Genomic DNA, 142814 nt, shown 5'->3' on the forward strand with positions numbered 1-142814 from the left:
GAGCAAGTGGAAGGCACACGGTACAAGTGGAGAGGCTACGTTTTTACCCTCTCTCTTCATTCTAGAGGGCGACTTTGCATGGCTCACTCGCCCGCTAAAGATGCGGGTTTTAAGATAACCTTGAACACAGTGTAAAGGTCTCACAAAGGACTAGAGCGCGGAATTGCAGAGCACACCCTGATGCCACAATCTAAACTTGACCAAACGCTTTCTCAACTTCCAGACAAGCAATTCAAGTCTTTTACTTTAGAAGACGAGGCGGAGCGTAGAGCGTATCCGTTAACTTTACTAATATTTGACGTGGGATTGATGGTCGGCTAGGGTCATGCTTGAGGTTACGAGGAAGCAAAGATAATTTATGACCACTGACCACTAATGGCATTTTTTTTTGCTTTACCATGGCGTTAATGTTATCGGGGCCAGGAACTTTTCGATTCGATAAAGCTTTATGCTCGGCAGGATTTCGTCGGTCGGGGTCAACTTTAGCGGCTCGACGGCATTCCACTTCAGCAGGGGTAGACAGGGGCAATGTACATCATTAGAATTCTTATCACACTACATTATACTGATTATATGTTAAAAACTATTTATTACAATTGAGATCTTAAAATATGGAATAAATTATTTTAGATTACATTATATTTCTTTGAACTATTATAAATTGTTTTTGTGGAATGTTATTGGTCTCTAACTTAAATTTCTTAGTATTATGTCAATGCAGCCAAATTAACTGTTATATTACTCAACTCTGTTACTTGCTTAACTACACAACTCGCCTCTTTATTATATTCAATAATGTTAGTAAATGTTTGCTTTAACCTTAAAAAACTCGTTAGTAAACAACTATATTATATAATAGCGATTTAAAAGTACACTGTATGCATCTACTTATTTAAGTTGCACAACGCACATAAAACGGTGGTATGCTTTAAAAAGGTTATAGGACGTTTGGCCGTGGGTAGGAGGATAAACAAAGCTACCTGGTTAGGAAGGCCTTGCATTATTTTGCAATGAGTCAAGCTGTGTAGAATTTGTAGCGTTCGCCAGTACCGCTTTGCGCGATGACAAGAGTCAAGCGCTCAGATCCAGAGGCGTGCTGTTAATGCCTTCTATAACGTTGACTCATTTAATCGGCTAAGAATCTTCCACCACTTCTCACTATGAACTGGAAGCTTCCGAGGACAGATACCCGTCTCAAATTGGTAAGTTATGACCATCATCTTGTCGGCGAGCAGAGTAATGATTGATTATGGTTAGCTACTAGTGAGAGGGGTCACACAAATTTTGAACGCAGCCGCGCGTCTGTACCGCACCTCCACCCCTAATTACGCAACACCGTTACCACCCGGAGCGCTTGCACTGGGGTCCTCAATCCCAGTTATACGTGCCTGCCCTCCTCCCGACCAACATTAGCACAAGGCCCCGTTGTAAGCCTACGACACTAAGTTATATTATGTTAAAATGCAAAGGCAGCCCAGTTTACTTATCCACTGGCCCCTGCAATGCAGGATTTGTTTTTTATCTTTAGACCGCAATCACTTCTAATAACAAAGCATTACAATGGCGCCGTAGGCTTTACGAGTGCAAAAGCTTCGTAAAAGGAAATTAAAAAAATTATTGAAAACAAGTTGTGGTGGAATCACATGTAGCTTACATATTGCTAAGTGGTAACTATAGTAACACAACACTACTAACACAAATTAATTAGATTGGACCCGTCTCCTCACTTTATTTCCCCTCTCTATTCTGCTTCGGCCCTTTTTCTCTTTTTATAATATAAAAGGTTTTAGCATATCGTTAGGAGGCTTTCATCTCTCGGTATACCTTGCGCAGAAAACTGCCCCTCTATAAACCGTGTGCACGCCCTAGTCTACGCATCCTTTGCTTTGACATACAAAAAAATCACCGACCATTGCACTCCTGAAGACGCAACAAAACAAACTGTAGCGGTCAAATACAGGCGCACCTTACTTCGTACGCAGTGAAACGACTTGAGACTGTTTTTGAAATTCAGTACTTTTTTTTGAAATGAGTCAGTAGGTATCCAAGCCACCAATGGGCTCAAGAACTTACATACGAACTTGGGATGAGTGCACGCATCCGACGGCTCCGCGATCGCTTTAAACCCACACATAGTTTATATACAGATTTACTATATATATGTACTGAATGAGGGGATGACCAGTAGAAAGGCACTTTTTACCTCAGATCTTGATGTCTTTTTATAAATTGTTCTTCAGTTGTTGTATGCGGAGACCTTAATTGCAAGCCTCCCGCCTGGAAACAACCGCATCAATAACCTAAACGGCAGAGTCCTCAAATCTTACACCGATGAGCGCGGACTGCGCGTCTTAGGGCTACAGTACCCAACGCACATGGCTAAGACAGGGGTATCAGACATATTAGATATCACCGCTTTAAAAAATATTCATATTTCAACGACAATGAAAGCTCTTTACAAACCCTTGTCCGACCACCTGGAAATTCTGCTTAATTTGGGAGACGAAAAGGGGTTACTGAGGACATATACCAGAACTTTTAGGGAATGGGCTTAATTCTCTGAGGTTCTTGCTATAACCATTTCAATATCTTCCGTCTTAGGACGCCCGCCTTACTTGACGTTGCTGTTACTGAATTCAAGGGAGCTTTAACCATGGTGTGCCACACTACCACAAAACACGTGAAGTGGAGTCCTACCCTAACCGCTTGCCTGATGAATTAAAGTCCCATATCTGCAAGTGGCCACGGTGTCACAACGCCCAAAGGTAAATTAGCGATAATAGGACACACCAGCGGATTAAGAAAAGGCTATTTGCGCACCATTACCGATTGTGGGAGACGAAGATAAGTAGTATATTGGATGATAACGGTAACGGCTGCGTCTCTTCCAGAAAGTTTATTAAGATCTACAAAAACCGAGCGCGTTTACCATTACCTACTATGCGAGGCGGCAATTTTGTGGCGGAAAATGATGCTAACAAAGCAACCCTTTTTGCTGATCACCTCTCTACTCAGTGTATGCCACTGCTGGTTAAGTTGCTAATGAAGTGCTTTGTGAATTAAACTTGCTTGCTGATGCCGAGGAACAGATTGAGCTAACGCTTTACCGAATAGCACCCGACGGTATACCAACGTGATGTTAAAGAATAAATAGTTGAGGCGACCATATTGCGCCGCTGAAAGCATTTGTTGAGTAGAGCCACACCATGCCAGAGTTCCAATTAGGATTTCGACAAGGGCAATACACTACTCAACAACTCCTTCGCTAGACGGAATGGATGATCAGCGCCTCCAATTTAAAGAAGGCAACGGGAGCCGTCTATCTTGATGTCGAAAAAGCGTTTGACCAAGTTGTTTGGCACAAGAGCTTGCTTCACATATTGCGCACCAGTACCCTTCCCACGTTTTTTTTTAACGTGATCATTTTTTACCTTAAGGACCGCGTGTTTAATATACGTAGGTCGGTGCGCAATCACCTCTAAGACCAGTAACTGCCGGAGTCTCTCAAGAGTTCTTTCTATCACCCCTGCTCTTTGCAATGTACGCGACGTGCCATAGCCTCACGGTCCCCACACGCGGATTGCCTTATACACGAAAACACACCCCTCGTCAAAGTAACCTGCCCTATTGCGCCAGTATCTGCAGTACTATCTAGTGACGCTTGCCAACAGGTGTCATCGTTTGAAAATTTCTATTTATGCGGAAAAGAGCAAAGTTCATTTTACCACAAAAAGTGCACAACACCACTACCGCCGCTAACTTTTGAAGTTAATTCCTTGGTGTCCTGAGGCGAAATACCTGGGGGTCATTCTAGACAATAATCTCGAGGTTGCCGCACGTAAACTATCGCGGCGAAGGTCAGGCGGCGGGCGGCTCGTATTTCTTATCCTTTACTTTGTGCCGAAGCAAACTCTGCACAATAGATGACGCTTGTGTTGGTTGTGCATCCGACAGAATGTGACCTACCCCTCTAGGCCTGGGTCTACGACTCACTGGCAATAGTCTCTCTTCGCTTCAAGTGAGGAAAAACATGCTACGCCTTATGACAGTGCGCCATGATTTATTAGCAACATTGCTATACATAAAGACCTCTAGATTGGACCTCTGGGTAATTTTTTTCACCGCAATGCTATTGCCACCAACGATCGTCTCGACCAGCACACCATCTATTACTGACAAATGAAGGTAACTACGGAACTGGCCCACCGCACGCTATCGTCGGCAGCGCTGTGGGCTTTAAAATATAAAATAGGAATTAGGGGTAGAATTTTTTTAAGATATATATATATGCGATTGCTTTAAAGCAAGCTTAAAGCTAATGTGTACGCTATCACCCTGGTGAGAGCACGTAAATTCTCTGTTTTCTTTTACGACCCGAATGAGCATCAGGAAATACCATTAATAATAATAAAAAATGAGAGGACTAGTGAAAACTAAATGCTGATTACGCCCAGTGATTAAGTTATTAGTAATAGCGCTTAAAATTATCGAGCGTCTGCATAATTTACTAAAAAAAAAAACTTTATACAAATCCTTTCTGCTCCACTACTTATAATATGCTTATCAAATTACAAACCTTTCAATAAACTATCGCGTAGGTTACTAAATACCTCCATTGAAGCTATCAAATTACTACGAAAATAGACAGTTTTATTCAAAGATCAATGATGCGCTAAAAGAACAAAGAGTTTCGATACTTATTGGGATGTAGGCTTTAGTAGTAAAATCTTTTCTCTAAAAGTTAAAAATACTATCCTTTTCCCTAAGTGATACGAAATTTTCAGTTTTCTCCTGATTTTCCACTTTAAAAATGGAGATTTCGATTTATTCTTCAAAAAATTTATAAACTGAAGCTTCTTATGTTAAAGCGCCCAAAGTAGACAGGAAGCTTTCCTGTAAGGCTGGTAATTCGTTGCTGTATTTGATAATTCCTCCTCTTGGTTAAGGAGTGTAGAAAACATAGCAGCAGCACGGTTAAATGTAATATACCCGCTATAAGGAAGCACAGGCTCAAACATTTGATGAGAGTCATTTTGTTATAGAAAAACAACTCTAACCTTAACATATAACTTGTGGTGACTCTTTCCTACTAAAAAATAATTTACTTTTTAGCTGGCTTTTTAAGAATTCTAAGTTAACGCACTACTCTTGGAATTAAATAATTATGGCTTCTCGGAAAGCTATAATACGTTATCATTCCTTTAGAGGAAAAAAGTATTAATAAACTTTTTATGATATTGTATAGAACTTAGTAACAATAACAAATTGTAGAGGAAAAGTGGGCTAGCGAAGAAGAAGTTCTTCAAAAGCAACTCCAGAGATTCCTCTAAAGAGCCTATTTATTTTTATATGCGCAGGTAGCCACTAAGACGCCAAAAACACTAAAGTGTAAGTCGTTAACTACTGCATCTTACTTAATAATAAACATTACTAACCTAACTAAAGATTTCTTGCGATTTCCACTTGCCGTTCTTGCTTCTTTGCTATATCTAAGTTACAGTAATGCAAATAATAAACGATAATAGTTATAATAATAAATACTTTTAGCTGTGTTAAAAATCCCGCTGGTCGCTGCATGGCATACATAGCATTTTCTACTTTTTTGATAATGCTCTAAAGCGCACTTGGCACAGAAATAGTGACTGCATCTACCAGTAACACAAACTATTGAATCATGGTATAAATAATAAGTAGTGCGTCTGAGCTCTCTACCGCGTAACCACGGGATCTATAAAGGGCTTCCTGCATATAAAGCAAGCGAACGGGAGTTCTGCCTCTTCGGCTTCCTCGCTAGAAGGCTCTTCGACGGTTTCTTTTTTTTTTTTTACTTATCAATATAACCCATGTAATAAACATTCAGAATTGTAAAACGTTTTCCGTAAGTTCCTCTATCGTATTCTTTGTCTAACTGCCACCCCATTTTATAGTCCCCGCGATCGTGCATAAACTTGCAGGTGTCTACAAAAAAAAAGCCTAACATGAACGAAATAAGTACATAAAAAATATTACCTCCGAAGCCGCAGTAGCCAGTTTCTTTATAATCCTTGCAGACGTCCGGGGCGTAATCCCAGCGTATAGTGGCGCGAATATTGGTGCTTCCTGCCATTGGCCCGGGCCTCCAAAAGTGTTGAAAGGTTAATCGAAAAAGAGAACGATAGACTATAATAAGCTTGCACCAATATAAGTTAAATTTGCATTTAAGCAAACACAAAATATTATTTCCATTTAAAGTTATACGACAATTTTTGCTCATAAATTTTAGAGTATATAGTAAAGTTTATTTATTGATCCCACTTACTTGCTGTATTAATTCGCACAGGCGGCTCACAAAATTATTTTGAATTTTACCTGTTCTAACTATGAACTCTGGTACTACAGCAATAATAAATTTAAAGCGTCATTAAAGGATTGACTTAACAAACGAATGCTACTCAATTTGCCTAAAAAAAGTCTGACGTTCCAGATGCGGTGGTATTTAATGAGTAACAATACTAACACAATATATGACTCTATATTTTCTCACCATCTAAGTTATAATCTTAAACTACAAATTACTTTTTTAAAAAGAAGAAGCTATATTTCCTTAAAATGTCAAGTTAGGAAATTAAAGTCTGAAAAAAAATTTATAAAAAGAAAACAATATACACATAACAACTCTACTATTTTTTTAAAGAAGGACAGAAGAGTTTAGAGTATTTTCACTCAGAAGTAAAGTTTTTTTAAAAAAAGTTTTACTTATGAGTATTGAAATGTGCAGAATAACAGATATACACTTTATTGCACTTGAAACAATTTTTTTTTCGTTTTTTCGTTGGATTTCTTCTTTAGTTGGATCAATTGTTAAGGAACTGGTGGCTCCTAAATAAAAAGAGCATCTTATATAAATGTATTAGAGTTACACAACGAGTGCAAGAATATAACCTTGATCTTGAGGCCCGGCTGGCACCTCAACAGGAGTCAAAATATATTAAACTAAAGGTGAAAAGAATTGAATGTGATATATTATCATTACAGCAGTGCGCTCCGACTTAATTGTAAAAGTTTGCTGGAATTCCTCGTTATTAGTACGCAGGTCTTTTATAATACCGGCGGAGATGCCAAGCGCTTTCTTTTTTTCTTTTTTAGACACATAAGACTTTTCTTCTTCGCCTTCTTTATAAAAAATAAACAAGTATAACCGTAAAAATACTTTGTTAAAATTAAATGAGGAAGTGGGAATTTTTTTATAGAAAATTGTAAGGTAATTGTTCAAAATATAACTATTAATAACCTGAAGAGTCGCTTGACTTGGACTTTTTCATTTGTTTCCTTGAACGTTTTTTAAAAAACACGCATGTTTTCTTATCGGCTTGCAATTCTTCTCTCATTAAGGCTTACTTCTTTAGTTTCTCCTAAGGTCAAGAAATATAACTTAACAAAAAATTATTTTAAATTTGAATTCCTTATAGCCTTTTCCTCCTACTACTATTTACTATATTATTTTATTGTAAGTAAAACAAAAAAAAAAAAAAAAAAAAAGAAACCAAATAAATAAAACTATAAAAAATTGTTTAGAAATTAAAAAAAGGAAATTATTATGAAAAGTTATTGTTTACTGAATGTAATATAAATTCGGACCACAGGCCAGTAATCACCTCTTCGATAAATTATTTGCCTAAAACAATCTTCAAAATAATAGACTATAAAGTTTTAATTACAATATTTGAAAAACTATTACAGAGTCAAATTATATCGTAGTAAAAATTAAAAATTAGTGATTATTAACCCCTACCAGATAATTGAACACCTAAAAAAAAGTAAATTTTATGAATTTCAAGTGTGATGAGAATTTTGGTTTACGAAAATATTGATACACTACTTTTTGGTTAATATTTATCGGTAACTAAAGTTCACTTTAAAATGTTACTTCACTAATGACATTTCTGGATGCTCGATCGAATAAAAACAGATATATCGAGCTTTTTAGCGCTGCGCCGTGGGGCCCCGCGTGGTCGCTTACCTCAGTACTAACCAAGCTCCTGCTCTTTGACTTAGAGATGCACCAAAATTTATTTTAAATAGTATTTCATAGTGCTCAGTCATATCTGTATATATTAAAATTTTAATTTGTATATTAATATCAGTTAATTAAGCAATATTCAATATAAATTGATCCGTAGGTTTACAAGTGCACCTTAGATGTCTGCACATCTACATTACATTCGGACTGTAAAAGTAGAATAGCTAGCCTGCTACCTTGCTTTGAACAGTTAAAAACTAGTTTGGTGAACCCGGTGTTCTTAGTAACAATATATTATCAAACACAATCTCTTTTACTAAAAATAATTAAATTAAATATAGAAGGCAGGTATATTTATAATTGCTTAATTGATGATAATTTAATGAATTAAAAGGAGTATATAGTAATATTACTATGGTAATAACTTTAATATTTACTGACTATGCCATAATAATAATAGTATTTGAAGTAATATTAGCAGTCGTTGCGATGATATCAACCAACTTTATTTTAAAAGGCGACTTTCTTGTTTTTAACTTATATTGGAAGAACAGAACCTTTAACCCTAGCAGTCTAAGATAAATTTAATTCTTTCGACTGTAATATAGGATATATATATTTCCTTTAGCCGAAACACCTGTTATTAATACAACAAAAATTCAAAGCGCCGCGCGCAAAAGACGATTGAGTTTGCCGTTCCATGGTCCTGAATATTGCCCTTGGTAAGACGGCCGTAGGGGGTGGTAGTATATCAAAATTTGTATAAATGTGTATGGAAAAAGTGTTTTAAAGCAAGAATTAATTTTATTGACCAGTTAAACTATCGTTCAAAATTGTTTCTATGTTTTAAATTTTTTATTAAAAATTCTCTAAAGTTTTAATTAATAATTGCTAATATTGATCCCTTATATGTATAAGTTTAGATTGAGAGTTCTATTTAATGTAGTTGTTTGCATTAGAGGAATTGCTTTCTTACTTAAGTCTTTCTCGCTATTTAAAGTTTAAGAAGTTTAAGTATCGCTCGAAGTGATTTTGCACGTTACTCCCCTTTCCTGCAAAATTGTTTCAATCTTTCTACGAAATTTTCATGATCACTCCATACAGGGGTTTTTTTTAAAGCGTTTGAGTGACTGTAAAGGATAGCTTATTTAAATACCTTAATTTAGTAATAAGTAAAGTTTCAATCGATAAAGAAAATGATGTAAAATATCTTTTAGATCAAAGCAAGCCTTATAGTGAGACCGCTCTTGAATATGGCGTCAGTAAGGCGATAATATCCCGGATCAAAGCTCAAAATGATCCAAATCGTCCTTGCAGTGAACCTGGGCGTCCAAAAATCTTGAAAAACCGGGATGTAGCTCGACTTGTACGACTAGTGACATTGGGTGCAGTTGAATCTGTACAGAAAGCTTCATATACCATAGAAACAACATTAGGTAGACCAGTTTCAAGGTCAACCTTATCGAGAGCGTTGCAGTCTGCTGGTCTCCATGCGAAAAAAAAGTTAATTAAACCCACTTTGACAGACCGTCAAAGCGACTAAGATTTGGGTTTGCGAAGAAGTACGAAAATTGATCTATGTCTAACTGGGAAAAAGCAATTTTTTCTTACGAAACCAATATCAATCGATATGGTTAGATTGTATTAAGTAGTGTTGAAAGCGATCCGGCGACCGAATACTTGATCACCAGGTAATCCAAACGTATAAACATGGGGGAGGATCAATTATGATTTGGTCCTGTATAACATCTAAGAGGGTCGGATAAATGAAATATCTCCAGGGAGCATCACCGCAAGCACGTATTTAGACATAAGCAAGAATGACCTATCCAGAACATGCGATTGGTATGGCCTTGGTCCTGGTAGATGGTTTTTCAGCAGGGCAATGCCCCGTATCGCGCTGCAATATCAGTGCTATCATGTTCCAATTTTAGTCGTTCCAGTGCTACACTGACCTCCGCAATCTCCTGAGCTCAATCCCATTGAGATGCATGGGGAATTTTGAAGAGAAATTGGGATCATACGAAACAGCTCCTGCTAACTTGGATGAGCTCTGGACACGTGTACAATCAGAATGGGAAAATATAACACCGGATCAATGCTAAGCTAATTGCCAGTATGCCAAAGAGGAGACAAGCAGTGCTTCTGGGGCAAAAGGGAGCTATATTAATTATTATAATCTCGTTTACTAAATTAAATTTTTCCACCTGCAATTGTTTCTACAGCCTTCAAATTTACAAGCTCATAGCTTTTTGGATATTAAACGAATTTAAGATCAAGAATTTACAAGATGTAGCTAGAATGTAGAAGCTAACTGTGTATAAATTTCAAAATAATCCATTACGTTACTGAAAAGTTATTCTATTATTAAATGAAAAAATGCAAACCATTTAAACAATTTTGCACGATCACATAAAATATGCTTCCATATATGTACAGTAAAATTAATTAAACTAGATAAAATTTACTTTGTTTAGTATTCAATTAATTCAATTAATCAGATAGGTCAAGTTAAATTTTTGTTGTGTTGCAATATTAAGTTATCTCTTCTTGTTTTTTTATTGGTTGTTTCTCAGGTTTTTGATTGGATTAGTCACGGATCATTTCTCCTGTGGAAATTTAGAGGGTTAGTTTTGTTTTCGAGTTTTGTATTTTTATGTAAGTGTTTTATGGTTCTGTACTTTATATTTAATGTATATACAATATGTTTTTGTAATCTATGTTTATTTTTGCTTTTATATTTTGTGTTTTAAATTGTGCCTTAGGTGTTATGTATGCTGTGTTTTGTGTTATAGTATTTGAACTGAAAAACGGCAGCTGGGTTAGAAAGATGATTTGATGTAAAGAGTCATGTCGCATAAACCATAAAGGGCTAGTCATGAGGCGTAGTAGCTTATTACTTCTCATTTACTGCGAGGGCTCTTATTAAAGAGCCTTAGTTCAGACAGCAACTTACCAGATTTAATTGAAATATTATATATAGATTTTGTACCGGATAATTTAAAATTATACTTTGGTCTATATAGAAGATAGTGTTACGTTTGTGCACATATTACCTCGAGCGCTTAAAATTACATAGCTTTGGATTTAGTCTTAGATAAAGATTTGTGCATGGCGGAGCGCTCCTTAATTCTTGTTACATTCTTTATAGCGAGGCGAGTCCTACGTCCCTCTTAGTTTTGTTGGTAGTTTTGTTCGTAGTTTTTTTTGTTTTCTTTGTATCAATAAGTGTATATACTAATTTGTTGTTTTGTTTTTTTTAATCCTTTACTTTTTACGTATTGGAAATTGTCGCGCACATTATTACTATCTAGAGGCATTACGTGATTAAGGTCGTAACACATAGTGTCAGGACACAGAATTAACGCAACTAACGGGTACAAAGTTGGGGTTATTGGTTTCCTACTCATTCACCTAGGGCTAGAGTGGCTACTTTTTCCCTAGACTGCCACTCCTTTTCACACCTTTGATACCTTATATATTCCTTCCCTTTTATTCCATCTGATCGATTAGCAGAAAACATGTTTTAGCTACTGAGTTCTGATGGTTTATGTATATCAAGTTATATTAGTGGTTCCGAAAACAGAATGAAAGTGATAGGTTACATCACTTATTAGCTAATTTTTTCCGCCATGACTTTCGGTCGCACCTAATCACTTGGATGACGGTAGTGTACTAGCCCTCTTAGCTACGTTCGCCAAATATTATATATATGTTATATGTACTGGTTACGGTAGATCGTTCTAGGCATATTATAAAAACTGCTTCGAAAGGCAATGCTAGTACTCAACGCTAAGTATTAGTATTTAAGTTAATTAGCCTGAATAGTTTTACTTTAAAGCCACCTTAGATCGAATTTAGAATGAAATAAACCAAGTCTAGTTAATGAATCCGAAGGCATTAGGCACAAGGCAGGTTATTAACCATAATTTCTCATCCTAAGCTTTAAAGAATACAACACTTGCCCTAGGACTTTATTTAACCTCGGATTTTTTACCAGTTTTAAAGTTTACCAATCGATACGACCCTTTCGGACTCCAGAACTTACCGAAGTACAACGTAATCCTCACCACGGCACCGCAAAAAAGAGGTTACAATAATCACCTTGCTTTGGTTTTCGTAGTTAATTAACTACTTGTGTCAGAGTTAATTTAAAGTAGAAAATGTTAAATTTAGTTTACAGTAACCTTAATGCCAACACCTTCGCAGAATAGAGGGCGACATCACCCGAGACGGATGTTATTGCATCCCTCTTTCGGATGGCAACCTTTTGACGAACCTAATCGAAGCAGTCTGAAAGCCGCGAGGTGTAACCCCAAGACTGGACGCGAATTTTAAATATAGGGTCAAATCTTTTTTTTTTTTGAACACTTTTACGACGAAGAACCTGGGGATGGCTGTCCATGAATAGTGCTCAATAAGGTACGAAGACTCAAAAGGTTCGAGCCAATAGTCAATTCAACACCAATCCTTCGATGAAATGCCTCCAATACAGGCACCGATCTACGCAGTCAACAAATCGAAACGGTCGAAAGGACTAACTTACTGCGATCACAACAACGCCAAGGTTCATTACGAATCTCCGCACGAAGTTAATTTAAAAAAATACAATGAGCGTGCAGGAACATGCGTAAAGAACGAGGACGAAATTACCATTCTATTATACATGATTTTGCAGGTGCTTAGTTATTATATTTAGAAATACTCTTTTAGTAAATTTAAATTTTGGTGTATGCATTGTACTTTATTGCATTTTGTTAATTGTTTAGAATAAATTATTTATATTTGTTAATAGTACAATTAAAAAGATTAATTTTTTTTCTAAATTTTATTATATTATAGCATATCCCATTTTATTTTTTATTATTTAGTAAAAAAAAAATTTATTTATGTTTATATTATTTGTATTAATTCCTAAAGGGATTATGGAACTTTACGTAAAAGTAAGAGAATTCGTGATTAGGCTGCCTTCAGAGGTCAGGATTATGATAGTTAACGTTAGTTAGATAAAACCGTTCTTGAATTGTGCTATAAATAAGACCTATGGTAGAAGTAATCACTATTTTTTTTTGGGCGAATTCGTAATTAAGGAATTTATTAATCAAGTAAATAACACTATCTTACTCAAGGGAGCATATCTTATCCAAGTGTAAAAGTAGTAAACCCTTCATGTGTTTCTTTTATAGTTCAAAATGGTAGATAGGGGATTTATTTTACATGACCCCTATAAGGTAAGAGCATTATTGTATTATTATCATTAAACAGTACTACATTTAACTTGTTAAAGCAAGCTTGTTAGCCCGTTATATTAAATTGTTACATTCGATGAGAAGACAATAACATAGATAATGGGTTAATTTAAGGACATTCCTGAACATAACAGGGTAGCTTTTACGTCAGGTTATTTTTGTGAGGTAATTTAGCTCTGGCAATAGAATTATTTATGAATATTACACCCGTACTTAGAACTGAAAAAAGTTACAGAGGATCGCTTAACCAAATAACAACGATGATTCCTAATTCTTAGGGTTACTATGCTTAACGTTTTATATTATGTTCTACTAAAATAAAATAAGCACAAGCCTTAATTAGTTCACAATATTTTCGTAGGTTCGTAAAACAGCTCATATAGTCGACTGCTTAAGTATATTTTGCTCAACTGGCTTACCAAATGGTAAAGGGCGGAGTTTTGCATTTTTTCGTCCGAGTAGTTATGTTGATTATAACATTGAGAAGTGAGCTCTAATAACATAAAGCTCCAATAAGGATAACGATTTAGCCAATTCTTCTTAGCTTTCAAGTGGAGACGTTTAAAAGAGTTTTTGTATGGGCTCACACCTGGATTTTTATTTTGAAGTCTTATCCATTTTAGTGTTAAAGGTTACCTCATACTTAAACCAGGGCTAGTCAGAAGAATACAACACAATGGCTCTCCACGACAGGAAGCTAGCATAGAAGTATTTATAAGTTTTATCTCATATATATTAGGCTATCCCTCTTCCCAAATCCCTCAATTATAAATTCAAAATTAGTAGCACTTTAGTCAAATCCTCTCTGTACTTTAAGAGTTTCAAGTTAGTTATAAAGCCTTTATAATTGAGGCTAACAGTCTAATTTAATATGACACTCATCAGGTTAACTCTTTAGGCTTTGTGTTAGAATGCTGCATATCGGTAGGTTGTCCCACCCAGTAAAGAATGATCCTATTTGGTTAGTTTTTAGCAGTTAGTCCTACTCACGGGAACTGAACCCATAACTTGGACTCTTAAAATCTACGCGTATACCTTTTCGCCTAGGTAGTAAAGTTAGACTAGTAAAATTATTAGTCGAACCTATTATTTAAATATAAAGCAAGTTTTTTAAGTTCTTTACCCTTCGTGACAGCAGGAACTTAGCATTCAAAGAAGAGATACAATGGTTCTCTTTTGGTAGAACAAAACTACCACCTCTGAAAACGCTAATTAGCTCGTTCTACTAAAATAGAACGAAAAAATAAAGTAAGGCCTGTGAGATTAGAAATCCTTTAATCGCTCGGGCCTCAGTTACAGGCTTTGGCCTCAGTAAATTCCACGATTTTGTGAAATTGATCTACAAAATTAAAGATCTAAGGATTTTGTAAATAAACCGGCTGTCTATGAATAAAACGAAATTATTTTTTTTTAAATTGAGTTTGGTTATTAGGTATGAAATAATAAATGCTAACTAAAATATATGCGGGCCTCGTATTTATTAGAATTGTTATCACTTATTAATAAAAATTTTGTTTTATATATTATTTTTGTTATAATAGTCATTAGATATTTTCAACTGAAAAAAATTAAATTTTACTACAATCTTATAAGAATTTAATTTGTAGAGTTGCAACTTTGGCTTTACTGCGAGTTATAATAATCTTTGTATTCTAAAAACTTATTTTTTCGCATTGATTTCAGTGTAGATCGTATGTTAACTGATTTACTGTATTGGTGCGGAGCGTATTGCGCAATCAAGAATAACTTTTACAAATATAGAAGTAAAAAAAAAATATCACTTAAATAATTTTAGGCAATGCGTGAGACACTTTTTAAATTTTTTTCTGGTTTGCTTTTTGTATGAATAACATTTGTGTACCCGCTTAAATATCATTAATAATTTAAGTAAAGTAGAAAAAAACCAAAGTTCATAAGGGAAAAAAATCTTACCTTTTCTTAGTTGGATGTTTATACATCGCACTGAAGCCTGTAAAGAACCTCTGAAATTACTTTAACTATTGCGTTTCCGTCCTGCACTTTAGTTATATCATAATCTGGCTATGATCACTCATATAAGCTTAAACCTATTAAATATTGTATTGATTCTAATTTCTACCAATAAACAATAGATCGTTCTTTACCTCATTTTACCTTTAGTATTTTTGAATCTTTATAAGTTCCATTTACTAAATTCATAACTATTTTAGAAATATCTTTTTCACATTCAACCGCTGCAGATTTTCTTGGTGTTAATAACTATTTTTATAGTTGCTTGCAGTGAGGGTATTATTAGTTCAACAAAATTATAGTAATTTATTTGTCACGCCTTTTCCACTCTTTTCAAAGTTTCTTTTTCTTTTAGTTCTTTAGTAATTTCATTTGTTATAATTCAAACGATAAGGAAAAAGTCTTGCTGCAAATTAAAAATCTGGACCTTTGTATATTAGTTAGTTTGTACCTTTGTCATTCATGAAGGCTTATCTTAAATAGTAAACAATTATTTTAGCTGATAATAAAAAGAATTAGCTAAACAAAGCTAGAAAGTTTATTTTTAAAATAATTGCGCTAGTCTACAGAAAAATAAAATAAAATTTAGCATTGTTAAAATTTTTTCAATTATAAAATTAAGCGGTAATCGCTATATATGGTAAGAAGATAATTTGATTTAAAATTGTTATAAAACATATATATTATTTAAGTATGAATATGTGTAATAAAAATTTTATTAATTAAAAGAAAAGTAACATGTGGCATAAAGGTTACACAACTATTTTTGTAAATTTTTTTTTTTAAAATGATGTTTTAATTAGATAATTAATAAAAACTGTAAATAAGCACCATAACTTACAACTTTAAGTAATTTTAATATAACTAAAGTTATTATTCCTAAAAAAGTATTATAGGCTAAAACACTCAAAAAATTATAAAAATTATAAAGATCGGAGAAATAGAATTTGGGTTTACTAACTCGCCTTAAACTTTACAAGAATTACTCTTTCTTTTTAAAAACAACAGTTTAACTTCAGAAAATATAATACCTAATAACTATTTCTCTTTAAATAAAGGATATATACCTATTAAAAAAAGAAATATTCAGTTGATATTGTTGAAATTTCGATATAATAAAAGTCAGGCTAATATTTATAACAATAAATTTATATGAAAAGCGAATTCCACAATAATAATAAAAAAATTTGATGTCCAAATGCTATGTTAAATAACCAAAAAACTAATTTTAAGAATCAGGTGACAAATATAATTTTTTTATTCTCAAGCTCATAACAAAAACATATTTTTTTAAACGTATAGAATTCGAAACAACCGCCGATTAAATTGCGTCCAAAAAGTAAAATTAGCTTGCTAGATTAACTGAAGTTATTATACCCACAACTATTTTTATTCTGAGCTACTTTCCTCAAATTCGGCCGATGTTTCACTAGTGATAGGCAAAATGTTTATAAAATTATATAAAATTGATAATCTCCCACTACTATTATTCAAAATTTTCTTTTTCTTAAAATCGGCTGATATTGTGCGTGGTGGACGAAAATAGTTTATAATTTTATAAAGTTATTACAATGCAAGACTATTTTTTTTAAAAAATCTTCTTTTCCTTAGAAACGACTAATTCAATTACATTAGTGGTAGACAAAATTAGATAAAATAAAATCCACAACTATTTTTTTTTTCACAACATATCTTTTGCTTGAATCGGCTAATAAATAAAAAGTGATAAACAAAATTAGTTTATTAAAATTTGTATAGTTAAAAAAATCCAAAATTTATTTTTTCAAAACTTTACTTAAATCGGATGATAAATTAAAAGTAATAAACAAAAATAGTTTATTTATTTATATGGAAATATTATATCGGATGATAAATTAAAAGTAATAAACAAAAATAGTTTATTTATTTATATGGAAATATTATAATCCTGTATTCCCTAAACTTTTTTCTCCTTACAATCGGCCGAAGAATTATTTATAATAATAAAACAAATTAAAAGAGTTATACTAATCCCACAACTATTTTTTTATTAAACTTCTTTTTTCCTTAAAAATTCTTTGGGCCTCCTCCCAAGGATCCCGAGAAGCGCCACCTTCAGTTTCATTTTCAACTTTCTGGTTATATAATTTCCGCTCTTCAATTTTTCGAGTGTCAATTTCCACCTCATCCTGGACGTCTACAAAAACTTTGGACCACCAAATTATAGTTCCAGAGGAAGGAACAGTTTTTCTTAAAAGAATACTTAAAATTCTTTTTTTTTCATCTTCAATAAATAAATCCTACTAATAAAAAATTAGGTTAGTTACTTAAAATTATATATTTAAGCGTATTAATAAAAAAAATAACTTTAAGCTCCCAATCAACCATGTCGTACTCTCGATCTTCTTCCGTTACGAATCCATTATAACTATCAAAAGTTTGAAATTTTATACTTTTAGCATCCGAAAATTAAAAATGTAGAAAAAACTTTATATTTACGTAGAAGGTTCACCGGGAGCGGAAACATAGTTTGCAAATTCTTTTTTAAAAGAAAGTTCTTTACCATCAGCTGATAGAATCCAATAAGGAAGGGGTGTAGATACTGTACTAAATGTAATTAAAAAATAATATTGCTTGTATACAGTTTAAATTTTTATTTAATATCATAATTTATAACTAATAAAGTAATTAACGATGTTTTAGCTCCGCTACAGTAAACATAACAAGGCATTCTCTTTAAAAGTTGAACATATAGACTTTATACAAAACTTTAGTAAACATAAAAATAAAAAAGTCAAATTATAGTTTTATAAATTTAAACAACACATAGATGTAAACCCCAAAATATGTAATTAACAAGTTAAAATGTAACTAAATAAGTAAACCCTTTATAATATTATATTTAACTTCAAAAATAAAAGTCATTTAAAATAAACTTACTTAGAAAACGCCAATCTTACAGATAATTCTTTACTAGTTAAATTGATGGTTACAAATTTCCCTTGAGTGTTTTCAGGAACAAAAAGAGAAAGATGAACTTCATTAGTGCTTTGACTCCACATAAATGCAGAGCATTGGCTCCCATTTTTTGTTAAAACCGTGACTTCCTTAGGTTTTGTAGAAGATAGTGCTTGAAGAATATTATAAGCAAGGTTTTTACAAATACTCTCTATAAAAATTACAATGTTTAATAGCCGTTACTGTACCCTGAGGTTGTTGTAAAACCTTTTTGTCGTCCTATGTATATAATAAAAGTAGCAAAAGTTTTTTAAATTCTGCTTAAAAAATAATTTTTATCGCTTACACTCGGAAAAGTAAGACCTGAATTGCAAGGTCCGATAGTGACACGGCCAGGCTTATCCAGCCGGGTAACTTTAGGTAAAGCTCTCTCATTATCTAATTTTTGATCATAACTATCTAGTGCCTTCTCCCAAACCTCCCATTTCTTATAGTCAATAACCATATTTAAGCTTTCAAGTAAGAAATATAAAACTTTTCTAAGAAGAAACGAATACTTGTTATCTCTGTTAAAACGGGCATCCTGGGTTACATGTTAGAAGTAGAGTGATACACGTGGCTATTATTCTTAATTATGGTTGGCTTATTTTTTATATAACTCTATCTTTTTGTGTAAATATTTTTAAATTGTGCAGATGCTTGTTTCTTATATTTCCTGCCTAAAGTCATATATTACACTATACTTTAAGAAAAATATGAATAGTTGGAGGCATTATTATATTGTAAATTCAAGAACTTTTATTTTTGTATACACATTTTTAGTTAGATAATAATTAATTCTTGTTATTAGGCTTTTGATTTTTTTTATTCATTTAGTTCTATAATAATTAATTATCGTTATTAGGCCTTGGATTTTTATGAAAAACATTAAAATTATTGATGGTCAGCTCATATATAGTACTAGTGGCTAACACTATTCTAAGAAAAAACAGCACTCAGATCCGAACGACGAGAGACCATCCGAATGTGCCTCTTCCTAGTATCACACGGTTCAGTTAATTAGCCAAAATTTCTGTGGCTTTCAAGTAACTATAGATTTAGCAACAGTGTTAGTTTTAATCACTCATCCTATAGAGCTTCCTTAGTAACTCTCAGTGTACCTTACTTGCTGGGACAAAAGCTAGTTTTCTACAAAACGTAGCTATGTACTACCCAGAATTCATTCATTAATTGCAAGGGTTCTATAGATTTTCCTAGGCAGATTAGATTTAAAAATTCCTTTGGAAGACAATGATAGTACTCAAAGCGAAGCTTAGAAATAAAGTGAAAGAGTTGTTATCTCTTTGTGTGTTACTTTATTTAAAATCAAACATGACCCAATCCACTCTAGTCAGTGAACACGAAGGCATCGAGCAAAAGGCATGTTAGTGGCCAGTATGTTCGGTAAAAGGGGGAGATTTCAACGGCCTAAAGACTTTATGCAGCCTTAGGTTTTCACCTTTTTAAAAGCATGTTTTTCAACACAATCCGAACGTACTCCAGAGCTTTCCTAAGTACAACGTAACCCTCACAGCAGAGCTGAACTCAGGAAGGTACCATAAACACAACTTTCAGGTGGTTTAATCATTACATTGACCTTTGAGTAGCTGTATTAGCTAACGATCAAGCAAGATCTTTTTAATCGTAGGGGGTGACACGATCCGAGACAGATTTTTTTTTTTGAATTTAGGTTACCATCCACCTTAGGATGGCAGCCCATTAGCTGCCCAAGATAGAAACCATCGGACAGTCGCCAGGTATAATGTCAAGGTTGGACGCCAATTATATATATAGGCTTGTCTGTAAAAAGCACTTGTACGATGACCGCCAAGGGACAGAATGCAATCCTCGTCCGTCAAAGAGTGTACAAATGCTGGGCACTCGTTGCAAGATTTGGGGAAAGGTCGTGTTTGATGCTACATTTAAAAGCCCGGCCGGCCGCAGTAGCCAGGTTAGGCAAGGAAGAGTATCAAACAGGTACTCGCTGCGCCATAGCACAGCAAAGTTCAATCACCTTAACTATGAAAAATGACCGGTTTAAGGTCAAAAAAGTGATTCTACTTAGGTAAATATAAGTGAAGAGAATGGAAGATAAAGTAATGATGTTTGTATTCCTTCAAGGTAGAAGTACTAATAAAATAAATAAATATATATAAATAAAACTGTTAGAGGTAGCTGCAAGTGTATATATACAAACAGAAAGCTAAAGTCAACTCAATGAACTTCAATGAAATGAGAGTGCGCTCCAGATATATAGACTAGTCGTTAATGCTAGGAAAGAAGCACGAGATTACTACATAACACGGGCATTCATAAAGAGGTAGCAGAGCCTCAATGTTAACTCGGGCCAAATTGAGAAAACCAAAATTACTTCCTAGGTTTAGATAGCATTAATAGTTCTATCAATTTGATTGTTTGACCTTGGAGGACTAGATTAGCCTTTTGGATTGTAGAACTTTTAGCAAAGTCTTTTCTAAAGTTATACTTCACATTGAGCTTGGTGACATTTTATAAAGCTAATGACCGTACCAACTAAGCCAATGATTCTATGAATTTAAGCCGTTTATTGTATCAACTTGAGCTAATCTATGTTTACGGTCTTAGAGCCTTAGCTACGAAGTAAATTAGCCACCCCAGGGAGTAGGAAAGGTTAGAATTGAAGGTGCTTGTCCCCTAGGCAGGTACGCTTAGGAACGGAATCGAACCACTGACGTTGCTGAGAAGGAGTAAAGTTTTATCGTATTTGTGGGTTAAATTTAAAATATGCAAGTTTGATAGATTTAACTAGATTTTACTAGTTAAATTATTTAATAACTGTTAATTAACTTTAGAGGAGGTATAATGATTTTTCATTTTAGCATATAAGTTATGAAAACATATAGGTGAATTTAGTCCACATATAAAGTTTGGAACCTTAAAATATATATCATCTGTTCTACTTCGGGGCGGAATCATCGACTTATAAAAATATATATGAAAACTGTTTTTTTTTTAAATAAATTTTTTTTTAATATATCTAATTATAGCTGTACATATAAAAGGATCCCTTCGTTACTATCAAGCCTGAAGCATAGAGTGTGTTTATCTTTACACTTTAATTATTTTTTAACAAATCTTCACTTGGAAACTTACATTTATATAATATATTTAAGTAAAATTTTTTCTCCAACTTTACACTATTTTGATATTTTACTTATTTTAATCGATTCTAAATGACCTGAAGTACCATTTATTCAAAGAACAAACTTAAGCTTATTACACATTCGTTTTTATTTACAAACTTGTCGAAAAACGTAGTGATCATGAGGAGAGTGGCGTGAAAGCACAACCTCAACGCTAAGATGAAAGTGTGAGGGGGGTAAACATTATTTATAATAAAGAGGTATTTTGTAGTTTTACAATGTTTTTGAGAAGATTAGCTAGAGAACAACTTATTATTGAGGAATTATTGTTAAAATTTCCTAGCAGAAGGCCAGAGAATCCTATAAAAATAGGTTTTAGCTAATTAATCCATTGCTTTCTGTAGACTTATGTTCTATAATTTATAATAGAAAGCATTGATTTAAAAACTAGATTTCTTTCCACCCCTGGTGATTTATTTTTATTATAATAAAGTTACTTTTATAAAGTTTTTATTTCAAAGAAAACAGAACAGATCTTTTGGCTGCAACTTGCAAGTCGTTATTAGAAAATTTAACTTGCAATAATGTTACAGAAAACTTAATCAGGCTGAAACCTTATAATTCAAAGTATATTACAGCGAAATCTGTTAATAGAAGAAGGATACTGACTTTTTTTTTAAAGAAAGCGTCTCTATTTATTATCGGTAAGTTTAAAAAAGGACGACATTTACGAGTTGCTGGATCACTTATACATCGCCTGGAGTGCAGATAAAACATTTAAACCATTTATTCTCGAAAATTTTAGGTCCTTTTATTTATTTATAATACTATCTTATGTTATCTTGCTCTATTTCATAACTACCTAAATTTATTTGGAGACTTCAGCTAATTTTTATTTTTATATCAACTCCTTTTATTGCATTTCTAAAAAACTTAACAGCAAAATACGGACCCGGAACTTTACGACTATTTCCTTTCTTCTACCAAATCTTCGATCTTTCATATCTTTTAATCTAATTAAAGAAGGTTCTTGTATTTATTTATACTATTATCACTATATTAAGGCATAATACATGTTTAGGGTATTTTGTAAACATTGAAGAAATGCCGAAAATCATATGCTCTATGAAAACAACGGCCGTGAATGATGAAGAGTTATTATCATTATTAACAGCATGGAGGTTTTTTTAAATTTTTATAAACATAATTTTTTTAATCAATTTTTTTTTATTTTAGATTTCCTGTCTTCAAAAAGTCTGAGCAGTGCGATTCGATTTTAAACAGCAGCGAAATTTAAGTTGCAATTTTTTAATTTCTATTTATACTTTTTTATTTTTTCTATACAGGATAATATTAAACTTAATAACCCATAAGTAAAGAGTTTATTTTAAAATTTATCTTTTGTATAAACATTTAATTATTCTAACTAAAGACAAAAAATTATATTGAGTAAATTTACAAACTTCTAAATCTTTTTAATTTTAATATCCAGTAACGCTTATATTCTAAAGTTTTTTTTAAATGTGCATAGCTCTTATTTTCGTTGATTGATTGAAATTCAAAATCTTTTAATATAAAACTTTTATTAGTAAATTAATTTGATTCGTTTAAGTCTTTTTTAACTAGAGATTTTATAATTCTTAAATAGAATTATAAAAATTTGCTTCAAATAATTATTATTTTAAATATTTTTTAAAATTATAATTTATGAATTCACTTAATGCACTAACTAAGTCAGTGTCAAAGTGAATAACCCGAGTTGATCGCTTTGGTTTTAAACTAATCCGATTATCAATTCTCTTAACTATAAAAATTTCTGATGTCTATTTTTATAGATTAAATATTACTCTACTACAATTCTTTAAAACTTTTTTAAAAACTTTTTTTAAATAATCCATTTTTCAAAATAATTTATTTCATGTATAAAAAATTAATAAAAGATCAATAAATTTAATACAAATTAAAAACATTTTAAAGTATTTTAAATAAACTTTATAAATAAAAAAACTTTTTATTAATAAATTTTAAGAAATAGGTGGTTGTAGTTAACAACAAAATAATCTGAATATCGATTTCGTTAAAGTTTTTTTTTGCAATTATTTTTACTGTTATAATGCTTTTAAAAATTTACATTATAAGAACATAAACTCTTGTTCTTCGCAAATCTCTAGCTTTCCATTTGAAAAATACCAGCAACTTACAGGAAATTCCGAATCAAAAGTTAACTGATCTTCTTTGCTTTCTTTTAATTAAAAGTATTAATGAAATTTATAATTTTAAATAATTTTAGAAGTGTAAACTTATATATATTTAAGTTACTATTAATGTTTAAAATTTTATGCTTAGTAAGAAATCACAGAAGTAAACGGAATTATAATCTTTTTACTTGTTTTTTTATAAATGAAGTCCAAGAGCCTTAATGAGAGCTGTCTGCTGGAGTTCGACAGTCGCTTGAGATTTTCAGCAGAAAACAAATTTTCTTCAGAAACTTTTTTTAAGATAGTTTGGTTAATGCTGCGTTCAAAAAGCGGAATGCCAAACTGAACATGCAAATAAACAGAAAAATAGATTCAGTAGCCACATGGCAATAGCCTGAATTATTACTGACTTGGAGATCGTACAAAGACCAGTCGTTGAAGTCTACTTCATCTTCGAACGCTGAATTGTCGTTACTGATTTCAGTTTCGCTATTTGTTGAGTTCAAAGAGGCGTTGCTTTTACAGCTTCTGCCCCCTTCGTTATCTTCGCTACAAAGAGATTTTTCTTCAGCAGTGTCTGTACAGGGCAGGTAGAGTAGCGTAATAAATCCAATGTTGTGCTCGAGATCCACAGCGGCCTTTAACTTCTGTATAAATTTCAGAGAGCCCGCATCTCCGCTGACTAGTGCTGCTCAAGAGTGCGTTACTTAAGAAAACTTTAGGCACAGAGGGCGCACGTAGGGATCACCCATTTCGTTGAAATCCTTAACGCATGTTAGCCCCGTTTCTTTCTCTTTTGGTAATGGGAACGGGATATGGAGCTGATACAAGTTTTAAAGCGAGTAATGTATAAAGTAACTTGAAGTTATTAGGCAACAGTATAGAAAAAAGTATAAAAAAGATGGTCATATTATATTGTGTCAAAAAAATAGTCACTTACAAACGTCGGCGTTTTTGCATGGGAGTAGCCCTTAAAGATTAAGTAGTATGTCGTAATTAAGAAAAACATAAGGGGCCCCAAAGGGAAGCGCGAAGTACTTGTATCATCGCTGCGGAGAGAAGCAGCACCTCGTTAAAGGCCACCAGACACGCAGCACTTGGCACAATGAGAGGCGCCTGAAACCACGTGTGGATTACAACTGTCCTGTACCGCTAAGAGGCTTCAGTAAAGACGAAGGCGGGCGTGTATACTGAAGCGTACGTACATAAAAGCAGCCAGGGAGATGACTAACGCGGAGGCCACGAGGAAGAAGCAATGAAGGGGGGCCCTCGCCGGCAGTGACGTAGAGCCAGAGTTTAAACCAAGGCGAAGTGGCCTCCGAGACCGGAGGACCAAAGTGAGTTGGAACCGAGGACGGAAAAGCCCTTAAGGAGAAGTGGAGAAGTGAGAATTCGAAGCGGCTTAATATTCTTCACTGCTACCTGACCTCTGGTGCTAAAGGGGCCATGGATATAAGAAGGTGATAATTTTTGCATAACACACGCGTGCGTGCTTCATGACCTAAATTATAAAGCGACTCGAGATGGAGGAGATCTGCCAACGGCTAGTTAATTATTTAAAACAACATTCTAAACGAGTTGCTATGGCCAACCTACTCCTTGGTAATCTTTGTTTATTCTAAAGTGAGGGTCATCTACAAGCAAAAACAAGTTTGATAATGCAGAGAAAGTGGGTTAAATGGAGAAACCTCTCAGCGTAACCAGAGTGTTTTTTAACGTGATGGCATGTTCAAAGTAGCGTCGAGCCTCCCCTTCTGCTGTGTTCTTCTCCACCTGCACAAGATAAGTGGACAGTGTTCACTTGTTTTTATTCTTTCCTTTGAGATTTATATATGACGATACTTTACTTAGCTCTTCGATAAAGGCGTCCATACTTTCATTATTTAATTTGCCCACCTCGAACATCGTGACGGCGTGGGTTTTTAGATTAGGTGAGAGGTTTCTACAAAGTTTTGGGGTTGTTAACAAGCAGAACAATGAAATTATAAACATTAACAACAACTAATTATTTACACGGCTGAACCCAATTAAACAAATTTCTACGTTGGACAGAACAAAAGAATTTTTTTTTTAAGATTAGAAATATTATAAGAAGACACCCCATCATTAGGAAAGCGGTTAGCGTGCTATCGAAAATAATGGCTAAACGTTTCTGATGCGCCTCGTGTAATTGAAAGCCTCGTGTTTTCCTACCTCGCAGTGTTTTGGGCGTGAATGTACGAATGAAGTCTACAAGTAAATCTACTGTTCTAAGCTGAGCCAGGACTCGTGATATTCGGGGAGTAGCGGAGTGTTAAGCTTCGAGGCAAATTTGAGACGGCAGTAAAGCGACACGGCATTCTAAAGAAATTGAGCAACACTCACTACTCAGATCTCCACAGTACAGAGACCTTGACTTCTTTTAACGGGATTTGCAAAACAGTGGCGATTTCCTCAACGGTGGTGTACTCGTCCACGGCTACAAAGATTTTGTATAGTAAAGTTTCAAAAGTGTCACCCGTCACGCGGTTCATCACAAAACTTTCTAGCGGTGGCACTGTACTAATGTGTTTACTAACCTTTAATTTAAAAAAAAATTTTTTTTTGTACCAGAAATGCAATCATGATTATCAATGGGGACTTGTAAATATATAAGCCCTGTTTAAAAAAAAAAGATTTAAAGAAATAAATAAATTAATAATTGTAGTAAAACCTTTTTTGTAAAGGCTGCTTATAAGCTGCTTATCCAAGCGGCCTACAATCATCTTTTTTTTTTCTACTAACATCTCGATTATTTCTCGTTCCTCCATGGTACAGTCCTTTTATCAAATTTTGTGTAAGATCAGTGTTTCAAAAATAAAACACACGAAGGAACTATGGTAGCTAAAATTTTTATAAATTTGAAAAATTCGTGAAAAAAAGTTGTACTAAGAAAAAATTAATTCCTTTAACGATTTTTTTAAAATCTACAAGTTTCAAATATTTATTAAACAGAATGAAAAGAAATTTATACGCTACTTTTATATCGTGCTGGCGAATAAAACCAACTCTTGCAACCCACCAGTGAGTAATGTTTATATCTACAGGAAACTGTTATATACATACAAATATTTAATTTCTATTTTAAGTTTTAAAATAATCAAAATTTATTTATGACAAAAAATTTCACAAAAATGCTTTACATCAGGAAGAAAATCCGAAATAATTCTCTTCCTTTTCTTTGTTAGATTCATTATATTATACGCCTATAAGTAAAAATTACTACAAGCGTAAATGGTAAGTTGACCATAAAAAAGTCACAGAAGATTTGCTTTGATTAACAATGCTTATATATTGATTTCTTCCAACTCCCAAAAGTCTAAGACCTTAATTTTTTTTAAAAAATAATATTCCTTAACGTTTATTTGTTATAAAAAATAATAAATAATACTTACAATCAGTAGCAGTAAAATTAGGGATAGAATCATAACTTTTCTCTTTAAGTATATTGTTTATGATCATAGTTCGGTAATATACAAAAGGAGATATTTCTAAACCCTTCACTAAAACGTCCGACAAGTGATAAGGATAAATCTTAAGCAGATATTACACGTACTAATTTAAAGTTAAGATTAAAAACAGTCACCTTTAAGTTTTCAATACTATCTTTTAATAGCCCGTCATAATATATTTTTTCATTTCTAATCACGTAACGTACAATATTATTTTTCCACCTTAACTGATTTTTTATGCTGAACCTTTAATAATGTTTGAATAAATAAATTATTATATAATTTTAACACACTGTATTATTAATGAAACCTAACTATTAGTCTATCATACTCCCTTGGCGACAAATATTTTCTTGCTTCAAAAGGGATACTAGAATATCTCTTTTTTTCGCGGATAAAAGCCTCTACCTTTTCCATTATTACTAATTATAATTAAAAACTAATATTTTTTTTAATAAATAAGGTTGAAGCGAACGAGAAATAAAGATACTTAAAGGAAATATGAGAGAAGTCGAAGAATTAGATTTAAAAAAAAAACATGTCGAAAAAGAACCAATAAAGTGTTGCGTTTTAACCATGAAGACCAATTGAATATGAAATGAAAGCACAAAAATTTTCAAAATGTTAGTACTCTTTAACGAATGTGTTTTTAAAGTTTACTATAGTATGGGGACTGCATGTTTTTTAAAAAAACGAAAGGGTTCTGTTGCGTTATAATAACAGACTTCATATGATATTCTGGAGAGGGTGAGATGGCAGTCTAAAAGATCACCATTAGAATCCTCTCCGTATAAAAGTTTTTTTGCAAAAAAAAATTGATGAAACAATTGTCTTATTATTTTTTAACGCTTTGTTGGTTTTAAATGCTTACATTGAATAAAAGGAATGGTCGAGTTAAATTCTTTTAGTACTAATATCACAGGAAGTTGCTATGACTACCAGTATGCGAGCTAATGTCTCTAGGAACTTCTAGTCTTGAGAGTGTCCTTTATTCAGAAGGGGAGCAAGAGTGCAACACGCGCTTTCAACTCTCAGCGGCCGTAAAGCAGCAGTCAAACAATTATTACACAACCTGTGTACACTCAGTTTAAACAGGTCACCCCGGTTGTGTTATTTAATCAAAGAACATTTTTTTTGCAATTATAGTTGTTTACTTTTAAAAATTCTTAAAAAAATTTACCAGACGTTAAAAATTAAGTGTCAAGCTATTGCTCTATAGTTTGCAGCGTTTAAAATCGACATTGTAAACCTTCAATTTGATGTTTGTCATCATCATGCTTCTTCTTTAACTGTTAACTAAAAGATTTAAATTTTAAAATTATAACTAGAGAAAACACATTTAAACTTTATAGAGCTTTTTTTTTTATGCAACATTTTGTTACCTTTATTATTATCAATAAAGTTCTTATTCGCAGTTTTTAAATTGTGTTAGTATATTGTGAACAAGAAGATATTTGTGAAATGCCATGTAAATATATAAACTTTGTTCTCCCATTAATGAGAAATATTTTACTTTATATAGATAACAGTTATATCAATATTTATTAATAAACAATTGTTTTTTTCCTGCTAAAGCTTGCTGAGAAACAAGAGAGTTTACAGCACGAAAAAAATCGTATCAAATATGTAATTATCATGTAATCACGTTTTCGGTAGTTTCTTATGCCTCTTAAGACATAAGCTGCCAATTTTTATTTGTACACTTCTTTTAGGAGGGTAACCGAGTTATAGTTTTTTACTTTTGTCGCTTTTTTTCAGTTCTGTTTAGTAATTTATTTAAAGTAAAGTACGAAAAAATGCGTAAACTAAAAAGTAAGTATCCTCGAGGAATCATAAAAACTGGCAAAAAGCCGGACACCAGTTCCGCAGCTAAAGTGAGCCCCTCCAGAGTAAATGACTGAATCTGTGAATGTTATTTCGTGAAACTTAATTTTAATATTCTACTGCTTTCAAGGTGATAAATTCTTTGTTTAATAAAGTAAAATCACTCATTCCTTGGTCTTTACTTGGTATATAATTTTATACTCACTATCATAAGTGCATTCACTTTAAAGTTATTACAAGGGTTTCGTTATTCTGAAGAATCTCAGCCTTCTGTTACTAATAATATAAATTTCAAGGATGATTTCCTAGGAAACTTTTGTTATTATTATTATTAGTGTTGTTTTAAATATTTTCTTTTGACTAATTTTTTTATATACAATTAAATTAATTGTATAGCTTCCGACACTTCTGACTCATTACCAAAAGCAAAAGAGTTATTACACACTTTTAATACGGATTCTACAGCTCCTGCGGGTGTTAAAAACATACCAGACTTCCTCGTACCGCCTTTTTATTTAGATTATTACCAATAACTGGTGGTAGAACTGAGCTCTTTAGCCTTCAGACTTTATTTCCGAAAAGAAAAATTATATTGTTGAAGAAATTAATAAAAGCTTTTATACAGGATTATCGTCTGAAACTTGTGAGAAAGTTAGTAATAAAAATTTACTTAATTTTTTCTAAGTCTTTATATGTTTTAGCTAAAAAATTTACTAGATGATTGTGTGGAGAAGAAAGATGAAAACAATGTCTCAGCAATTTCTACTATGGACAGCATTCAGAGGTCCTTAAATTTGAGTCTAATTTTTTTTGAAATTATTTTTTACAGCTCTCTTTAACAATTTGACTTTATTCTTTTTTGTTGGTCCCGGTTTTAAAACAATTTTTATCAATAAATTTCTCTTGTTTAAATCTAGTTTATCTAATTTTTTATCTTAGCCGCACTATAAGATTTTTCAACCGCGTTCTTTCTTAAAATATTTTAAAAGTTTTATATTTTCGTGGCTATTGCAGAGTTATAGTTGTTTTAATTTATATTCCTTTTAATTTTAATATATATTCCTTTTAATTATAATCAAATTTAATTTTTTTACTATAATTGTGTTCGTTCACATATTTTAATTTTGCTAGGAAGAGACCTCATCGGGAAGTTTTTAATTCCGAGCTCCACGCAGTTACTTCAACGAATGCATTAAAAGATGTATGTTTATTGTAAATACTCATCTTAGTCTGTAACATTTATTGTAAATCTCGTAAAGAGATACAATACTACTATAAATAAGTCCTTTTTTCGCGATGAAGCTCCAAATAAAAAAATAAAAATCAGCGCTTTTGGAGATGGGAGGGCTTACCGGTTTTTATTGCGGACGCCTGCCCTATCGCCTGGAATTGTAGGAATAGATTTAGAGGAAAATAAAAATCTCGAAATTTCTAAACTAAAAGTAGTGGATCCATTTTCCCACGGTAATGAATTTATGATTAATTATATATATATATTATTAATATTTCTTTATTTTTTATTATAATTTATTTATTATTATTTACTTTAGTGCCGTTTGCATTTAGAATTTATATTAATTTTTTTTAATTTTTATATTCGTTATTTTTTTTATATTAATATTTTTTTATATAACTGTTATTCCTTATCACTTATGTTAGGGTCGTTTGCTGATAAGAATGCTAAACGCCTATTGGAGCGAATTAGCACTTCAAAAAGCTCCATGGAGCAGGACGGCGGGCGTCCGGCCATCCCGGCGTCCAGATTCCAAGTGGCTTCTGTCCGGCGAGACATCTCTTACTTGCCAGTTTCCTTGCGAAGTTCGTTAAAAATTTTGGTCCCTCGGCTCTATATGCTGATGGGTAAACTATTTATACTTAAATACAGAACTTCCCGAGTCGAGTCGTCTATTCCGTGGCTCGAACGCTATTACTGCCGGCCTAGAAAGAGCGAGGGCCTCCTTACGTAAGCAGGGTTTCTTTTTATCGGTGGAAGAACGGTTTATATAATCGACTGATGTCTAAACATGGTAAGATCACGTGGAAAGCAAAGAGACTGTCTTTCCGGTCTGTGAAAATAAAAAATCTCTTCCGATGCTGCAGCATAAGTTTGTCTGTTATTACTATCATTACTATTATTCATTATGTTTATTTTCGTTGAATGTCCTGTTTCTTAAGTATGCATTAAAATATAAATAAAATACAAATGGCTATTCCAAAGTATTCAAGAAAAAACCATCGCAACTGAAGTTGCGCCTGCTGAGAGCCCGTCTACCCTGTCCTGCACGAACACCCCTGAAGCTAAAGAAATGCCACAGGAGGACAGTAAGTGTATGGATTGGTTGGACAAATATCCCTCTTTATGTACATGTGACTTTAGCACGTGGTGAAGTCTCACCTGTCCATGTGAAAACTCTTCACGAGGTTTTTTATAGTTTTCTATAACTTTTTTTATTTTTAAACATATTTTTTGCAGGGAATTTTCACATTCACCGAGCCGTTCTTATTATATAATGAACACTTTAGCTTGCCAACCACATGTCTTTTTCCGATATCGCCTCCAGAACCGTTATTTTTATTATTATTATTATTATTATTATTATTATTATTATTATTATTATTATTATTCCTTTTTTTTAACAGTCTTGAGCCTTCACTTAGCCTTCCAGAAGAAAAGAAAGAAAAGCAAATAAAAAGTAACACAGGTTCACCTTATAATTAATATATTTATTACTATTAATATTATTATTAGAATCTTTAACTAAACTTCGTAACGAAGAATCATTAAAAACTTTTCCAATAACTTCTGAAAATTTTTTTTCTACTAAAACTTTTTTTAAACCAGAAGCTGAAAGTAAGTATATTTTTTATAATATTCTTTTATTTAAAGTTTATCAAAAGTAAAACTGTTGCTTTTTGTTTTATAAAATGTTTTTTTCTGTAGAAAATGAGGGGAGCATTGACGTGCCCGTAAAAGTTTCTGGTATTAATAATATTATTACTATTATTTTATTATATTCTACATTATTTTTATTAATTATTATTTTTAGAAGAACCTGAAAACCTTAAAAGAAACTGTAGTGAGGTGCCATTTAATGGTAGCTCATTTATTTTTATTATCAATTTTTTATTTATTAATATTCATTAATATTTTAATTATAGCGCAATCAAATATATTCATATTATATTTATTGGTATCTATATATATAGTGCAGTCAAGATTGACTATTATTATTATTATTATGTTTGTATTAGAAAAAAGTGAGAGCCCTACACTTTCTTCGGAGGTTATTAACAGCAAACGCACAACTGTTATAGGCAATTATTACATATATATTTAATATCTACAAAAATATATTATTAGATAAACGGTAATGTTTATACAAATATTGAGGTATTTTTCCTAAAAAAAAGTAAAATTCTATATAAATATTGTTTTTATTCATTAGTATTAAGCTATTTTATTAAGAAAACGTAAAATATTTATATAAAAATTGTTGTTATTAGATTATTATAAAATAAAATATTTATTACAAAGTTATCATATTTAATACATATAATATATTTTTTTAGAATAAAGTGGACTCTAAAACATTGATAATATTTATTTTATAACTTTATTTATTAGAAAAAAGTCAACTATAAAACATTTTTATCTGTATATATAAACTATTATTAATTTTTATGTTAAAATATTGGAATTATTATACAATTTTGTTTGTTTTATTGAACTACTTTTATAAAAATCCAGAAGTATTTTCATTACTACTGTTATAATGTGATATTATTAAACTTTTCTTTTTAAAATTTATAATTTTTATAAATATTTATTATTTGTTTTGTATAAACTATTCTTTTAGAGAAAAGTAAAACATTAATATAAATATTACTATTATTATTACTATTATTATAGTTTGACTCTTTTTTATTTGTTATTGATATTATAGGGGAAATTAAGTTTATATATAAACATCTTTACTTTTATTGAACTACTTATTAGAAAAACATAATTTTTTATATTTATATTGTTGTTATTTATAAATACTAAACATTTCTATATAGAAAGTTAAAGTTAATTTATTATTGTTCAACTATTTATATTTAGAAAAACTGTTTCTATTTAAAATTTTGTAATGTTAAAAGTTATTTTTAGGACTACTTTCAATAAAAAAGGATTCATATAAAACTATTTTTACTGGAAAAATCTGTAGTAACTCTAAATACTGTTGATAATTTTTAGGACAACTTTTATTGAAAATAATGATAAATATTAAACCTTTTAATTGGAAATTTTTGTAATAAACCTTTAAATTTTGTTAATAATTAATTAATTGACAACTTTCATTAAATAAATTGACATATATTCTAATTTTTATTATATTCGCTAAATTCTGTTATTAGAAAAAAGCGAAAGTAAAACGGAAGACTCTTCCGAAGACGTTAAAAATACGCCACTTTTTACAAGTAAACTATTTTTCTTTATAAATTAAGTATTATTAATATTCATTATAAACTTTGCATATTAAAAATTTATATTTTATTTTTAATTATCAAAAAATATTGTGAATATAAAGTTCCTGTCGTTTCTATTAGAAAAATATAAATATATTGGTATTTATTTATTATGAAAGTTTCCTTGTAAACTACTTTTATATTTTTGTTGTTTATTATTATATATTACATCCGTTGACTACCTTTTCAAATTCTTTATTATATTTATTAACTCGTTTTTAATATTACAATATTTATTTATTATATTATATTACATCTTTTATTTTATAAACTATTTTTATATTATTTTTTTTATTATAAATAATCTACTTTTTATTATTGTCACGTTTATTACTATATTTTTTATATTACTACTATCTTTATTATATGCATCGTTTATAAATTTACTTTATAATATTTAAGTAGCTCACAGTGAAAGTAAAGTTCCGGAGAGTACAGCAAACATAGAAACCAAAGCAAACTTATGTTTAGGCTTTTTTTTTCATATTTTCCTATTTATTTTTGTTTTATTTAGTTATTTATTTGTAGATAATAACGAAAGTAAAACTTCGAACGATGAAAATAACTGCAATACTAAAAGTTTTATAGGCATTTATATTATTTATTTTAATATTTATTGGTTGAATTAAGAAATTTACTCAAAACTGACTGGTTGATTTTGCGAAACGTGTTAATTAAAAATTTAATATTTTTTGTTTTCATTGGTAACACTTTATTAGACCCTTTAAAAAGTGACCAGTGGAGTTGTGATCAATGCGCTGCTCTTAACCCAACAACTTCTTTGATTTGTCAATCTTGTAGAACTGAGCGTTTCCCTTCCAATAAGAGTATTATTATTTTTATATTTTGTTTATATTCGTTTTTTTTTTTTAAGATGTTCATTTTTTCACTATTTTTTTTATTTAAATATATAACAAAGTTAATGATACGCATGGTGATTCTGGACAAACCAAAGACGCAGAAAATAACTTGTTCGCCCGGCGGTCAAACCCCCCGTCGCCCGTCGTAGTTCCAGAAAAAAGTATTGGTTACTCAAGTCTTTCCACTTGCCTTTCTTTTTACTGTAGAATATCTTGATTAGTTGAAACTCCGACTCCTCCACCATTTGTGTTTGGACAACCGCCACCACACCTTTTTTCTGGCACTTTTGTTGTTTTCTGTGTATTTTCTTTAGTCATTCATGCATTTTAGAAACTGCTACCAATCAGAATAAAGGATTTTCTTTTGGATCGACGTCTGTTCCGTTCCGCTTCGGTTTGCCTTTCACCAATTTTTTGCTTTGGCTAAACATTTTTATTTGCAAGTAGACTTCTCCTCCAGTAGCTCGCCGGCCCCGGCTCCCCAACCTTTTTCGGGACCATCAGTCGGCTATAGTTTTCAAGGGGCGTCCAGCTCTTCATTCTCCACTAAAGACGCACCATCAGCCTCATCTTCTTTCTTATTTGACGCCCGGCCTTTCTCGTCCGAGTCTTCTACTGAAAGCGGTGCTTTTAAAGCCGATAACGGTGTTAACTTTTCAACGAATGCGGGAGCCCCGCCTTCTATCGGATTCTCGTTTACGGGCGGCGATTCTTCTGTCGGTTCTATTGACGGAACATCGCCCGGTTTTAATTTTACTGGCGGTAGCGCCCCAACTGGCTTTTCCTTTGGCTCAACTAACGATCAAGCAAATGCTCCCGTTCAATTTGGAAATTCGGCAGGGGAAACTGGATTTGGTGTGTGCCACTTGTTTATGTACTGTATTTTTATTAACATTTATGGCTTCCAGGCCACGTGAGCGCGCGACAATTGGAGAGGCAGTTAAGGCGCACAAGGCGTTAAATGAGTATTTTTTTGTACTAGAAATTATATTAATAAATAGCAGAAACCAGCAATTTTTCTGGAAGTCTTTAAAATTTTTAAAGCGTTTTATAAAGTTTTACAACGAGCTTTTTATATAAAAGTTTCCAGGAATATAAAGATCAACCGTGCTTATACCTACACTACTACTATTTCAGTAATAATAATAATAACAATAATAATAATTTTTATTAAAACTATATTACTCTGACACAAAGTAAACAATATTTCATACAAAAAAGTCTTTCAGCACGTGCTCGGAGACCCACTTGAATTTTGACACGTGCTTCTCAAAGAGTATTTTTGGTAAACTTTATATAAAAAAGTTGAGTCTCACGAAAATTGTTGAGAAGTTTTCAATAAAAATAAGGAACCATTTAATATTGTATATAAACGCTTTTTTTAATAAAAATAGACTTAAAAGAAAAATATTAAATTTTTTATAGGTTTACGTATTACTAAAAAGCTTCTTCTTTGCTAACTAACAAAAAAGTTTTACTAAACAGTAAATATTTAACCAATAAAAAACTTTATTTTCCCTTTTTTCCCTTCTATTTCATATAAATTCTTTCCTGTACTTCATACACGGTAAGAGCGATACCAAACAGTGGAGAAATAATGCAAATTCGAGGTAGAACGCCTTTCATGAAAGCAAGCGGTCCTTATAATAATAATAGTAATAACCATAATAATATTATTTATAAAAGTAATGATAAACCTTCGTTTATATAAATATGCTTAGCACAATGGTAGATGGAAGTAAAGGGCTGCTGGCCGGGTTTAGGAAGAACTGAAGTTAATAATATCACTTAAAAAAAACTGAATATAACGAAGCACGCGCTGTTACACGCGTTTAATTTTTTCTACTAATCAGACCACTCATTTTTATATGGTTTTTAGGATACGAAAGAGCACGTTATGGCCAACTTTGCCGTATAAAAATTTTTTTATTTATAATTTATTTATGCTATTATTTATACTTTTATATTATTGTTATTGGCTGTTTTATTTAATACATTAATTAATTTAATATTTAAGTCTATTACTTTTATAAAATATATTTTTCTATATAAAAGAAAAGCGCCTGAAAGTGTAATAACGTTATAAAAAATGCCTTGAAATCGTGTTTTTACAACATCAGCGGGAGTGGAAAATGCAGAAGCAAAAGTACCAGCAATGCATCCTAAATAATAATAATAATAATAAATAATAATAATAATAATAATAATAATAATAATAATAATAATAATAATAATAATAATAATAATAATAATAATAATAATAATAATAATAATAATAATAATAATAATATTTTTACCAGAAAGAAGAACTTTAAAAGGGGAACATTGTCCACTCTTGTTGGAGAAATTTTCTTTAAACAATCCGAATAAAGGAAAGTACATAATTGAAAATGGAACATCTCTATAAATAATAATAATAATAATAATAATAATAATAATAATAATAATAATAATAATAATAATAATAATAATAATAATAATAATAATAATAATAATAATAATAATAATTAGTATTAATGATAATAAACCTTAACAAAGTCACCGCTGTGCCTTTATACAACCCTTTAAGACCCATTTTCTTAACCAACTCAAATGCTAATAATAATAATATAAATACTAAAAAGTAAATGTATACATAAAAATTAAAAGTATAACGGCCGACCAAAAAAAAGTAATTTGCAAATTTCAAATATATTTATTGTCTAAAAAGACAGAAAACGGTCATATTATATAAATATTGCTGCTGTTTACTCTTTATAAGCAGAGTAAACGCAGGATAACAAACCTTTCGGAGCCAATAAGATGATCAAATGGGGGTCAAATAACGAATCAAAACGTTATAAAAGTAGAAGTGAGCACCAGTAATAGATTTCCGCTCGGCCCCGGCCAGTTGCATTTGGATCTTAACAATTTCCATTGGATTTGTGGCTACAACCTTCAAAAAAATAATAGTAATTTACAGAAAATATAATAAAAGCGAATCAAAAAAAATTAACTTGAAAAAATCCTGCTGATGCTCCAGCAATTATAGCATGAACAAGTTTAACGGAGCCGTCTGGTTGCTAATGCATAGTAGTAATAATATTGATAATAATAAGAATTGTACATTAACTTATCAATACCTCAAACTTTTGTCGAAAAAAGTCATTCACAGCTAGTTTTATTGCCTTCTCAGGGGTAATACCAACAAGGTTGGGAAAAAGTCCTTTAATAATAAAAATTTTAATTAAAATATATACAAAGTATAAAGAAACAAAAAAAATATAAACTTTTTAAAATTAAAATTATTGGGGATGCAGTTGGTTACACGTTTTAAATGTTAAAAATTATGATTATTATAGCTATAATTATATAAAGTGAGTGAGTGTCAAAAAGAATCTACCTTTGTACAACCCTTTAAAGCCTTCTCTTGAAATTATTTTGTTGATGCAATCCCCACTGATTTATGAAAATAGAAAAACTTATTAAGGATTTGTAAAACTAATTAAAAGCTTAAATTATAAAACTTTAAAATGCTTTATAAAAACTAAAAAGAGCGCACATTCCAGTATAAACTTTCACCTTCCCTTGATTCTGTAATCTGTTTTTTTAAAAAAATTTAAAAAAAATTTAAAAAAAAGTAATAATAATTGGTAGTAATACCTCGTTTTTACAAGGTCCAAAGGAAATACTAAAGTTACTCCCACAATACCTGAAATAGCACCACCACAAAGTTTTTGTAAGAAACTAAAAATAAAAAAGTAGAAAACAGAAGAAGTAAAAGGTTGGATATTAAAATTATGAAAGTTATAAGGCGGATTTACCTAGTCCTTTTTCCCTAATTGAATGAACATTAGAATAATTAAACTTTTAGTAAAAACTAAAAAACTTAAAGTAAAATACTAAATCTAATAAAAAATAAAGTAAAAGTAAACTATACTTTGTTAGTTGTATCACTCATAGCCGAAAAAAATAACTTATGAAGCTAAAATTCTTTTCGATAAAGATGAACTATGAACTATTCACGTGCTGCATCGGTAGGAAGTTTACTACTTATCTAGGTGAGCATATTTCTATTCACGATATTGACACATTAAATTTGTAGCTAGCTAATATGTACTAAAATATTTGAAAAAAATATATAATGACTTTATTTAGCTGTTTTTCTTTTTCTTTTTAGACATTCGGAGTATCACGCAAGGTATTTGTAGGAGATTATGTTTAAAGCGACCTATTGTTGCGTGAGATGATTATATTGATTACCTATTCTTATAGTAATAAATATTTGTAACTGAATCTTAAATGAATTTTTTTTAACTTTAATGCAAGGTTAGTTTGCTTCCTCCATTTTATTTTCAACAGCAAAATTCATTTGCTAAAACTACTTTTGTGCCGTGGTTAATAACTAAAAAACTTATAAGGTAGATATGTGTTAGTTTAAATTATAGATTAACTTTTGCGTATTATATATTTTTTTGCTTCCCTTCACTTTTGTTATTGCAGCTTTTCCCGTACGCTTTTTTTTTTTTTAAATCTTTTTTTCTTATAATTTTTTTTACTTTTGTTTCTAAACTCCGATCATATATTTTTTTTTTTTAACTTTAAAATTTATTTTTTAATTAAACGTCTATATTTATAGAAATTAATAAAGTAATAGTAACAGATCGATGTTAACCATAACTACTAGGTAATTAGAGTACACCCTATTCTTATCAGTTTGTTATTTTTAAGAACATATGTGTCTATATTAGGTGAAGTTAGTTGGTTTATTCCAAAAGTATAGATTTTGCAGAGCTGCTAACTTTGAAAACTATTATTACATAGAAAAAAGAAATATATGTAAAATATTAGTAAGTTGGAGGACTAATGAAACAAGAACTAATCGCCGAAATAGAGTCCTATTTGAAGGCAAAGAGAATTCGTTCCATAAAAAAGGTGTAGAATTGCTAGAAAAGCGTTGGACTGATGGTCTCGCTTATGAAGGATACTATGGTGAATTAGTTATATATATTTATATAGTTAGTCCTGAGACTTTTTAAGCGACATGTTAACAAGCCTACATCTCTAAAAACCATTAGACTTATCGGAGGGCCGGAAAATTTACTTTCAGTTTGGAAAACAGTGTCTTGTGCTTTCTACGTATTCGAGGTAAAGGGAAATTTAAAACCAAAAGTGATCACATAGAATTTCTAGTATGAGAGGTGCAGACATTTATATAAAGTGCTAGTAAGGTGACTTCGCGAGTGCTTTTTTCCAAATATCGAATGTAATCTTTCATATATTTATTAGAAATTGAAGACTGCCACAAAAGTTTGACTTTAAATGTCATAAAAATTTTATTATATAGCAAGATGACTCATAATAGTATATTTAAACGAGCTGAGAAGCTCCAAACTAATGAAAGAGGACTTTTTTTTTTATACTATAGTTTATTCTTTGCTCTTATTTGGTATAATTTCCTTTGTATGACTTCCCAAAGGTATATTCGCAAACTGTAAACATCAAGACCTTTAAGAGAACCTGCTTTCTACTTTACCTCTTATTTTAAAAGGGGAATAAAGTTTGAGCGGTGAAGGTATGCTACGCATATTGACTCTAGTTTTTCAGTAATAATTAAATAAGTCTAACCTATTAAGAGTTTAATTAAATTGTTAGTACGGAAAGCAGCATTACAACCTTTTTGCAATCGAAAGACCCGTTGCTTATTTATCGAGAATTCCTTTTATCGTTAAAAATTCATAAATTTATTTCGAATCAGTTAAAAAGATTCTGCATTTCTTTTTTGCAGATTTTTTTTTTTACCTTAGTTTTCAAGTTTAGGGTCTAAAAAACGAGTTAAAAATAGTTATTAAGTTATTTAACGTTTATGCAGTTTCACATATTAAATGTGTTAAGCCCAAACTGAAAGTTATAAAAGCCTTTTTCCTGCTAATTATTTAAAAGACAATTTAAACTGGGCTGAATTAAATTGTTTGCTTTCACGCTCTCAATTGTACGTGATATCCCGTGCGTCACAGTTTTAGATTTCTCTTACGAAGTTTTCATTATCCTTATTTATATAATAAAATTGATTTTAAAATAAACTACTTTCAACAGTAACTTAAACGAATATATCTTTTGAAATAAATAATAAGGCTAAGGCGAGCTTCTTTATTTCAATAAAAATTATTGAAGAAAACTGACACCGAAACTTGGGCTCTTGCAAAGATTTAGTTTATATATTTTAAAAAGATAATAGTTACTTTTGTTTATTGTTATTCTAAAAACTCGGACGTACCGCGGTTGGCAATAATTTTGTAAATATACTAGTTGTATAAAATTCAGCTTAGAAGCCTCTAAGTATAATTAGTTTAAAATAAAAAAAACAGCATCACTATTAATATATTAATATATATCAATAACAGAAAAAAGAGTAACCAAAAATTCTTGCTTTAGATAATAATAAAGTTAAAGGAATTTAGGGGACTAAAGACTTTAAGTAGTAAAATTTCATGTAATTTTTTTTTATATATTTTGCTAAACGCGCACTATATGTATCTACTGTGAGTCAGTGAACAATTTTAACAGCTCCTTCTAATACCGCTAAAGGGTATATACTTCCTTGGCTAGAGGAAGGGGAGCGACATTGAAGTACGAGAGTTTTAGCAACTGACTTTTATGTAGTGTAAATTAAAGCTGAGCCTAAGTTGAAGCGTCTTTTCTTCATGCAATATAAGAATTATTATTCTGCTTCTAAGTTAAAACTTTTATTTTTCAATTCGAAAACTGTAAGTTTATTGAATAATATTTTTAACCCTTTCATATTAATTAAAAAAATTTCTTTTTCAGAATTTTTTTAGGCTAATTTATTATAGCACTTCCACAAGTTTCATAGACAGCTCTCGTCTTAAAACTCTTCAAGCTTGGAAAGAAAAAATCAGTTCTACTTTTATTACGCTATATTTTTTTTTATAACTATTTTTATGATAATAGTTAATAATTTTAAGGATATATCCCCTCCGTATAATATTCTATTTTTCGGCACTGACGCGTATGCATCCGCTTGTTTAAAATACCTAATAAATGATTTAAAAGGAAAGAAAAGGATTGTTAGCAATATTGACGTCGTTTGGTCGGGCTTTAATATATTTATTAACAATTATATCTTTACTATATTTAATTTTTTAACCTAGTAGCCTTACTGATAATCCTCATTTAAAAAAAAATACTGAAGGCAGACAGCCCGTAAAAGAACTTGCACTGTTCGTAAATCAATTTTTTTGAATAACTTAATATTTTCTATTTAAAAAAAACACCAGAGAAGAAAATCTTAAAGTTTTTGAAGTACCCAAAGATGGTTTTAAGCAGTGCATGTCTAATTCATCTGATTACGGCGATTCTCACTTTAAGGATTCTTACACTCAAACCTATACTGATAAAAATTCCAACCATACAATTAAACAAGAAGAAAATTTAATAAATTTTAGTTTAAGGAATCAATCAGACGAATGCGTAAAAAAAAATAAGAATTGTTATAATATTATTGATTTATACAGCAAATTTCGGGATTCTTTAAATTCTTCATCTTACCACTATTCTTATGATCTTATTATTGTTGTTTCTTTTGGTCATTACATTCCCGCTGGTATTATTGATTCCGCTCGGTTAGCGTTAAACGTACATCCTTCGGTCTTACCTCAATATCGAGGATCTTCCCCCATCTATTATTCTATATTAAAGTACAACTTATACTTTCTTTAACCTAATATTTATATTTTAAAACTAATTAGAACTCTATTTTTTTTATTCTTTTTTAAAATTAAACTTTTTATCGATTCAAACTTTACTTACTATGTAAAGTATTATAAGCTTATGAAAAGTTTCCTTTTGATAATTATTTGTTTATAAAATAAAACTTGGCTTATATAAATCTAAATTTTATAATTTACAGGCTTAATAATTTAAAAGCGGTTTTTTATTTATATTATTTTTTTTAATAAAACTTTATTTATATTCTGGAATTTATAAACTTAATCAGTTTTTCCTTTTTTTTAACTATTTTGTATTGAGATAAAACTTTACCTTTAATCCTATTTTATAAGTTACAGCGCGAAAAACTATTTAAAATCTACGTATTAATTCTTCCTTAAAAGTAAAACGTTATTACAATATTTTATCTTTATATACTTACAGTATTATTAATTTAAATTTTCCTATTTTTAATTTTTAATTTTAAGGTGAATCTTTACTTTCTTCTGCCGTAAATTTATTAATATTTCTTATTTTTCATTATTTAATTATAAAATTAAACTTATATTAATCTACTTATAATTTAAAGTCTTACGTAATCTTTTTAGAAATTTACTGTTTAATTAAGTGAAACTTTATTTGTAAACTTAATTTCTCTTTTTTAATAATTATATTTTAAGGGAAAACTATACTTTTACTGGTATAATTTTTATATAAATTTTATGGCAGCTTTAACTATTATATCGTATCTTATCTTCATTCGTCTAATTTAAAGTATAACTTAGTTTTTTCTTAATTCTAATCGGGAAGGTTTAACTTTATAAGATATACACACTTTTAAATTACTATATAATATTTTTTATATTTCTTTGGAAAAAATTTGTTCTTAATTAAAATACTATAAACTTTATTGTCAAAACTCAAGATTCTAATATTTTTTGCTATATGATTTTTTATTCTAAATTAAAGAAGTTAGTTTTAGTTAATACAAAATACATTTTCTTAATCTTAAATTATATTGCAATATTTTTATGTATGATTTTTCTATTCTATTAAAATAACTAAACTTTTAAAAAAAATACTATAACTTGCTTTTATTTTAACTTTTGATATTGAAATACTTTTATTTATATAATTTTTTAATAATAAAAAATTTAACTTTTAATTTATATACTACAAATTTTTTTATATTAAATTTCGATATCATAATATACTTATGGATAAAATCTCTATTTTTTTAATGAAAATTCAACTTTTTATCAATATCCTATAAAATTTTTTTCATCTTAAATTTTAATACTGTAATATTGATAGGAATTGAGCTTTACTTTTTGTTTAAAACTATAATAGCGGAGACAAGCGTACTGGAGTTAGTGTAGTGGAGTTATCTAAAGGGAAGATGGACACCGGAAAAATTTTGTTGCAGGAAAAAGTTTTAAGTAAAAATTTCATTTCAATGATTTTTAAAATTCATAAATCTGATTTTTCTTATTTACAAAATTTATTATAATTTCTATTTTTTATTAATGTTAAATTATTATTTAAATTAAGCAAACTTTAATTTTGAAGTTTTTTTTTGGTTAATTACATTTCAAAATAGGTATCGCTCTTTAATTTATATTACTTGCAGTAGATTTTAATTTTTCTAAATTTATTAAATATTTTTTCAACTTAACTTATTATTACTTTTTTTAAACGTCAATTCTTTTGAGTCAGATTTTATAATAAATTTAGTTTTTTATTTTAATTTTTTTGGGCACCTTCCTATTAGTTATTTTTTTCAATAAACTAACTTTTTGCCTTTTCATTTCATTTGTATAAAGCAGTAATAAACTTTCATCCTATAAATTAACTTTCATCATGAAGTATCCTTTTATTTTTATTATTTTCTAAAAGTTGCGGGTACTGAAAATTATCAACAACTGCACGACAAACTCGCTACACTTGGAAGTTTAGGTTTATTAATAATATTTGCAAGTCGAAATTAATTTAATTTTCTTTTGATGTTATTTATAGTAGTTTCTAGTCAACTTTTTTTTTTCGTTACTAATTTTTTTATAGAACCTGAATTTTATTTTTTACTGCTTTAATAAAACAGTTCTTGGCCGCGTGCTTCGCAACGTTAAGGATCACGTACTGAACGCAGAAGTTATTATTTTTTCTTAAAATTGTTATACAAAATTGTTCGAAAATTAAAATTTTTTAGACTACTTTCATGTTAAAAAAATTAGGAGCAAACAGACGATAATAACATTGTCTACGCTAGAAAGATTACTAAATCGGATGCTAAAGTTAATTGGATTATTGATTCTTGTGCCATCATCGACAGAAAGTACAGAGCTTTGACGCACAAAGTAGATTTCTATTTTACTTTTTTAGTTTTATTGTTTATTATATATAAAAGTAAATCTTTCAAAAGTTTACATATATAATTGAATGTACTTTTTAAATTTTTTTTTAGTAATAATAGATTTAAATATAAAGTCTTTTCTATTTATATAAAAAATAAAATAGATTTAATTTTCTTGAAAAGTTGATCTGCTGTTTTTAATTATTTAATGTCCCAACGAAATTTTTTTTTTGTTATACTTTAAAAATACATCTGAATTTCTCAATTTTCTTTATTAATTAAATAATTTAATTAATTACCTTTAAAATAGATTTTTTTCTGTCTATTATCTTACTAAAATCATTAAATTTTAATTTTATATAAAAGTTTTTACTTTATAATTTTTTATTATTTTAATTTATTTTTATCATTGTTTTTTTATAAAATAGATCCGCCTTCATACTGAATTTAATGGGGAAAATATAAAATTAGTAGAGATGGGCGCTCCTTTGCAACACGTTAATACTGTACTTGATTTTATATTATAATTTTATTATAATGTGAAGGCAAATAGTAAAGTAATGTTAACTTATAATAGTATTTATCGTTTTGCTTTCGTTAGTAAAGAATTTCTCTTAATTTTAATCCAAATTTTTAATTTTACTTTTTTTTATAAAAAATTTAATTGAGATATGAAATTTTTATTACTATTAAACGTTGATATTTTTAATTTTAGTTATAAATTAAGAAGTAATTATAGTAATAATAGAGCTCTAAAGTTGTTCCTGGCCAAGTTGTTTACTATCATAAAATGATTTGTGTGCGCTGTAAGGATGGATGGGTTCCTTTCAAGTACATCATCATTCCGGATGGCCGCCCGCCGATGAGCTCAAGACAGTTCTATTTGGCTTACTTGAAGCGCAATCCGTTTATAATAATTATTATATATAATTTTGAAATTAAATTCGTTTTGATTTATTTATAATATATTTTAGATTATAACGTTATTTTTTTTATAATATTTTATTGTAAAAGTATTATTATTTAGGTCTGCTGTGGTTTTCAAGTAATTCATTTTCTTTTATCATAAATAATTTGATGAATGCAGTTTTTGAAACAAAATTTGCATTAATTTTTAAAACTTGTTGGATGATCAGTTTCACTTCAATAAAAAATTTCTATACTGTAAATTTTATTATCATTTCTAGGATTTTTATTCTACTTTTTAAGTTTATAAAGTAAATAGTAATCTATTTTCTTTTATTTCACTAAAAAGGAAAGTTGTGGTAACTAATTTTCCCAAGCTCTTTAAAATTGATTTACTTTAATTACTACTTTATTATAAAAAAGTAATTTTGCTATATTTTCTCATTTATTTTTTGGGCTTTTTAGAAAATATAAAGTAATAAAAGTGAATATCTTTTAATCATTCATTACTGTTTTTAATTATAAATTTGCTTTTACTAAATTACCAAATCTGTTTAATAAGCTTCAAGTATTGCTACTTTTCTATTCGATTTTCTATAATGAATTTTCCTGACAAATTTATTTTTTTTAAGCTTTTTAAAGGTGTTAAAAGTAATATAAATTAATCTTTAAATTTATTCCTTTTATAATTTAATTTGTTGCCACTTATTTACTTTAGGACTTATTTTTTAAGCTTTTTAAAATATATAATACTTATACTTATAAAAATGTTTTATTAATATAATTTTTCTTTATTTTACTTTTCAAAAATTAAACTTGTTATATTTATTTTACTTAGAAAAATTTATAGTAATAAAAATCATTATAATTATTATTACAATATTTGAAGTAAATTTTCCCCACTAATTTGGTTTTTTTATAAGAACCTTCGCATTAATGCTATTCAAGATAAAAGTGCGGTTCGCCATTTAGCTTTCTTAGTGATTTTCTTAATTGTTACAAATTTAATTGTTTTTTAATATACAACATTTAAACTAGAAAGAAAAGGAATTTTAGATTTTTTTAATTTTTATTTTATACTTTTTACTTTATTAGTTTATAGATTCATACTAATTAGAGGATGAATTATTTATAAATGTAAATTTATCAAGGAAAACTAGTAGAATTGCTTTTTTTTTCTTGGTATTGACTGCATAACTTTGTCTATTGCTCTTTTTATTTAAAATTTTAAAAAATATGAAAAATTAATTTATTAAACTAATTTTTTTTAAGCATTTTTTTGCTTGTTTTTTAATATACTTAAAAAGGCCTACTTACAATATAATTTGGTTATTCGTGTAGTGTAATTTTGCTTAAAGTTTATTAAAAACTCCTTAACTGGAATCATCAAAAAAAAAATTCTCTACCTTTTCTCAAAGAACTATTAATTCCACCAGTATTGAAACCAATTATATAATCAAGACTTAATTTTATTATAATTTCACCCCTCGGAACTTCTAATATTTTATTGTATAGGTAGAAAAAAAAAACGAAACGAGTTAAAATATATTGTTTATAAAAATAGTTATAGTTTTTTAGCACTTTATAAACCAATAGCAGCAAATGGTTTTTCTCTCCTTAACAGTTTCTGCTTAATTTAGAATGTATTGTGATTATTTACAAAACCTTACTTAAATAAATGAGTGCTTTCGTTATTAACTTAGAAAGGTAAATAAATAGGAGTGAAGTTCTCTTTTTAATATACAATTTGGTCTTCTTTTTAACTGAACTTACTAAGCTAAGAATAACTCAAGATGAAGAAACGCTTAAACTTTTAAATAACTACTAGATAAAGTCTTCAAATTTAAATGCAAAACTTTACCTGTTATTGATTTTGTAGCCTTAATTTTTTTTTAGGGAATAAGTAATTATATATTGTAGTCCAGTAATATATCTAAAAGACTGATAATTTATTTCAAAATTTTTATAAATTTACAAACTACAAAACTTATAGATCCGAAGAATAATAGATGTGCAACCTATCCTTATTTCATGTGGTGTGTTGTGAAGTTTCTTTGAATTGGAGATTATTATATTTTTTATTTAAATTTTAATTATTTATACACTGAATGCCTTCAGCTTGTCATACTCTGGAGATCTTTGTCAGACAGTTAGGAGCGATCTAATCGAGGAGCACAACTCTACCTATTTATAGACCTAGCTTCTTTCAAATATAAAACATATGGATTTACTGTTTTGTACAGAATAATTCCGTTATAGAAATAACATATGTTATATGCCTACTGAACTTCTGTCCTTCTGCTTAATTTATGAAAAAAGAGCTGAATAGTTTAAGTTTACAATAGACCAAGTATTATTAAACTTCATTTTTTACTTAAAATTTTTTATAATAAAAAAGATTTTAAAACTCTGAACTACAATTCTAGAAGATAAAAAGTCCTTGTGTTTCGCAAAGTTGAACAGGCTTCAATTTGTTATGGCAAAAATTTAGGACGTACTTTAGAAGATCTAAGTCATGTTAGTAATATTAAAATTTCAAAACTGTGATTTTATGCAAAAGACTTTGAGTTTTCTAGACTGATAAAGGTCTCAAATAAGCAAGGGCACATTTTAAAAAAATCTAATAGCGCTGTACTATCACTGTAGTACGTTGCAAAATAAACAAGCTCACAACAAAGATATCTATTAAACTAACTAACTTCACTTGACGTACAATAAATAATAGAATAAACGATATGGATGTGAAAAAAAAATTATTATCACCATCATATAAGTACAGTCAAAAGCGCTATAAATTCTTGTAACGTTGAATTTATTACCCGCTACTTAAGATTAAAATCGTCGACCTAAAATAAGATAAAAGCTTTTACTATTAAGTGATTTTAAAAAAGCTTCTGCAGAATAAAAAAATTTACATACCCCCCAGCGTTTACAGTTTAGTAAATTTTATTTTAATTTAAACAATTTTTAAAACTTCGCTACGCTAAAAACTCTTAGTTAAGGTATATTTTAAATCTTTATTTTTGAAAAATTAAAATTATTCTGATAGTAAAATTAAAGCGGACAGCATAGTTGTTATGCTGGAAACTCTTAGCTAGGATATATTAATAAGAACTTTATCATAGTATAAAAATATATTACATTAATTATAATTTTTCTTTTAAGCTTGTTCAGTTTCTGGAAGAGCAGCGTAACGCTTAAAATTTTTAAAGGTTTTACAATAAATCTTTACTTCTAAAAAAAGAATACAATTACTTAATTTAAGTTTATTATAAATATATAACTTTTGTTCTAATAATTTAAAGAGCTCTTCAAAATTTCTATTAATGAAAAGTAAATTACACCATTCTAAACAATTTTATTTATATTAAAATTTTCTTTTAAACTTGTTCAATTCCTGAATTAGCTTCTTTATGCTTAAAACTCTTTTGACGATCTTCTCTCACGTCAAGCTCATGTTCTTGTTGCGATTGAAAGCACGAAAATAGGCAGCAGTAAAAGCAATCAATGAGGCAGTCAACCTTAAAATTATGGTTAAATTTTATTAAAAAAACTGGTAAGTTTACTAATTAATAAAGTTATATATATATATTTTATAATCCTTAGAGTTCTGAAATTCTCAACTAAAAAATAATAATTTATATACTTCTCTTGGAATCGGAAAGAAGATGCTTAGAATCATAACTACATAAGAAAGAATGAAGGCCAGTATCAATAAAAAATCTTCAAATTTCGTGTTCTGTTTTTAAAGATAAATATGATAATTTAAAAATTTTAAAAAGTTAATTAAACAATTTAAAAAACTCAAACACTAAGAAAAAAAATTTATTTGCATAACGTTTTAAAAGCAAGCCGGACTTGTGCAAGTACCCTTATATGGAACTTTCTCTGCAGCATTATCCTACTGGCTCCAACAGAGCAATAAAAACAGCACAATATTTCCGTGCACAAGCAACATTCTGGTGCTTTTTTCACCAAACCATCTATAATTTTTTTAAAAAAAATTTGAATCAAAAAAATTTGCAGTTTTAAAATTTATATAAACCAGTCCAAGAAATGCAGGGTGCACAAATTTCGCCTCCACAGCAGGTGTATCGCTCAAGGTCGCCTCCTTTTTATAAAAAGTTTTTGTAGTCAGCGTGGTACTTAAATTAATCCATAAAAAAGTTACCAAGTATTCTTTTTCTTTGATAAAACTGGGCACATGGAGGACAAAAAAAAGCCCAAAAGAAGTTTTTCGGAGTTTTGTAACAAGTCTCACATATATTAATGTCCCAGGTTTCTGGAGCTTCCTTGAATTCTAAAAATTAACGAAATTGTCAGTGGCTTAAATTAAACGCTATTAAATTTTAATCTTCTTCAAAATGGGCTCAGCAAGAAAATATATAAAAACAGAATTAAAGACAACAAGTTTTATTTTAACCGTTTAAAAAAGGAATGAATTTGATAAAAATAAATGTAATATATGTTTTTAGTCAATATTATACTCTTAAAAACAAATAATAACTTTTTAATACGTTCTTTCACGGAAAATGGCATTTTTCAAAATTCTTAGCAGATAATGAGGAGAAGGCTTGATAAGCTTTTTATTTGTTAATAGAAGTTATCTTGCGAGGCTTGGACCAAGTATGATTACCTAACAGGTTGCAGTTATCGTTAAGTAAATGCAATTATAGGTTTTTGTAAATATCACGCTGGACTAAAATATAAAACCTTGTAATAGCCATAAAAGTAAACTTGCGGTCAATTTTAAAAAAGACAACCTAACAAGGAAAATAAAGGTTTGCTAAAACAAACACACTTCATTGCTCAGTTTTCTTACCGTATTTGTACAAAGGAAAACATTAATTTAATTTTTACCAAATTAATTATTAGAATATTTTCCTTTTGATTTGTATTCAAATAAAAAAGGAAATAAAGTTATTGTACGTGTTTGTGTAGAAGTGCAAGACGCAGGCGCGTCTTGAGGGATTTACGCATATCTCGTGGTAATTATACCCAAAAGCGGTTATTATAAAAATCAAATGACAAATTTTAATGCTTTTCAAAATTAGTGTATAAATGCTTATAACCGCACCTTCTACCCCACTTTGTTAAACGGGTGTAGGTTAAGCGATTTAATACACTTGTTTCTGCTTCTTTCTACTTCCACCTCACTGATGGAGGCTCTACAGTTATTATATACTGTACTACCCACAGATGGCATAAATTATTTTTAAAAATAATTTTTCCCCTTTTGCTTTTTTATTAAAGCCTATTGGTTTATTAACGGATTATTTATCTTTCAAAAATTCGGTAGTTGAGGGTGTTGCTTGGTTCTTTAATTTTGTAATATTGGTGGTTTTGGTTGTCCTTCGCTTATGTCTGTTAATCTGTAACATTTCTTGTCCTCTTTTGTAATATAAATTTAAGTAATTTTGTCTATTTTTTCGTTTATGGTAGTCATGGTTCTATTAACTCTTTGATGTAGTGTTATTTGATTAGTAATTTATTGTGTAGTTATCATGTTTTGTTTTGTTGTTAGTTGTTTCTTGTTACAACCTTAAAGTTTTAACTGGTTACTATTTTTACCGCTTGTCGTCTAGGTTCATTTTGCAAGAATAGGCTTATGGAGATTTACTCTAAACAACAGACTTGGTCTCTGAAACAATCTGCGGTAAGTTTGAATACCGTGTTTTAACGGATAGACTGCAACCAAAAAACATGGTAAATTGTTTATTAAGTTACCAGTGGACGTAAAACAAATCTATTTTAAGTCCTAAATTTTTGCTCTTTAAAAGATTAAAAACGTACACAAAATCTCTTTAGCCTTTCTGCTGTAAAATTTTAAAACAAGAATATTTTTTATAGTAGAACTAGGTGAAGTTAGATTTTGGAAAAAAAATAAAAACATAGACATTTTCCCCCTCCTTATTACACATAATTATAAATTTTTATAATGCTTTAACAGTTTTGTTTTAATATTAATATCTTTGAACTATCTCTTATTTGAAGTGTTTGAAAAAACGATCCCTATTCTTAAAGGCCAGTAACCTATATTATTCTTAGTTTTTTTATCTTTATATTCAATTTTATAAAAGTTTTTGCCTAATTTGATATAGATTCACGTGCTATAGACTAAACTAAATTCTTCTGCAATACAAACGTGACTTATATTTATCTTTACAAATATTACTTTCTTTAGCCCTGTTAATAATTTATGTTAACATGATTTACAAATAATTTTTAATGTTACCGTCCCGTATCGAAGGATGGGGTAAAAATACATTCACCCAGCCAAACCTAAAAGATATTGAGTATTTTTTTTTTAGTATTTTTTTTAAAAAAAATTAAGGCATAGTTATGTTTGATAGCATATGCGCGAACTATTTTGATATTGTAGATTTTTTTTCGTCTCAAGGTGCAGTTTACAGGCAAACTTAAGCACTTACAAAAAGAATATAATTCGGGAATAGAAAAGAAAACAGTACTTATAATTGCTTCTTGGACTCGTAGATCGCGCAAAGCTGGCTTGGGCATTTTTTTTTAAAGCATGTTAGACGCAGTTACAGTTTTAATTGCGTCAAAAATAAATGAATGGTTTTTGCCCGTTATGTGGTTATAATTAAATATTTGTTAAACACTTTATTATTTAATATTTTATAGATAAACGTCTATCTAAGTCCACAGTAGTAATAACAAGACGTTTAACAAGGCCACCCCTTTTTATCAATTTTTTATTAAAAGATTAAGTAAATATTAATTAAAATTTTTTAAAAAATAGAAGGGCAATAGGTGACAATATCAAAAAATTGAACAGTGGGAGAATGAGAAGGTAAAATTTTTCGCCAAATTGATTTATTTTCCATCCATGAAGATTACAATTTACCTTTGTAGTTACTTTCTCTAATTTCTCAGGTTAAAGTTTTTTAATTGTTAGAATTTTATAGGTATTATTTAGTTTAAGACACCAAGTAAAAGTATGTTATCAGCACTGTTGCTGTTATAGTTATGATTTAACATATTACATCTACAGTCAAGATAGTATAAAATTGCATATTTTTTTGAAAAATTGTATAACAAATTTTGTTCCCTATAATAATTTTGAATTACATCTTTGATATTGGAGAAATTTTAATTACTCTACATTGTATTAGTTAAACATTTTTTCTGATGGCAAAGTTAAAATCTTATTCGTTTTTATTTGGATTTTTTTAATTTTTCCTCTCTGTTAGCAACCATTTTTAGGAACACCCTTTCTGATATGTGCACCGTTTTCAATTTTAAATCGTTAAACAAATTTTTAAAGACAGTTAATTTTTTGTGTCTTTTGTTATTATATGTATTTACTAGACCTTATGCGTTGTCGTGTCTACAAAGTGGGTCATAAGTAAAACTGATTTCTGTACGATAAAAACTTTAAATAAGGTTTATTAAAGCTACACCGCCCGTTCTACAATTTAACTTGTATTGAGCTGCGCGATTTTATGCTTTTTTCAAGCAGACCTTTTTTCCATGAAACTTGCATCAAATGCCTGCGATAAAAACTTGCATTTAGTTTTACAAATTCTACACTTCTTAATGTACCACTCAACTTGGAATGAGCTACGTGACTTTAATTTTTTTTAAGTCGACATCTTTTGCACAAAACGTGCAGAAATTATTCCTACTGTAAATATAGAACGGGAGAAACTACAGTCATTATATTAAATTACTAAAGAATATATTTTATCTTTATTTTTCGGTGTTCGTAGTTACGCCGCCTCAAATCTTCTAATTCTTTAGAAACTTATAACTGTGTTAATTTACTTCCAAAATAGGCTTACTACGTTATTATTCAAGTCTTTTTTATCAGTACAATGCTTATAAATTTTTATGGCAAGTCGTGTATTATTTTTAAAAAGGCCATTAAGTTTCAAAAAGTCACTATACTTGAGATTTACGGCAGTGCTAACCTTGAATTCTTTATAAACTACATTGTTATTGGTAAAGCATAAAATAATTTATACAGCTATTTTTCGTGGCTCCTAATTAACTTTGAAAGTGGTATTTCAGAAAAGCTTTTCACCTCGTCTTCAAGATTGATTTATCATCCGTGTTTTACTAAAGTTGCCTTCGTTAAAACAATTAATATATTTTAATCTTGCTTGTCGGAGTGTTATTATTTTAAAATGAATTACAAAGCAAAGCAAACTCATCAGATTTTATTACTGGCTTCAAAATAAGTTTAAGGTTAGATTGAGTGAAATTTAGACACTTAGCACAAGTACACCAATAAAATAATTGATTTTATATGCATTAATAAGCCGTTCCGAACTTTGTGCGGTATTTATAATAGTCCTTTTATATTTTTGTATCCAAAGGACTGTGAAAATAGTTTTATACGTTAACCCAAATTCAACAAAACGTACAACTTTTTCTTTGATTATGATTGGGATTAAGACAAAGAACTTTTAACCTTGAAAGTGCAAATGCATACAAAAATTCTTTGTATCAAAGTAAAAACCACTTTTTTTAGAAGTTAACAGTCTGACAAACTTTTAATATACTATGATTTTATCTAGCTAAAATCTTATCAGTAAAATAAACAGTTGCTTTATGCAAAATAAAAAATTACTTATCCACTCTTAAGCTTACTATACGGCATGTATAACAAGTAAAAAACATGTCTAGAAGCTTATATTCAAAAGAATGAAATTAACAATACCCATCTGGCAGAATTAACATTATAAACCGCCAGTATTACAATTTTTATAAAATTAATAAAAATAATAGTTAGCAATGTTCAATAATTGCTACACAGCTATATTACACTTCGACCCACACAGCGTTGAGGTTTTCCAAATAACAAAAATAAAAAGCGCTAAGAACCACAAGCAAAAACCTCGTTATTCTCGTAACCAGCGGAAAGTACGAAGAGCCTTTGTTTTTGGTAGAAAAACTCGGAGTTAAGCGAAGTTGTAGACGAATTATATGTTACTTACACCTCTTGAGCGCTTGCGCTGCCATCAAGTTTGCATTAGATTATTTTTATGGATAACAACACTCCAACGTAAAAGTTTCATAGAAAAGTTTGTTAATTTGCCTACAAACTTTTTTTTATTTTATGGTTGCAAGAAACTTGAAACATTTTGAGCTAAAAACTAAAAATATCGAGAATATTGAATCTTTGGTCGACTTTGATGCTCCACAGATAAAAAAAGTAATTTACAATAGTTATTCTTGCTTTGTTGTTTTTAAGCTTATTATTTAGGATGTGATAAAAATTATTTTACAATATCTGGAAGAAGAAGGTTATATACACTCAAAGACCGGTACTACTATTAATAAAAAAACATCGGATATTTTGTATATGTAGATTTTATAAAGTTTTATACGATGAAGCGGGTTTTAAGTCCACAGAACGAAAGCAGCAGAAGATTTTAATCAATAAAATGAAAAAGTCCATCTTGGGTATAGTTTTTTAGATTGTTTAAAATTGTATTGAAATTGACGTATTGATGGAGTTGGTGATTGGCCTGAAGTTGAGAAGCTTTTTCTCAATCAGGCATTTAAGAATAATAAACACTTTATGTATGCCGTTTATAAGCAACAATTCGTAGAACAGCTTGAACGCAACGAATTTCAAAAAGTATTAACTAAAAGAAATTTATAATTTAAGATTATAAATAAAACTTTATAATTCCTTTTTTTTAGGCTTTTAACCATTTAACTCGAAAAATAAAGCCTTTAGAAAGATGGGCTGCCCCAGGAGAATTTAAGGAACTTTGTTATGCGCTTACCGTAAATTCTTTTCAAGATTGCATGTTGTTTAAAAATTGGGAAGGAGTAGCCGCTTCAAGGTTTTAAGATATAAAATAAAATAAATGTACCTTTATAACATAAAAATAATTAAAACAACTTGTATTAAAGTTTATTTTAATAAAAAAAATTAAAATATCAAACTTAAACCAAACTTTATGTAAATGATAAGAAATAAATATTCTTGTAAATATAAAAATATTTTTAAATATAAATAATAAAAGTTTGTAAATACTAAATTATCATAAAAATTAATAATGGTTAATAATGCTCTTTTAACGAAAAGATTAAAATAAAACTAAAACTTTATATAAAAAATAATGAAATAAATATTTTTTTCAATATGAGACAATAATAAAATATGTATAAAATATAAATAATAAATTTTTATGAAAACAATTTTTTTTTAAGAATTAAAGATTAAACTGGTTTTTCTTATAAAAGGTTAATCAAAAATTCAACGAAAAATTTTATTTAAAAAACAATAAATCTTTCTTGTAAATATAATTAAATATAAAACTACTTATAAAAAAGAAGTAATATTAAAAGTCTATAAAAACAGTCATTTTATAAATTAATAACGTTTAAAATTGTTTTTCTAATAAAAAAGATTAATTTATAAAAACTTGTTTTCCAAAAAGATAAAAAATAAATATTTTTGTAAATATTTTATAATTTTAACAATTTTTTAATAAGTTAATAAAAAAAATAAATTATTAACTAACTTAAAAGCTATCAATATTGTTTTTTTTAAAAAAAGACTAATTTATATTAAGTCTTAAACAACTTTATTCCAAAAAATTATAAATAAGCATTATTGTAAATATTAAAATATATAAAAATATTTTTATAGTTGAAAAATAATAAAAGATTATAAAAATTAAATTATAAAAATTAATAACTATCCAAATGTTTTTCTAATTCAAAGATTAATTTATAAAAAATATGAATAAAAACTAAAAAAAAACTTTATCTAAGAAAATTATATATAAACATTTGAAAAAATAATCTGAAGTACAAAGGATTTTAAATATTAATAAGAGTTTATGAAAACTACAAACTTTTTTATAAATATTATAAAGATTAAAAAAGTTATATTAAAATATAAATCAAAAAGGAATACTTTTTTGGTTTTTATATATTTTTTTAAACAAGGAACTTATTTATGTTTGTTCGAATTTACTATTAAGTAATATTTAGTTGTTTCTTAATAAAATGTAATAAATAATATTTTTTGTAATTAATTTTATTTTTAATTATGAAGAATATTTACTTAAAACAAGAATTAAAAGTAAACAATAGTTGATCTTTTTTGTTTTTAACGTTTATTTTAATAAAATTTTTTATAAGAATTAAACGAAAATTTTTCATAAATATAAATATAATAAATTACTACTTTTTTTTTATTAAAAATTTAATTATAATAAAGTGAAATTTAGTATATTTTTGTATAAACTGTAGTTTAGAAATTTTATTATTCTTTTTAAAAATATTTAAAAAAAAAATTTTTGGTTGTCTTTATTTATTTGAAGTGTACTTATACATGTAATTTAATTATTATTTAGATTACTTTAAATAAAAATAATAGATTTGTTTTATTAAAGAAAAATATTATTAGTAAAGTTTATATAGTAAATTTTAGTTTAGTTGATTTAAAAAATAAATATCAAACTTTTTATTAATAAAAAACTAAAATTACTATAAAATAAAGTTTATTACTTTATTATTTTCGTCCTTTTTAAACCATTGATTAAAGTAACTAATTTATTTTAAATATGGTTGCTCTTCAATAAATAATAAATTAATTTTAATTTAATTTTTAATAAAAAATCATTAAGTTACTTTTATTAAATCAATTTTATGTTTTTCATTAATTGATTTTTACTATCAAGCGAATAACTAATTCTGTTTTAATTTCTTGATCTTTAATTTTATAAAAATTTAATTTGTTAAAAAAATATTAAATCAATGTAATTTTTTTTAAAAAAATAAATTATAGTAGTGACTTTAATAATTTATTATTTGCATCTCAACTTTTTAATTTTGGTTGAGTTTAAAAGAGTTATAAAATTTAATTTTTTTAATTGATAAATCATTGTACAGCGACATTTAATTTATTTTTTGTTTTTCATAAATTGTTTTTTACGATTTATAAAAGTAACTAAATCTGTTTTGGTTTAGTTGAAGTTATATTAATGAAATTTTATTTTTTTATAAATTATTAAATATTTTTATTCTTTTCAGAAAATAAAATATAGAATAATGTTATTTTTTATTGTGTTTTTTGTCTTTCATATTTTTTTTTAATATATAAAAAATCTACAATTAAACTTAAATTTTCTAGCTTTATGTTTTCAAATATCTATACAAATTTTAAAAATTTCTTGAAATGAATATTAATTAAAACAAAACTTATACAAATTATTTTATAAATTCATTTATTTTTTACGGTTCTTTAATCTTGTTTTTTTATTTAATAAAAATAAAATTTTAGTTTTTATTTAGTAATTAATAATAAAATAATTTTTTTTTAGAGAAAAACTTATTGAACATTTTCAAAATTTATTTCGACCCGAGTTCGATCCGGACGGTTTTTTAAATTTTTGTTTTATAATCTATAAAAATTCTTTAACGTCATTTTTTTTAATTTAATGACATTTTGCAGATTTATTTCTTTTTGTATAAATTATAAATTTTTGGATTAATTTTATGTAAATTTTGTTTAAATTCTTTTTTTTTATGTTTTTAAAAGTATTATTTATTTAGTGTTTGTGGATTAATTCTCTTTATTTAAAGTAAAAAGTCTTACTAATAAATTTAAATTTTGGGCAGATTTAATTCTTCCAGCTTCACGGTTAAAGTCTCTTATTCGTCATGCGTGCGCCTATCAAATAGAGTTTAGCCGCTATCAACCATTAGTAGATCCCAAAATTGATTCGTAATTATTTTTAATTGTTTTTTAAAAATTGGAAAAGAAAAATTTCGAGAACTTTTTTAATGGTACTTTATTTATATTAAAATTAGACGCTTGTTTTATATAATTTAGATTTTAATTTTAATAAAAGTTAAGTTAATTTATTTTACTTTTTATTAATTTGGTTTTTGCTAATTTATAATAATTTAAGGAGTGAATGTTATTATTATTTATTATTTTGTAGGAAATATAGAAAAGTTAATTTAATAATTAATATTTTTTGGTAGAATATAAAATTACTTATCGTATTACCTGTAGAATGAGTAACGAGAAAAAAAAGCACTAAACCGCTTTATTTTATTGTTTATTATTTATAAAAAAAATCTATAAATAAAAGTAATCTCCTGATTACTGCGAAATTTATTTTTATTTTTATTTTTTTTGTAATTTATTATTATTATTATTATTAAATAATAATAAAAGAATTGTTGGAGATTTCCATCCTTTTATTATTCCGAATTCCTGCAAGTTTTTATTAGCTGGTCATTCGGAGAATATAAAATCGTTAAACTTTGTAGGAACGGCAGGAAAATTTATAGTTTCCGGTTCGAGGTTATTATTATTATTTAAGTATTTTAATACTCATTTAATATAATGTCCATATTAAAAATGGTATTATTATATAAATAGCTATTATAATTATTGTTATATACCAAAAAATAGAAAATGCTATAACGATAGAATTATTATTATACATCTTTATTTATTAATATTACATTATCTATATATAAAAAATTTCATAATCATTATATTTTTTTGTAACAATTTTTTTATTTTGTATAAATATTACTTTGTATTTATATATTATTATTATTATTATTATCACTTAGTGATAAAAATATATGTTTATGGGGTGTTGATAACGGGAAGTTGGTGAAAACTTTCAAGGGGCACACTTCCAGGGTATGTTTTATATATAAAAAAGCAAATAATAATATCATTTTGCATCTTTATTTTATATTTTGCTGTTAATTGAGTAAAATTTTGTGCCAAATAGCGGATTTTGGTGACCATTTAATTGAGAGCATTCGTATATTATTATTATCGCTACTGATTTTATTATATATAATCATTACACATAATTGCTGTTATTGCTATTATATATATTTTTATTACTGTTATTATTATTATAATAGTATATATATTAATTCTATATATTATATATTTTCTTATTATTATTACTCTATTATTACTATTAAACTAGTATATATATTTATTATTAATAATATCTACTTATTATATAATATATTTATAATTGTTTCATTATTGCTATTTTTTATGCTTTATGTATTTACTATAAATCTTTTTTTATTCTATTATATATTTACTTATTATTATATTGTTATTGCTCTTATAATAGTATATTTTATTATTATTAATATTCATTAATTTATTATATTATTCATTCCCTCATTATTATATTATTACTTTTAAAAAGATAGTATATAAATTTACTATGTAGGTTTATTATTATTTATATTTATTAATTATATTATGTTATAAATTTACTTATTATTATTTTAATATTATTGCTATTAAAATAGTATATATACATTTATTGTTATTATTATTGCAATCATAAATGTTTTATTATTATTATACTAAAAGATTTGGGACCTGAACTCTAATAAAAATGGCTCATTTATTGTTTCTGCTTCCTCTGATCGAACTATAAAAGTTTTTATTTTTTTAATAAAATTATTATGGAAAAGAATAACTCGAACTTTTTTTATTATTTAACTTTTTATAATAAAGCATAAAATAATGTTTCTTTTTATTATTATTATTTTTACTTTAAAAAATTTATTAAAGATTTACTTTCTGTAGCATTTTTGTATTACATTTTTATATATTTATTAGCTTTGGAGTGTTTTCAGCGAGAAAGAAGAAAGCATCGCAACCCTTAGCGGCCACGTGGGTGACGTGTATACTTGTTTTGTGCATTCCGCTCAAGTATTACTAATAATATTCATTTAATTAATTAATATATAATAATAATAATTAAAATAAATATTAAGTAATAATAATATTAATAATAAAAAATTGTTAGTAACAATAATCAGTAATATTGATAGAAAGGATAAAATAGTTGTAATATAATGTTAATTCACGTGATTTTTTAGACAAGCACACGTATAGCACGTGGTTTTTTAGGTTTCATAAAGAACTCTTTATAGTTTTACTAGTTTTATTATATGAACCATTAAATGTACAAATACTTTATTTTTTTAAGGCTTTTTTTTAATATTTTTATTGTGTAGTTTATTAGTTGTTTTCAAGAGGAAATAAATATTTCTTTTGTTTTGTATACTATAAATACATATAAAAATATATAATAATAACAAAATTTTTATATAAGAGGTTCTTACTTTATATAACTATTAAAAAATTATACTAGAGCCATATAATAAGTGGCGGTTACGATAAAAAGGTTTGTATATTTGATATTGAAAGAGAAGAACTGCTACAAACTTTTGTGGGTCACGAGCTTTCGGTCTCTAGTTGCACGTGTAATCGTTACGGAAATATTATTATTACGGGGTTTCATTATTATTGTTATGAATTCATTAATTCTATTATGGTGATTTATTAAAAAAATGTTATGTTTGTTTCTCTTAATATTATAACTTCATTAATTATATTATTTTTAGAATAAATATTGTTGTAATTGTTTATATTAGTATTTTTATAAATTTATTATTTATATTATTATTTAGTAAAATAAGTACTAATGTGATAGTTCTCCTAGTATTATTAGTATTCATTAATTATTTTATTAAGTATTAGAATTAATATTATTAAGATTATTATTTTAACATATATATAATTTATTAGTTATACTATTATTATCCTTTATTAATCTATAATGAAGACTTCCCTTTATTAATACTAGTAATTATAATATAAATATTCTTCTGAGTGAATACTTTTACTATTCCCATTCTAATAAATTTATTATTAGTATTACTATTATTATTTATTAAAATATTATGAATGCTTTTCTTATTATCATTAGTAAATCTGTTATTACTATGACATTAAATATTATAATGAAAGCTTTTCTTTATTATTATTATTATTATTATAATGTATTATAACAAACATAATTTGTATTATGATTCTTCTTTTATCACTACTCTTTATATTTACATGTCATTATATTTATTTTTTATTAATACTTTTTTTAAGTAATTTATTATTCCTTTTCTTAAATTATTATTAACCCTTTTACGTATTATCATTATTATTATTTCTTTTACTATACAAAATATTATCTTTATCGCTGATTCTTTTATTTATTATCATTAATATTTTATTATACTTTCCTAATTATTTTTACTTCTCTTTATTATTTTCAGCTCAAAAGATACAACAGTGAAGTTTTGGGACGTTTCTTCTGGTTTTTATATTTTATAACAAATAAAATAATGAAAATAAAAGCCGACAAACTTTTATTATTATTATTATTATCTCTATTTAAACAGGCGTTTGTGTGAAGTCACTGACTACGCACTTTGGAGAAGTCACGAGTGTGGAGGTTTGATAACTATCCTATAAGAAATATAAATAAACAAAAAAATAGTGAAAACATAGACATTTGAAAATATATAAAAAATAAAGAGATAATAAAAAAACTGATAATATATATCTTTCGTTATTTATTTGGTTATAGTTATATTTTCGTTATTTTTTATAGTTTTTTGTTTTAATTATTTTTTATGTATGAAAAGTTTACGTATATACTATTTTTTTTATTTTTATTTAATAAAAAATTTACTTTTTTACTATTACATTTTTAATAAGCAAACCGGAATAAAAGTATAGGAAATATTATTATACTTAATAATTTTAAATAAAAAAAAGTAACTAAGGTATATATATTAATTATAAATAATTTTTTTTTAAAAAAATTCAACAACAATAAATATAAACAAAGTTAATATATAATAAGAAAAAGTAAAGTAAATAAATAAAGAAAAGTTTAAAAAGAAATAAAAAAAGAAAAATGAAGTATTATTATAAAATAAAAAGTAACTATTTAGAAAATATAAAAAATAAATATAAATTACTATTAAAAAATAATAAATTAAACGACATATAATTAAAATAAAAAAAAAATAAATATAAAAGTTAAGAAGTAAAAGAATAATAAGCATAACAATTAAAAATATAAATAATTAAACATCATATATAGTAAAGAACAGGAAATAAATAAATATTAACAAATAAAAAAAAAATTTTAATAAAAAAAGTAATGCTAGTAAATATAATAATAATGAATATAAAAAAATCCAAAGAAAATTAATAAAAGTAAAAATATGAACCAATTAGGCGAGCGAGCAAGGCGACAAACTTTTAGTAGCTTCAAAGGATAACTCGAACCGCTTGTGGGACTTGAGAATGGTTATTATTATTTTTATTATTATTATTATTATTATTATTATTATTATTATTATTATTATTATTATTATTATTATTATTATTATTATTATTATTATTGTTATTGTTATTGTTATTGTTATTGTTATTATATGTATATTTATTTAATATAGCTTGTTTCGTTTTCTTCATTATTGTTTTATTTGATATTATTTGTGATTCTCTATTACTTACTTATTATTGCATTTCTTTATTATTATAGTTATAATTATTATATATTCGTGCGCTTTTTTATAATGCTTATTTTTATTATTATTTTTTTTTTAATTAGAGTATTTATTTTTTATTTGTTTTATATTATTTATACATTTGCTTCTTTTTTTTTTTTCTCCCTTTTTAATTTTAATATTTTCGTTGCGATACTTTTTTTTAATTATTTCTATATTAATTAATTTCATGATAAAATTTTTATATATATATATATATTATATAAATATTATTTTTAGATTTTTTTTATTTTATTTTTTGTTTTATTTTATATGAATTTATTTTTATATTTTTGTACGTAATTATTTACTTATTCATAATTCTTTTTTATTTTTTACATATATTTATTCATAAAAGCTTCGTCCCACTCAAAAGTTCAGAGGCCACTACAATACTTCGAAGAATTTTGTGAAAGCAAACTTTGGCCCTTCAAACAAAATAGTGATGGGCGGAAGCGAGGTTTTTATTTTTTATATTTATTATATTGTAGTTTCTATAAAGTTTTATATTAAAATAAAGTTTATATTACTTTTTATATTACTTTTTATTGGCTTTTTGAGCTAAAAAAAACTTTTTATAAAAGATTAACAGCAACAAAATTTTTATATTGCCATCTCACTCTTTTTAATATTTCTATAATTTAATACATTTTTTATTAATAAATTTACTTTTATATATTTATATTCTCTAGATGTTTTTTATTTATTTTTCATTATTATTATTGACTTTTTTTTATAAGTTATTATATTATACTCATTTCTTAATGATTAATAGTTATCTACTCATTATATGATTGGTTTTATACTAAAAGGACGGGAATATTTTTCTTTGGGATATAGACACTGGAAAAATTGTGCAACGCCTGCGTGGCCATAACGGGACGGCCTATCGCGCCTGTTGGAATAATAGCCAATCATTAATGGCCTCGTAAGATTTATTGTTATTATTATTATCATTATTTTAAAAAATTTCATTAATTTTATAGCACAAAAAATGCACTACTATTTTTTTATTTTTATTAACATTTTTTATTTTAAAGACTAAATAGTTTAGTGAGCTTGTTAGTTTTTTGGGTTTTTATAGTCGTTGCTTTCATTATTTTTTATACCTTAAACCTTATTATATTTTTTTTGTTTAAAATTTATGAAATATATATATTACTATTTTGTTTGTTATCCTTATTATTTATAAATATTAGTATTATCAATAACTGCAAACTTTTTACATATATTTTTTTAATAAACAGTTTAGTATTTTTTTTTTTTATTATATCCTATAATTTTTATCTATTTTACTTTTTATTATTATTTTATATCTTTTCTAGTTGTGGAGACGATGGACTGGTGAAAGTTTGGTGGTATGATGCTCAAGAGCGGGGTCACGAATAATAATAATAATAATACAAACTTATTTTTATTAATCAGCGTTTTTTACTTCGTGCACACCATTTATTATTATTTCCACTTGTTCTATTTTTGGTCCATTGCGGCGAATTTCAATAAAGAATAACAATTTTTTATTTTCAAGTTCTTTTTTCTTAAAAAAATATATACACATCACAAAATAATAAGAAAAAGATAATTATAATAGCAGTTTTATTATTATATTATAGCAATAAAAAATTATTTATAATGATAAGAAAAGTATAAATAGTTATAATAAGTAGAAGTTATATAGTATTTTTACTTATCACGTTTTTTTTAATAATTACTATAATAGTGATAAGTAATAATAAAAAATATTATAATAGCAGTTTTATTATATTTATATTACTAAATAATAATATATCTATAATGACAGTACGTATAAGTAGTTATTGTGCTAATATAAGTAAAAGTTTTATAATAATTATGATCGTCATAAAGAATAACTTCTTATTATGTTCTTTATTATTAATAAAAAATATCAAATAATAGTAAAAAAGATAATATTAATAATAGTTTTAATAGAAAATAAGAATAATTATTTTTGTTATAAATATATTTATAAAAGTAAAATTAATAGTAATAATACAAAATTTATAAAAAAAATAATAGATTTTAATAATAATTATATTTTTATAAAAGTAAAAGTACTAGTAATAAAAAATAAATAGAAAAAAATAATAATAATATGTATATAAAAGTAAAAAGTAATAGTTATAATAAAAATTAAGAGTAAAAAATAAAATTAATAAAATTTATTAATATTCATCATTTTTAAAAATATATATTTATGAATACAAATAATAATAACTTTATATAAATATGGAAAAAAAAATATAATAATGATATATTTTAAAATTTATATATAAAAGTGAAAAATGTTATAATATAAAATAGATAGAAACTAATAATAATTATTATTTTTGAAAATATATTATATAGAGAAGTAAAAAAGAATTGTAATGAAAAATAAATAGAAAAAAAATAGAAACAAGAATAGTTTCTTATATACTAATATATTTGTAGTTTTATTAATATGACGAAAGTAAAATATTAATAATAATAAAAGATTAATATAAAAATAACATTTTTTCTTACGAAAATAATACATAATGAAAAAAAGGAGCACTTTTTTATTATTAAACCTGAAAATAAACACTATTTATAATAAACTTTTATATACTTATTATTATTTAATAAAAATGTTATAAATATTTTTTATTTTTACTATTTAAAAAAACTTAGCTTACTGTTATAAATTTATAATATTATTTTTATAAAAGAAAAATGAAGCAAATAATAATATTAAAAGTATTAGTAATTAAAACAAATAATATTTTTAATAATTTTTTTTATTAAACTTGAAGATTAATAATAATTTTTATTATATCTTTTTTAATAAAAAAATATAAAAGACTGAATAATAATTATATACTACAAATATATTACTAAATAATTTTGCTCTTCGCTTGAAACTTTTTGGTTTTCTTTTAACTTTTTATTTTTGATAAAGGAAAACTTTTCTAATAGAGTTTTATAGGGATGTTTGAGTTGATCCTGATTTATAATATATAAAAAGTATAGAAGTAAATTATGAAAAAGTTTTTCATATCAAAAAAAAAAAAATAAAATATATTAAAGTAAGTAAATGTAAAAAAGTTTACGTTATTTTTTTAGTAAAAAATATTTTTATAAAATATTTTTCAAAAAGTTTCTTTTAAAAAATAAACTGAAATATTTTTTTACAAATTGAAAATGAAAAAAACTTTTTTGCAAAAAAAAAAAAAACCAATTATTCAAAGCAAAACTGACCAATATTGTTATTCTTACAACCGCCTAGAAAACGCTCAAGTTTTTATAAATTTTTTATTTTATTTTCGACAACTCATTTTTTTAGGCATGCACATTTTTTTGGGGGCTGCCGTTTTATTGGTTTCACTTTGTACATTTTAACGAAACATAAAACTATTATTTATCAATAAATAGTTGTAATATTTATTTGTATATAAATTTACTTATATTTGTATTAAAATTTTACTATTTTTAAAATATTTTAATAAATATTTATTTGTAAAACCTTTCATTCCTTATAACTTAAATTTCGTATTAATTTACTAAATTTTATATTTATAACATATATTATTTCTCTGTTTAGTAACCCTACCCTTTACCTATGTAAACAAAAAATAGGCTAAATTATGACAAAAATGATAATGATTTGTCTTTGTATTCATATAACACAACATTTTAAACACAATTATTATCCCCGCAACTTATTATTACACAGTGGAACTGCCACGTGATTATCAATAAACAGTCAAATAAGTAGGGTAATTTATAATTGTGGGCTAATACCCGTTAATAAATGTTTTATATTAAAACTTTATATTATTATTCGGTAAGACGGTGCTATCACGTGGAGAACTGTTTTTTTGTAGGGTAACCCTGCCTTTTAAAAATTGGCCAATATTGGTGGCATTTTATTATTCGTTCTTTACTGTCCAATCAAATCTTTAATAATCGATGAATTATTTACGTTAATTGTTAGTGATAATAAATGTATTATTGAGAAAAAGTTAAGCTGCATTAATGAAGAAGCAACTTATGGTATTCGTAGTAATATATTACTTTATCGATAAAAGAAGTCGAGTCGTCTGCTTTATAACGAAAAGGCAGAATCATCCCTAAATAATAGTTTAAAAAATAAAATATAAATAACAAAAATAAAAGTATAAAAGATAGCGCATACAATATTCAATAAAAGTACTCGTAAACAAATACTGTACCAGCATTACCTTGCAACAGTATTTTACGGTTTAAATTTAGTAAGGAAACTCTCCAATAAAACGCCTCAAATGGCGCTATGGGATCAGTTATTGGCCAGCAGTGTTTGGTAGGTCGCATGACGATATACTTTTCCGGATCATGTTTTTTGTTGCTGATCATAAATTCGGTACTATCTTCTAAAAATATAAGCAGTAAAAGAAAGTGATAGTGTTTTACTGAAAAGCTCGGGCACAGCTACCATCGGCGAGTTGTGTTGTTAAACCCTCCCATTCGTCAAAAAAAGGTCGAATCTGTAGATGGTTACATAGAATGATTCTAGCTAATATTGATAAGTATATCTCACCTTGCTATTTTTATTTTCTTTCCATTCATATAAAGCTATTTCTATAGTTGTATAAAAACAATAATACTCGAAATTGTTCATAAACTTTTTAATAATATTATACTTTTTTTTTTCAACAAGTGCTCCGAAGTTTTCGCGTTAGAAGTATTAAGCCTGTAGAAGTTACATGGTGCACTCCTATCAATTTCTTCTTGCTTCAGCGAAGTGGCGGATTCGCGGCCGGCACCCGTTTTGGGAGTCAATAGAATGGGAATATACTCGATGAGTGTGACAGTTCCTTGAATAACCGTCCGATGAACCTCCATATGAGGATAATAACGGGATGGCATTTCGCAACGAAATTTATAATAACTTGATATAATTTGAGATACTCAATCTTCTTTAGAACTGTCGAACAGTCCTCCAAAGTTTCATAAGAAGTAGTCGAGAATGGAAAATACCCAAAATTTGAAAAAGTTGACATGTCCTGAGCATAAAAAGTTTGTTACCATATAAACGTTGCAAAAATTCTTTTAGTTTTTCTTTACCTTCAACGAATAGGCAAAGCTTATTAAACGGTCACACCTTCGTATTCCCTAAAGTATTAGGAAATTTAGTAAATAATCTTTTCCCTTTTCTAAAAGTACTTTAATTCTTATAGTAAAACTTTAGATAAAAATTTAAATTCATCTATTATAATAATAAATATAAATGCCATAATAATATATATCATATGCGAGCGGAGTAGAACATTAGTGTTAGAGTTTTATTTTCTTCTATCCAACTTCTATATATGTAGAGTTTGTTGCTAGTTTTTTTTCTAATAAAGTCTACACCCTTCCATAGTGTTGTTTATTTAGTTTTAAACTTAAAACCGAATTTAAGAGATACTTATAAGAAAGTCAATAACGTTAACTTTCACGGCCTAAAGTACTTATAAAATAGCAAGTAAATATAATACCAATTTTTTATTAATGAAACTTGATAAATCTAAATAAATAAGGAAAAATTATTTTCACATACGCTACTTTACTTTTTAGTATATATGTTCTTAGTTCATTAGAAAGACTAACACTAATTACAAAGATTAACTTTTGCTGCCAAGTAATAAAGTAAGATCTTTATAAAGTGATATGATTGGTTAAAACTGTTCACTTTTTTATTATTATAATAACGACCCAAAAGTTACATATTGGTAAGATTTATTAAGAAAGCTCATACTAAAGGAGAAGCGCGTGACTGTGCCTATTTTTTCATGCTAACGCTATAAAAAAATATTCTCCCCTTTTAAAAAAAAGTATACACCCTGCTGAAACCGACCAATTATCTAATAATAAAGATAGCGGTTTTATTATGATTGTTGATGGCCAAAAGAGCATCTAATAATTTAAAGGAAAGTTGAACTTTTCTAGCTTTATTTAAAGTTTTTGACAAAAGTAAAGAGTGCACTGCGGATTTCTTAAATGCATAATAAACTTATAAAAAGTACTTTCTTTACACAGCCAGTCAATATAAATATATTTAAAACTAATTCCATTAGTCAACTCGTTCTTAAGTGGAGAGTATATATTTTGCTTATAAAAAAACAAAGAATTTTTTATAGCTATAAAAAATTTAATTAAAAAAATACTTTCATTAAAAAGTTTACGTTCCAAAAAACACAACAAAAGTAACAGAAAATAGTGAATACCTGCGGAAAAAAGTAATTACCAAAACTATCAGTGTTTAGTTGCTTTATAAACACTTGAGTAGCAAATGTTGAGCAAAAAAAGCTTTCCTTATAATTCTTGCATGTTGTCCATCTTTTTTATGTTAATATATGTACATGTTTACTAAAATTTCTTTTTGTGATCTTTAATAAAAATTTATATACAGCAAAAAAAAAAAATTAAAAGTAAAAAGTATTAACCACTAGTAACAAAGAATAATAATATAAATAATAATAGGGAAGTATAATATATAACCAAAAGAAATTTATACTAAAAGTAAATATAGTAAAAGTAAAAATATAATTATAATAAAATAATATAAATTTATAAGATTATCAATACATAAACTGCTATAAAAATACGAAACATGAACTTTTTTCATAATAGTAAAGTACATAAAATATATAGCAGCAGTAATAATAAAATTAAAAATAAGTAAAGCCAATGGCGAAAATTTATAATTATTATTTTCATAAGCAGTCAATAATCAGAAAGTAATGGCCACGTGACTTTTCTCTTTTTTTTTTAAATTTATACGAACCTCATGTCTGTACACAATATAACGTGACCAGTATTCATATTTTCCATGGCAAGCTAGTAATAATTAGTAAAAAATTAATAATAATAATATTGGAAGTAATATATAATATATGAAATAATTATAATAAGTACTGGATCCACCGATTCATAAAGTTTGAGGTACACTTTTTTTTTTTGTTCATCCATTAATATTAGCCAGCGAAACTTTTTTTTGTTATTAATAATAATATTAATCATAATAATAATAATTTTAATATATATTATTATAATTTCCCTTACTAAAAAACTTTTCAAACAACATTTGTATTCTGCTTCTTCTCTTTCAGTTCTTCCAATGTATATAATAACTCCAGCCAAGTCAAACACGGCATTAGCCTTCAAAAAAGTAAAATTTATAAATCAAACAAATTTAAAAAGCTATAAAAAAGTTTTAGTAAAGTGTGTAATAAAAATAAGAAACCTCAATAAACTCAAGTTCGTTAAAAGAAAGTATATTATAAGTACGGAAAGGAAGTTTCATATTTAGTTCAGCTTTTTATAAAGTCATTATATAAAAGAAAAAATAATATTAAAAAAATATATAAAAAGTATAAAATAATAATACAAAAATTATAATAGAATTATATAAATTATAATTATAAAATTATAAGAAAATTATGTAAAAACTTGAAAATAATTATTATACAAAAATAATATAAACATGAAAAAGTAATAATAATAGCAATGATTACCCAAAGATTCAAAAATAATAAAGAAAAATTTTACCAAAAATATAAAATAAAAAAATATAAAATTATGATAAAGTAATTATAATAATTTTACAAAAAATAATATGATAATAATAAATAGATAAAAATTATATAGTAATAGTGATAATAATAATAAGAAAAGTTATATAAAATTATACAAAAATTACAAGTAAAATTTTACCATAAAATAATTAAAAAAGATAAATAACCAAATAAGATAAATTGGATCTGAATATAAAAATAATCTACCAAAATCAAAAATATGGAACCGATAAAATTTTTACAATTTTTTTTTACATTTCTTAAAAAAAATCTTAAAGTTTTATAATTAAAGCGAAAATTATTATTTTCTTTTTATAAAATACGTATATATTTTTTTCTTATTATTATAAGACAAATAAATAAACTAATTAACAATCCTATTTAATAATAGTACACGAAATAATAAACTTTTAAAGTTTTATTTTTTTTATATATAAAACTTTTATAATGACGAAGGCTGTAATTGTGAGTCTTTTTAAATTTTTATATGGTTATAAGAAATAATATAAAAAAATTATTATTGAATATAAAAAATTATAACTATAACAATATCATTTAAAAAAGTTATAAATATATAAAGAAGTGCAAACATTTTTATTAAAGTTATAATAATAAAAAAGTTTATAAACTATATAATAATTATTTTATTAAAAAAAGATATAATTGTATAAAAAGTAATAAAAATATACATTTAAAAAAATTTATCAGTATAAGGAAAAGCTTATTATTATTATTACAAAGTCCTTTTTAAAAAAATTATAAAATATATTTTTAGTAAAATAAAATATTATTATATAAAATTATTATTAAACTTTTTATAAGAAAAAACAAAATAAAATGTTCTCTTTTATAAAATATATTATAAGTAAAAATAAAAAACAGTAGCATGAAGTATTATTATTTAAATAATACCATTATTATAAATAGCATTCAAATAAAAAATTTTCGAGCTCGATATAACTGTTGTTATATAAAACTTTTTATATCCTCAAACAATTATTTTGTTTTAAAAAGTTTATAATGAAAATTTTATATTATATTTAAACTTTCTAATTAAAACAAAAATATTATAAATAATAATTAATATTTCATTTAACTGTAATAATAGCAGTTAAAATATTTTAAGTAAATAATAAAATTCTGTGAATAAAAATATTTTTAATTATTAAAAATTTAGTATTTAATAAAAAAATTCCCCGTTAATATAAATTGTGCAAATTTCATTCGACGATTCTTATAACTATCTATAACCAATAAACGCACTTTCTTTTGCATATATATAAAAAGCTCTCTTTATTTTCTTGTTTATTAGTAAAGGTTTAATACAAAAGTAATAAATATATATAAATATTTTAAAAACCATTGAAAACGCTGTAAATATTAGCGTACGGCTTATTGATTTCAAGCTCGTAAGGCAATACTTTCTTGCCGGGAGGGACTTGTGCAGGAATAGTCAAGTTCTTTATAAAAAGTAAATAATTATTTATGTATAACTATAACAGATATTTATATAAAGTATATTTGTAAAAGTAATAAGTAATATATATATATATATAATTGTCAAATTATGAATTTCAATTATTTTGAATTCATATCAGTAAAAATTGAAAATTATTTTCAATTATTATAATGTTATCTTTTTACTATTATATACAATTATTATTTTTGCTATTTATTAAAAGCGTTAATGTATATATTATTATTACTATTACTATTATCATTATTTTATTACATATAACATAATTTCGTTTTTGCTTATAAAATAACGAGTTTCTTTTTATAACTTTATTATAGCAACTTAATATTTTTGTATTATTTTATTATGATATTTTTTTTACTATAACCAAGTTATTACTGTATAAAATAATAATAATTATTATCATTAATATCCTCAGAAATTAAGTTATTATTAATTATTACTATTGTGGAAGTTTATAATATATATTATTATTATTTAAAACTGTTAATTATTTATTATTGTTGTTTTAAAAATATCTACTCCATTATTATTTTTTAAATTGTGGTATAATGAATTTTATATTTTCTTAAAAAATGCAAACCTTATTATTACCACTATTTTTATTATTTATTATAGTAACTGCTTTTATATTTACTGCTTTAATATTATTATTCTTATCGTTATTTTGACTTATTATTATCAAAAATCTTTACTTTTTTACCTCGCCAAGAGCATAATTATTTCTTTTGTGTATTCTGTAACCAGTAATACAAACAATATCGTCCAATAGAATAGCAGAATAATACTCTCCGCACGCCCCATCCCACACGCAAACATCAACTGCGCAACTTTCATCAACTAAAAAGTTCATTAAAAAAATAAAATTATAAAAGTAAACCAATAAGAATATGATTTTTAATCGAGTCACCAATTGAATGCCTTATGATAAAAAGGTATTTATTAGCGAATTTAGTAACAGAATATAACGAAGAAAAGGCAAGGAATTGCTCTTATATTAATTAAAAAAACTTGTTATACTTTTGAGTATTACATAAAAAAGTTAGAAGTTTTTCACTAAAAAAAGACTTTTTGCGCCAAAAGCACAAGATAAAATTATTTAATTTTTTAAATATTTCCTTTTTAAATTAAAAATCACTGATGCTATAGGCTAAGAAGCTGTGCAAAAAACCAATCAGAAAGGTCGCAAGAGTAAACACAGCCCACCAGGGCTTTAAAAAAAAATTAGGCAATGTATAAAAATATTACCGTTTATTAGATAAAGTTATTTTTCTAATTGACTTCAGTATAATGGGTTATTAAATGACCAATCAGCCCATAAATATGAACGATATAAATATCTTTATAAATAGAAATAAACTAAAAGCTTCGATTAAAAAATGGGTATAAAAGTTCCATATAAATTCACAATTATATTTTCTTTAAATAATAAATATTCATATATAAAAGTTATTTTTATATAATTGAGTTCTCACGTATTATATACTTTATAATTATGCTAGTTCTATAAAAATATAAATATAAAGATAATAAGTAATTCTAATAGAGATGCCATAGGCTAAAAAAGGACGACGTAGATGTTCGCATTTCTACAATAAAAATTAAGCTTGATAGAACTGGAAAAAGGTCTTTTTTCCTTACTTATAGAAGAATAATAGTAATAGTTGAAAAAAATATCTTTATAATTGCATATAAATTACTATGCATATAAATATTACTATAAATCTACAAATATTAAACTATATATAAACTTTTTTTTGTTGTAGTAATAATACCGATTCGAATTGAAAAGTTTACAGGCCAGCTGTGAGATTTCGATAGTTTATAGAAAAAGTTTGGACGAGTTTTTAGTACAACTCGTCCGATTAAAGGAAGCTTTTCATTATCATCGCTACAGTGAATAATAGAATAAGAAAAATAAAAAATATATAAAGAAAAATAATTTTCAATAATAAAGTATATAAAAAATAATAAAAATATTATTAACATCAAAAGTTATTTTTAAAAAATAAAGAAAAATATATTTAAAAAATGATAAAGATAATAAAAATGTATAAAAAATAAAAAGTTAAAAAATTCAAAGTTAATAAAATAGTATGATAAAAAATAATATATATTATACGACAACATTAATAGTACAGTATAAAAATAAATAAATATGAATAATTTTATATAACTATAAGTATACAATCTTAATACTGAAGATAATAATATAAAAATAAAATTATTATATTTAAATATACGACAATATTAATAGTGAAGAAACAAATATGCATGGCAACACTTATAGTGAAGTATAAAAATATATAGATAAGATAAAATAAATATATTTTTAAGACAATATTAATAATAAAGTATAAAAATATGAGAATAGTATTCAATAGGAAAACCTCACGACCTTCTCGATGGCAGTTAGTAAACTACGCGAGTGCTTGTACTTGCGAGGATAAAGTAAAGTATTATTATTATATTTATTAATACTGTTACTAAATGTACACTACTCTAAAAAAAATATTATTATAGGAATATTATTATGTACACAGTATAATATAATATACAAATAAGTATGAGGATATTTTTATTATTAAAAGTCTATAGTACCGGGCCTTCCAGGTTTGCTTTCGAAATTAAATCTTCATCTACTTCAGATTGCAGCCCCTTTTATTTTTGTAGTAGAAAAGTTAAAAAAAATAATACTTTTTATATTGAAAAGAATAGAATTTTAAAATATTAATAATAAACCATCAAAAACTTTTTCCTCCACCGTAAATCTTCTTTATGAAAAATTTCATCTGAATTAAATAAAATAAATAATTTAAAACAGTTTTTTAAATTTCTTATAATTTACCGATAACGTCCATATAAAAACCACGAGTTTGCGTAAGAGGCTTATAGAAATTTTCCTCATCACTCTTATTAGCAAACGGAATCTAAAAATTGTAAAATAAAACTAAATGTTTCTATAAAAGGATAATAAAACTGAAATATATTTATATTATAATAAAATAGATCAAAAAATTAAAAATTTATTTTATTTAAATTTTAAAATGGAATAATTTTCTAGAATAGAAATATAAACATTGTTAAAAACTTTGAAATCTTCCGCTAGAATAATAATAATATAGCTTGAAAGCCTTAGAGTAAAAAATATATACAAAATTTTATAAAATTAAAAAAAATTATTCCTTAAAAATGTTACGATTAAAAATTTAATTACTAAAAATTATTATTTATTATAAATTAATAAAAAAAAAAAATAGAACATTTTTAGAATGTCGTTCTGCACGCAAATTAAATTCAGTTTTTACAATATTTAAAGATTTGATAATAATAATAGGCCGAGATGGATTCCTCTTTTCATCAAACACAAGAACAATTTCTTTTATATAACATAAAAAATTGTTTAAAATTAAAAAAAGTTTATCGTTTAAGTTAAATGAAAAAAAAACTTTTTTAGAAAATTAAGATTTTTTTCGCCAATAGAAGTTTTAAAAAGGATTATATGGTATACTAATAATATTGATTATAGAGTTTTCAATTATGGCTCCTTGATAGATTAAATCATTAACGGCAGAGGAGAGCATAACCTTTTATTATTAAAATAAAATAATAATAATAACGGAAAAGTTAAAATTCCTAAAACCTTCAGTTTCAAAATACCATCAGTTATCAGTAAATCAAAAAAATTGGGGAGTTGGTTTACTAAAGTTTCCCCAAAGCACAGAGCCATATTTTGATCTCCAATAACTAATTAAATAATGAAATTAAGTGTGTGGAGTAAAAAATATATAAAAGATTTTAAATATTCTTATGCATTTTTAATTTTTTTAAAAGAGTTATAACGTTGTATTATAGTTTAAACAAGATAAAAATCTTCCATAATTATAATATTTAAATGTTAGTTACATAAAATTTACATAAAGGAAAAAGTAAAATAATAACTCCTCTGAAAGTTTTTTTTTTGAAGTAATATATATACTAATTATAATACAGCGATAGATTCCTAAAACTTTAACTGTGCCTCGAGGCAAGTTTTCTTCCCAGTCATCTCTTAGATCTATTTGATAAGATTATATATTTCTGCTTTTTTAATAAAATTCTTTAAAAAGAATAAAGTGTATATCCACTACTATTAGCTTTTTCCCTTTAATATAATGAGTACCTATCTCAGTTAACTTTTCTATGTAGTGAGAAGTTAACATCACCGTTTATTATTTTTAAACCGAACTATTCAGGGTTGTAACACTACTGTTTAAGCCCTCAGCGAGTATATGACTTTCACCATATTTAGCTGTTGCTTTTGCGCTACAAAAGCGTTGAACAGTTATTAGCCTTCTCCAAAAATAGAAAAATAAATTTTAAAAAAACGTATGCCTCTAACAATATAGGCTTAAAATTGATATATTGAAGCTATTGAAATTCGAAACGGCAAACGCAATTAAGTAAAAGCATATCGGCAAAGAAAATTGTTTTCTTAAGGCTTTAACCAAAAGCTATGCAAAGGATTGACCTTTCACTGAACCATTGAACATACACTGAAACATGTTTTCTTATAAAAACACCAAAATAGTTTCTATTGTAGACTGTTAAAGCTTCAATTATAACTTTTGCCCCTGGTACCCATTATTTTTTAGGCTTGAAAATCCTTGCACTTAGTAGGTTTATAATCGTAATGCATTATCTTCAAACTCATTTAGGCAACTATTTAAGATAAAGGTTAAAGCATTCCTTAATGTAGTGGCTATATTTTATAGGTTTGTAAAGACCTAAAATTAAGAGTTATTAGCCTTTAGAAGATTTTTAACTGATTCTTTTTTGCACTTTGATAGGAGCAATTCATTCATGACACTCCAGAGCACTGAATTAAAGTAGCTCCAAAATTCAAAAGTTAAACCCTTTCTTTTTCTCATGGCTTTCTAAGCGGTAAAGGAGGGGAAGCGTCGAATTTGTGCGCTTTATAACGGATTAGTCGCAATAAATAGGTAAAGTCCTCTTATAAAGTTGCGAATGGAAGAGAACAAAGTTTCCCGGTTTCCATATTTTAAAGATTCACTATTAAAGCTTATCTGTTTTATTTTGGATCTTGCGTTTCCGGTTATTTTAAAATAAATTAAAGGACAACCACTAATTTTCGTGTATTTAGTTTTAAATACAATATCTATAAGGAGGTTCTAAGGCGCTCTAGCTTTTACAGTTTTAATTTAATACTTTTTTTTAATAAAAAGAAAAGGACACCAACATTGGTCGGTAGTTCATTTTTAAGAACATCTTAACAAATTTGCGGAGGAAATCGGATTTATGTCGTAACTCACTTAATATTATGCCTTTACATAATATGTGAGGTATTGCTTTCTTTGTTGAGCTCAATAGTAATCTTTTTTGAATATGCAAGATTTCATTTATAATTATAATAAAAAACCTCTGTAGTCGGATGGATGCAATAATAAAACCAATATAGCAAAATAGAACATTTATTTATATAACAAATATTAATACAAAGTTTTTAATAACCCCACTCGTTTTTCATAAGTTTTTAACACTAACTCGGGGATTCTCATAATTCAAAGAACAATACAAACTTTTATATCGTAATGAAATTTTTGACCAACTTAAATTTAATAATTTGAAGTAATTTGATCCAAAATTATTTAGCGAATTGAAATTAATAATCAGCTTAAATTTATTAATCATGAGGTAAAGTATTTTGATCCAATAAATTTTATATGTCTACTTTTTTTCTTTTATTAGAAAAAAAATCAGCTGTTTCGGTAGTGACATATTTAAACTCCATCAATTCCTTTCGGCCTAAAAAGAAAATTATTTATAATTGCTCTTATATAAAAATAATTTCAAGTAAACTTTGAGATTATTGTTTAAAACCTTTTACGCTCTGCTCATTAATAACTTCAGATTTTCCAAGTTGATCAATCAAATTATCTTTTATAATAAAAATGTTTTTTTTAAATAAACAAAAACCTATAGAACTATATATAGATAATTATAAAAAAAATATTCTAAGTATATACAAAATTACCATCTCCATTTAATCCAAAAGTCCTATAATAATAAAATTATTATTCAAATATAAATTTAAAATTAAAAAGATTATTTTACCTTTTGTATACTATTCTTAATAATTTTTATTTTATATGAATAATATCTAATCAGAAATAGGAAAGTACCCCGAACGTCGAGCTCTAAGATGAGCAGACTTTGCTAATTTTGTGGGGACCCAAACACCTTTACTTTCTGATTCTTTCTATAACAAATAGTAAAAAAATAGTAGTTTTCATAAAAATGTACAGAAAAAGTACTCTAAAGTAAGGAAAATAAGTGCAGTAAAGTGTGGAAAGTAAAGATTCTTGAAACGATTGTGCGAATACATTATGACTTGGCTTCCTAAAAAAGGCCCAGTTCTAAATTTTAATAATTTTTAAATGTAGTAATGGATATAATAAATGTTATTATAATAAGTTGTAATAATAATAAATAAAAATATATTATAAAGAAATACAGGAGCTAGTAGATCGATAAGTTCTTCAAAAGTATAGCCTCGAGAATTTTTATTCATTAAATAAAAAATGCTGCCTAACACAATTTTATTTCGTAAATAATAATAATAATGATAATAATAATAATAATAAACTTTGTAAATCATTTAAGTAATCAAGCACGCCACTTGATTTGACTTTTTTAGTTTCTTGCTCGTCCTAAGTAAATAAATAAAAACTAAAAAATTTAAGGTTTTATTTATTTTTTATAAAAATTAAAAATTTAAATAATAAATTCATATAACTAAAAAAAAAAGTTATTAAAAAAATAAAGCAGAAAAGTTAAAGTACTTAAAATAATAAAAATCATATTATTTAATAAATATGGAAATTAAATTAAAAAAACTTTTTTTTAATAAAAATTTTATAAAAAACCTTACAGTGATTGTCCACAAGCCATCAACAGCTTTAAAAAATGCTGATTGAGTTTTTAATTCTAAATCCATTCCATACAAAACAGAAGCGTATATACTGTCTTCCAATAAGCAACCAAACTGGTAAAACCACTAAAAAAAAAAAAAAATTAAAAGAATTAAAAAATCTAAAAATTTTAAATTAATAAATTTAAACAGAAAGAATTTTTCCGCTCCCCAATAAAAAATAAAACGTAAAATAAAAAAGAAATTCAAATAATAATAAATAATATCGTGTTAATCAATAAGTTCTCTTGATAATATAGAAGAATAAAATGTTATTCGTCCTAATAGACATTTTTAACACTAATAAATTAGATCTAATAAAAATTAAATTGAAATAAACTGTATTGTAAAATCTCGTTTCATTATATAAAGTAAATAGTAATTTAAATATATATATAATAAATAAAAAATAATTATTAAAATTGTGAATCCTCTTTATAAATTTTCTCAAATAATATTAAAAAAATAATTTTAATCCTAAATAACAATTTTAAAAAAATAAATAAAAAATTTACACAAAAAAAGATGAAATAATTTAAAAAAATAATGAAAGTTGCTTTGCAAAGAACGATAGAAAAGACAAAGCCACGCTAATAAAAATAAAATATAAAATTTACTAAACAAAAAATTGTAAACCCTTTTCTTTATGTCTATAGAAAACAAATAAAATAACTCCTTAAAAAATAATTATATTCATTGAATCATTCTTGTAGCCTTTATAACCAGAAATAATAAACTTGCTAAAATTTCGCTCTGTTTATAGATATGGTATTTAACTTTTTGATAAAAAACATTATTTATATTAGTTAAAAAGTAAAACAAAACCAAAAAATTTAATCAATAAAAAAAAATTAACAAGGGTTTTTAATTTTATAAGAAAATATAAAAGACTAAAGTGTTTAACTTTCCATATTTATTTAAATTATTTTAAGAAATTTAATTAATAAAGTATTTTTCTTTTTCTAATTTGATAGAAACCAAACACACCAACAAATACAATAAAATAAATTCAAAATGATTATAAACATTCTAATTTGTTTTTTTTATAAAATAAAGTTAAATATTTAAAAAAATAAAAGAAGCTCTACTTTTTCGATTTTGATGTAAACCAACACATCAAAATTTAAAATAAACGGCAGTTAAATTCAGAATTATTATAATAAATTCTAAAATGTTCATCTATTTAATAAAAATAAATTATATAATCTTAAGATACAAGGAACATTGCTTTTCCTAATTTGAGAGTAGGCAACTATCAGATTTAATATTAATAAACGGCAATTATTTCAAATTTATCAAATCTAAAGATAAGTTTTTTATCCTTTTCTATTTAATAATTTTAAAAAAATTGATTACACAAAAAACTATTTATATAACAGCGAACATCTTTTAATTACAAAAATTAAAATAAAGGCATAAACAAATAAAATCTTTTTCAGTCTAAGAGACAAGGATTTACTGATTAAAAAAAAATGAAATCTATAAAGTATTACATGAATCATTCGTTTAAAAATTTCTTCAATTGATCTTCTCTTATAAGGACTTTTCTTAATGAAATCTATGATTACTTCTAACTTAATGTAGAGGTTAAAAATCTTTTGTAAATTCAGATTTTATAGAATTTTAATATTAACAAAACAAAAAAAGCTATTTCTAGTGCAAATAATTAGTAGAAAATAATTATAAATAACCTTGTAGTACACAATAATTTATTTTTAGTGGAAGTTTTTTAGAAGCTTTTTTTTCCTCCTCCTAATATTAATTATTATTAAATAAAAATTTTAAAAGAAAGGTTAATATAGAAAAAAAGTACATTATATATTGGACAATAGTGGCCTAGATGCCGACAGCAATTAATCTTGATGATTAGTAAAAAATATATAGCAGATAAATATAATATAAAATTAACATATTCATAAATATATATAAATTATACTTCGCTACTAGTAAGCCACCATAAAGTAATGGATGTTTCGTGATCGTCTTGAGTAAACGCAGAAGGCGAGGGTATAACCGGCCACTTTCGCTTTCCTTTTCTGGCTGGCATCTAAAAATTAATACAAATATATAATTCAGTAACTACAGAAACTGTTATATTAATGTATACAAGGAAATTATGTATATTTACAGTAGCTTAACTATAAATATTATAAACTAATAAAAAATATAAGTACAATACTTCAAGAGTTTTTAAAGGCCATATAAACATATTTATTATTATAATTACATCACAAGTATTTTTAGCAAGAACAGATAAAGGCCACCTCTACATATATTTAGCAAAGAATGACGATATCGCTACAAACCGAATTTATCTATATTAAGAAACGCTTCATAACCAATAAAGGATTTAAGGAGTTTTTTATTGGCTGACCGTTCGAAGGCTTAATAGTTAATTGCATAAATCAGCGTACACGTTGGGTTCCATAACTTTTTTTTAAAATCGCTGTTAGGGGCTCGAAAGGGTTGTTAAATCAATATAACATTGTTTTTTAACTGTGTCTAACTCTCTAATTATTCTTAATTGTCCATAAATTATTATATCACTTTTTTATGCTTTATAATAGATTAGTTAATCAGGTACTAAACCTGTAAAGTCAACATTTTTATAAATTGCTTGCCTGGAACTACGTAAAACCTTAAAAAAAGTATTCTAGCTTGCAAGAAAAATTTTAAAAGAGCAATTTGCTTATCTTTCAGTGGTAATGAAAATAGAAAACTAATTAAAGTTTAACCTAGTATTTAATATTACGGAATCTACTTATTATATTTATTAATTTTTTAAATGAAGTATTTTACAATATTATATCGAGGGGAATTATGTTTTTTGTTAAATTTAACCTTATTAATAAGAACTTTAGCATTGTCTTTACCGGTGAAAGAAATCAATACGGTATATCTGGTGGAGATAAGAAGGTAGTTAGTTTTACTTCTTATACAATATAAAGAACTTGTATTATAAAAAGAAAGTTTTTGGTGTATATGAGAGTAAAATATACAGCACTTTACAACACGGTCGAGTTAAGGATGGCACTAAGTAGTTTATAATAATTAATTTGGTTAACTGTCGTAAGGCCTCAACTTAATGGATCCAAAATAAAATTGTGAAAGAGATTTACGGAAAGTGTAATAATAAAATGATGAACAGCGAGGAACTAAATTTTATGAACTAAACTACGTGAATATTAATTATGAAAGGAAAGATATCAAGACAAAACTGAAAAAGACTTGTAATATGATAGTTTACTATTTGCTGAGTTTATGTTGTTTACATGGAGACGATATCAAGAAAAAAAAATATATTATTGAGGGATATAAAAAATGTATTTGAGTACTTTACAAGGTAAAGATATGGCAAAAAGGTTGAATATGAAATCTTTAGCTCATTTGGTATTTAAGAACAGTTTATTTTTAAAAATGGCCTTTATTATAGTAAATTTTTAAGACAGCTTTTGTTTTGTCTTGTAAGGATTATTACAGGGAGCTATATTGGGTGACTAAGAGTGGATTCTTGGACAAGAAGAGCGGTACTTAAAACCAAACTGGCAAACGTTAGTAAGAAGCATTTACTAAGCATTTTGCAACTGTGCAAGAATTTGAGTTATCACATACAGTTCTTTACAAGGAATTGATTCCTAGAAGGCTGGAAAACAGCTACTACTTTACATAACACTAAAAGATTTTATCCTGGCGCTTTAGACAAAGAGAGCAAAAGCTACTTTTATTTTTCATTTTTAGTCTAGTGTTAGAGAATGGTACTATATTGCGGATATAGAAGGTTAGTCAATGTGCTATAAAATGCTTTTATATATTTATATTGGTAAAAAGAAACTACTGCAGGATTTTAAAGGCTATGTTTTAGAATCGTAACTGTATTCGTATGCCTGAAAGTTTGCTAATAAGTTGAATAGGAAGCTGTAACTAATGCTTATATTTAGCAGATCCTTTTTTACTAAGCTTGTTCATGACAATATTTGTCAAGAGCAAAGCAGAATAATAGGGTTTTGGATATAGTCTATAACGGTAAGTGTCTACAATGATCTTTTTAATAAGATATGGTTACAAGATTTGTGAAGAGTGCAGAACTTGTGGAGATTAAATCTAAAAATACTCGTTTATTAGCTCTGCATTAACTGCATTGCTGAAAGAGCTCAATAATAGTTAAAATGTTTGGCGAGAGGTTGTTATGATAGGTAAGTTAAGCGGGGTGATAGTATAAATGACATTTATTGCTGGAACTGATTACTAACTCCATAACGCTTTTTTAATACACAAGTTTATTATGGTGAAGGCGAAAAAAGATATTTTAACTAACAAAAATATCTCGGAAGAAGTAAATGTAGCTAAACTTTTTGTACACAAACGAAACTTGTAAAGAGTGGAAGAGTGAGATAAAAATTTATGAAAAGGGCCTAAAACGACAGTCAACAAAGTTTATGATAAACTAGGGGAGGAGACAGGATAGTTCGGAAAAGGGGTGGTTTTTACTTTGGAAACGATAATAAAGTTTCTTGGTAAAAACTGACTTAGTCAGCTGTAAAAAGGAGGTAAAAAGAAAGGCGAAGGATGCAAGAAGTGAAGGAAAATCGTTACCTTTTACTTTAATTACCTAGAAATGGCTTTTCTGGCGCTCGATCGAATAAAGAGCTTTAAAAATGGAGCTCTCAATTTAGAGTAATCACAGGCAAACTGCGAACCAAAAAGTGGCGCTTAAGCGCACCACGGGGGCGGTAACGTGCCCATCCCAAGTTTTTAAAATGAGCTAGCTCTTCTGCAGCTGATTTAATGTGTCTGACAAGCTAGACCTAAAGGACAATGGCATTAGTTTGAAGACGGTGTTTAATGGGTCGGTGAAGGGTTTCATTTTACACTAGTCATGTGCGTTTGTCATCACACCCAACAACAATTTGTCGCGCTCGGAGAGTACAGATGCTATTGGCGTGGAATTGAAGGTCCTAGCAACAGATTCGTACGTTATGTTTATTACTGGTTAAATGCAATACACATACAACTGCCGTTTGTTGTGCCGCTTAGGAAAGAGGCTGTCTTAATCCTCGCCACTACGAAGTCCACGCGCTGTCGCTACGAGAAATTGTTATTGATGACGACTCCTAAATATTTCGCTTGTAGCAACCGGGATCTTCACCCCATCCAACTCACTAGTTTTTTACTTTTGGTCGCATTTTCAGCAACTTCCCATTTACGGTACAGCCGGCAAGCACCTCCAGATAGCGCCGCAGAAGCTGGAACAGCAGTGCGAGGGACTTGGACGACGAATAAAAGGTTGTTTTATTGGCGTATAGGGCGACTCTCTTGTGAGAATTGACTGGGAAGGACACATCACGTACATAGGTTCCGAATAGTGGGGGCGACAGAAGAGTACTCTGTGGGGTCCTAAGGCGCGACTTTTTGAATATAACCAGCATTCTATGAAAACTACGAAGTATGGTTAAAGGGCGCAGTTTGTGCAGCAGAATTTCATGCTAAGCTCGGTCAAAGGCCTTCTCGACGTCTAAGAAGACGGTGCCTGTTGTTGCCTTTTTAAAGTTAAAGGCGCAAGTAGTTCACACTATCCTGAAATAACGCAAACAAAACAACCTACGCATACGCTAATCTAAAGTAAACCACACAGAAACTATAACTAAAAGATAAACCAATTAAAAAATCATCATTAACTAATATTTTTTAAAAAATGCGATTTTAACTTTTTTTGGCCAGGCTAAGTAAGCCAAATATTTCCTGCATACAAATATGGTAATTAATCACATACACTTCTTTAAATGGAACCTAAATGGAACCCAAATAATCATGATTATTTTATGATTATTTTAACCATCTTTAGTCTAAACTGATACACGTAAATAAAAATGCTTTTTAACCTTTTGTGAGGGTAGATAAACGGCTTAGTAGCCTATTGTAAAAACACGTTTTCTTTTTTACCTTCTCGGTAGTTGGTGTTATTAGGTTCGATTATGCAGAGGAGTTGCTGGGTTGTTGAGTGTCCTCGCTGAAGTCCAAACTGGAAATCAGCCAAGGCGTCACAGGTCTCGGCTACCACCCCAAGACTGCGCAGAAAAGCGGTTCGCTAACTTTGTTGACCACTAACAGGAGGCCGGGTCGTCGATATTTGCTGGTCGCAGATACAGCGGACAGCAATAGTCGCCATCCCCCATCGTTCTAAAAAGGTGCCGGGGCCCTCACTGAATTAACTAGGTAGCATGAATAACGCATCGCTTCTATAGACGGTTTCCCATCATCTCATTAGAAATGCCATGGAGGTCTGGTGCCTTTCGTTGGGTAGCGTTTCGACAATCGTTTTAATTTTTCTGCATTAACTAGCTCAAGGGACTCGCTGGCATCTTTCAGAGGGAAGTTAGCTGGAAGAGAGCATCATTTGTGTTTGAGAGAGCATATTGGGCAGCAAAAAAGTAGAGAAAGCGTGATTTCTTCTTTATTACTCTAAGCCTTAACACTACCTTCGCGAAAACCCGGCTGCCTGTCCCCTTGACCCCGGTATAAAGCTCAGCTTGGCTTCTCATCTACAATCAAAAAGCGCCGGTGAGCTTCTTTCAAATGCACCGGCGCAATTGGTTTAGCTCTAGTTTGTCCTCGATACTTCGCGGTAGCATGGCCCCTCGAATAAAACAACGTTGCCGGTAGAGTCTTCAGTTCGTTAGACAGGCGATCAAAGTTGTTCGTGGCGACAGAACCATGGCCAGTGCCAGCAGGGCGGGCGTTGCTGGTAGTGACAGGCACAGCGATAGAAAATCAGTGAATTTGTCCCCATGTAAGACCGTGTGAAGGCCTTCGGTGTACCCTTCCCTTAGCCTATATCAAGAACTGTAGTTAGTCGGACGACAGTCCGTTGACCGCTTCTAATCTTTATAAATATATATATATATTAAAAAAAGTAACAATTTCTTTACGTTTTAATTTTTTAAATTAATTTTTAAACAATAAATTATTGTTTTATGGATAGACTTATTTGTTATATTAAACTGTACTAGAGAAATTGTTTCTGAACACATAATATAATTAAATTTTTTTTGGCAAGTTACTAAAACGTCACATAAATCTTTAAAAGAAAGCTTGATAGTACGAGTATAATTTAAGTTATCATGAATTAAAAAAACAGAACTAAATTTTATTACTGCGGAGAAATAAAAAATTTTCAGTTTTTTACTACAAAGTAACTGCCGTCATGATTAAATGAGAACTAATGAAAAGGTTTTTAATTCAAATTTTTTTTTTTAAATATTCATATGATGAGTAACTAACTCAATACATTAGCCTTGAGGGCACGAATTAGTCTAATAAACCTTGAAAGGTTTACGTTTCAGACTTTTTGTGGGTTATTAAAAAACAGATTAGCGGTGTCGGGCTTTTTCTATGTTTAAACTCAAATTATTAAATAAAAATTTTTGTAATGTTAAAAGGGAGCCTGCCAAATCTTAAGCGCTGAGTGTTTAAAAGTACAACAAAATAATAAAGTGTAAAATGGTGTGTTGCGCTACTTAGTCAACTACAAAGCTATAAGATAGTTCAATTATTTTTAACTTTATATAACTTCTTATATATCTCATTGTAGTTAAATAATATAATACTTTACTGTTAATTATATGTTGGCCCAGTAAGATTAATTTTTTTAAAATTTTATGTGGACTACATGGTTAAAAAGCAATAGGTTTCCTAAATTTTATTAATAAAATAAAACTGATAAACTATACTAACATTGCAAATTTATTTCAATTGCCCGCACGAATAAAGCACAGTTACCCGCGGAGAGTTTCTTGATGGAGGTATCTACAAACATAAAGGGCACCACCTAACTTTTTTAAACTTGCGTTGATTTCACAAGCTGAATGACTTCGAGAACATGTCTATTATAGACAGCAAAGTAATAATATATATATAAAGTATATTATAGACAATAAATTAATATGATTCAAGAAAGTCAAAGTACTAGAAGGCTATAAACTTATTTGATTATTGACTCCCAGGCGCACCAAATTCAACCCCGCAACAAACAAAAAAGCTTAAAAACTGCAGCGGGTGCGCGAGCCGAGTTATATATAATTACATGTGCACTTTCCTTGAACCCGACCCTCATACCATAAGCACTTGTTATAAGTTTTGCTACTGCAAGCTTGCTAAAGCTTTTAAGATAAGTTACATCACTCTACCTTAGCAATTCGCAACTCTTACAGAGAATTGGAAACTAAATTTTTTTTAAATTAATTGTGTTACATGTGGAATCAGTTATAACTGTTTAAGGCTATATATATATTTTTTCTTATTTTAATTGTGGGATGTTAATTTGCCTACCTTAATTTAGCTAGTGTAAGTCATTATATTTACTTAAATAGTAAATCATTTACTTTTCCTTATTATGCGTTTTTTTAATAATTTTTTATATATATTTTATAAACATTTTACCCATCCATATAAGTAAATGTAGTAGTGTTACCCCTAAGCCTTTATTGCAAACAATACATGGGAATTTAAACAAAGTAAGCTGAAGTTTAAATAAATAACATCCCTTCCTTTTATAAAACTAATCACCTAGCTAATAACTTTTGTTTTGCAGAATTTGTTAATTCCTTTAAGTAATATATGTAACAGGCTATACTAGAATGTATATAGTTATATACTATTTACGCTCAAGGCTAACTAGCTTTTATATTATGGAATAAAATATAACTTGGACGTTTGGAAGTAATAATTACAGAGAGATGCGAATTTTTAAAAGTTATAAAAACCTTTAAATTCTTTAAGAACTTTGAAATGGAAACCTTAGAACCACAGGGATAGGCTGCGTGACGCTTAAGAGTCGAGCAACCTCTACTTTTTATTAATTATTTATATATCAAAAAACAACTATATAGATACAACCTTTATTAAAATATAGTTAAAAATTACAGGGTGAAGTTGCGACAAACATTGGAACCAAAAAAGAAGAATCTCACCCGATTACGGCAATAAAAAACTGACAAAAAACCATCATCAGGATTTGTCGGTAATAGCACACGGAACGCAAGCATTTGGTCTTGCGTAGTATTGTTTTAATAAGTTAGCGGCTTAACTTAAACACCGCAGCTTTTTTTGTTGGCAACTCTCTGCATTACCAACTGATAAGGCTTATGCTTTACCTTGAGATACGAGCCCCTGCTTTGAGGCGGTATGCTCCAGAGCATTAAAAAACCTTAAAACGCCAAATGTTAAGTCCTTTGGACTATTAGCAAGAAAGTGGTGCGGTAAAAGGTTTGCTTATATACCCATTCGATTCAAAAAAGGCAATCTTTTAATAAGAAAGCGTTCAACGAGTTCTCGTACAAAGAACCATGGAGAGAACGTTAAAATGTATTTTACGCTATATACTTTTTACCGTCAACATAATAACGGAAGAGATTATATAATAAAAGAGATTAAAATTTTAAAATGAAATAAACATGTTATTTGATATACTGCATATACTTACAACCACATAATGATATAACCAAATTATTCGTCATTTATCTCACTTTTAATAAGTTTGAAATAGAGGGTTTACATAAAATTATAGCTAATTGTTTGAAAAACTTTAGACCCACAGGCCAATTTTTAAAATATTTGTAGACAGTTACTTAATTGAGAAAAAAAAAATTGTTACTGTTACAGTAAACACTTTTTTTTCTCGTTAAATTTTATTTCAGCTTAGTTAGTTCAATTTTTGTAACTAGTCATTATAAAATATTTATATAGATCTTCTCTTAAACGACACACTTGATGGGTAATTTAAAGGTTTTTACGATATCTATGGTTTTATTTATTTATAAATGACTTTTCCTGGTGCTCGGTCGAGCTAACTACTTCGAATACCCGAGCCCTCCGGTCAGGAGTAATAGCCTATATTTTTTTCCGTCATTTGCATTTTATATATCCGGAGTCTATATGGAAATGCGTAGTTGTAAAAAAGTTTTACTTTTTCATAATATAATATTAAATTTCTATTTTTATCCTAGTGGTGCTAAACTTGGTACTGTTAAAATTTTTACAATAGGAATAAACTGCACCCTACAAAAAAATAATTTTTCTTAACCAAGAAACGCATTCTGACAATGAACGAAAACAAGAAAGTAAAAGCCGAAGCAAAAAAAGCTGCAAACAGAATAAACGTTTTTCTGAGGAAAAGATGGGGGCTATGTAGTGCAAAAAATAGTACACAAGCATTGGATTAAATAGGTCTGATTACGTCACAGTTTAAACTTTTTATTATCTTTAGTAAACTGCGTTGACTGCGATCCATTTTTAGTAAAAGGTTTTCATTCACCGAAAGTACAGTCACATTATTACTCTTATGGGTCAAGAGAAATAATTTGATAGCAAAAACCAGGAATTATCGATAGTAATACTTCTTACGTCAAATAAAATGTAGCGTATATAAAACGCTTATCGAAAAAGTTAGATAAATAAGCTTTATTCTAACCTAAACAAGTTTGCCCATCACCTTAGATCAACATGGTTGTATTCGATTAGTATAAAAATTTTTTACTTAACGACAAGAACTTTGCTGTGCAAGTTGAAAAAAACTTAGAGATTTAAATTAACGAAATGCTAATATATTTATTGGGGGTCAACTGGATATTCCAAAACTGGTTACTGGAGCTGCCGTTTCAGAGGGACTGTTATGAGAGCTGCATGCTACAATGAACCAAAAGCCATATTAAGTCACCAAATCAATTCTCGAATCAGCGAAGTTAAGGGTGGTTAAACTTATCGATGATTCGTTATTCTTTATGAGGAATAAGAACTTTTAGCCAATAATATTAGAGAATATATGCTATTGTTTAGATATATTAAAAATTGCGTTGTGTATAAAAGACGTGAGTATTGTCTTCTTTTCTTCTGTTTGTTTGTGGGCCTGTTCAGTTAAGAGAATTTTTTGTTTAGCCTGTTTTCATGATACTAGGCGTTCGAGGGTTTATTAATATATATATTTAAAAGATAGTTTTGGCTTATAAAAATATATAGATGCCTGCTGTTGTCCTACCTAAAAGTGTAAAGCAGGGAGTCGACCCTGAAACAACATATGAAAACAAAGTACTTATAGGAGATGGCTCTTTTGGGGAAGTTTTTAAAGCTAGTTTAAAAAAAAATGGTTATAGTTATTAAGTAATTTAGTGTCTTTTGAAAAATTACCGTTAACCAGGGCAAATCGTTGCTGTTAAAATTATAAATATTCAGTGCGATTCTGAATTAGAATCTTTTCAGACTGAAATTAGCATTCTTCTTTCTTGTGACCATCCTAACATAGTAAAACTTTATGATTCTTATTACTGGAAGAATTCACTTTACGTGAGTAGTTATGCTTTTATACCTACTTTCTTTTCTCTAAACTTTTACTGTTTAGTTAATTATGGAGTATTGTGATGGAGGAGCTGTTGATTCTATTTACACGGGTTTCATAATGATCTTTTATTTAGCTTAAATATATGATTTTAGGTTTACGTATATACTAACTTTACACTACTTGTGGGATTTTCATATTAACTCTACGTTTTTTTTATATAAAATTATTTTTTTACTTTATTTTGTAGATTTTGTATGACTATTAACTCAATTTTTTATAATTAGAATTAAATTCTTCTTTAGATGAAAAACAAATTCAAGCATGTGTTTATCAATGTTTAAAAGGTAGAGTCACTTTTTACAATAATATAAACTTACTAAGATTTATTGGTAATTAATAATTCTTTTTACTAATTTAGTTATAAGATTAAAATTTTTTTTTTGGATTTAGTATCTCAAAACTTACTGTTAACCAATATTTTTAGTATGAATAAGTTTTAATTATAAAATTAAGTATAAAAATTAACAATAAACTTAATAAATTTTATATTTATAAGGTTTTTATTTTTTAAATTTTATATAAAAAACTATTTTCATTTTTATCAATTTCTATAAAAATTTTAGTATTAAATATTTAAAAGAATTATAAGCTATAATTTACTTAATATTAATTTTAGAATTAATTTGCAAACTTGTAAATCTTTTCTTTTATAAAGTTTCTACAATATTATCAATAGTAGCTATTTTTTGTAACTTTACAGATAATTAAAATTGATTATAAATTAATTTCAATAGCTAATTTTAATAATTACACATTTTAATTAAAGTCAACTCTGTATTTATTTTAAGTTATAATTTACAATTTTTGGGTTTGTTTGTATTATACAATTTAAGCTATAATTTTACACGCCTTAATTTTTTTTATAGATTTATTTTGTAACCTTTTTGTGAATCTTTTTTTATAAACGGCTTTTACAAATTTTATTAATAAGTAGCTATTTTTTGTGGTTTATATTTCTATTAAAATCAACTTTGTGAAATAATTATAATTTAATAATTTTATTGTAAAATTCTGAAAAGTATTAAAAATTTATAATTATGAGCAATTTATCAAAATTTTTATAGTTTTACACACCTTATATTTTTTTATAAAGATTCATAAATATATACAAATTTTTAATAATTAGTAGCTATTTTTTGTAGTCCATAGTTTTATAAAATCAAATTATGTAATATTTTAAAATTTTTTTAAGTATTTAATGTTTTTTTAGCATTTTTATAAAATTTTACAAAGTATTTTAAATTAAAATTATAAGCAACTTATTAAAAATTTATAAATTTATTCCCTTAATTTATTTTAGATTCAGTTTATAAACTTATTGTAATTCAGTTTCTATCAAGATATTTACAAATTTTATTAACAAGTAGCTTTTTTTTTTGTAGTTCATGTTTATATTAAAGTGAACTATATGAAATATTTTAAAATTTTATTATTTCAAGAATTTTTTATAATAAACGTATTTTATTTATTTTTTTATAAAAATATTAAAAAGTTTATAAATTCAAAATTATAAGCAATTTAATAAAAATATAAATTTTTATCTGCGTTAACTTCTATGATTTACTTTACAAACTTTTAAATTTAAGTTTATTTTACTAATTAAATAATTTTTTAAAAATTCTTTTTTTTTTTTAATTTATTAATGAGTAACAATTTTTTTATACTTTTCTTTGGTCCGGCAATTTAGTATATATTTTTATTTTTTCAACAAAATATCTAATTTCAATCTTTAACTTTGTATTTAAAATATAATAACCAAAAATTTATTTTTGAGCATTAAATTAATTTATATACAATTTTTAATTAATCTTTTTTTAAACAGCTCTGGATTATTTACACAACTCTGTGAATGTTTTTCACAGAGACATAAAGGCTGGGAATATTCTTCTTACTAAGAATGGACAAGTCAAATTGGGTATAGCAAAGTTTGATTAATTCAGATTAATAATTAAAAATCTGTTAATTTATTTTAATTAGTTTTCAGTGTCATTATCTATTTTTCAAAATAATTTTATAATAAATAAATTTATTTTGAATTATATAGAAAGTAATTTTCTGGTTTAGTTATTTTGAAATAATTATTTTTACTAAGAATAGACATGTCAAATTATGTATAGCAAAGTTTATTTAATTAAAATTAAAAAATCATAATTAAAAATCTGTTAATTACTGCAATTGGTTTATTATTAATTTTTTTTTAAAACATTATTATAAAATAAATTAATTTTTATCAAAGATGTTTATATATGAATAATATAGAATATAATTTTCTTCCTATAGGAGCAACTCAGATTGTGTTTAGCGAAATTTATTTAATTTAAATTAATAATTATAATTAAAAAGATTTATATATTGATTTCAATTATTTTTCATTATTATTATATAATTTCTATATTCTCATATAAATAATTTTTTTTAATGAGATTTACTCTAGAGAACATTTTTTCTACAAAGAATGGGCAAGCTAATTGAGTATAGAAAAGTTAAAAAATATATTTATTGAAGTAATAATTTTAAAAAAGATTTAAAAAATTAACATGTAAACTTATTTTTTAAAAATGTCCTTATTTATTTCAATTAGTTTTCATTATTATATAGTTTTAAATCTTTTTTAAATTTATATTTATTTTATTAATGAATTCAATCTGCTTAAGTAATATAAAAATTAATTATTTGATTAAGTTCATTCTGGAATTATTTTTTACTGAGATGGGCAAGCCAACTTGGGGATAGCGAAATTTAATTTAGTTAAATTTATAAATATATTTAAAAATCTATTAATATCTTTTAATTAGATTTCATTATTATAATATAATTTTAAATATTTATTATTATACTTCTTTTTCATAATGAAATTTTTATGTACTTCAAAAAGTAATGCGTATTAATATCTTTAAACAACTTTTTGTGTATACATTCATGAGGCGAAGGAATCATACATTAGAAAAGCTTTAAAAAGAATATATTTTTAAATGGAATTAAAAATAATATAGCCAAAATTAGTAAAGCTTAACTTTATTTTTTATACGAATACTTCGTATTTAAGTCACGCGGCTACCTGCTTATTATTTTGAGTAAAAAATATGAAAGCAGTAGAGAAAATTTTTTTTATCAAGGAAAAAGTTTTAAAAAATTAAAAAATATATTTATATTAAAGCAGTTTTACTTGACATTACTATTAGTAATATATTACAATAATGATTAAAAATGTAAAAGAACAATAATCATTTAAAATATACTTTACTAGCCGACTTTGGAGTTTCCGCTCAAAATAGTAAGCCGCATCAACTTCGTGATACTTTTATTGGGACTCCATATTGGTTTATATATAAAATAATAATGAAGTGATAGCAATAATAATATTATTAATAAATCATAATAATAATGAATATATACTAACAAGGATGGCACCCGAAGTAATATTATGTGAAAACATTCGAGACAAACCGTATGACCATAAGGTAAAACTCTCTTCATTTTTATATGCATTAATAATATCATTACTAATATTACTATTATTATATAAAGTAAAATCATCGTATTTATATATTATTATTACCTTTATTACTACTACTATTATTCGTTACTATTATTATTTTTATTATTAATATTATTAGTGCGATATCTGGTCTTTAGGCATTACTTGTATTGAAATGGCGGAGATGAATCCTCCTCTTCACGATCTGCATCCAATCAAAGTTCTTTATAGGTTTTTTCCTTACTGTGGTTTCGTTTATTTAAAAAATCACCGTTACGACACACTTTTCGCATTATTTTAACCCTTTTTTTACTTAGTATTTGGCTTATATTTCATAATATTAACTTTTATTGGTCAAACGACCGAACGTTTTATTATTTTTTTTAGCATTCCGAAATCTGATCCGCCCACATTGGCTGATTCTTGTTTATGGTCCAATGAATTCAAAGACTTTGTGACTCTGGCCCTCATGAAAGATCCAGCGGCCCGTCCCTCCGTTAAAGAGCTTCTGGCGGTATTATTATAATTTGTTCGTAATACTTATTATATTATTTAATATTACTATTTAACTATATTAATATAATTTTACTTCTTCAAACTGAATTATTAATATTATTTTTTCATTAAATTTATTATCATTATTTTTTTTGTTGGATAATTTTTTTTATAATAATATTATTATTAGTTATATTATTTTATTATATTAAGTATTGTTATTAATAATTATTCTAATATATTTTTACCTGTTTTAATTTAATATTATTTTTATATAAAATCGTTATTATAATAATTTTTTATAATTATTATTTCTTTGTGTTATATTTTTAAAGTTTATTTGAAATTTTATTTTTATTACTATTATTACTATTACTAGCATCCTTTTGTGACTGGCTGCTCCGAAGAAGAGTCGATGAACGTAATGGCTGGTTTAGTGGATGAGTTTTTAAATATTCAGTACGAAGAAGAGGGTTTATTGCTGTTTGACTATTTATTATTATTATTTATGTATTTTTTACTTTTTATTTAATATATTTCTGTTATTTTACTTAATTATTTATTATTATTTTTGTTATGTATTCAATATTTTTTACTATATTATTGTTTATTTATTACAATTATTATAATTTTTTACTATAATTTGTTTATTATTTATTATTTTTGTAACTGTTACTTTACTTTTTTGCTATATTATATTATATTATTTTATTATTATTATTTATTTAATACAAATTATCATCTTATTTGTCACTTGGTCTTTTTATTACTTTTTAAAATAAATAATATATTACTTATCAATTTTTTTACTTTATTTATTATGTTATTTTTATTATTTTTATTACTGTATTATATTTTTTTATATATTTTTTATTGGTTTCTTTATATTTTTTATTAAAAAAATTAATATTAATATTTACTTACCATGTTTTTACTTTGTATTTATTTATTACTTATTACTATATTGCCGTCATTTATTTTCTATTTATTATATTTTTTATAATTTTTTATTTAACAATTATTATTATGATAATTATAAATATATATCATCATTATTATTAATAATTTAGTTATCTTTTTTTTACTTTATTTATTTATTTCATATTATAATTACTGTTCTTTTTTTCTATTTATTATTTTTATTGGGTTGCTTTCTATTTTATTTTTATTATTATTTAATTATTTTATCAGATGAAGAAAATATTAGTGACGGGCAAGAAGAACTGAAGGAATTCGACTCTTCAGTTCCTGTTAAGCACAAAACGATCGTAATTTTAACATTTTAAATAATGGAATTTTAAAAAAAAAAGTAGAAATTGTGAGAATTTTATTTTTATTACTACTTATCGGTAAACTTTTGTTGTCTTATCTAAAATTTGTAGTACTTTTTATGTAATAATATCATAATCGTTTTTTATATTCTTTTAAAAAAAGTAAAACTGTGTTGGAAATTCTTATATATCTATATAATATTTATTATGATTATTTGTATGTAACATTTCTACATTAATTAGAAAATTTATTGTAATCTTTTTATAATAAAATTATTATATTTTAGGAATTTTCTAAAAAAAGTAAAAATCGTGTTTAATTTTTTCTTTATGTGCGAATTTTATTATGATTATTGTACTTTTCATAATAATTTTTTAAAAAATTGTGTTAATTTTTTTTTAAAAATTTGTAATTATAATTATTAATATTTTTTCAAAATTTGATATTATTTTTGAAAATTTATTGAACCTTTTAATAATAATATATATTTTATTTAAATTTTCTTTTGTAAAAATTTTCTATTTTTTTTAAATTATTGAAAAGTTTCTTTGGAATTCTTAAAAAAAATGTACTTTTTTCATAATAATTTTGTAGTTTTTTAATTGTGGTAAACTTTATTTTTATATATGAATTTTATTTTTTATATTTATAATGTTTATTATTTTTTTTGTAAACTTATTTTAATACTTAATTTATTTATTATTATTTATGTTATTTTTTTTAATTAATTTATTTTTTTCTTTTATTATTATAATGGAAAATTATATTATTTGAAATTTATAATTAATAAAATATATAGATCATTTATACTTGAATTTTATTTATTATTTTTATTTAGTTATTTTACTATTTTCTATATTGTTTTCCCTTTTATATTATCTGAAATTATTTATTCTTTTTTTATTAATATTATTTAATATATACGTTTTAACTAATGTATGTATTGTTGTTATGAGTTTATCATTATTATTATCGGAAGTAATTAATATTATCTTTTATTTGCTTAATATTTTATTAGTTTTTGTTTATTATTTGTTTTATTATTAAAAAAATTTATTATTAATATTTTTATTTACTTATTATTATTACTGTTTATTTATTTTTAAGATAAAAACCACTTATAAAAGAAATATGGACGGCTCGCGCCAGAGAGTTACCCGTCGAGTCGATGAAGAAACCCAAAAGGCGAATAATCGCGGTAATTTTTTTTCATAATTTTTTTTGTTCTTCTGCGTGTCACGTGGTGATATCTATGACACCTTTCACAATATGTAATGAATAATTGTGTTTTTTTGTTAGTGAAAGCTTTTCGACAGCAGCAAATTGCAGCTTTGAAAGCGTTAAACCGTGAAAATGAGCGTAAGCGGTTGGATATAAAGCACAGCAAGGCTTTGGAGGAGTTGCTTAGCTCCCATAAAGCTTCCTTAGAAGCCGTACTTTACTATATTCTTGTTATTTATATTATATGATATTACTTTAATAAAAGTTAGAAAGAAAGTACCAAGCGGATGAAGCACAGAAATTCAGGCAGAATGAAAGAGAATTGTTAAAGTTGCATGAAGCTTTATGTAAGAATTATCGCGCGCAAGCCTTAGAACTGGAAACTATTAGAAAAAAGGTTTTATTATTATTATTATTATTACTACTATTATTATAATTATATATTATTCTATAGGAATTTAAGCTTTTTAAAGAAAAACAACAGCATGACTACAAGGAAGAAGCTAAACATCTCAAGTCTGATCTAAAAAATTGTAGTAAACTTGAAAAAAAAGAACAGCAGGCCTTTTTGGAAATGCGGCACACCTCCAAAGTGCGTTTATATTTTTTATTATTATATTTTTAGGTACCATTCATTATTTAGTATTATTATAGTTATGATTATTTATTATAAATATACTTACTATAATAATTTAGTTTTAGTTAACACTCATTATTTTTATTTTATTAATTATTATTATATAGTTTAGTTTCTTTCATCATTATTTATTATATTTATTATTATCACCTATTTTTGTTACTATCAATTTATTGTTTATTATATCACTACCTTCAATATGTTTATAACTTATTGTTTAGTTATAATTATTATATACTATTCATATATTATATTGTGATTTTCTTTTATTTGCTTATATATATTAATAGTTTTTTAGATTACCTAATTGTATTTATTGTATATATTATATATATTATATTTTCTATTACTATCCACTACTACTTTTTTAATTTTTAATTTTATATATATTTATATTAAATAGGATATCACTAATATTTTAAGTTTTTATTATTTTTATATTATAATATTTTTTTATAGTTATCTTTAGTCTTTATATGATATTATATATATTTTATTTTATTATAATTTTTTACGTTATAATTTAATATTAATATGCTTTTTATATATACTCCTAATGTTTTATGTATAATTTTTTTTATCGTTTTTTATTATTATTATATTTAATGTTATCCTGATATCATTAAATTATTATTATTTATTTATTTTTAGGCTGAAAAAGAGGATCGAGAATATGCTAATAATTTGCGGTATCAGCATTTACTAAAGTTACATAAAAGTGAGTTGCAAAATTTAAAGGTAAAAGAGTTTTTTATATTTATCATACTATTGTTATATAAATTCTAATTTTCTTTTACTTTATATTTATTTTGATTTATATCTTTTTTTTTATAGGTTTCCTTTACTTTTATTATTATATAATCCAAGTATTTTTTTACTTACACTTTTTATATATTATTATAGTTTTTTTACTACAGAATTTAATAGAGTTTTTTTTATATCTTTTATAGATATATTTTACTATTATTATTATATATTCCTTTTACTTTTTTTTTTATTTTTTCTTCTTTTATTCATTATTTTTGAATATATATATTTTTTTTACTGCATAATTTTAAAGTTTAAAAGAAAAGAGTTTATATTTACTTTTATACATATTTTTGCTTATTATTATTATGAATTAATGTTTTTCTGCTATTCCTTATGATACACAGCTTTTTTTTTATACTTATTATTATATTTATTTTATTATTGTTATTATTATTACTATATTTTTGGAGTTTTCATTACTTTTCCTTTTATATATTTACAGTTTTTATTATAATTATTATATATATTACTTATTAGTATATTGACAGTTATTTTTAATTTTACTTTTTATATATTTTTTTACTTACACTTTTCATTAAATAATATATTTTTTCCTTTTCTTTATAAATTTTATATAATTATATATTTTATAAATTAGAATTTTTTATTAATTATTATTTTAGTTTTAATAAATTTATTATTATAATTATTTTCTTTTCCTTTTTTTATTTTATGTGTAAATATATTTTTTTATTTAATTGCCACTAATATTATATATATTTTATATCTTTAGTATTTGTATTATTGTTATAATATATATTTTTTACTTTTATTATACATAACTATTTATTAATTTAGTTTTTGAACTTTTTTATTATAATTATATTTAATTGTATATATATTTATAGAGTACGTAAACTTTTATTTATATATATATTTTTATTTTTTTTACTTTTTTTTTATTATATATATATTTTTTTACTTTTATATAACTTATATAATATTTTTATATCAATATATATATGTTTATATACATTATTATCATATAAACTTTCAGCGTTTTCATGATTATATATTGTTATATAGGTTCTAATATTTTTACTTTTATATAACTTTATATTTTTTCTAATGATATTTATTAGTGTTTATTAATTATATATTACTTTTATTATATGTAATAGTTTTCTTAATTATGTTATTATATATGTTTATAGTTTTTATATATTATTTATTATCATTTATACAAATTTGCAAATTTTTATTATCAAAATAATATTTATTATATAATTTAAGTTTTTAACTTTTATAATAATAAATATATTTAGCTTTTTTCATTTTCTTTCTAATTTTAAGTTGCTCGACTTATTATTAATATTAATAGAATTTTCTATAAATATACTATTATTATTATACAAAAATTTTATTATGTATTGAATCATTATTATACTTTAATTTTTTATGGATATTAACGTTTTTTTTTACACTTTTATTTATTTAAAAGGAATATTTAAGCTTAAAAGATACACTTGCAAACTCGTTTGGCCGTTTGAGGCTCGACAATATAAGCGAACTAGCCGTTAACGAAGTATTACCATTAAAATTATTATAACTATTTATATTAGTATTTTTATTTTATTATAAATGTTATTTTGTTCTAATTATTAATATAATTATTATTATTTGGAAAGAAAAAGTTTTTAAGAGAAGAGCACGAACTTAAAACGTTTCAATTGGTGCAAATGCAATTGTTGGAAAGCAAAAGGCAAGAGATACGCCATCAGAAGGAAATGGAAATGATGGACGCTCTTTGCCAGAAGCGAATCACTGAGGTCAAAAAAAAATTAGTCAATATTTTTTGTGAAATAACTTTAGTCAACTTATTATTATTAAATTGGAGGATTTTAGCTTTTTTTTTTTTTTTTAGTAAAAGTATGGTTTATTCGGGTCGAATTACTGATTAATTTTAAATATAATTCGTTCTACAAAATAATGAACCGAAAGTTTTCGATATTACAAAAGAGTAATATTGTACCAATTTTGATTATAAATTGGGTGCTTTTAGCTTATATAAGTGTAGTGCTTTTTGCTCTCATTTTAAAAAAAAATTGTTGAATAAATATTTTTATCGGAATTAAAAAAATAATTTTATTTATTATTTTTACATAAAATTTTTATTTTTTCTTTTTTATAATATTTTTATATTTTATTTTATTTTACTAATTATATGCTTTTTGTTAAGGTAGTTATTTCGAAGTTACGTTACGTTTTAATTATAATTAGATATATTTTAGCTCTTACTCTGTTTTCAGTATATTTTGGATTACTTTACTTCTGTTATAATCAATATGTATCTCTAAAACTATAACTTATAATGTTTAAAATTTATTCAGTTGGTATCTTTTCAGCTCTTTCAATTTTATTATTAGTATATTTTTGATAGGTTTACATAAATATAATTTTTTAATATTTAACTTTAAAATTTATATATTTTGTTATAAAATAGGAAACTGGTATTTCTTAGCTATATGCTATTTAATATATATTGCATCAGTTTAATTATATTTTAGTTAATGTTGAAAACTACTTTGGTATGTTTTAAGCTAATATTATGCTATTTTAGTGTATTTTGGAATCACTTTATGTGAATTTCATCGAAAATATTACTCTAAACACATTTTCATTTTTGTAATTTAAATATTAAAAAGCATTAAAATTGATATTTTTTAAAGCAGTTAATAATATTTTAGTGTTTTTTTTGTTTAATTTAATTTAAATGTAACGTTAATTTAACAATGCAATTTTTTTACTTAAGAAATATTCTGGCTCCTTTTATTTTATTTTGGTATATTTTAATTAAATTAGAATGTGATTTAAACATAAGCGATAAAAATGGGCCATTTTATAATTATTAATGCTATTTTAGTATATTTTGGATTATTTTTCTCTAACGTGCTTCTATTTAAGTTAATAGATAATTCTAAATGTGTTAAAAATGCAAGATTTTAGTTTTTTCTCCGCTATATTAGTACATTATGACTCTATATTTACATAAAATTTAATGTATCTACCAAACTATTTAGCTTTATTTTTCCCTTTTTTGCGATATTATATAATTGTTTTACTTGAAATTTAATTTTTTTTTTCATATTAATAAATTAATAACACCTGGGCTTTTTGTGATAATATTCTTTATACAAAAATTAAAAAATTTTCTAATTCTATTTATTTTATTCGGATCAGTTTAACTTTAATTTTTATTAAAGGCTAAAAAATATATTTTTAATTAATAAACACTTAAAATTGTTCTTAATTTGGTTCTTTTTAGCACTTTGTATGCAATTTTAGTAAATTTTGGTCCAATTTGCTTTTTTAAAGTTAAAAATAAAATATTAAAATATATATACAAAAAGTTTTTTTAGTTTTGCTTTAGAAAACTTGACTGCATTTAGTTATATTTTACTAATAAGCAAACTTTTAATATTTGTAAAAAGTAAAAAAAATAGTAAACTTTGATTTTATAATGACATAATGATTTAAAAATTTTTACTACTGAAAGAAAAAATTAAATTAAATGATAATTTATTATATGAAACTTTTAAAAAATTAATATTTCTGTATTAAAAAAAAACTTAAATATAACTTTATTTTAAAAAAATAATAATAAAGTAATTAGTAAAATATGTCATTATATTTTATTATTTAAATAATTATTAATTATATATAAATTGTTTACTTTTATTTTAATGAAATACATAAATATTTAATTATTTTATTATTAATTTAAATTTATATATAAATATTTTTGGTCTTATAATACGATATTGGTAAAATTTTATGTAGTAAACAATGAGTTTATAAAGAAATATCTAGTTTTACTTATAACAAAGTTTTGTAATTTATTTTCATTTTGAAACTTATTTTTTTTAATATTAAAAATTTATTAAATATTTATAAAATATTAAAAAAAGAAAACTTAAATTTAATAATTTTTTTTAATATATAAAAATATAAAGAAAATTATTATGTAATATTTATTTTATATATAAATAATAAAAGTATAAAAGTTAAGTAATGTTTAGTTTTCTTTATTAACTAAGTTTTTAATAGTTGGTTTAGTGATCAAGTTGAAAAAGACTTATAATTATTAAATAAAAAAATAAAATAAAATTGAAATAATAAATAAAACATGAGAGTCAAAATAATAATAATAAAAGTAAATATTAGACGTATAGACATTCTAAAAATATATCAAATGAAATTAAAAAATAATAAAAGTATTGATATTTTTTTCCTTTTTATATGTAAACTTACAAATTTATAAAAATATTTTATATAATTGTTAAAAATAATGTTTTATCAATAAAAAAGTAAAATAAAGTAATATATTATATTTATATATATATGAAAATAGCAAAATTACTACTAAACTATAAAAAGATGAAATAAGAAATTTTAAAAGTACTATAATAATAATTTTTTTTATAATAATTAAAGCGTTATTATATTTTTTTTAGTATATGCAAAAATATTAATAGATATATTGTATATAAAAACTTGCATACACAAAAAAAATTGAAAGTATATAAAGTTTTTATAGTGAAAAGTAGAAACATTACAATATTATTTTATTATATTTTAAATGTAGCAAAAATTCTATTGAATTCGAAAAAGATAAAAGTGTTCTAAATAATAATATTTTTTTATAATATAATAATATTTTTAATTTTTCTTATAGACGAAGAGAGCTCAAAAAGTAAGAAAGGCAGCTTTTCCTATACAACAAAAAAAAAAATCTCGCGAAGCTCAAAAAGCGTAAGAAGCTTTACGTTTTGCTGCTTAATATAACTTTAGATAATATTTATTTTTTAATAAATAAAAGTATAATTCATATTCAAAAAAATTTTATAGCTAAAAAAAGTTTTGATGAAAATTTTTTGAGACAAGATATAAAGTAAGAAATAATATACATTTATGCACAAGTTTTAATGAAAATCTTTGAACTACATAAAATAATATTAGAAATTTATTATGGTTTTATATATATAAAAAATATACTTTTATTAAAAAAAGTTCTATTAAAATTGTACTAGATGACAACGAATTAAAAATATGTTGAATATATGCTAATGTATTCTAATTTTGAAATGCTTAAAAAGTATATTATTAATAATAATAAGTAAATAAGTTATTGTTATTAAAAAAATATATAATAAATATATAAATCAGAAGAAAAGGTAATGTTTCTGAAAATATATAAAGATTTTTATTTAAAAAAAAATCGTTAAGTAATTTATAAACCGCTAAAAGTTTTATTATTTTTAAAAAATTATTTTGTTTTATTATTAATTGTAAAAGAATATAAAATAAACATTAAAACTGCGATATAAAAGTTTTATATAAATATTTAAGATGAAATGATAATAAATGATCATGAAATTGTTATAAATATCATTTTTTATAAAATTTATATAAAGAAAAAAATAATAAACTTTTACAAAGATTATTTTTTTTATAATATTAAAAGAAAATCAATAAACTAATATGAAATTGTTATAATATTTCTGTAGAAAAATATATAATGGAAAGAAAATAGTAATAAACTATTATGAAACTGTTAAAATAATATTTCTATATAAAAAGATATATATAAAAGTAATATACTAACATGAAACTGTTAAAATATTTTTTATATATATAAAAAGAGTATACAAAAAAAAATAATAAATTTATATTAAACTTTTATATAATTTTTACTTACAAAAATAAATATAAAGTTAAGAGAATAAACTAATACGTTATCTTTATGAATATATAAAAAAGTATGTAAAGAAATAATAATAAACTAACTATGTATTGGCATAAATATTATTTATATATAAAAATATTTATTAAAAAAGGATTATTAATGCTCCTGATTTATAGATTTTTACTACTAAAAGAAAATGAACTGAAGCGACTAAAAGAAGCTCATCGACAACTTCGCGATGAGAGCGGGAAAAAAGTTTCAAGTCTATTATGTATTTTTATTAATAATATTAGTAATAATAATTCAGATAGTTGAGCGGAAAGCTATGAAAAAAATTCATGAAGAAGAAGAAAAGTATTATATAATGGAGGTTTGGTTATTATTATTTATTAATATTAATATATTTATTATTGTAAAACATTTATAATGAGTGTATTAGATTTTTAAAACTGTTAAGAACTGTTTAAGTTAAATTTAAAAATTTTATTATAAAAAGTAAATTTTTTATTATTTTTTAATTTTATTGTGTGAATATATATAGATTTTTTATTAATTTAATAAAACTTACTATTATTTTTCTTAAATTTTCTTATATTTTATAGATGGAAGAAAAATTTAGAGCGGAGGAGATGGCTCAGCGAAATTCTGAAATAGAAGAACTATTAAAATCTTTTAAACGGGATTTGGAGTCAATTGAAGCGCTAAATATTGAAGGTCTAATAATTATTATTAATGCTTCCCATTATTTTTATATTTTAAAATCTTTTGTTATTATTATTATTAGGTAGCACTGATTCATTTCTTTTCTTGATTTAAAATTTTCAATTTATTGATTTTATTATTGTTGTTAAAAAATATTTACTATATTATAATAATTGACCGTTTTTTTTTTATAATTTTTTTTGCCACAAATAATATTTAATTTTATGAATTTTAATTTAATTAATATTTTTTTTAATGCTTTATATAGTTTATATAAGTTTACTCTACTTAATATTCTTTAAAAAAAAATTATTTATAGTAGATTCACGTCAAAACTAGTATTATATATGGAATTTTACTTTAAGACTATAATTTTAAGTTACTTTAAAAATTTTCAATAAATAAATTTCTATTCTAATAGATATATTATTTAGTATTATATAAATTTCATACATATTTATTTCCACTTTTATTTTTCTTAATAAATTTCATTCATTATTATTCATTGATTTAATTTCTTTTGGTGTATTTTATTAGAATATCTAATTAATTTAATTTTTATAGTATTTTTTTATTAATTTAAAATTTAGTAATTAATATTTTACAGCACTTTACTTTTTTAAGTTTTAGATTAGCATTTAAAATCTTAATTTACTATATGATTATTTTTATCGTTTTTTATGCTTATTTGTTCTAAATTAATATTATGTTTATTATTATATTTTCACGTTTATTTTTGTGAAATTATCAGATTTCTGGGAATCTTATATGTTTGCAAAAAAATTTTTTTGTATACTTTATATATAGTAATTACCTAATAAAAAAGTTTATTGACTTTTAAAATAAATTTAATTATTTAATTGTATACGCTTTATTAAAATTATTTTCATTGTGGTCATTTTTTTTAAAAAAACAGAAATAAATGAACTAAAGGAACAACATCGTGAAAAGGAAGTTTTGTTGGTAAATTTTTTTAATTAAGATTATTTTTATTCAAATTATTGATTTTTTTTTAATTTTTAGCGTGAATCGCATCGAATTCAGAAAGAGCAGATGGCCGATACGCACAATATTGAGTTTAATAATCTTTTATCTGCCCAAGAAAGTCGTTTTAAACTTATTGTGGACGATATCGAAAAGGTTATATTATTAGATTATATAAATTAAATTATATTATTTAGTGATTCTACCCGGAAGGTTATATTCTCATTAGTTTTTATTTAAATTAAATCAATTTATTTAAAAGCTTTATCGAAAAGGTTATATTATTATCAGATTTATAAGTTAATTTTATACAGAAAGCGAAGGAACGGCAAAAAGAAGCGAAAAAGATAGAAGAGGATCTCTTAAGAAAGTTTTATTTTTTTAAAATGTTTTATGGTTATTTTTTACTTACTGTTATTGTTATTATAAAAGTCAGGAGAACGCAATTCGCAGCTTTTCTTCTGAAGGAAATTTGTTAACTCTACGATCAGTTTGTTCTTTTACTCTGGACACGAAATAAATCGAGAAAAGAAAGTGAAGACGAGAAGAAATTTGTTAATAAACAATTTTTTGTATTAATTTTAGTAAATTTTGTTATATAAGATTGAGTTGTAGTTATAGTAATCTTTAAGATGGTTGTGGTGAGTGAAGGTAACACTGCAGAAAACAGTAGAACTCGCTTAAAAGGTGTATAAGTTTAAGTAAAGTTTGGATAAAATATCTAAATATGTTAAAAAAATTGTTACAAAACATAAAAATCACTGTTTACTGAAAAACTTACAAAAATTTTAATGTAGATGAAAGGTATTAAAACTTTTTAAAACTGAAATGACGAGTACAAACTTTATAAGAATTAATATTAATTAACAAGCTATATTTTAACAAAAAAGTTTTGTTAATATAAGTTCTTATAATTGTGAACTCAACATAATATATATAATAAGTAAAAGTCTTTAAAAAAAGAAAGTTAAGAAAAAAAAGGATACTTATTAAAAAGCAGTTAAAACGATGTATTAATTATAGTTTGTGAATAACGTAATTGAAATGCTATTAAGTAATGCTTAAAAAAAAGAAGAGTTATAATACTTTAGCCAAGCGGCTAATGAAGAGTTAAAAACTTGCAACTGAGTCATTAGAATATTTCATGCTCGTAAAAAAAAAAAAGAAAAAACCAGATTTCCTCTATTTTGAAGGTTTAGTGTAACAATTTAGGCTACAAACACAAATTAAAAAAAAACAGAAATTAATATATCATATGCACAAGGCCAGTTAAAAAAAGTATAAAATTTGGAAAATGTAATGTCAGTAATAAGGGCTCGCAAGTGGAATGTGTTCAAGTGATGATTTAAAACTTTATCATAAAAGAAGAAGTGCTCATATACTACTAAATAAGATCCTATTTAGTATAGAGTTCAAGTAAAATATTATCAAAAAAACTAAAGTTCAAGCGAGAAAGCGAAAAATAGCATGTAAAACGTCTTCGCCTCGTCGGGTAAAAAATGTATTGACTTACATATACTCTGAAATGAGAACTATGAGGAGAAGCGTTTAAGATAATTTCTTCAGTCTTATACTAAAGAGAAGTTGCCCCAAGTTAAATTTTTTAAGCTTAATTCAAAAGTGTGCCTCTTCTGTTTGGAAGTAATACACTTCTTAGCTTATTAGGAAACAATTCAGCGTTATCAGTATAAGCTAAAAAGTTAGGTGGGGGGCCGGGTCATATATATATTTATACTAATAAATAGCACTAATTTACACGTCTCCCTACCTAGTAAGTACTACTACACCGAAAAGCTACCATATATGAAAAATGAGCACTACACAGCTAGTCAAAACTAACTATACAAGCACCCCCAAATTGAACTCAGCTCACTATGACACTAATGCAACCCTAGCGCAGGACTAGAAACAACATATATAACACTACAAGACTCTAGTAGACAGAAAGGAGTGAAGAGGGAAGAAAGGAGAAGAGAAATAACAACGACAACATACGTGTTTTTACTTTTACTAGTTTAAGTTTTATTTTCCCTTATGCAAAAATTATTAGTGTTACCGACTTTCCATTTGATCACGTGGATTTACTTTTTAGGGTTCAACTACTGTAGCCACACCAAGATAAATGCCAAAAATACTATTCACGCACCACTCATTATGCAAGCCTCTTAGCTTTACAAGATACAAAAGAGTTTCTTATGCAACTAATCACCGCCGTTAAGATGCAGAACTTTGCATAACTTAGCCTTAGACTTCACAAAGCTCAAGGATCTGCCGGCCCCAAGAAACAAGGAACGAAAAAGGCAGTACGATAGTATATGATTAGTTTAATGAACGATCTTTCACCGGCGGCCTTCATTAGTCATAGTCATATCACTCTAAAAGTTAAAGGTGAAACTGTAAGCAGAGCTATAACCTGGAAGGGTCATAGGAAAAACCTAACGAAGGTATATTGTCCAAAGAAAGTTTTACCATTATTAAGACAGTTCCTGCGTACCGTGCGTAGAGCAACTTATAAACTCTTCCAGGTAAACAAGGTGCTTAATAACTTTAAAACTAATCAAGGTAACCATATTCACGATACTTGCTTTTCAATAATTTCTTTGGAAATGAGATTTAGAAATTTCTTCAAGCTGACTTAAGTGTAGAAGCTAAAGCCAAAGGGCCCCGAGTAAAGTAGAAAGTTTTCACCCCAGAGTTGGTAGGCACTAGACTACGTTTAATCAGACCTAGGATGGAGGTCGATCTTTTTCGGCCACTTTATGATAACGGCGTTGGGAAAAACAGCTGCCCTCACTCCATCAAAAAGTGCACTAAACTATCCCGCGGTTCAAGAGGTATAAAACATTAGCACCGTACACAATACGTAGCACCTGCACAGTAGCCAGAAATGGATCTTTTAGTAAGGCGTAGCAAAAGATGTTCCGCATGTCCGCATCAAAGTACAAAGAATGGATGCAAGCTCAAGCAAAGCATCGACGTACGAACTAGTTCGTATCTCTTATACAGGTTTTTTAGAGGTTTTATTAGGAAAAATGACCCGAGTTAGGTCTTTAATAGTAGCAATCCCTAAGGTGTGGGCTAGGTTCTAACTTGCTTATCCGAGAAGGATGTTATAGCCGTTAAACCACAACGCCAAAAAAAAAGAATTAAAACTACTCTATCAGTACTGTACCATAGATGAGAAGTGAGCACTATTTTAAATGTTAAGAAAGGCGGTGCGAACTACGATCTAGCTATGTATATTATAGTCATAGCTCTAAAGCTACCACTAACATTAAAAGTCTAGTACCGAATCATACTACAACTGTTAAAGCAGAGTACCCCAATCACACTACAATTCAAACAAGACCTCCTGCCATATATTTCTCAAACTGAGCTATTATCTTAAGTACTAGCTATTAAATGTCCCAGTTTCCAGCTAAGAGAGAAGGATATGAACACCTTATTAATGACTCCGGAACAGGAAACTAGTGTTATTGTCTCATTCCTTTTAAGACACAGATATCACTTTTACGTTTTAAATTTCCAGGAAGCCACTAGAAGTATATTCCGATCTCACCAAGGTTTCATCCAAGGATCAACAGGCTGTGCTTGGTCATCTTTCAGAAGAGGCAGTTTCTACAGGCATTGCCAGTATACATCGGGAAAGCCCACAAATACTCAAGCTCAGGATTATCCAGCCTATCACTTTCATACTCATGAAGCTACGGTAGTCAATTACTAAAGGAGGACGAGTCTCAAGCGGTTCTTTATAATTACTTATAGAAAGCACCAGCACTAACTAGTTAATTCAGACTAGGAAAACGTTGCCTCTAGCAACACAGTTTAGATAACACCTGACAAAGAACTAGAGTGCAAAGAGTTTTTTCTAATTTCGAAAGTAAATCTTTCGCCCTGAACGTTAAACTTCTTATTAGATTGAGGTGCTAGATAACCTATGACTGAGTCACAATTAGAAGGCTACTTTCCCTAACATTGACATCTACCCTGGTTGCAGTCTAGTTGTGACAGAGTACCCAGGAATGAAGGGTATTATAAGTAATATAAATTACGCACGGGCTGCAAAGATGAAGTAAATGAGTGCGCACATTCATAAAGAAAATAGAGAACTAAAATTACTGCAGGTTGGGCCTACTAATATAGTGGCGAGTATGATACAATGTGCGCTTATTTCAATACTACTTAGGCCTAAACTACTAGTAAGTTATAAAAATTAGCTCTGTGGCTTTCCTTAAAGCATAACAATAATGTCGACTCGCCCCTCTTGATCGTTCATCTGACTGGTTAATTTATTAAGTTTTCTCTAGTAATCATACCAAGCTGGACCAGTTTACAATGTTCAGCTCCAAGTGTGTAGGAAATTTTTATATACCCCGTCGAATGGTTTAAACAAGTAACCATTTTTAAAAATTTGTCAGTATGACAGATTCATAGCAGCGGTGTAGGTTTATTTCGCTCCAGAGGGTTCTTGGTAGATATCAGAGGAGTATTGAAATAGCTTAAGAATATTACAGTCTCTTCCATCTGTTTACAGGTAAGATCGAACGCTAATAGCCTTACCAGCTAATAGAACTGGCCCCTTTCCAGACAAAGGAACCTATCATGTTGCTTAGGTTTTAAATCTCGCACCCAACGTACTTAAATTATGTTTTAATTAAAAAAGCACTATTACCCTAGTTATATTAATATTTAAACAATAAAATTCAATATATTTATACATTTTGATTTTAAAAAATAAAAGTATTTGTTACTTATTCAAAGGACAATGCAGATTATAGATTAAAGGATTGAGCTACTTTGATGTCTCTTAAGTAAAGCCTTATTAGTATGTAATACTAAAGGAGCAGAGCTAGGCCTAGGTTTTAAAAAAATAAGTCAACTACTTACAGTTGGTTAGAATTAAACTTTAATAAAAACTGGTGGGGTAGTGCACCTCCTGGGGCAGGTTCGAAAATCTTACGTGCGAGTAGAAATGTTAGTTGTCACATTTATTGGTGATATAGAATAACACTACTATAACTCGAAGTTCACAATGTTGATTTTCACCGCTCCAGTAAGAGTATTTTAGATTGAGGTGCTTTCAATAGAAGTCAATAAGGCCTTTAACTTGTTTGTAGTGTCTAATAGAATTTATGAGGGTGAGGTTAAATGCGCGGCCATCAAAGACCGAAAAAGAGAGTCCCGTCGGTGGGACTCCAACCCACGACCTTGAATACGCACGTTAATGCTCTTAACTCTCGATACCGTTATGATGGTTTTACGTATTTAACCTGGTAAGATCAGCTCGCTGCGTTAGTAACCCTTCAAATCCCAGGTACATTACCCGCTCCTCTGAAGATCTTAAGTAAAAAGGTTGCTTTGTATGTTGAAAGTTAACCTACCTTTGGTTATTAGGCGTCCTGTGAGCAGCAGTACCAGCGACTAGTCCTTACTAGCCAAAGTAAAGGTCTAATAAATCTTATAGTTCAATTGTGAACCAAAGCGAGGGCCCGTATGATGCCTATCAGTTGTACTGAGCTACCTTTTTGACATTGATCCTGCACGGTGGATTGCCTTTATGACATGGATTTTACATCAGGAGCAATTGGCAATCGACACTGTGGTTAGTAACCCTCTACTATACTTGTGGCCCTTTGGTAGGTGCTGAAACTTAAGGATGCTTGTGTTATCCAACTTGCTCTTTGAGGGGCTCGTTGAAAAGCAATTATCGTAGTTAGGGTTATCTCGCTATGTTTCTAGGTTATCGTCGTAGACGTAGTCAGAGGAGATTTATAAAGTTCTTGACGCACTGTTGGAAAAAAAAACTCTTTAAATAGGGAAAAACTCGAGCAGACCATAGACCTTCGGCACGTACTATATTACCTGTAATATTGACAGGTCATCCCTTTAGTTTCAGTGTAACTTCACTTGAACTTTGAAGAGCGCCAGAGCTGTATTTGTTTAGTTTTAGGTCGCCTGTGTAAGGTCGCTCCTTGAAATTGTTGTAGAGATACTAACTGCATACTTGCGCTTTGAACGAAGTGCTTTTTTTTCCTTAGATCCGCAGATCCATCGGAGCTAACTCGACATTGCTGAAATGGATAAGTTATGTAAAGCACTCTATTTTAACAGAGGCGAGTAGTTGGGTAAGAAAGCTATGAACAGTTGTTGGACTCTTTCTAGTTTTTAGAAAAGTTTAAGTTGGCTAACATTATGAGTTGTACTAAATAACACTGTTTGCAGCTTTCTCTCCCCGGTGAAGAACTAGTTGTAAACTGGTTCTCTTTATGTATATATTAGCTGATACAAAAAACTTAATTTTCCTGTCCTTGTATATGGGTAAAGATTACTATTTGGCTAAGTTAACTTGGCGAAAAGAATAGTGCTTACTTCTGATACATGGATGCATGCTTTATAGTACGAACAATGTTGTTTACTAGTATATGCTATATTGGGCCTTGTCTCCCCTAACTCTGTGAAGTTTATTAGCAATGCTTAGCTGCACAGTGAGCTTGAATCCAAACCTTTATAGAATTTATAGGGTATTTAGGGAAAAACAAATACGAAGAATTGGAATTACATAGACATTTTTGTTTCAGGTATTAGTTTTTTAAATTCTTCTGACTTTACTAAATACGCAAAACCTAAAGCTGACCTAAAAGAAGCTGTACAGACACTATTGTTAACTGTTTATATATATTAATTAAAAAATAATATAAAAAAATCGCTCTTCTTTATTTTCTGTCCGGTCATTGGCTTTGTAAACACTACCCTCTTCACATCTCAAATGGCAGAGTATTTAAAGCTTTCATAAAAAAGTTTTTTTACTAGCACGTAAATGGGGGCGTTAACGTAACTTTTGGTGCTGTCATAGTAAAACCACAGCCAGGAAATGTGAACTTTTTTATAGTAGTTAGCGACTACTGACTATAACTATTAAAAGGAATTATAAATTTTTTTTTATTGTTTTAGTAAATAAATCTTAGTAAACAATAACTTCTTGGGGACAGAATTTCTAAACTTGCCTGTCTTAATTAAAAGTAACTTTTGTGGCAGGTAAAAAAAAATCTATAAAATGGTTAAAGATTTGCTTGTCAAAGTAGTTATTTTTAATCTAAATTAGTTTTCATTTAACTAAATAGTAATGATTATTTATAACTTAGCTTTATTCATCTTAATGCAAGGGCATTATTTATAACTTAGCTTTATTCATCTTAATGCAAGGGCATTATCTAAATCTAACGGCATTGAAGTGTTTAAACTGCTTTCCTTATTATCTTTTATATTTTTTAAATAAACAAATTTATTGTTAAGTTATAGAGAACTTACATTACAAACTATTTTTAGATGCCAACTCTTTTTTTTTTTATTGTAAGATCCGTTAAATATAAGTTATCCTCCTTGCTTAAATACCTAATACTTTTTAAACTCCTATAAATCCCCCATTTTGGCCTTAGCAGTTTGTAACCATTCCTCCAAGTTATTTCCTTTATATAAAATTTTTTGTTTTGTTTCATGTTGGGAGGCAACCTTTTAGAAAAAGCATTATAGTAAAATAAATTCATTAAGGAAACATGATTACCTTCTGCCAGTTTTATCTAGAAGGTTAAATTTTATATAACCCTTAATTATATCGAGCATTACCTCTACGCAAGCTTGAAACCATTTTCCTTTTACATTAGACAATGGTGTAACTATTTTCTCTTTTCCATGATGAGTTAAAATTAAGTAGTCAACTATGTTTAGATATACAATTATTATATTGGCTCATTATGTTAATATAAAAGAGAGTGAATCTTCATTAGTTTTAGTTATGCTTAAAGTTTTATTTATTCTAAAAATTAAGTAGTCACTACAGCAATATAAACCTTAATACATCTAGGTCCAGCTAAACTGTTATTATTATTTAAAACGTTCGAGTGTAAATATTTGTTTGTTCGTTTTACGCTTAGCATTATTATAATATTTTATATTTATATAATTTAATAAAAATATAATTGCTTAAACCCCAGTTTGTAAATGCCAAAAAGAATTAAAAGGTAAACAGGATGTAGGAGTAGCGTAACTTACTGTCATGCTTCTTTTTTAAAGATAAAGTAAACATAGGCATTTTGTCATTATCACCGATGGCCTTGAGTTGAAATATATGATAGAAGTTTACGCTAGCCTTGTTTTTTTGCCCACTAATAACACTTAGGAAGTTAAAGTTTTATTTAAAGTCAAAAATGTTTAACCTTTAAACCACCATACATACATCATTGTATCTCCCTCAAACCCGAGTATTTTAGCATCGCTAGCTATTGAGGCTTTGACTTCAATTCTTTGTCTATCAGCGAGCCCTTCAAAGGCACTGTCACCATCATAATCCCGATGAATGGAAATTTTAAGAACATATTTTTTTAAGTAGTTATCGTAAACAGTTGTAAGATGCTTTAGAGGGTGTATTGCACTCTCTTCAACCAGCGTGTTGAAAGGTTTTTCTAATTTTAAGAGATTCCATTGTGGAGCTTAACTACCAATTTAAATACTTCAAGTACCATGAAAAATATTATAAGGGTCGGAGTTTTCGAAAAACTCAACTTTGACTTGTAAGTCGAATAAAGTTTTATCTATTACAAAACTATTGTTCACGTTTTTATCAAGAGATGTCGCATTATTTTTTCTATCTGCGTAGGTAAAAGTTAGCAAAGAGATATTAAATTGTTCATATTCACCTGATATATATTTTTCGTTATATTTTAAGTTAGATAGTCCGACGTATAAGCCCAGTAACAGGAACGTTAGAAATAGGGGAACATAAAACTTTTTAAGTGGTGATCTATTTGAGTAGTTACATTTATGTACTGTCACCAATATAGAAAATTAATATTTTCGGGACTATAAAGCTTGCCAAATAAATAAAAAAGGACTTACAATTTCATAGAGCTTTTATGTTATTTTGAAAAGACATTTTTGCTTAAAGTATGAAAATCTTTTTTGTTTTTTTCTTGTTTTTAAAAAAAGTGTTTTTTATTGTAAAAGTCCCTTGAAGTATCATTCAATACAATTTTTTTTTTTCAATAACTTTAAAAGAGATTCGCGGGATAGTAAAACATTGCTTACTAAGTTTCTTCGTTGGGCCACAAACTACCAGCTGGAGATTTTTTATTTTGCTTCCTTATTGGTAAAAATATACTTTTTTACAGTTATAAAAAAAACTTTAATGTACCAATTAAAATCGATAATCTATAGTGATAAGGTGAAATTATGGAGTTTGGGTATAACTACTACAGTTTATTTACCTTGTGCATTTTCTTAGCATATCTGATATTAGCAAGAAAGAAGTTACCATCAACTTAAGCTTTTCGCATGCCGTTCACTCAATATCACAAACTTAATTTATAACGAGCAATGTAATAAGTATCTTGAATTGGCATGGTGATAGCAGAATTGTTAAATTGGTATTATAAATAGCGGTCTTAGATATTTCGTGTTTCCTGAGTAAGCACCAATAAATAACGACTATAGTATATCTACTTTTAACAAAGGTTCATACAGTCAGGGGGTAAAAGTATGTTAAACTATTTTTAAGCTTACTTCCAATTACAGCAAAATCCAATTATCAGTTACAGCTTTGACCAAGCGATAAAAACTTTTGGCCTCCAACCAAATTACCAGTGTGTGTAGAAGAATTTATGTTAGAACGCGCTATTTCTAATACTTATATGCACAAGGAAATAACTTTTCAATACCTTTTTTTTAAAGTATAAAGAAAGTAAGTTTTCTGTTGCAGAATGTATTGCTTTAAAAAACTCTTAGTCACACTAAACGAAAGCACACTACATAGTTATTTTAGATCTGTATTCAAGCAATATTCTTCGTTATTATAATAAAACTAACTAAGCGCTAACACTTTCATAATTTTACTAATTTTATACAAAAACTGCCTCAAAATCGTGCCATTTTTAAGCAAGAATCCAAACAATTACTTAGCTACGGAAGAACACAGCGTTACGGATAATCAAACGAACAGTAAAATTTCGAATATGTTAAGAAATAAAATAATTTTGTTATCTCCCAACTAAAGAAATTATTTGCATAGCAACGGTTTTAAACTAGGAGCTTAGCTGTTCAAGGATGAATATGTTTTAACACAGCTCTGCGATACTATAAGCATGAAAGACTCATCTTTGTAAGACAGATCCGCTAACTCTCTAACCCGAGGGGGCTTTGTGAAAAACCCAAGAAGTAAACTTCTTAACTTATATGTTAACTTAGAGATTACTAATTCTCATAAAAAGTTTTTCGTAAATTACATCATCTACCCTTGCAGTTGCCTATTTACACAAAAGCCAATTTAAACTGATCCTCTGTTTTTTTTTTATAATAAAATGACATTCCTTTATTTAAATAGCTTTCACATTTGTTTTAAAATCATTAGTTGAATTTCCTTTAATTTTAAATTTAAATGTTATCTAAAATTAATTTGCACGCTGTTTCATTTTCTTCATTATAATAAGTTTTGTTTTCTTAAAAATAATAGGAAATTAGGGCTAGCAGCTTTTTCATGATTGTTCTTATATGTGAACTAATCGGGTCAAAAAACAATCTTATCATTGCAGGTAAGTAAAAAGGTCTAGATTAGTGTAAATACTTAAAAGAGTGAAAGGAGAAATAAAGATTAGTAAATTGAAAAGAAATAAAAAACTTATAGTGCTTTTCATTTTTTTTATCAATATTCCCTGCAATTGATTATTGTTTCGATATGTTCATATATATATATATATATATCACATAGTGTACTCTCTTTTAACAATTACCATCTTCCTTTTATTAAAACCGAATTATAGAATCATATTTGAGCGTAAATTATTGCACCTATAATAAAACAATAGACAAATTTTATTTATTTAATAAAATTACATTTTGTTATTAAAGGCATGTATAAAAAAGATAACTTTATTTTAAAAAATCTATGTTTTATACTTTCTAAGCAAACATTATTCCAAGTTTTAGTATTTTTAAAGTTGGAAGAAACTGAAATTCGTGTAACCTCAAAAAAGATTAGTGTAGAATCCTGTATGTTTACTTAATTCATTGTTAGTGTACTAGTAAAAAAAAAACAGGAAGTTTACAGAATATATAACAATGTATCTTCTATTCATACCAAAGTCTTATATATCAGCGAGAATGTACTATCACTAGTTAACAAAAAAACGTTGGTGGCCTCCTCTACTAGCAAATGCTCCGCTGAAGGGAGCGTGACAAAAAATCTATTTATTAATAGATTTTTACTATTCAGTTATTGACGGCTCTAATACTATCTTATTTTTTATTTTTCTTTTTATTAAAAACTGTATAAAAATAATTATAAAGATTAATATTTTTAAAAATTTTTGTAACTTGTACTTTAAGTATGTCAATCTTGTCAAGTTTAGGCCTACAATCCTATATAACTACAGATGATACATCTTTATCAACTTTTAAAAATAAACACTCGGTTAAAGTTTCTTCTTTTGAAGAAGATACCGATAATTCTGAAGGTGCTTTGTATATTACTGTGTTTTTTTATCTTTTTTTTTTTAAAGTTATATAACTTTTATTAAACGCTTACACAGTTTCGATTTACTTAATTTAAATTGTTTGTACTTACTAACTATATTTATTTAAAGATTTTTCATTCCAACCTTCACGCATTCTTGAAAACTTAGAACTTCCTCCTGAAAATGAATCAACTCTTTGTGAGCTTTCTTATGCTTTAATTTCTGTGCCGATTGAAAAACGTAACAACATTTCGTTTACTTTAAAAACTCTTCAGATATATTCTTTATATTTACTTTTACAAGATTTTTTTTATTTGCAAAGTAAATTTTTTTATATCAATTTTTTATTTTAGAAGAGTATCTTGTACGGGTTTCTCGCTTATAATAAATAGTTCTCATTTCTAAAAAGATTCATAAAATAATTAATTAATTTAATTAATATAAATATTTATAGATACATATAGAATAATAATAAAATACAATTAACTTCAAAATATATTATACGTCCTGTCAGCACATTTTAGATCTTAAAATATTGAGATGAAGTGTAACCCAATTTTTTTAAAATGATTTTTTTAAAAATTTTAAAGAGATTTAATAATCTATAATATTAGTTTATTTTTTTTAAATCCTTGTTAAATTATTTAAAAGATTTTAAACGAAATTTAGATAATTTTAAATATTCCTTGCAACCATTTCTAATAGAATTTTCTTATCCTTTATAATAAAAATTAATTTAAAATTTATGGTTACTAGTATTTAAAATCTTAAAAGTTATGAGTCTACTGTTATTTGTAAAAATTGTTTTTATTTAGGACTTTTGATTCTTTTTTGTTAATGTATTTTTTTTTAATTTGCTTAATTTAAATTTTCATTAAAACCTTTAAACTGTATATTGTAAGCACCTAAGATTTATTATTAACTTTTTTGTTATAAAATTATATTTTAATTTTTTCAGATTATTTATTTTGCAAAAGATAAAATAATTACTAAATTTTTAATTTAGATTTGGGTAAAAGTATTTAAAAATTTTTTATATTTTAGAGTATTTTTCTGATTTACATTAGTAATTTATTTTTTATTAATTTTTATAATCTTTTTTACTCTAATATAAGCTTAATATAAAAATAAACTAAATAAAAAATATACTTGTATTTGAATATAATTTAGAGTGGAATCTGAAGCACAAAGATCTTTGGTGGAAATATAGGGAGCATTTTGTATATTTTTATATATTTATTTCTGCTTCATAAGTTTATATTAGTTTTTCATTACTTTTTGTACTTTATTGAGTGATTTCTGTATACGCTGACTTTTATTTATTATTATATTTTTTTAATTACCATTAAAAATCTCTTATTTTTTTTTAGATTTATATTTCTATTTATTATTTAGAATCTAATTTTCAAACTTTTTATATCAACTTTACTCAAATTTTTCTAATTTGTTTCTTATTTTACTTAATATTGTATAGTTTATAAACTTATTTTATCCTTTACCTTTTACTATTTTTTTAAAAAAAATTTAATACCTTTATATACCTTTATTAATTGAATTTTTTATTTCAGGGAAATAAATTTCTTCCCCTCGACATTCCAAAAATTTCCGAGTCGTTATTTGATTCTTCGGTTAAAGAAGTTGATCACAAAGATTTTAAAAAAGCCTCAACTTTTTCTAACAATATTGTTAAATATTTGGAAAGTTATTAATATTATTGTTATTTATTATAAAATTTTTTCTGGTTTGCAAGTCCAATTTGAATCTAATTGCTATACGAAAAGTCTCATAAAATTTATTATTATAAACTTTTTCAACTAATTGTTTAACTTTCTATCGCGTTATTGGCTAATTTTTTTAAATAGGCCCTTATTTTTCCCGCTATTTCTAGTATAATAATTTTTTTTCCTCTTGAATACTAAAGAAAGCATACTCTTTCTGAAAAACTGAAAAATTTGTTTTAGTAAAAATAATTATACTAATATTAATAACACAATAATTATAATAATAATAACAGAAAAAATAATGAACTTTTTCACTTTTGCTATGCTTAAACGTTTAACCAATAAAGAGAAGAAAAAAGTCAGTAGTCATATTTTAGTGGATCAATTTCCAGCGAGCTATAAAAGTTACATAATTTTTTTCGTGCATCTAACAGACTTCCATTGTCGCCAGTATATTGAAACCCGGAAACCCTTCCCAGCCAACGTGGCATTCGACATTTTCAGTCACGTGTATGGCCTGGCATAGCCATGTGAACCTTCTTGCTGTGTCCCTCGTTTTTTCCAGTGGAAAAAGTTATTAGTACTGCTGTCATTCTTTTAATATATGTTATTATATAAATTTACTATTTTTACTTTTTATTATTGTTTATTTTATTTATTTTAAGGTGTTATACTTCTTCATAGTCTCGATGAGTGCTCGACTTGTAAATTTACTGATCCCCCTTTGACCCATCCCAAGCAGGTATTATAGTTTTTAGGTTATTTGTAAACTTTTTATATTTATTATTTGTTTTAAGTTTCTTATTATTAAAAATTTATATTTTTATATAAATTTATTTATAATGTTTACTAATGAATTTTTATAAGTCTTTAGTTATTAATAAACTTTTTATAGTTTTATTTTTAACAAAAATATAGTTATTTAGTAATATTTAGTTTTTTTATAAAATTTATACTTATTATTGTTATGTAAAATACTTATTGATATATAAAATATATATTAGTAACTTACTAATAAAGTATAATGAGTTATAGTTTTTCATAAACTTTTATGCTTTTTATTGTAAGTTTTATGTAATCTAATAGTTCTTCTTACTATTAAAAAAGTTTTTTTTATAAATATACAAAAAATTATTATTATTAGTATAAATATAAGAAATTTATAAGTTTTCATATATAATGCAATTTTTTTTGACGTTCGGCACTTATTTTTTGCTACTAATATATTCATAACGGAAAATTTGCAAATTTGCTACAAAATAAATATCCTGGTAGATTTTAGTATAAATATGCTGTATAAATTGCCACTTTTACCTCAAATTATGCACTCATTATTTTTGTAGCCTTAAATTTTTTGTTAACTTTTGATTATTTGCTTTTAGTTTGTTTAGATTAAAATTTTAATTTATTTAAACACTATTCATTGTTATATTTATTACTAAAGCTCTTTGCTTAACTTTTAATGAGTTTCCTTAAACTGTTCAGTTTTTTCAAATTTTTGTACCGGATGTATTATGGGATCTGATGTGATTTGTTAATGCGCCTCCCCGCGGCGCCACATAATTAAACATTATATCTATACAGCTTCGAGTCACGTGCCTTCAATGGAAACCTTTAAGTGGCCGCGTGCTTGCTGTCGGCTGCCAGGATTGTATCATTATATGGGAAATGCCTTCTTTATTAGAAAAAAGTGGGTTTATTATTTTATTAAGTTTTATTAGGAAAATACATATTAAGCTTTTTTATTGTATCATATTATTAATTATTGATACTTTTTAGTAGTTTGCGTCAGTTGCACTAATTATTTTCCAATTACTGCTTTACTGAATGGCTAGTGATTGGCGTAGTTTATTTATTTTTGGTATTATTTAATTAATTGAACCGCATTTCAATTAATTGTAATGTTTTTAATAATGTTTATACCATTTAATCAACCAATGGAAAACCTTTTAAAACATGCTTATGTAAGTATTTTATTATTTATGCCTTTTTCTGGATTAGATTGGAAATCACGGAAACTCATTGGTTGCGGAAAGCAATATCCCGTTACTTCATTGGGTTTGATTTTCTAATTTCTTTTTATTCGTTTATTTAGGCACTTATGATATCGTTAGAGTTCTGCCCCCGAGGGCGCCTTCTTGCTGCTGGTTCGCTTTATGATTCGTCCATTACCATATGGAATATGGCGACTGAGCGTCCTGCACCAATCAAAAGGATTGGCGGAGGAGTACTTTTTATTTCAACATTTTGGCATACCAAAAAAAATAGTGAAATGGCTTTTAACTATAAACGATTAAATTTATTTATAATTTTAATTTTTTTTTTTTAATAGATAACATGTCTTTCTTGGTCTTCAGACGGCACTCGCCTTTTTTCTGGTAATTTATTTATAAATATTTCGGCTAAACAACTTTTGATTATTATATATTATATCTTTTTCAGGCTATAAAAGCAATACTTTTAGAATTTGGGATACAAAAAGTTGGAAGTATGTTAGAGAGTCTTGTGATACTTTTGTGAAGGTTTATTACTATTTTTTATTATTCAAACAACTTTTACAAAAGTTAATTAGTGGTTTCTGTTATAATAGAGATGCGTTTGGTCTTCGAATGGATCGCTTTTATTATATATACAAAAGGACCTGAATTACTTGTATATGTACGACATTGATCAAAGCCTTCACGGAATACTATTAGACCTGAGGCTTATTATTATTATTAATACAACTATTATTTTTAACTATTATAAGTTTATTAATATTAGGTTTACTTATACACTCAAAAGTTATTGTTTTTCTTTTTTATTAATCGTAACAACAATAGTTGTGACATTGGGACTATTGAGGATATTGCATGGGACCCTCGAAACGAGCGATTGGCTGTTTCTGTGGAAGTCACGTGCGCCGACGTCTATGATGATTCTCAAGATGAAACAAATTTGCCGACCAATGAAAACGAGATAAAGTTCGACTTTAGTCGTTTGGAAGGGGAAGAAAGACGGTATCTTATTGGCTTACTACATACAAGACTTCCTTATAAGGATGCGATGGATAGAGCTCTTCAAATCAGTTCATTGTATTACTGTTACTTTGATTTACTTAAATATTTATTACTAGTAATATAATAATATTATTATTAGAGGATGGATAAGGGGTCCTGCGCTTTGTCCTCAAGCAGGACTTCTCAAGCCAACTCACTTACACTTTTTAAAAACTTGGCAAAAGGGGGCAGTTTTATCTGTGGTAATAATAATAATAATAATAAGAATAATAATAATAATAAATATAATAACCATGTTGAAGCTACTAATCTACCATTGTTATTAGTGCTGGCAATCGAAAACTGAGATGAAGATTTCGTTTGTCCCGATGATGTTTAGCTGATTTTTAAATATGAAATAAGTAATAAGAATAAAAGTTTTATTTTATTTTTTCTAAAATTTTATTGCTGAGACAAACGAAATAATTATAAATTACTTTCTCGTATATAACAATTTAACTAAAAAGGAAAAGCAAATGTATGATTATTATCTATATAATAGATGGCAAGACGGACGTAGTAATATGTTATTTAAATAGCAGTTGTTCTTCTAAGTAAATTATTCAGCATCTCTTGCAGAAATTACGTTCAAATTTCTGTGCGTTGGGGCTATTGATTTTCCACCCCGCCAAAAAATGGAGGCCCATCTTAAGGGAAAAGGAATGTTTAAAAAATCATATCTAAAAAATTAAGCAGATTGCAATGTTGCAATTGTAAATTAGAGGGCTACAAACAGCACTAAAACGCTGTAGTTAATCTATAAAAGATATTTCAGCGGCGGATCATATACAAAATAAACAAAAGATTTTCCTCTTAGTCTTTTGTTTGCTTAACATTTTAATATAAACTTAATTGAAACTAACAAGTAGAAACTTAGAAGTATTTCTATCAGGACAGATCCTTATTATAGGAAATCGAGTCCTAACACAAACCCCTTTCCATTAACAATAATATTATTATCTTTTACTTCATATATTTATCGTTATATATTTACTGGATAACCCTATCCCAACAATAAAAATAAAGCTCTCAAACTATTAAACTCCCATTACTCTAAAAGTAAACGCACACTTTAACTGGGGAAGGAAAGGTTTGTAGTATTCTTACAAAAATTTTTAAATTAGGACTAATCATATTAAAATTTTATGCCCCCGTCTTATATATGCAAAACAACTAAATTTTATGTTTACGTTTTTTTTTACCAGCAAGGGTTATATTTTTGCTTTTATTCAGTTATTTTTTAAGTTACTTAAAATTTTTTTATTGTATTTAAATGTTTTTTATAATAGAATTAAAAAATACTTCTTTTCTCTTTTAAAACTAAATTTATTTTGTGGAAATTTTAAGTAGTTAATAAGAAATTATTAAGTTAGGTATAAGTAAAATATAAGTTTTTGCTAGGCGTTGTTTATGTAGGCCTAGTTTTCAAATTCGTTAAATAATAAATAAGCTTAATAAAATTTTTATTTATAACTTCAAGTTTACTCAAGAAATTTTATAACTTTATATTAAAAATGAACGTAGACGTACTTAAGATTTTTAAAATTACAAATAAGTCTGAATTTTTACTTTCTTCTGATAAAATCTTAATGCTAGTGACCTTCATTAGTAGATATTTAAAAGCTTATATTATTTCAAAAAGGAAGGCAACCAATTTAGTTTTGTTACTCAACACTTTTGCAACATAATATAAAAAAAGGTCTTAGGATTAGTAAGAATTAAGATGTAGCTGTAAGTATTTCGAAAGGTGGAGTTAAAATTTAAAGTAAAAAACCTAAAAGCTTGTTATTTTTAAACAAATAAGAAGTTCGCCTAATGATTATTTTCGCTATTTGGTATGGACCTGTTCTGAGCCAAAATAACTTGGGTGATTGTGGACAGCAAACTGGTAAAGAACGTAACTTATAATATTCATATTATCTAAAGCGGTGAAGTGAAAGCAGCACTATATATGTGTTTTATTTGAAAGAGCAAATTTTTAATTTAAAACGTGGGGTTTTTGAACCAAGGCTTCACACTTTTCCTTTAAACTCAGTAAGCAAATACAAAGCAAAGAAATAAATTGAGCTGTTGCTAATGTTCGCTCGTGCCTAGGGGTATATTACTAATGTTCAGCTTTAACAGAAATTCAATCGAATCTAGAAAGGAATAGACCCAAGCGTTGTCTTTAAATGCCTTGAACAAGATGGTAGCAAACTAAGTACATGGTTACCTCTTATATTATATAATTGAAAAAAAAGAGACTTTAAACGCTTTGCATAACTTAGTTGTGCTTTTGAAATTAATAGCAAATTATGAAATATATGGGTATGACTAATAATGTAGAGGAACACAGTTTGTATGTTTCTGCGTTTATTGCTTAAAAGATTAACAACAAAGGTTAACTGGAATATTGTAGTCACTGGAAATAATGTAATGGGTTATTATAAATCCTCTAGACTCCGCATCTCTTTTAACTATTTAAAAATAAATAGCAGTAGACTGTATAGCTATAGTATGTTGTGTGTATGAAAATTTTTAAGGGGATTTGAATAAAAATATCTTAACTGAATTAAATGAAGTAGAATTTAGTAAAAAAAAGATTGTAAAATAAGTAAAAAGACAGAAACATATCCTGGTACAACGATTAACAGTGAAGCTGGGCACATTAGGAATGTAAAAGTATTAAAGTGCAGCTCCTTCTAAGGCATTTAATGAAAATTCGTTTAGCTGAAGAGCGGGCTGTAAAGGCTATTAATAAAAAAAATTAATCGAGCAACTTAATATGACTGAAAATAGTATAACTTTAATTAAAGTTAAATATTTTCAACTTTTGAGTTTAAACAGGATAATTATTATGTATTATAGAAAGTTTTGAGTTTAAGCAGTGAAAATATAACCAGTCAGGCACGTATAGTGTAGAACAACGCCAACTTAATAGTTTAACTTATATTTTAATTTTTTTAATTTTTTTTTAATATACAGGAGGAACTTCAGCTTTACCAATTACTAATTAATTTAAAATAGCCAAGTAAAGCACCTCAGCCTTGGTAACCCTCCTATATCACATTTTTGGTTTAAGCTCTACAACTTATTTATAACGCATTTTTTAACCTAAAAAAGTTTTTTTGTACTAACTTTAAGTTTAATTTTAGTAAAAAAGTACGATGTTTTCTTAGAATTTAAAAAAAACTTTTTAAAAATTATTTAAATAAATTGTTTTTTTCATAAAAAAAAATATTCATTAAATTAATTAAGTTGCTAAAGGAGATCACAGAAAATAAGATATAAAAATGCTCCAAATTAACAGTCCCTTTAAATAGAATAAGTGACACTTGCAATTATGGGGAAGAAATAACTACGAAGAACTTTTAAAAAAGAATGAATTAATTATATTGGTACTATTTATTAAGTTAAAACCCTGCGAGGCCTCTTCTTACTTTTTACAAAAGTTATGTTAGGGCTTAAATTTTATTATAAGGTTGTATAAAAAAATGTGTTAACTTGAGAAAATAAATATGAATATAAAAACATAAAATACTATTTAAAAGTAAATACATACTATTATTATCCCTATCTTATTCGCTTCATCAACAAGCATATCTAAGCTTACAGCCGTCTCCTATAAATACAATAGCAAACAACTAAACATTTTATTAGCTATCTTCTTGATTAACCTATGTCAATGTGTTCTGACTTTACCTATGTCACTACTATGTGTTTTGAATTTGCCAAGTGTCGATTTTACAATAATAATGTATCCGAGAACTATTTATTGTAGATGAAATGTATGATATAAGTATATCGTAGTTACAAAAGAAATTTGTAATAATTTATTTGATAATTTTCAAGATGCCTGAGGAGCACAACCCACACACCTAAAATAAGCAATCAAAAATGGAAAGAAAAAATGCATGTCACAACTTTTATAACACACCAATTAGTGGTGTTCCCTTATTCGCTCAACCCTCACGTTACATACATACACAAGGCAAGCGTCCATATCGCCAAAAACCATGAACGAAGGTTTTCTTTTTCTCTCTTGTTCCTTATAACTTTTATCGAAAGAGAATATGCTGGAGATATAGGAATTATTTACTTCTTGGAAAATTTATATTTACGATTCAAATTAACTAATAGAATTAGAAACGGTAATAAAATATTAGAAAAGTAACTAGCATGTTTTGGCTTAGAGTTGCCAAGTTGATAATAACCCTATTTTTATAGAATAATTTAGTCTCTTGAAATTTATTACTAAATATATTAGAATATGAAAGCTACGATAAAGATGTCACTATGAAGATCGCCGCTTATATATATGTACTAGTAGCTAGCGCTCTTCAGACATTATCCTTACTCGTTGCACCGATCAAGGCGCTCCGTATAGCATAGTATCAGTACTAATATCACTTTACAGTTACATTAGTAGTACTGGAAACGAACAAGAATGCTAACTTGCGTCATCATTATGGTTCTTACTGCGCCTCTACTCGGATGACAGTAGTGCCCCGGTTCGGGTGGTTTCAGAGAGTACTATTAGCTAGTGTCATATATAACCGCCAGCCCCTTTTACGGAAACATTTTCGTCAAAGGTAAAATATTTTGTAAGAGGAATGCAAAACAATTTTTTTAAACAGTACGAATTTATTATTCTTAAAATATATATCAGAAATAGTTATGCTCACTACATAATTCACTTTTAGAAACTACTCTCTTTAGTGCACTCAGCCTTTACTTTTCTTGTTAATATTGCGTTAATAATAGACCTATACAGTTTCGTTAATGATGGACTTAAACACCAACGCAACTACTTTAGCGTTAGTAGAAAAACTTGCAGAAGTAGAATATCTCGGTGAGAGTATACTCACAAAAAAGCAAATGGTATTTTATAAGACTTTTTCTTATTGTAAGTATTAAACTAAAACTGCACTTCTGCAAGCTTATAGATTACGACAGGCGACGTCATAGCAATAGAGAGATGCTCGGCGTGATCAGAAGAAATGAAGTTAAAGAAGGTGTGAAGATTTACTAATACTTTTAATAATATTGTTAAAAGCAACTTATTTAGCTTATTATATGCGTTCTTACTAATACTAGTTTTATTAAAAATAGTATTTATTGTCAATTAAGCCACTGATTATTTATTTATTTATTTTTTTTGCTTTAAGTGGTTTTTACGTTTACCTTTATTGAAGTTCTGTATATTTTGAATATTAAATTTCGCTAAATTTTTCTTTATAAATTCTTTACGCCTTCACTATGAAAAACCTTTCAAAGTTTAATTTTATAAGGTACTACGATTTATGAAAACCGGCTGTGAATTAATATTTACAAAAACTTTATCGTATATTATTTAATTAAAGAAAAGGTTTGGCTTTGCACGGCTGATTGCTTTATAAAAGCTCCCATTCCGGTTGTTAAAGATTTAATTCTAAAAGGTTCTAAATTTAAATAATGTTTAATTTATATTTTAGATTTTATTATTATTTTTTTATTTTATTAAAATTAACTTTATTACTTTATAATGTATTTTTATGTCATTGAGTTGTTTAAAAACTTTTACAGTTTATTTAATATTTGGATTCTTAATTTATTTTTGCTCTTTATTTTTTCATTAAGTAATTATTTTTAATATTATATTATATAGATCTTTTTTAATTTTTCAAGACCATCTTAATTTCAAATTTAAACTTTCGTCACTACTTTATACAGTTTATAAATTTTCTAATTTTATTGTCTTTTTAAATTTACTTGAAGCGCAAATTTAATTTTTTTTTTTATTGTAATTATAATAAATTTAAATAGTTCTAAACCATTAAAACTTAGAACAAGAATTTATAAGTAAAGAGATTGAAGAAGCTAGAAAAGAGATGAAAACATTAAATGCGAAAATTAACAGCTTAGAGGGTAAATTTTTTCTTTCTTTTCTTTGTAAATTCATATATTTTAAGATTTAATTATTTTTTTTGTTGTTTATTTTTTTATTTTTCTTATTCTTTATAGTAAATTTCCAACAAAAATTGAGTAATAATATATTTATTAGATTGTTTTTTTTGTACAAAAAATTAATTAATAATCTCCTTTTTAGCATTTAATATATATCTTAATTATATTATAATTTTTTTTTAAAAAAATGATTTTTTTATAAAATTTTTTTTATAACAAGCTCTATTATAAAAGTTTAAACGTGAGAAATCTTTATGAGCTTTATTTTTGTTTAGTTTTTAAATCATGCTCAAATTAGATTTTCAAATTTTTTAGTATTCATTAGATCTTGCAAAATTAAATATTTTTTATACAATCATATTATCAAGTAGAAATTTATAAAAAAACTGGAAGTTGAAAATAATTTTTTTTACAAAAACGTAAGTTATTTTTGACGACTAGTAAATATTTTTATGGAGTCGTAAACAAAAATTTAAGTATGAGTTTTAATTTCTTATAATCCTTTTTTATATTAAATTCGTTCAGTGTCAATTTTGTTAACTTAATTTTTTTGAAGCTATTTATTTTTAATTATATGTAAATTTAATAAAACAAACTTTACTTTTTATAATTATATTATAATTTTTGTTGGAATTTTTTTTTCTATCTTAATAATTTATTTATTGCTTTATTTAAAGTGTTGAACTGTTTTTAAAATGTCAAAGAAAATTTTTTAGTCTTGAAAATTAATTTACTTTAACTTTTTGAATTTAAGAAAATTTATTAATTTTATTTGCTTAATAAAATATATTTTATTAATTTTACGTTTATTTAAATTTTTAGTCTTTTTTTAGATTTATTTTAATTATTTTTATCTAAAAGTTTATAAATAATTAAACTTTGAAATATCAATAAAATTAAATAATTTTAAACTTTTTTATATTTTTTTAAGCTGGGAAGTTTATAACAATTTTAAAATTAATTAAATTTATTTTTTATTATTATTAAAGCTAAAAAGCTACTCAAAAATTAAATTAAATTTAAAAATAATAATAAATTAAATTTTATTTTTTTCTATTAAAAATTATTTTCTGAAAAAAAAATAGTTTTTAAAATATATTATATCATACTTTATATTTTTACTTTAAAATATTTAATTTCTATTCATTTTTTTTTTATAAATTATTTTTTAGTACACCTTTAATTTAAATAAAAATATTTTTAACTGTGTACAAATAGTACACAAAAAGCTCAAAAAAATATTGACTTTCTAACAAAATTTAAAAATATACTAGAATCTAAACTTTTTTCTACTACTCCGAATTTCTTTTTAAGTTAATTTGTAAAATATTTTTAAATTCATAATCATAAAAGTTTAAGTTTACGCTTAAAAAAGTTTAATGAATTAATTTTTTATATCAAATTTACTAATAATCTGAATTTACTGATTTATGAGATTTTTTTAATTTTGAAAAATTTTTGTAATTTCTTACTTTATAAAATTTTATTTTCCAAAAAAAAATTAAAAACTAAAATATGTTAAATATAATTTTTAATTGCTGAAGTTTAACTGTTTATAGAAGATTTTAAATATTGCCTTAAAAACAATATTATACATAATTTTTTTGATAATAAGATTTTATAATTAATTGCGATTTCCGTTTAAATAAATAAATTTGTGGACTTTAATTTTAATTTCTTTTTGGTGGTTTATATTATAAATAAATAATTTTTAATATATAATTTTTAAGTTTGAGAATAGTTAAATTTATAGAAAACTTTGCTTTTCATTTTAAAAAATTAGTTAATTAAAATTTTATAATAATAATAAGTTAAATAAATTCAGCTAATCTTATAATAAAAAGTAATTTAACTGATTAGCTGTTAACTTTTTTTTCTTAATTAATAATTTATTACTTTTCTTTGAACAAAAGTTATATTTAGCGTATCGCTTTAAAAGTAATATAAAAAACGATCTCCAAAATTTTATAAAAATATAATTTTTATAAAACTCGCTAAAATTTTTAATTAAATTAAGTTAATTTACTTTTTTTCCTTTAAATTGATTATGCTTTACAAATTTATATTTTTTATGAAATATATTTTTTAATGTGCGTTTTTTTTTTATTAAAATTTAGGAGAGCGCGACATTTTCGAAGGGTTCAACCTTACTCCTCTTTCCTCTGCGGAGTTTATATAACGAAGAGAAAATAAAATAATTATTCGTAAATCCCAGTCGTAATTCTTCTATGGCTTTCTTTAAAACCATCTAGATGTCAATATAAAGAAGTACAAACATTCCTTGAATTAGTAGAAGTATGAAAAGTATCAATTATAGAATTAAATGGAGAGTTAGTCATTAGAATGACTCAAATCTTTTATAATTAGTTAAAGTTAATCCAAACTGAAAAACAAAAAGTTTATTATTTTTATAAAGTTTTCACGGAGAAAAAACTTACAAGTTCAACTCTAAATTCTTATAAACTATAATATATTTATTCTTATCATCATTTTGTTCGTCTTCACTACAGTATATTATAAAGCTTTTTTTTAACTTATCCTATAATAAAAAGATTTAACTGGAAGTGACCTTCTTTATAAAGTATATAGAGTTTTATTCTCAATAATGTTATTATTCATCATAGTAGTTTATAGAGCTTTCTGATATCAGGAGTTATCCTATAATAAAAAGAATTAACTTGGAGAGAAATTTTTTTTTAATATATGTTTTATTCACAAGTATAAAGGCCATCTTCACTAGTGTATATTATAAAGCTATTTTTATTTAGAGTTATTCTAATATAAAAGATTTAACAAGCATAAGTATACTTCTTGACGGGAAGCCTTAAGGAAGTTTACATATATTTGTTTATAGCTTTTTTTACACGTCAACAAGCTCTTCACAGTGCGAGTAAGAGAAATTCTATTGTTACTTTTCTCTTGTTTATAAAATAATCCATCTATAGGCTCTATAGTTTTACTCAATAAATTACGCCAACATTGACGGTATGAAAGTCGCTATGGATTTTTTTTTACGTTATGTAGAACCTTTATTTATTAAACAGGATTTTTTTAAAAATTTAAATAGTTTGTAACTGTTTAGAAATCATTATTTAGCTTTTCAGTGGGTCCCGACGCTGAAGATGGCAAGCATCTTATAATTCTTAACGTTAAGTATACTTATTTTTAAGATTAGACGATAAACCGGCTTGCTTAATTTTAAAGTAGTTTAATTGCAACTAAGCATTGTTTAATTATTTATAAATTAAACAATCTCATAGCAGATCCTTTAGGGTTATTCTATAATAAATCTTTATTAAACGAATCAAAATAAATCTTAATTGAAGGGTATAATTCAAAATTATTCAAAGTGTTAAGTATCTATTGAGCCTAAAAAAAAAAATAATAATTTTTTCAAAGGGGGAGTTATAAATTAAATATGGCTTAGAGATGGCGTTTTTATTGTAATAATAAATAGTTACTTTTTTTTTAACAATTAAAATTTTAACTCCACTCATAAAATAGTTTTTTAAGAAATGGCTATATTTTATTTACAAATTTCAAATATTTTGTTACATACTCTTGAAAGGTTTAGTGCAACATACATCATTAAATTTCGTTAACAAAAAAAATTCAACGATTTTAACCTTAATACGGAATAATTAAGAGAAATTTATTTTATCAAAGTTTTTAAATAATACAGATATGGTCAATTAACGGTCAATCAACAGTCGTTTTCTTTTTAGGTACTATAAGAAAAAATAATAGCGCTTAAAGAAACAGTAACTTTAACAACTAAATAAATAGATTAAGTTATTAATTTTACAATCGTGGAGTATAACGATACAATTGAAAACGAAGCATGGTACACTGAACCATGTTTTTATATTTTTATCTCAAAAAATATATCAATATAAACCGCAACTCTCGAGCATCAAGATATAGTTAATCATTTTAGTAATAATATTTTTATATGAAAATACTAATATACAAAAGTAAAGAGCAATTGACAAAATAAGTTATGCAAATTCAATCAAGAAAACGTAAATTTTAGTTTACTTAAAATCAATCAAGAAAATTAGCCAATGAACAAACATTAAAAAATAATTCCTACGACGCCTACCCAATAATTTAGTCACCTTATTCAAACTATGCATAAAAAGTGTTAATGTAATACAAATATGGAAATTTTTTAAATATTTTGTATTGTACCCATAGAAATCGCAAAAGAGAAGCTCGTTAAAAGCAGAATACTATTGATTGAATAATTTTGTGTTAAATATTAATATAAGCCCAGCCCATTCCATCCCGTCCTCTGAGTAAATTCGTAGAGAAGTATGGCTAATTTGCAACTTCTTTTTATAATAATTTTATTAAAGGGTCCTTACTATGAACTAAATGGAAAATAATTTGAATCATGCTTTATATATATTTTTTATTTTCGTTAGCCAACTTTGTTTCTTTAGGTATAACAATTGTTACTAATAATATTATATAATATTTTATCAATCTTTTAATTCTGTTAACTATAATAAGGATTAATAAAAATAACTTAATATTAAAGTTTATAGATGCTCTTTAAAATTTAGTTGTGATTAAAAAAAAAGGTTTAATATATTCATATATATACATGTAATTAGTTTTCTTTGATAGTGTTTATATAACTTCCTATGATTACAAAATTTGGTTTGTGAAAGCCTTCACTTTGTTTTCCTTTATTTCTTTAAGTTTTTATGTATGCAATAATACTTCATCCCAAGTGGCTGCATATTTTATATCTACCAGAAGAGTCTTCTTTAAATAAAAGAATAAGTTTCTTAAACTCTTTTTATTAATAATTACTTAAAACTTTATTAGTCAATTTTATATAGTAAAAACTGGTGACTGGCTTACTGTAAATTTAATCTTATTAAGATTTTCTAATTAGTGATCCTTAAAGGAGAAATTAAAATCTTAGTAATACCTAAATTTACAGAAGAAACTTCTTTTTTGAAAAAATTAAGTTTCTTTATTTGAGTTAACTTTTTGTTATTAATAACTACCTAAATTTTTATTAGGTTTACATAGATATTTATTATTAAAATAGTGTTATAGCCAATTTTCTATATCAGAAACTGGTAGCTGTGGGTACTAGAAATTTAAAAATTATTTATGTTTTTAAATGGTTGTTATTACTACAGAAATTTTACTGTTTATATTTATTCTGCTATTAATATTTCCTGGAATTTACATAAAATTTATCTTTTTTCAATGATTATTAATTAAATTTATACCCAACATATCCTGTATGTCCTACTTTCTCGCAATAGACCTTTTCTTAATATCTTATAAACTTTTATAGCGAATTAAAAAAAATAGATTTGTAAGATAAGGATTTAAAAGTTCATTTCCTTATCTGACTTTTTTTTAATATTATTTATTTTCCAAGTTTTTTTCAATTACTTTTAAAAGCTTTATTTGGTGCTCGACATCCAAATCGTTGAGGACAAGAGAATTCACGTTTGCAATAACTTTTGCTATTGTTGAAAAAAACGAGCCTTTTTTAATGTTATTAAATTAGCCAATAAGAAGGCAAACAAATAACCAGTAGAGTAGCAAAAAAAAATCGAACAGTTGACAATAATTTAATGAATAGTTCTAGTTAAAACAGTTTGTATTGTTTATACGTTTTAAATTTTTTATTATAAAGTTAACAACTTCATTTACTTTTTAAATACTTTTATTAAAAATTTACTTAAATTTTATAAAAACTCGTTGTTTTAGAGTATTCATATAAATAGTAAAAAACTGTTTCAATCTTTAATCTATTTTTAAAAAAGTTTATATAAATTGCAAATTTATACAATTCTAGAAGAATTTTGCAAATGCTGAAGCTAATTACTACTTAAAATGATAGTTTGATTTCTTAATTATTTAATTTATTTTTAACGGGAATCTTGTAAATTAATATTAATAGTCGTGGAATGTTTAGTATTTTATAATTTTTATTAATATAAATCTTTCGTTGTTAGCAACTACGACATCGAAATGATTAGTGAGGTTTCAGGATTCTCGCTAACATTTTTAAGTCACTATTATGTTGTCCAATATTCACTTTTATTATTACTAATAATTCCCTTCAAAGTTATTTTTATTTTTAAAATAATTTTACTATTAGATGTATTAATAATACTTATATATATACTTATTCCTATATAAATAATAATTTTCGAAATAAAATATAAAAAAGTAAGTAATTACAAATATATAAATATTAAATCTAATTAGTGTACTATAAATATCCTGTTTTATTTTTTTACTATTGACTTTATTATAAAAATTTAAGTCAATAATAGGTGTTATTTAATTGGTCTGTATTTAATAAAAAAGTTAATTTTTCTTGTAAAAGAGTAAATAAAAAATAAAATTGATGGAAAATAATAATATATTTCGCTTCTTATTGGCTTCTCTTGATGATACGCATAACAATATTATTTAAACCTCTAATTATTGGTGCATTATTATTTTTATTAATCGTGATTATTTTTTTAATACTAATAATAATGTTTGTTATTACTATAATACTGATATATAAGCTTTAAAATAATATATGGTATAAAAGAACTTTTACAATAATAAAATAATTATTAACGCAAGCATTAAAATAATTATATTTATTTACAAGTGAAGAAGCACAACATTATATTCCACTTTTCTAATAATATTACTTTTACTGTTTTATTTTAAAATATACCCAAACGTTTTTTTTCTTTATTATATAAAAAAGCAGTAATTATTTTTAAAATTTATATATAACATAAGCCAACCATAGTAAACATAAGTAAAAGTTCCTAGAAGAAGTTGGGAGTCAAAGTTTGCTACTAAACCGCCTCTTCCAAGAATCAAATCGTCAAAGTCCTGAATATAATAAAAAAAATTTACTTAAAAAGATCCACCATTCTTGATAAAATCTAAAGTACAAACGCAATGAGAAGATGAAGTTAAAAGTTAGTGAAGGTATTATAACAAATTTCTTTGGACTATAAGGCTATACCAGCAACCATAAAAATTTTTTAAATTCAGTTAGCCCAACAGGCCTATAACACTTAATAGTTTGTTTTGAGGGCTAAACAACTGCCCTCATTACCAACATATATATTTATATCAACGAGTTGATAAGAAAATTATAAATTAATAAAGTTGATGAATCAAAATGAGAATATATAAACCTTAACGTTAAAGGCGCGCTTAAACCCGCTCACAAAAAATCCGCCAAAAGGAGCTACGACGGAACCGAACAGCGATAAGACCAGAGCATCCAGTTGTACGGGATATAAATCTACGTGGTCTAACAACTATAAGGGATAAATATTACACTAAAATTTAAATAATAATGCAATTTAAAATTTTTAAATAAATAATAATTAAAACGTAAAAGAAAATTTCTGGTATGATGTAAATTTAAAAAATTTAAAGAAAGTTAATGTACTGAATTAACTCCAACAAAATTTAGTGCACGTCACAGAACTCTCGACAGGAACTAAAATTACCGAAAAAGGAAAAACGGCCGGGATAGAGAAGCGATAAGGGATGAAACGATCATGTCTTTCACAATGGAAATCATAATTTGGAAGTAAACTCATTTCTTCTACGGGACAAACAAAGTAGTCATATTTAGCAAGTGTCCCAGCAGCCTATACAATATAATAATAAGAAAATAATAATAATAATAATGATAATAATAATAATAATAATAATAATAATAATAATAATAATAATAATAATAATAATAATAATAATAATAATAACCAAGAAGGTAACAAGAAGGGTAAATATGAGGCCTCCAACAAAACCTTCAAGCGTTTTTTTTGGGGAAAGTTCAATTAGCGAAGTTCTTCCGAAGAAAAAACCGAAAAAGTAAGAAGAGCAGTTGTTTATTCGTATAATAATGACAGAAATGACAAGCCAGAAAAGTCTATATATATTAAGGTATATAAAAGTTATTAAAAAAATAAATGTTTTATATTATTTCATTTTACAAACTAAACTCAACTAAAAAAAATAAATAGTAATATATATATAATAGTAATAAACATCAAAATATAAAAAGTTAAATGTTATTTTATATAATAAACTATCAAAAAAGAAGAGAAAGTTATAAATGAGCAACTGATTTTAAGAAGTCGTTTATAAAAATAAATTATTATAAAATCTATAAAAGAATAAAAGTTAAAGTTATATAAAGAGTTTTATTAATAAATTTTAAGCATTCATTAAAAAATAGTAAAAAAGTGATGTAATAAATACGTTTATTATTATATTTAATAAGTATTAAAATAAGGAAAAATATAAATAATTATAAAATAATATATAAATAAATAATATATATTTATATAGGAATAATAAAGAAAAATTACTATTATAAGCGTTTAATAAAAATAATAACAAAAAACAAAAAAATACAAAATAAGTAATATAATAGTATTATAAATAAAAACAGTAGTTATAAACTTTTCTTTTTAATAATAATTATAATAGTAACAAATAAAAAATATAAAGAAGTAAATAATATATTATAAATATTAAAATTAAAAATAAAGATCGTTACCTTATCTTTTCAACAAATTAAAATAACAAAAAATATAAAATGATATAAAAAAAATCTTAATATAATAAAAACATTATAAATATATAACAAAAAGGTTTGTATATATAAAATGGTAACAATTATAAAAAATTATAATAAAATTTATCTATAAACAATTAAATAGTTGTATAACTTATGAAAGAAACTATATTAAGATATAATAGAAACATAAAAAAATATAAAAAATAGTAATAAAAGTTATATAAAAATAAATAAATAATTTATATAATAATATAAAAACTTAAGTATCATATCAATAGAAACAAACTTTTAAAAAATTATAAATCATAGAAGTAAAACTTTTATAAAAACGAAATAGAAAAAATTGTAAAACAATATATAAACTAAAATATAATAATAAACTTTTAAAAAAGTTTATAAAATAGTAATAAACATTATTATAAACAAATTTAAAAACTTGTTTCTATTAAAAAAACTTGAATATAATAATAAAAAATTGGAAGATAGCAGAAAAGTTGTAAATAAAAGAATATTAAAGTTATATAACACTTCAAAGTAAAAATAATAATAACAACGAAGTCTTATAAATATATAAGAAATAGTTAAAAAAGTTTTATATTACCAAATAAAAAGTGTTATAAATAAAAAAGTTGTACAACAATATTAAAATGTTTTTTTTAAAAAGTGTTGTAAGAAAAATAAATAAATAAATAGTGTTAAGTTATTTCTTTATTATTACTATTTCAATTTTATATTTTAACGAAAAAATAAAAATATACTTTTTTTCTTTTTATTCACATATAAATACTGACAAAATATTTAAATAAACTAAAGTTATATTACTTTTTTATATCAAAAAGAAATAGTTTCAATTTAGAAAGGAACTACCAAATACCCGTTATACATATTAGAAACTAGAAGAGTTGATTGGCCAGCAATGATCAACAAAGCAACATGGGTCCAACCAAATTGGCGGAATTGCGTTTTCAAAAAACCTAAAGGCCAATAAAATTCGTTTGAAAAATAATAAAAATTGTTAAAAATAAATTTTTTATAGTAGACTATTTTAATATCGCACATAAAATTATCTTCTAACAATAAAGAATTATAATAAAAGTTAATAAAAATATTTTTCAACGATAAATATTAATATCCACGTTTAGAAATCTTTTATAAGATACTTTATTAGTTGAAAATAATAGCTGAGAACCTAGAAAGAAAGTTTATTGGATAATTAACTTATTAGTTGACCAATAATTAATATTTTAAGTATAATCAATTTAATGACTATTAGAGATGTTAACCATTGTTTATGAGTTAAAAATAAATAAAAAACTTTTCGTATATAATTTCTAAATAAAAAATTTCCTTATAAGTAAAAATAGTTAATGACAAAATATTTTATATTTAAATAATAATTTGTTCCAATTTTTTATAGGAAGTATTAAATTTGAATATAAAAATACTAAAAGTTTGTTAACTTTTATGAAGTAAGGTTTTTTATGAAATTAACTTTTTCAATTATACAAATTGTATAAATAATTTTTTTAATGCGCCTTTACAAACATAAAAGAAATTCTAAGATGCGCTTCATAATTTTTTTTAATATTTAAATTCTTTCATTTTTTCGCAAATCAGCATTAAATAAAAATATAAACAAAAGCGTGGAATTCTATTTTTAGAGATATTACAATTCTAATTCGTTATTGAGTCTGTTGTAATTTTTTATTAAGCAAAAAAAAAAATAATGTCCAATAAAAAGCGTATAAAATTACTATAACGCTTATTAGGACCAATAAAATTCAATACTTTAAGTATTTCGATGGGTTGTATAGTAGTAAATTTTTTTTTACAATATATAAAAAAATATACAAGAAAAATACGTTCTTCTAATATTTATTTATACTTTTTGGGTATACTTTTTTTTACAGGAATTGTAAGTATTACTAAATATATATCATCATTATATTTTCTTATATTTTTATTATAAAGTTTTAAATATTTTTTAAAATAAAATTATATTTTTATATAAAAACATTAATGATTTAATATTTTTTAATAAATAATTTCATGTTTCATTAAGTTTATATTAATTTTTATTTTTAATTTTATTCTTTTGTATCTTTCGTATATGTATTTACTTTCTTATAAATTTATTTTATATTTATATTTTTTAATAATTTAATTTAATATAATAATCGGCAGGAGTTAATTATTAAAATAATAATAATGAAAGCTGTTCCAAATATATATTTTTTAAATAAATTAAAAATTTTAAAAACACAAAAGAGTTTATAACTATTTTTTAAGGTTCAATATAAATCATAAAATATAACTCATTTGGTTTGTAAAAAAAGTTAACTTTGTTTTAACCAATAAAATTTATCGAATTTTTTTTAAGCCAAAATAAATTCATGCAAATAAACTACTTAAGTATACAAAAAGTTATAAAAAAATATTATAATATTATTTTTGTATATAAAGTAAAAAGTAAAGGGAGGGCGGCTCTACGTTAATACCAATTTTAAAAAATCCACTTAGCGAATGTAAATAGTTAAAGCTGACTTCTAAAAGTAGTGATTCATGAATAGTTTATATTATCATAAATATTTTCAAGATTTCCATTATTGTTTAATCCCGACTACTATTATCATTATAAACAAAGCTAAAAAATTTTTACTACTACGTAAGAAAAAATACAAAAAATATGTAAATTAGTAACTACAATTTAAAAAATAAAAAAAATCTTATAAGAAATTTTATGAAATTAATATGAAATTTATTATTATTACATAAAAATATGTAAACAACGTTTAAAAAAAATTTATATAAAATAAAATATATAAATATACAAATATAATAAATAGAAAAGAAAAATTAACTTTATTTATACATTGTTTATATTATTTCTACTAAAAGACTTAAAGATTTTGAAGTTAATTTACTGTATAATGATATTATTAACGCGTATTATTGCCATTATTATAATTACGAACACTAAAAACTTTAATGAAGAAGAAATCTACTATACGAATATATAAAATTAAAGCTACTTATACGTAACAGTTATAGTTATTATACCATCTTATATATAAAAAAAGTAATCTTACTAATAAAATTTGAATATTCTAATTCAATTATAGTTATAAATTAAATCATATTTATTCTATCCAAAAAAAATAAAAGCTGAAGTTATAAGCATTTTTCAAGAAAATTTTATAAAATGATATTAATATATATAAATAATAAGTATTAATTATAACTTTCCTGAATTGAAAATTTTAACTCGTTCTTTAGCAAAAAAATTTTTTTTTATATAAAATGTGAAATTATTACAAATTCTAAAGTATTTTTAAAAAGAATAATAAGAAATTCACAAACCTCTTTGAAGCGTTAGCACAAAAAATAAGATTCCAAAAGTATAAAGCGAGAATGAGATGAAGTGGTGTTTGGCGATCAGCGCATCAAAAAGATTTAATACAACTAAACGTATACAAAATTGTATTAATTATAACAAATCTATAAAAATTCCATAAAACGTTTTTTATAAAATTTAATAAAATCTTTTTTAGGTAAAAAATTAAAAAAAAAAAAAGAAAATTGCTAATAATTATGTTAAATTAAATTAAATTTTTTTTCTAATAGTAATCTTAATAATTGAAATTTAAATTTTCTACAGCAATAAAAATAAAAATAATATTTTACTAAATTAAAAATTAGGTCTACCAATCTTTATTAATATTTAAAAATAGATAAGTATATTTATAATTTAATTATAATTAATAGTTTATTTGCTTTAAATATAAATTTATCTGTATAAATTTATTTATATATTTTTTAAGTAAAAATTTAAATATTGAATTATTAAATAATGATTATAAGAATTTATCAGTAATAAAATTTAAAAATAAGTGTTAGAAATAAAATTCTAGAATGTGCACAATTTTTAAGAGTTAAAAATGAAATTGCAAAGTTTGAATTTTTATAAAATTTGTTTCACTAAAATAACTTTAAAAAATAAATAAATTAATTTTTGAAAAGGCGCCTTTTTGGAAGATTTAAAATATAATAAGACTCTATTTTTATTACTCAGTATTATAAAAAAACAAAACCTTTATTAGTGGAAATGGATTTAAAGATAATTTGCTTAATAGCAAAAGTCAAACGTTCGCCGAATAAAGTATAGTTGAACGTAAATATATAATACCTAAAAAGAAACATTATTGTCTTCTTTTAATTTATGTAACTATTATGATTATTAAATTTGTTAGATAAGCACCAGTTAAGCGCACGAAACCATTTCGGACGGGTTTCTTTATTTTTATCAAAAGCGATCATTATTATTTCATGAAAACAAATTAGTTGTAAAAAGATGACCTGCGCAAATAATTAGCGGTTTATTGGAAAATATAATTATATATAACAGATGCAATATAGATTATTTAATATTATTCTTTATTAACGTATTCACTATTATGACCAGAAGTATAGTGTACAAAGGCCCACAGAACACGACCGCTATAAAAAAGAATAGTTGAAAGATATGCCTAATATATATAAATAGTAATAACTGGTATAAATAAGTTAAATATTATGATTTTATTATTGAAAAGTTTACAATAAAGGGGACTGATACCATCTACTCTCCCTTCTTTGTAGATGAATTAAGTTTTTGGACCTCTATTTAAAAAACGATTTAACTTATATTATAAACATTAAAATCCGAAACTTACGAAAAGTATAGAGCGTACGTTCTTCTCATGCTCCTTTTTTCCGTTAATCTCTACATTTTTTTCTTTGGAAGAAGGAGGAGAAGTAGGTTTTTTGCGGGACCTCATTATAAAGAGAAAACTAAAAAGATAGAATATATTTTCTATTTGGATAATACTAAAATAAGGTAAAATTGTTAATACAAAAAGCTGCGGAGATGAGGGATAGCGCAGAATGGAAAACGAGCTACTTTTTAAACCTTGCCCTTTTTATGAACATGTATAGTTTAATTATATTAAATGTTCTTTGCAGAAGTGTAAATTGAAACTAAAAGAAATAAAAGCCTTAGAATTTGAATTATTAAGATATTATATTTATATTAATTAAGGTACGAATTACTAGTAGACTAACTACGGCCTGCAAATTTAAATCTAAATATCAATCATATATGTATAAGCTAAAGATTATTGCAAAATAACAGTTTTATTACAAGAGTATTAGAATCGTTAGAGCTTCATAAACTTAATTAAAAAACAAAATTTTATTTTATATACAATTACGGCGTATATAACATATTTTTCTTAAACATAAAGTTTAACAAAATTCTTTTTTCTTCTTAATCCACTAAATAATTGAAAAAAACTAAAAGATCTAATAAATTAATTAGCTTTAGGGAAATAAAGCTTTCATATGAGTGCATAGTAAATTTTTTACCTCCTTAAAAGGTCTTCATTAGTAAAACTCGCTTAATTAACGCAAATTTAAAACTACTTTTAGTTAAAACTTTAAATAGGGATCGATAAATTCTGCAAAAAAAATAACAGAATTTAATAATGTCGAATATAAAAGTTATTTATTTTAACTTTAAGGTATAAATACACAATAAGCTGCGGATAATAAATCGGTCTTCAAGGATTCTCGTTCTGAGCTTGTGTATTCTATGTTATAGATGACTTTATTGTCGCTCAATGGCTATGTTAACTGTTTCGTTTTTGAAGATTGTAAAATATGGAGATTAAAATGAAAAAGTTAATGTTAAGTATACTATTAAAAAAAAAGTTTAAAAATATTTGCAAAACAGTTTTAAAAAGTTACATTCTGTCTAACTGGGCTTAAAGAGTTACAAACTCTGTTCTACTTTATTCAACAAATAAAAATTACACATTTACGAAAATATAAATTTTTAAAGTTTTAAGTCAAATATTATTCTCATAAAACTACAAAAATATAGTACTCAGAGAAGTAAAAAAGGTTGATATTAATAAAGTAAAAAAAAGTAGACAAAAGTTAATTTGAAGCTTTGAATTACCAGAAATTACCAAAACAGAATATATATAATACTTGACTTTACTGTGCAAACAATTAAAAATATAGTATTCACAAAATAAAAAGTGTAAATAAAGTTAACGTACTTTAAAACTAAACTCCAGAAAATATAAGATAATCGTTAAAATCTTTTACCATAAAAATAGAAAGATATAAGTGGCAAAATAAAAAGACAGATATTATGAGTATAAACATAAATAATTAACTTATTCATAATAAGAACTGTTTCGTTAATTAATTTTAAGTGTAACAGATTGCGGGATACCTTTGTACAAGCAATGCAAAAGTTTTTTTTTTCAAACTATAGAAAAAGTCATAATTTATAATTTTAGGCTAAAAAACCTTTAAAATTTATTATTAATATTTTTTCCAGTAAACAGTTTGACTCGAATACAAAAGAGAAATATATAAATTATATTTTTCGTGTTTCAGTTTTATTTTTTTGAACTACGAAAGTATCCATACTTTTGTAAAGTTTTCTGGTAGAAAGAATATTACTTCATTCATTATAGCTTCAACCAATTTAAATAAAAATTTTTTTTATTATATTTTTCTGGCCTTCGCTTAATATATTACCAAACATGTAAAAAACTGAATATTTCATTTTGGGGGGCCCCTCATGGCAACAGTAGAAAACAGTTGAGAAAAGTTGAGAAAACTGTTTAGAATAGTTTTTTAGCTTGGCTTATTAAAATTTTGTTTTTGTAAAAAGCGGAATATAAAGTTTTGGTTTACTGTATATATTTATTTTCATGGAAGATTCTTGTTTGGTT

General features: G+C 25.8%; 12 protein-coding genes and 8 long non-coding RNA genes across 25 annotated transcripts; 12 read left to right on the forward strand and 8 right to left on the reverse strand.

Annotated features, from left to right (window-relative positions):
• Positions 1–5298: 5298 nt before the first annotated feature.
• On the reverse strand, positions 5299–7653 carry LOC135141178 (E3 ubiquitin-protein ligase RNF113A-like). Of its 2 annotated transcripts, XM_064072023.1 has the most exons (11): positions 7596–7653; positions 7271–7391; positions 7013–7152; positions 6922–6946; positions 6774–6858; positions 6010–6116; positions 5872–5958; positions 5713–5812; positions 5542–5648; positions 5436–5489; positions 5299–5381 (listed from the first exon to the last, which is right to left on the reverse strand). In XM_064072023.1, the coding sequence occupies exons 2-10, from the start codon at positions 7365–7367 to the stop codon at positions 5440–5442; spliced, it is 798 nt and encodes a 265-aa protein (XP_063928093.1). In that variant the 5' UTR covers positions 7368–7391; positions 7596–7653; the 3' UTR covers positions 5299–5381; positions 5436–5439. The 2 variants fall into 2 exon arrangements, with proteins under 2 accessions (XP_063928093.1, XP_063928091.1); XM_064072021.1 differs by having other exon boundaries at positions 5872–6116.
• Positions 7654–18179: 10526 nt separating this feature from the next.
• LOC135141154 (uncharacterized) lies at positions 18180–18611 on the reverse strand. The gene is made up of 3 exons (XR_010282342.1): positions 18521–18611; positions 18399–18453; positions 18180–18346 (listed from the first exon to the last, which is right to left on the reverse strand). It is a non-coding gene; the product is annotated as an uncharacterized LOC135141154 (long non-coding RNA).
• Positions 18612–21775: 3164 nt separating this feature from the next.
• Positions 21776–22133, forward strand: LOC135141160 (uncharacterized). Its single transcript, XR_010282345.1, has 3 exons — positions 21776–21803; positions 21857–21962; positions 22018–22133. It is a non-coding gene; the product is annotated as an uncharacterized LOC135141160 (long non-coding RNA).
• A 1310-nt stretch (positions 22134–23443) lies between these two features.
• Positions 23444–27016, reverse strand: LOC135141159 (protein FAM91A1-like). Its single transcript, XM_064072007.1, has 20 exons — positions 26947–27016; positions 26813–26877; positions 26695–26757; positions 26531–26602; positions 26226–26331; positions 26123–26170; positions 25924–26069; positions 25779–25873; positions 25633–25722; positions 25376–25475; positions 25222–25306; positions 25126–25167; positions 24956–25067; positions 24739–24898; positions 24572–24685; positions 24474–24503; positions 24282–24354; positions 23944–24221; positions 23722–23875; positions 23444–23577 (listed from the first exon to the last, which is right to left on the reverse strand). Exons 1-20 carry the CDS (start codon positions 27011–27013, stop codon positions 23468–23470), a joined length of 2010 nt encoding a protein of 669 aa, XP_063928077.1. The 5' UTR covers positions 27014–27016; the 3' UTR covers positions 23444–23467.
• A 2947-nt stretch (positions 27017–29963) lies between these two features.
• LOC135141170 (uncharacterized) lies at positions 29964–32165 on the forward strand. The gene is made up of 13 exons (XM_064072014.1): positions 29964–30028; positions 30087–30291; positions 30487–30645; positions 30713–30799; positions 30860–30932; positions 31046–31149; positions 31205–31248; positions 31301–31392; positions 31468–31529; positions 31577–31678; positions 31769–31807; positions 31875–31922; positions 32080–32165. The coding sequence occupies exons 3-13, from the start codon at positions 30549–30551 to the stop codon at positions 32163–32165; spliced, it is 834 nt and encodes a 277-aa protein (XP_063928084.1). The 5' UTR covers positions 29964–30028; positions 30087–30291; positions 30487–30548.
• A 1045-nt stretch (positions 32166–33210) lies between these two features.
• On the forward strand, positions 33211–35181 carry LOC135141176 (uncharacterized). 2 transcript variants are annotated; one of them, XR_010282353.1, is made up of 8 exons: positions 33211–33288; positions 33742–33801; positions 33865–33924; positions 34056–34163; positions 34256–34357; positions 34418–34590; positions 34644–35051; positions 35105–35181. It is a non-coding gene; the product is annotated as an uncharacterized LOC135141176 (long non-coding RNA). The 2 variants fall into 2 exon arrangements; XR_010282352.1 differs by having other exon boundaries at positions 33223–33288; positions 33739–33801.
• Positions 35182–36597: 1416 nt separating this feature from the next.
• LOC135141171 (mitochondrial substrate carrier family protein X-like) lies at positions 36598–38136 on the reverse strand. Its single transcript, XM_064072015.1, has 9 exons — positions 38116–38136; positions 38000–38013; positions 37839–37922; positions 37738–37776; positions 37579–37634; positions 37319–37401; positions 37193–37258; positions 37056–37131; positions 36598–36791 (listed from the first exon to the last, which is right to left on the reverse strand). Exons 1-9 carry the CDS (start codon positions 38134–38136, stop codon positions 36598–36600), a joined length of 633 nt encoding a protein of 210 aa, XP_063928085.1.
• A 2878-nt stretch (positions 38137–41014) lies between these two features.
• LOC135141168 (methionyl-tRNA formyltransferase-like) lies at positions 41015–45337 on the forward strand. 3 transcript variants are annotated; one of them, XR_010282351.1, is made up of 11 exons: positions 41015–41094; positions 41162–41286; positions 41351–41416; positions 41474–41893; positions 43254–43342; positions 43800–43859; positions 44002–44051; positions 44135–44257; positions 44682–44759; positions 44993–45159; positions 45281–45337. XR_010282351.1 is itself a non-coding variant. In XM_064072011.1 (11 exons), the coding sequence occupies exons 4-11, from the start codon at positions 41526–41528 to the stop codon at positions 45300–45302; spliced, it is 948 nt and encodes a 315-aa protein (XP_063928081.1). In that variant the 5' UTR covers positions 41015–41094; positions 41162–41286; positions 41348–41416; positions 41474–41525; the 3' UTR covers positions 45303–45337. The 3 variants fall into 3 exon arrangements, 2 of the variants coding, with proteins under 2 accessions (XP_063928081.1, XP_063928080.1); XM_064072011.1 differs by having other exon boundaries at positions 41348–41416; positions 45002–45159; XM_064072010.1 differs by having other exon boundaries at positions 45002–45159.
• A 3190-nt stretch (positions 45338–48527) lies between these two features.
• On the reverse strand, positions 48528–49809 carry LOC135141179 (uncharacterized). Its single transcript, XM_064072024.1, has 6 exons — positions 49677–49809; positions 49331–49459; positions 49205–49270; positions 49030–49142; positions 48806–48898; positions 48528–48680 (listed from the first exon to the last, which is right to left on the reverse strand). Exons 1-6 carry the CDS (start codon positions 49696–49698, stop codon positions 48540–48542), a joined length of 564 nt encoding a protein of 187 aa, XP_063928094.1. The 5' UTR covers positions 49699–49809; the 3' UTR covers positions 48528–48539.
• Positions 49810–50265: 456 nt separating this feature from the next.
• LOC135141165 (uncharacterized) lies at positions 50266–52829 on the forward strand. Of its 2 annotated transcripts, none has more exons than XR_010282349.1 (4): positions 50266–50345; positions 50745–50865; positions 51923–51973; positions 52492–52829. It is a non-coding gene; the product is annotated as an uncharacterized LOC135141165 (long non-coding RNA). The 2 variants fall into 2 exon arrangements; XR_010282350.1 differs by having other exon boundaries at positions 50745–50815.
• Positions 52830–54880: 2051 nt separating this feature from the next.
• LOC135141177 (uncharacterized) lies at positions 54881–57871 on the forward strand. The gene is made up of 3 exons (XR_010282354.1): positions 54881–54980; positions 57474–57529; positions 57772–57871. It is a non-coding gene; the product is annotated as an uncharacterized LOC135141177 (long non-coding RNA).
• Positions 57872–58172: 301 nt separating this feature from the next.
• LOC135141172 (WD repeat-containing protein 5B-like) lies at positions 58173–63975 on the forward strand. Its single transcript, XM_064072016.1, has 12 exons — positions 58173–58176; positions 58383–58458; positions 58744–58816; positions 59522–59590; positions 59774–59866; positions 60312–60454; positions 61273–61313; positions 61399–61451; positions 62246–62317; positions 62918–63019; positions 63372–63487; positions 63885–63975. Exons 1-12 carry the CDS (start codon positions 58173–58175, stop codon positions 63946–63948), a joined length of 906 nt encoding a protein of 301 aa, XP_063928086.1. The 3' UTR covers positions 63949–63975.
• A 1-nt stretch (position 63976) lies between these two features.
• Positions 63977–69547, reverse strand: LOC135141173 (uncharacterized). Its single transcript, XM_064072017.1, has 12 exons — positions 69475–69547; positions 69344–69396; positions 68784–68895; positions 67642–67689; positions 67467–67580; positions 67218–67413; positions 67115–67155; positions 67010–67061; positions 66780–66947; positions 66613–66668; positions 65434–65541; positions 63977–64096 (listed from the first exon to the last, which is right to left on the reverse strand). The coding sequence occupies exons 1-12, from the start codon at positions 69526–69528 to the stop codon at positions 63977–63979; spliced, it is 1122 nt and encodes a 373-aa protein (XP_063928087.1). The 5' UTR covers positions 69529–69547.
• A 10723-nt stretch (positions 69548–80270) lies between these two features.
• On the reverse strand, positions 80271–80593 carry LOC135141161 (uncharacterized). The gene is made up of 3 exons (XR_010282346.1): positions 80517–80593; positions 80394–80438; positions 80271–80332 (listed from the first exon to the last, which is right to left on the reverse strand). It is a non-coding gene; the product is annotated as an uncharacterized LOC135141161 (long non-coding RNA).
• Positions 80594–89982: 9389 nt separating this feature from the next.
• LOC135141167 (serine/threonine-protein kinase 10-like) lies at positions 89983–105793 on the forward strand. The gene is made up of 24 exons (XM_064072009.1): positions 89983–90018; positions 90194–90253; positions 91792–91884; positions 93217–93289; positions 93373–93430; positions 93587–93678; positions 93835–93961; positions 94322–94415; positions 95134–95210; positions 96322–96412; positions 96514–96647; positions 96701–96832; positions 96890–97027; positions 97724–97810; positions 99324–99407; positions 99511–99651; positions 102558–102634; positions 103745–103823; positions 103876–103938; positions 104171–104282; positions 105187–105233; positions 105294–105410; positions 105569–105624; positions 105687–105793. The coding sequence occupies exons 5-24, from the start codon at positions 93374–93376 to the stop codon at positions 105772–105774; spliced, it is 1893 nt and encodes a 630-aa protein (XP_063928079.1). The 5' UTR covers positions 89983–90018; positions 90194–90253; positions 91792–91884; positions 93217–93289; position 93373; the 3' UTR covers positions 105775–105793.
• Positions 105794–116904: 11111 nt separating this feature from the next.
• Positions 116905–118382, forward strand: LOC135141163 (uncharacterized). The gene is made up of 3 exons (XR_010282347.1): positions 116905–116995; positions 117926–117975; positions 118324–118382. It is a non-coding gene; the product is annotated as an uncharacterized LOC135141163 (long non-coding RNA).
• Positions 118383–118916: 534 nt separating this feature from the next.
• On the forward strand, positions 118917–121283 carry LOC135141174 (aladin-like). Its single transcript, XM_064072018.1, has 9 exons — positions 118917–119049; positions 119142–119218; positions 120061–120166; positions 120478–120534; positions 120591–120703; positions 120809–120854; positions 120919–120998; positions 121067–121179; positions 121226–121283. The coding sequence occupies exons 1-9, from the start codon at positions 118989–118991 to the stop codon at positions 121281–121283; spliced, it is 711 nt and encodes a 236-aa protein (XP_063928088.1). The 5' UTR covers positions 118917–118988.
• Positions 121284–121313: 30 nt separating this feature from the next.
• Positions 121314–121855, forward strand: LOC135141156 (uncharacterized). The gene is made up of 3 exons (XR_010282343.1): positions 121314–121550; positions 121615–121717; positions 121802–121855. It is a non-coding gene; the product is annotated as an uncharacterized LOC135141156 (long non-coding RNA).
• Positions 121856–126092: 4237 nt separating this feature from the next.
• On the forward strand, positions 126093–129631 carry LOC135141155 (uncharacterized). Its single transcript, XM_064072004.1, has 6 exons — positions 126093–126129; positions 126258–126374; positions 126433–126508; positions 126857–126931; positions 127320–127400; positions 129557–129631. Exons 2-6 carry the CDS (start codon positions 126276–126278, stop codon positions 129616–129618), a joined length of 393 nt encoding a protein of 130 aa, XP_063928074.1. The 5' UTR covers positions 126093–126129; positions 126258–126275; the 3' UTR covers positions 129619–129631.
• A 3199-nt stretch (positions 129632–132830) lies between these two features.
• On the reverse strand, positions 132831–140767 carry LOC135141175 (phosphatidate cytidylyltransferase 1-like). Its single transcript, XM_064072020.1, has 6 exons — positions 140739–140767; positions 135207–135372; positions 134948–135091; positions 134627–134752; positions 134225–134315; positions 132831–132955 (listed from the first exon to the last, which is right to left on the reverse strand). The coding sequence occupies exons 1-6, from the start codon at positions 140765–140767 to the stop codon at positions 132831–132833; spliced, it is 681 nt and encodes a 226-aa protein (XP_063928090.1).
• Positions 140768–142814: the final 2047 nt, after the last annotated feature.

This window comes from Zophobas morio, unplaced genomic scaffold, assembly GCF_036711695.1.
Source record: "Zophobas morio isolate AGI-343-1 ecotype UQ-CSIRO unplaced genomic scaffold, CSIRO_AGI_Zmor_V1 ptg000043l, whole genome shotgun sequence".
Lineage (NCBI taxonomy): Eukaryota > Metazoa > Arthropoda > Insecta > Coleoptera > Tenebrionidae > Zophobas > Zophobas morio.

Coding starts and splice junctions, on each gene's coding strand:
- LOC135141179 (XM_064072024.1), bottom strand. CDS start 49,698: ATGCCATTTTCCGTGAAAGAAC. Junction 49,460..49,676: donor GCCATTTTCCGTGAAAGAAC/GTATTAAAAAGT, acceptor GTTAATTTTTAG/AATTCAAGGAAGCTCCAGAA. Junction 48,899..49,029: donor AGAGAAAGTTCCATATAAGG/GTACTTGCACAA, acceptor CTTTAAAAACAG/AACACGAAATTTGAAGATTT.
- LOC135141175 (XM_064072020.1), bottom strand. CDS start 140,767: ATGAGAAGAACGTACGCTCTATACTTTTC. Junction 134,316..134,626: donor AGCGCGCCTTTAACGTTAAG/GTTTATATATTC, acceptor TATTATATTCAG/GACTTTGACGATTTGATTCT. Junction 132,956..134,224: donor TTTTACTTATGTTTACTATG/GTTGGCTTATGT, acceptor ACATTAAAAAAG/GCTCGTTTTTTTCAACAATA.
- LOC135141174 (XM_064072018.1), top strand. CDS start 118,989: ATGGCCTGGCATAGCCATGTGAACCTTCTTGCTGTGTCCCTCGTTTTT. Junction 120,704..120,808: donor TCAAAAGGATTGGCGGAGGA/GTACTTTTTATT, acceptor TTTTTTTAATAG/ATAACATGTCTTTCTTGGTC. Junction 120,855..120,918: donor CGGCACTCGCCTTTTTTCTG/GTAATTTATTTA, acceptor TATCTTTTTCAG/GCTATAAAAGCAATACTTTT.
- LOC135141178 (XM_064072021.1), bottom strand. CDS start 7,367: ATGAGAGAAGAATTGCAAGCCGATAAGAAAACATGCGTGTTTTTTAAA. Junction 6,947..7,012: donor TTAAGTCGGAGCGCACTGCT/GTAATGATAATA, acceptor ACTCCTGTTGAG/GTGCCAGCCGGGCCTCAAGA. Junction 5,813..5,871: donor TAGAGGAACTTACGGAAAAC/GTTTTACAATTC, acceptor AAAAAAAAAAAG/AAACCGTCGAAGAGCCTTCT.
- LOC135141173 (XM_064072017.1), bottom strand. CDS start 69,528: ATGGATGAACAAAAAAAAAAAGTGTACCTCAAACTTTATGAATCGGTG. Junction 67,414..67,466: donor AGTATCTCAAATTATATCAA/GTTATTATAAAT, acceptor CCTCATATGGAG/GTTCATCGGACGGTTATTCA. Junction 65,542..66,612: donor CGACTTCTTTTATCGATAAA/GTAATATATTAC, acceptor ATTATAAATCAG/GATCAACTCAAACATCCCTA.
- LOC135141172 (XM_064072016.1), top strand. Junction 58,459..58,743: donor AGGAAAATTTATAGTTTCCG/GTTCGAGGTTAT, acceptor ATTATCACTTAG/TGATAAAAATATATGTTTAT. Junction 63,488..63,884: donor AGCCAATCATTAATGGCCTC/GTAAGATTTATT, acceptor TATCTTTTCTAG/TTGTGGAGACGATGGACTGG.
- LOC135141171 (XM_064072015.1), bottom strand. CDS start 38,136: ATGAGTGATACAACTAACAAA. Junction 37,635..37,737: donor GTGAAAGTTTATACTGGAAT/GTGCGCTCTTTT, acceptor TTCATAAATCAG/TGGGGATTGCATCAACAAAA. Junction 37,132..37,192: donor CATCAGCAGGATTTTTTCAA/GTTAATTTTTTT, acceptor ATTTTTTTGAAG/GTTGTAGCCACAAATCCAAT.
- LOC135141170 (XM_064072014.1), top strand. CDS start 30,549: ATGGAGCAGGACGGCGGGCGTCCGGCCATCCCGGCGTCCAGATTCCAA. Junction 30,933..31,045: donor CTTCCGATGCTGCAGCATAA/GTTTGTCTGTTA, acceptor GCTATTCCAAAG/TATTCAAGAAAAAACCATCG. Junction 31,808..31,874: donor CGTGCCCGTAAAAGTTTCTG/GTATTAATAATA, acceptor TATTATTTTTAG/AAGAACCTGAAAACCTTAAA.
- LOC135141155 (XM_064072004.1), top strand. CDS start 126,276: ATGATGGACTTAAACACCAACGCAACTACTTTAGCGTTAGTAGAAAAA. Junction 126,375..126,432: donor TACTCACAAAAAAGCAAATG/GTATTTTATAAG, acceptor CACTTCTGCAAG/CTTATAGATTACGACAGGCG. Junction 127,401..129,556: donor GAAAATTAACAGCTTAGAGG/GTAAATTTTTTC, acceptor ATTAAAATTTAG/GAGAGCGCGACATTTTCGAA.
- LOC135141159 (XM_064072007.1), bottom strand. CDS start 27,013: ATGATCATAAACAATATACTTAAAGAGAAAAGTTATGATTCTATCCCT. Junction 26,171..26,225: donor AAGCAGCCTTTACAAAAAAG/GTTTTACTACAA, acceptor TTTTTTAAACAG/GGCTTATATATTTACAAGTC. Junction 25,476..25,632: donor ACCGCTTTCCTAATGATGGG/GTGTCTTCTTAT, acceptor AAAACTTTGTAG/AAACCTCTCACCTAATCTAA.
- LOC135141167 (XM_064072009.1), top strand. CDS start 93,374: ATGGCACCCGAAGTAATATTATGTGAAAACATTCGAGACAAACCGTAT. Junction 102,635..103,744: donor TCTCGCGAAGCTCAAAAAGC/GTAAGAAGCTTT, acceptor CCTGATTTATAG/ATTTTTACTACTAAAAGAAA. Junction 105,411..105,568: donor TTGTGGACGATATCGAAAAG/GTTATATTATTA, acceptor AATTTTATACAG/AAAGCGAAGGAACGGCAAAA.
- LOC135141168 (XM_064072011.1), top strand. CDS start 41,526: ATGTCTAATTCATCTGATTACGGCGATTCTCACTTTAAGGATTCTTAC. Junction 41,894..43,253: donor ATCTATTATTCTATATTAAA/GTACAACTTATA, acceptor AAACTATAATAG/CGGAGACAAGCGTACTGGAG. Junction 44,258..44,681: donor ACAGAGCTTTGACGCACAAA/GTAGATTTCTAT, acceptor TTTATAAAATAG/ATCCGCCTTCATACTGAATT.